Source organism: Sciurus carolinensis, chromosome 1, assembly GCF_902686445.1.
Source record: "Sciurus carolinensis chromosome 1, mSciCar1.2, whole genome shotgun sequence".
NCBI lineage: Eukaryota > Metazoa > Chordata > Mammalia > Rodentia > Sciuridae > Sciurus > Sciurus carolinensis.
Window position 1 is genome coordinate 153,376,227 of NC_062213.1, and position 144,179 is coordinate 153,520,405.

General features: G+C 40.7%; 1 protein-coding gene across 1 annotated transcript; it reads left to right on the forward strand.

Annotated features, from left to right (window-relative positions):
• The first annotated feature begins 8,865 nt into the window (after positions 1 to 8,865).
• Wls (Wnt ligand secretion mediator) lies at positions 8,866 to 113,768 on the forward strand. Its single transcript, XM_047518004.1, has 12 exons — positions 8,866 to 9,221; positions 45,550 to 45,822; positions 72,703 to 72,827; positions 77,575 to 77,736; positions 78,843 to 78,979; positions 81,981 to 82,149; positions 83,532 to 83,629; positions 84,222 to 84,285; positions 86,235 to 86,378; positions 87,990 to 88,073; positions 94,598 to 94,751; positions 112,902 to 113,768. Exons 1-12 carry the CDS (start codon positions 9,116 to 9,118, stop codon positions 113,009 to 113,011), a joined length of 1,626 nt encoding a protein of 541 aa, XP_047373960.1. The 5' UTR covers positions 8,866 to 9,115; the 3' UTR covers positions 113,012 to 113,768.
• Positions 113,769 to 144,179: the final 30,411 nt, after the last annotated feature.

Here is a 144,179-nt window from a genome sequence, read left to right on the forward strand (position 1 = left end):
ATTGAACCCCAGTTTTCTTAATAATGGTTAACCTCAAAGATTATCCCACTTCTTTTGCTCTACCACTTCCTGTAGTTCCTCACTGCTGAGTGCTTATCCAATGTCTGACATTTTGTTAAGCTCTTTAAATAGCGGATGTATTCAGTACTCAACATGGCTTCCGTGGAGATACCATCGTCTTCATTTACAAGAGACTTAGCTGAGTCTCTGAGAGGTTGTTTTGCCTAAGGTCTCAGAGCTGGTTCACAGTTGAATCAGTGTTCTATCAAGATTTGTTTGATCCTAAGTCCTTGCTTCTCATACTTACTTGCATGGTTACATAACAGTAGCTGGCACATAGGGGATGTCCCCTGAATTTAAAAATAAAAGTAATTGGGCTGGGGTTGTAGCTTAGTGGTAAAGCACTGGCCTAGCATGTGTGAGGTACTGGGTTTGATTCTCAGCACCACATATAAATTAATAAAATAAAGGTACATTGACAACTTAAAAATATTTTTTAAAAAAATAGTAATTATAACTAATGAATATGTGTCCAGCAACATGTGGTGCTTTGGGGATTTACAGAAATATTTTAAATGGATAGGATTCAAGATACCCTTGTGGGAGAAGAGAGAAATAATTAGTTTTGCTTTTGATGCTGATACTGTATTTAACTTACAGGGGGTTTCTGGCACTCTGTACTTTCCCTTCCTCTCATCTCAGTTCTCTCCCCTGCCTCTGACACCAGTGATTCTCTAGGACTTACTCCCTCAGTTAGTAGAGTTATTACACTACCACAAACTTTCACACACTTGAGATTAGAAGCTGTGTGAGAGCAAGAGCATAACTATCCTTTTTTAAAATCTGCATCCCAGCATTCGCCAGATACCTGGCTTATGGTAAGAAAACAACAAAAATGAACTAAATGAAAGGAAGCATTGTCCAATAATTCAGGCTTAGCCAAGGGCAATAGCACATGCCTATAATCCTACTCAGAAGGCTGAGTCAGGAAGATCACAAATTCGAGGCCAGTTGAAAAATTTAGTGAGACCCTATCTCAAAATAAAGCATAATAGTAATAATAATAATGATAATGATGATAATAATGATAATAGCTGGGGATATAGCACAGTGGTAGATTACCCTGGGTTCAACTACCAGTTTTGCACAAAAAAAAAAAAAAGAGGGTGAAAGAAAAAAGCAAATTCCAGCTTCAGGTATCAGATAAGATATTTATCAGAGATAGAGAAATATTTTTCTTCAGAAATTATTACATTAAGACGAACAATATTTATGAAATACCTTGAATTCTTCAACAAAGAGGGTCTTTATTAGGGATTCATATCATGACAGCAAAATAAACAACCACACAAAAATATTTTAGGAATCAACTTGAGGAGTACCTAAGCCGAAATTAATTTTATGCACTACATGTCTTTTACTAACATGTATTTTTCAAGAGTGTCCTCAATACACTCTGAAATTATGCTTAACAATTATTCTCATGAGTCATTTGACTCGAAAATTGATCTCCGACTTGGAACAGCCCTTAGCAGCAGATATTACCAGCAAAGAAAGATTGCAAAGATTTTAAGACTTCGTGGGAGGGAGTTTGCTCTGGGTGAGTCAGGTACTGAGGAGGGGACCAGCGTTGAATGTAGAAACAAAGGCGAAGCCAGCAAACACTAAAACAATGCCTGTCTGAGAACTGGCAGGAAAAGAGACTTCTGAATGTGTCCTAGGGCTCATGCAGGAGGGCCTGCCTGTGAATGCCAAAGACTTGATGTATCCTCACTTCCAAAGCCCTGCAGATTTCTTTTTTGGATTTTTTTTTTTCCCCAGGTTGGTTCAAGGACAGAGCTGACATAAAGGAAATAAAACTGAGGCTCTGATGCTGGTTTTCTTTTATATATATGTGTATATATGTATATATATATACACATATATATTTCTTTTTTTTTTCAGTCATAGGTGGACACAATACCTTTTTTTATACATATTTATGTGGTGCTAAAGATTGAACCCAGGGCCTCACATGTGCTAGGCAAGCAAGCTACCCCAGTTCATGATGTTGGCTTTCTAATGTAAGTTTGTTGAAGTCAAGACTTTGTTGGGCTCACTGCCCTTCCCCAGCATCCAGATTGGTTCCTGGCTCAGTAAAGACTATATTGAGTGATTAGACGGATGAATCGTATGTTACTACCTTAGAATCTCAGCTCCCTAGTTTACTAGCTGTTTAGCCTAGGGAATACTCCTTAACATCTCTGAACCAACTTTACCCTTTTGAGAATGCCAAAAATAGTACCCACCTCATGGGATTGTGCTAAGGATTAATGATAGGAGCACATGTAAAGCGTCAGCAGAGTTCTTGGTACCTAGAAAGCAATCAACATGAGTTCTTATTGCTGTTACTGTTGTAATTATTGGCATTACGAGTAGGGGTTATTACCTTCCACTGTATCTGATATTTGGGGAATTAACTGCCCTCCCTAACTCCCATTCATCCAAGTTTCTTTTAACTAATGCAAAGTAGAAGTATGAGAAGTCCTTGACTTTCATGTATTTTATTCTCAGTCTTTGTTTTTCCACTTTTTACATAGACAACCTAAACCATTTTTATGGAATGCTGGCCTTACATATAGATACTCTAAGTTGTTTCTGTTGTTTGTTTGTTTTCTTGTATTTCTTTGAGATGGGGGCTTTTTATATTGTCCAGGTTGATCTCCAATTCCTGGACTCAAGTAATCCTTCTAACTCAGCCTCCTAAGTGCTGGGACTAGTCACATACCAACACACTGAGTACTCTAAACTGTTCTTATGGGATATTGTCCTTCATGTTAAGCTACTTAGTGACTCTGAGTTAATGTGCAATGGTACTGAAGGGATAAGGAGCGAGTCTTGGCCTGAATCAGAGCCTATTCTCATCCTACCTAGGACTAAGCAAGGTTAAGTGTAAGTCTCTTCCTGCCATTGGTCGTCTGTGGAGGGTCTTCTCAAGCCCTTGACAACCAGAAACTGGAATTTCTTCAGTTTCCACTTGTCATTCATTCATTCAACAAAATCTGTGTGCCAGCCTGTGCCAGGGTACAGCCTTTGTTGACATATCACAGGATCACCATGCTGGGCAGGTGTGTCTCCTACTGCCACTTTGCATGGAGAGAAGCAGAGAAGAGCTTGTGACCATGATGAGGTAAGGGGAGATGTGGAGGGAGAGTAGTCCTGAGGACACGTGGTAGGCAGTCTGCTCAGACCTATCTGGCTCATTCTTTAGAACAGTAAAGGCCTTTCTCCCATCTCTGCTCCAGGAACCCAACACACACAACCAGAAAGGTTTAAACACTGGAGGCACCTGGGTCTCCACTGCAGTGTCTTTCGAGACTGGGAACTGCAGGGGGCTGGCTGGCTGCTTCATGGTGGCTGCCTCCCACTAGAGTCTTCTGGAAACCTATAAAGTTTCTTACCTGCCCTTCCAGGTTGCCTGGGTTCAAAGAGGCAATTTCATAAGAGAGACTATAATTAGGGGTTTTATGGTTTGTTTTGTTTTGCTCTCTGGGAACAGAAACCTTCTCCCTATAATATTTGTCATACGTGATGAGTGCCCACTCTGTAGTAGGCATTGTGCAAAAAACTGTTTACACTATTTTGTTTAATGCTCATCATAAGCTATGAGTTTGGTATTATTATTTTTTTTAAAGAAATTTGAAAGCACTCAAAAGGCAAGTATTCTTCCCAAACTTATTTACGCAAACAGTAAAACATAAAGCTGGTATTTAATAAACCTAATGTCTGAAATTGTGCATAGGATGTGAAAGAAAACGTGAAAGGAGATCTGCAGGGTGGGGTCATGTCTGAAGAGGGAGGAGTTCACGGGATGTTTATGAAACAATTTCATCTGAGGATCAGGTTGAAGTGTGGGTCTTCCCAGCCCTGGGATTTGAATAGTTCCTACCTGAGGTTTGTGTGTGAACAGAGGTGCCAGGAATGGTCTTGTGTTTCCACACAAAATAAGATATGGGAGGGAAAAAGACGATGGAGCTCACAGAGAAGGAAGAGAGGGGCAGTTCTGTTTGGGGGCGGGAATCATTTTAAAAGAAGCAGTAAATGAAAAAGAGACCCACATACACACACATTTGTTCACATTTGTGTGGGTATGTATATAGTGAAAAGTGACACTGAATAATAGAGTGTGAACCCGCAGTGCCTGCTCGTATTCACAAGCACTAACTACAAGAAAATACCAAGGACCACGGAGCCACAGGGATGCCATTTATGAACAAAAGCTATTTATGAGAATGAGAAGCCTCAGAGTGGGATTATTGCTCTTGTTAGGTCCCTCTGGGAAGTAAATTAGGTGTTTAAGGAGGTGTATTCAGTTCTTTTAGATCTCTACATTACATTTACTGCAATGACAATAATAACATGCTGCTTTTGGCTCCCAGAGGAGCCTTTCTTAACTTCAGGAACTGAGCCTTCCTCTGTGCAAGGTACGTGTGGAGGAGGTGAGGGAAACAAAGGCTTTGGCCACACTGCTTGTGCTTAAGGAGCTTCCAAGCCAGTTAGGGTGACAACTCATCATATATGTAGATACATGCACAAAATAGAGCCCCGTGTATAGTGCGCCAGGTCAGTGATTTCTATCCTGGAATTAGGAGCAGGAGAGAATTATAACTATATTCAGTTAGATGATTCATTTGTCCACTCATTTGTTCATTTATTCATCATTCGACAAATATACACTGGACATCATTATGACTTTCCACATGTCAAACACTTAAATGAACTGATGATAAATCAGGATGTTCAATTTAAATCTCATGAAATGGAGTGAAGATGGTCAGTTTCTGCTGGCAGAGTTAGACTGTGCCCTTGGATTATTCCAACCTCTGGGTAATCTATCTGATGACTCAAAACAGACATTTCCTTGGCAGTTAGGAGCAATTTTAATTTTATTTATTTATTTATCTATCTGCAGTACTAGGTATTGAACCCAGAGGTGACTTACCACGAGCAATACCTCCAATTCTTTAAAAAATATATATATCTTTTATATATACATATATACATATGTGTGTGTATGTATGTATATATATATATATATTTTTTTTTTTTTTTTTTTTTTTTTTTTTTTTTTAAATTTTGAGACCGGGTCTAAGTTGTTGAGGCTGGCCTAGAATTGGCAATCCTCCTGCCTCAGCCTCCTGAGTTGTTGGGATTATAGGCTTGTATCACCATGTCTGACTAAAAGCAGTTTTTAGAATAAAATATTTCTGTTAAGATTAGTGTCGCTTGGATTTTAGTACTAGATCTTATCCTCATTAGCACCCTTGTCCAGTGAAGCTAACTCCCAAACACCTCCAAAAAACATGCTTTAAGAAATATTAATAACCTGACAAAATTTTAAAGGTGAGAATGATCTACTCAGTTGTCAGTTATATTAGTCATTGATTTCCCTAATGTTTCCTAAACATAAAAATAAAAAGATAAACATTCATATCTTTCAAGAATACCATGAGGTAGGTGCTAATATTGTCTCTATTTTTTAGAGTGGACTGTGTAGGGCTGTGATCACACAAGTCAAGGGCAAGAGTCTGGGCCACATCTAGGTCCAGTTGGCTAAAGGTTCATATTCCTTTCTGTTCCTCTGTGTTATTACCTCTGGAAATGAGGGTTCAATAGTCATTTTTAATATTTACAAAGACATAACAGAAATTGTAATTTTTAAAAGCATTTGTGGTGATTTTCTTTCCTTATCCACCATGAAGGGTCGCAGCTAACACTCCATAACAAAAAGTCAGGTTAACAAGAGAAAAGAATAAGCATAACACATTCATTTAATCAAAGTTTTAGTGACACAGATCCCTCAGACTGAAGACCAAAGATCCAAGGGAAGCTCTGATTTTTGAGCATAGGTTCCATGAGGCAGGGACAACCATATAGAAATGTGATTGGAGCGAAAGGGGTTGAGCTACTGGATATAGACTGAGTGGGGAAACCCAGCAAGGATGCTCTGTTGATATTCTTTTCAGCCCTTCAGTTGTAGCATTTCCCTCAGGGGTGTGGGGCAGGATCCTGCTTGAATGAGGGTCTTAATGTCTTTATGGCCAGTAGTTTACACAAAAACTCCAGAGAAAGTTGGAACAATATTTTGGAGGAAAAGAAGGGGTTCTGGTTTCTATGACCAGAATTTTAGAAACCAGAAGAGGAATTTTAATTTCTATGATTTTGTTTTGGGGGAGAATGAGGGACTAAAGACAGAAGGGCATAAGAAGGGCAGAGAGGACTTGGTTCAGAAGGTGCATCTGAGATCTTCCAAGAACATTTATTCAAAGTACACAGCCTGCCAGTGCTTTGGGATATTGTTATTGTTCATCAATATGATGAATAATGTGACAAGTGACGGCACCTCACACAGTTTGACAATATTGGTGATCTCGGACAAGTTAGAAACATGGATTTGCAATTAGAAATATCTTTGTTTAATAAAAATGGTTACACAATAAGTGCCCTTTTAAAATATGAGATCACCTTTATGGGGAAACAGCAACCCCTCCCCCCAATATTTCCTATTCTAGATAAGAAAATTTGGAACCTAAGCAGTTAGGCCACCTACTCTGCAGAGGTATATTTGAAAGCATAGTGGGTGGGATGTGTTGTAGCGGTTTATAGAAAATCGAGTTGATTTCACTGATCTTAAATCAATTCAACCACCCAAGGCATTTCGTGTGGATCCAATTCTTGCTTGAAGTGCATGCAACACCATCTCTTGTTAAATAGTGAAATGTAGTATAAATGGAGAGTATACTGGATCCTATCAACTTTACTTTTGGGGGAAGGAGAGGTGGGGGCCTAACCCTGGGTCTAGCATGCACTGTACTGCTGAGCTACTTCCCAGCCTTTCAACTTTATTTTTAAAAAAGCCATTGGTATTAAAAGGAAGTTCTAACCAAAGGTGCCATTGTTATTAAAATGTGTGGAAATCAGCAGCTTGCTGAGATAAGAACACAGAATAGGGAGTTAACCAGCCCCAGAGGTGAGAAGGGCAAACTTGGTTCTCTGTTTTATGATACCCTGGAACATAATCAGAAAGAAAAGGATGAAAACTTTTGAATGATAAAGAAGGAAGTCAAATCACCTAAATGATCTACCTCGGTTTGGAGAGCAGCTAAACACTTCCATCTACTACTATTGACAACAATTTCCCTTGCTTCTATCTTTTAGAAAGTCCATGGAATTGTCCAAACCACAGATATTTAATCACTATTCAGTGAATAACAACCATACTGGGGCTTCTTCAGAACAAGGGCAAGTCATGACATTTTGGTATCATTGAATGCTTAGGAAAGCAAACCTTGAACATGTTCAGTGCTCATTGAGTGATTGTTTAGATAAAGGATTGAGTCAAAGTATGAATAAATAGCAACCAAGATTCAGAACTATCAAGAACTGCTAGAGGTCAAGGAGTTGAAGTTTTATACACATACAATATGGTATTTGTCTTAATGAGTGCACAATCTAGTAGCTGGAAGGTAGAAAGGAATAAGTTTATTAAATGCAACATATATGGTATCTTCTATAAGGGCGATGAAAGTTTAGGAACACATAGAGGAGGAGAGATGTGAAATAGCCTCTTGGTAGGAAGAGGGCGTGGACAGAGGGGAGGAGGGTGGTAGTGTGTGTTGGGGAGGGGTGTTTATCAAACCAACACACTGTTGAGTAATATGAGTTGTACTGGTCAAGTAGACAGTTGATAAAACATGGAAAAACCATGGTCAGGAATTTAGACTTGATAGAGAAGGAAATCTCTTAAGACCACCCCCATCCCTTTCCCATGAAGTTATGTGTAAATACAAATATATCTTCACAAAGAGTCAACAAACATTGCAGCTTAGTTTAGGTACCATCTAAACCAACTAAGGTTCTTTAGGCTTTTAAAATGCAAAAGGCTTTAGGCTCACTTTCACCTTCAATTATCCAATCCACAAGTTAATGGAGGACCTACTAGAGCTAGAATTTTGTTAGGCACCATGGGGGAGGGCAGTGCAAAGATGAATGAGACTCCTTCTCTATCCCCCAGGAGTTTACTGCTCAGTGGTGGAGACATGTGTTTACATACAAGACCTCCTAATAGGAGGTGAAAATGTAAACACACGATTGGATTGTAGGGGTTCAATTCTTAAGAGACACAACATGGAGGTGGTATGGGAAATTATAGATTTTTTAGAGGAGTTGTTTCTTTGAATCAGTTTTAAACTATGATGGAATAGAACATGTGTTCTTTAAGGCAATAGCCAGAGCCAAGGCTCTGGAAGCCCATGGGGTGGAGTAAGGTATCGTGGTCTGTCGTGGCTCCACAAGGAGCTAGGGGGGAATTTGCTGAGTATATATTCAATAACGGAGGCTGAGACCAGGCAGAAGGAAGCTGAGCTGAGACTTTATTCCGCATCTCTGTGCTGTGACTTAGCATCTACTGGTTTTCTTTTTAAAATTTTCTCCTTTTTTCCTAAAGAGAGTTCTAGCAGTTGGCGGTGGGGGTGGGGACCATTTCCTAAAGTCAACGCATAAGTTGAAGGTCTGGGAAGCGTCCGTGGGTGATTTAAATCTCGCACTTCAGGAAAAGGAAACGTGTGAGCGGTTGGTTAAGGGGAACCCATTTAACAACAACAATAACAACAACAATATACCCCCCAAGCTACCAGCCCTTGGCGGGACAGGCTGCAGGCTAGACCCGGGAGAGGGACGTCAGCGCTGGCCAGAGCTCGGATCCACGAACTGGCGGGCAAGGGGTAGTGGAAGAGAGGGAGGTGGAGAGGGAGGGAGGAAGCGCGAGAGGGAGGGAGGAAGAAAGGGAGGGAGGCGGCGTCATGTGATCCGCTTCCCTGCTCCTTTAAGCGTCCACAGGCGGCGGAGCGGCCACAATCACAGCTCCGGGCATTGGGGGAGCCCGATCCGGCTGCGCCGGGGGAATCCGTGCGGGCGCCTTCGGTCCGGGTCCCATCATCGCTGCGCTCTCGCACCCCTGAAGTTTTGCAGTGCCCAGAAAGGAGGCGAGGGAGGAGGGAGTGTGAGAGGGAAGGGAGCAAAAAGCAAACCCTAAAACATTTATTTCAAGGAGAAAAGAAAAAGGGGGGGCGCAAAAATGGCTGGGGCAATTATAGAAAATATGAGCACCAAGAAGCTGTGCATTGTTGGTGGGATTCTGCTTGTGTTCCAAATCATCGCCTTTCTGGTGGGAGGCTTGATTGGTAAGTGCGAGAGCTGCAAACTTTTCCCCCTTTCTCTCTTTTCGGGCCCCTTCCCTCTTTGCCTCTTGGGCTACTTGTTACAGTATCACTGCCTTGCTTCTATGATCTAATTAGTCCGGCTATTGTGCTTAAGAAAGCAGAGCTCCATGGGGCTCTGTGGGGCACAATCCAGTCTAGTGGCTGGAGAAAAGGAGGGGAAAAAGTTTTGGCCTAGTTTCAGTATCCACTTGAAAGGCAGGAGGGGGGTGCGGGGGTGGGAATCTTAAGCATGGCGACGGATCGCGCGAGGAAGCTCCGGGTTACAAAGTTGATTGCTCGCCCCCCCTCGCTTTTTCCCGCGTTCCCCCCTTTTCCTCTCTGTTTCCTTCCAATCGGCTCTGGGAGGGCAACGTAGTCGACTTTATTAGGAACAACAGAAGAGTCGGGGAACTGCGCCCAGCGCAAACCCGGAGCTCAGTTACAAGGCTGAGGTGGTTGCGTGTGTAAATGCATTTGGTTGTCTCAGCTAGTGGGTGAAGACTTGCACTGCGGGCCCCAACGTTTGTGCCCTCGGCTTCCTCGCTGCACCCCCACTCCACCATCCGCGGCGGACTGGTTGGAACCGAGAGCTGGGAGGTGGGATGGGGTCGTAACAATCTTTAGCGGACCCTGCGGGAAGTTGGAGAGGTCCGAGGAGAAAAGCATATCCGAAAAGTTGCTTCTGGCCTCCTGCCCTCTCGGGAATTTCCCCTCCCCCACTTCTTAGAGTCCCGAGATCCGTGAGTCTTGAGCCCGCAGCCCTCCCTTGGCGCCTAGGAGGGCGTCTCGGCTCCCGCCAAGGCTCCCCGCAGGTGACAGCTCCCAACACCGCCCCCCACCCGGCGACGGCGTCCGCCCTGGAGACCTCCGGTGGCGTGCACCTCCTGGACCTGTGGGGCCAAATAGGCTTCCGGGTGAAAAAGATCGTCTCATGCACAGTCCACTCGGAAAAACTCACTTTCTCTCGCTGTCTCTCCATCTCCATCCATCCTCCCGCCTCGTCGCACTCTTGTCCCCTTTCCTCTCAAGACTGGGACATTCCGGCACAAACTTCAGCGCCAACTTTGCAGCAGGCGCGGATGGGAGGTTCTGTCCCCTTACTTCGAGGCTTTGTTAAACTTTGTCTAGTGGAGAGAGTCCACGGAGGGGTTTTCTCTGCGCGTCCCCTTTTCCTGGAGCCCGCGCGTCATGGGCTGCGAGGAACTGCCCCGGGGCGCGGGCGGCCGAGCCGCGAGAGCTGCACTGGCTGCACTGGCTGCACTGGCTGCACTGGACACCTTCAACCGTGTGCGTGGCGTTTTGTCTTCAGACTCGGGTTTGATGAGAACAAATTACCGGGAGTCTGGTACTGTTAATCACTGTAACATCCGAGCTAATTATTTTAAACAAAGGAGAGTGGGAGAAGCTTCACGAGGAGTTAAGTTCCTGGAGGAGCTCTGCCTTTCTGTATGCACGTATCCACAAAGCGGAAAAGGCTCCGAGTTTTCCAAGTCCCTGTATTCTATGTGGGCCAAACAGCGTCGTCTTTTTGTTTCTGAAACCCACTGTCACACCACGCACACATACGCGCACACACGGGTTTGGCTTTTGTGTTCCCAGCTCCTGTTTGGCTTCTTACAATCTCCATGTTTCCCTGTATTGGATTTTTCGAGGCCCTTAATACCTTCTCTGCTGGGAGCTGAAGACAGCCTTCTCTGTGCCCTCACAGTGATTATGCAGCGGTTACAATTACACCTCTTGTCTCCCTTGATGAGCAGTTGCAGTTAGATGCCATTGGATCTTGTGTGATTTCAGTGGCAGACCATAATTAAAATTTCTTGCACCTTGTGCTTTCAGAATTAAATTGGCCTATTATCCCTGTCTGACCTTCATCCTCTTTGAGGTTTTTGCACAAGCAGCGAACCATTACACATAGTTTCCTGGTGTTTGTTGGTGTGCATTTCTTTTTCTTTTTCTAAAGCTGATCTCTTGGGCTTGGAGAGCCCTTTATCCATGTTGTAGGTTTCCTAGGGCACTTTTGAAACTAGTTTGATTTCTGGAATCTCACTACTGGCAAGGAGTGTTTGTTAGGCATTAGAATTACTATGGGACTAGAACAGTTATTTGTTCAAAGCAGGGTTTGTCTGGAGTAAGTAATGCCTAGGATTTTTTTTTCCCATAGAACTTGGTTAGTGACCAGACTGGACAATATCAAAAATGCAGGGGCAGGTCTTAACCATAACCAGATTCCCCTCAATTAATAAACTGCTTTTGTTCTGACTTGCCTTGAAAAAGAAAAATATCTATGTGTAACATGTCTTTGGGAAATTGTTGTAGAAGTTTATTGGTTTGCTTTCCTCCTTCCTCAGTTGCAGAGTCTGTCCCAGTTCTGGTGTCCAGACCAGACAGATTGAATCCAGCCCACATTGATTGGTGTCTTAGCCTTTACTTCTTACTTTTGGGGAGTAATTTCTTTTTGCTCTTAAACAAATCTAGGAACTTGAATATGGTATAAGACCCATGGAAAATGAACATTAACAGAAGGTACGTTTTCCCATTCCATTTGCGTAAACTGGAAGTAGATGAAACCAAGCACAGAACAGAAATTCAGTGAAGTGAACAGTGAAATCAGGAGCTGAAAGAACAGTTTGTAGACTGGAAAGTCAAGGTGAAGTTCAGAAACCATCTCCTGCTCTCCTCGATGAGAAGAGAACTTCACTACTTAATGCCATTGCTACTTAAGGGGTCAGGTGTCCTGGGTGTGGAGTGTTTTTCTAATATATCTGCAGTAGGTCAAATGAGGAAAGAAAATGTCCATTTTGAAATGGTCACAGTATATGTGGCAATTTAGGAAGGGAGGATCTAAACATCAAAGCTCCTGATTGGATTGGAAGGGTACCCCACACTTGTGTACAACACAAAAGTAAACAAACATCATTCCCCAAAGGTAATGACAAGCCCTGAGCCCCAAAGTGACCAGGCAAGTCTATAAATCAATAGACTTGTGTCCTCATTGATAGATAAATGAGTTTAAGGTCTCTTTCGGTTCCAATTGAATTATTCTTTTAGTACTCACAAGAGTTTTATAATATGACATTTGGCCTGAAGTTTGGTGTAGCCTTCTGGAATTGATGGAGAAAACATTATAGCCATAAAAGCAAACATGAGGAATTGAGTTTTGGTTTAGCCAGATTAAATACTCCTTTACTCCAGTGACCTTCTTCCCAAGTTTGTTTGTTTGTCTGTTGCTCTCTTTGTGTGTTAGTTTTTTTTCTTATGCTAATGTCTATGTACTGCTAAACCTTGACAGGATTTTGTAAAAAGGCTCAGAAATCAATATCTTATATGATAGAACTTGGAGTACTTCTAAATTCAATGATCTATATCATGTTTTTTGAAAACTTTGAGCCACTATAAAAGTAGGTATCTCAATGTTTTCTTATGTATTCAGAAGTCTTCTTAAGTGCCTAGTTTCTTTAGGTATTTAGAATTCATTTTAAACTTTAAGAACCCCTGAAGGAAACTAAGATATTTTAAAAGAAATAGCTTAATCTTGATCCTCCTGAAAAATAAGCCTGCAGAAAAGTTTTAAAATAATGTTCCTTTGCTTTCATGTTTGGTGAATTTCGTTCATGGAGAGGCAGCTGCAGGGGTGGTGGAAGGGGGAGGGGAAGGAGACCATGTGCCCTTCAATAAGAGTGCAGCTACTAAAAATCATGAACTTGAATCCCTGGCCCATTATGTGCAATTTTCTCAGCTTCGAATTAGTCCTGTCTGGGGGATATAATGGTTGAAAAAGCAGGTCACTGTTCCCACCTGTTCTAAGACTGTTACGAGTATGAAGATTGGAACTGAATGAATAGAAAATTATTGCATTGTTCCAATAATACCCATGAATCAGAATATTCCAAACAAATATCAAAAAATTGCCAAGTATTATTTCTTTAGGAGGGGGTCACGGTTTCTTTCAAAAGCTCACTTATGTGAGTGGCCTTTTTGGTTGCTTTATAATGCTGAGAATATAATGTATATAACATGTGCATACACACACATGTATAATCACTTTTCTGAAATGGTACACATTTATCTACTTTCAATGATATGGCACATACTGTTATTGTTTAAGTGGAAACTATTGATGGTCTTCATCTGGAAGTTGCAGAATTTTAAGAAATGACATTGCAGTTAATCCAGAATACATGTATTTGCTCCCCAGTATATTTGATTTTGAACTTCTTGCACTTATTTTATTTTACTATTTATCAGTGATGTCATTGTAATACTGTAGTATATAGGTATCTTTTGAGAATTTTGAAAAGCACTAGTTAATTGGCTTTGGGTTGATGTTAGTCCACATTTTTCTTATTTGATTCTGCTATTATTTTATAAAATTTTACATTTGACTAAACCATGCCATTTTTTCTCTTTGGTAACTATTCGAGGTATTTAATGTGGTTTGTGGAAGTACTATGAAAGCTCACAAATTGATCTTTTTAAAAGTGATAATTTTTTACAGTAATCAAAATGACATTATTTGACTTTATAAAAAGCTAATGCATCTGCTTGGCTGCTGCAGTGAAATAATGCTTGTGCTAACAGTCTCAAAGCTCTTTCATCTCTGTGTTCTTTCAGTACTGCCTGTCCAGACTTCTACTGGAACTTTCCCTTTCCCTATAAAAGTGGGAAACATTTCCTTGAGATCATAATATATATGTGTAACTTTGTGAAGTTTTCAAGTTCCCTGCCCAGAACACAGGTATAGACTTAAAGCTTTCCCTGACTGGTTGACATTTTACAATAGCTTGGCCTTTGAATTGAAAACAAAATCAAATAGACTGAGGAAAGAGTCTTACCTTATCTTCCTCAGGTTGTTTCTACAGAGACTTAGGATATGTTGAGATTATGTGAAGGTCCTTTGTTTAAAGCTCAAGGGTACCCACTTCCCTAATATGCAAAGTATTTATTAGGGCCTACTGTGTACTCAGGATAGGTCTGCATGTTGACTGGAGTTAGAAAAGAAGGGCCGTAGAAACTGAGTAAACCAGAAAAGTCATAGGTAGGGAAGAGCCCCTCTTAATCTAAGTTTACCAGCAAAAGATGTCCTTTGATGAAGTATCCCAGAGTAAAGATAATTTCCACTAATTAACTAAGAATTTGAGAACGTATGAAATTAGAAGTTCTGCTAATTATACCATCAAATCATTATGTTAATATGTCATCTTGAAATAAATATATGAATAGAATTATATATATATATATACACAGAAATGTATATGTAGTATTTAACATGTATTGAATATGCACTGTGTGCTGAAATTTGTACAGTATAATCCACAAATAGTGATGTCAAATTGGTATTTTTATACCCATTTTACTATGTGAGTCCAGAAAGATTTAGTAAAATTGCTCAAGACTGCCTAGCTTTGTTAGGGTCCATTTGTGATGGTAAATGGAGTCCAGCTATACAGACTGAAGCAGTACCTCACCAAGGCTAAGGGAGGATGCCTTCTGAGAAGTTGCTAGTCCAACTGATTTCTTACAGGTTCTAACACATCTCCATAATTTTGTGAATCATCTAATTGTCTGAGCAGCCAAGTTCATTAACCTTAAAGTATTTGAGACTTGCTACTTTAAGGAAGATTACTTGACATTATTTTCCCTAGCTAGTGGTTTTAACATGTTTATATAGTTACATAATAAGTCTGGACTATTTCAAAGGAAAAGAAGAGAAGGAATCAACCAAGGCTAGAGAGGGTTTCAGAGGCTCTGGATTGGCCGAGATGGTGGAACAGTTGAGAGGGGAGCCTCTTGCTGAAAACTGAAAATTCCCTTCCCAAAGGACAGTTTTGTTTATGTTCACACCCAAGCACAATAGTGAAGGCATCCCAGACCAGAGGCTCTCAGGAGCAACCTTCTGACACTGTGAATAGGTACATCTTATTCTTTGGAAAAAAATGCAGATAGATTTTCTTCATTGAAAGATTTGAAATTCTCCATTACTTAGAAACTGTAAGAGATCATGGGAGACAAGGAGCATCATGTAATGAAATGGGTCACATCTACTTCACATAGGTCTCATTTCTTCACTGAGGTTTTAGGATGGTGACCTAAATGGACACATGCGCCAGATATGGACAGTTCTCTAAGTACTCAGATGAAGATGGGAGAGGAAAGGAGGATCATGAGACCCTGAAATTCTCAAACCTGAAGGTTGGGAAATGTTTTCTGACTCTTCCTTTTCATAAAAGGATTAGTCTAAAAAGATTGTTAAATTATAGAAAAGAGTAACTTATATAGTTAGATTTCAGAAGAGTTTCCTTAGCTGTGTACTACCACTGCCCCACCCTCACCCAATGACCACATTCCACCCCTAATTGAGTCTTGTTGGGGAGCAGAAGCAGTGGCCGAGTAGATGTCTGACAGGAGCCAGATATTTGACTCACTACCATTTTGATGTTGCTTTGAGGACTTACCGAGTGACTATGGAAAGCTTTTCACATGTGTTGATTCACTTAATCCTTATAACAACCCAGAGAAGCAGTTACAATGACTTTCTGCAATTTTCAGATGAGTCTCAGGTTCATTTAAGGAACTATTCTGAGGTGACAGAGATAGTAAGAGGGCTGACCCAAGCCCCTGATCCTTGATTGAATTCTGAGCCATGCTCTTAAGCCTAATGCTGTTCTGCCCCCATTGTCCCTTCAGTTTCTATGGGAGACAAAGGGGTGAGTGTGATGAAACTGATTCTATACAGATTACATAGAAGATGAAAGCTCAGACTCCCCTTTTTCTGCTCCCACCCTTCCCAGACTGAGCACTCCCATCACTGCGTGATCATTGATCATTGACCTAGTTACTTTCTGAGCAAACAATCTCAGCTCCTAATACTTAATAACCCCCATGCCAGCCAGTGTCAGTGTTGACTAGGGCTTGCAGGCCACGCTGGGGAGGGCTGAACCTGAGAGCATCACAAGCCAGCTCCCCCCAAAAGAAAGTATTACACACAACCAAGGGTGGCTGAGCTTTGAAATAGAAAACTTCTTGAAATGACAAACCCACAGAATGGCCCTTGGCTTTAGCAGACTCATTAGGTCTTCACAGGGCTGTTGAAGAAAACAGAGGGCATTGTGGATGTGGAAGATGAACTGAGGAAAGGAGAAGTAGGGACTCCTTATCAGGGCACAGCTTGGGCCTGGATGTCTAATGGCACTCATTATCCCCAAACTGAGCTAGCATTTCCATCCATCCACTATGCCTATTTATATCCGTCTTTAAGCACATTTCTGCTCCCTATTTCTCCATTCTTTTAGTATTCCTTGGCAAATGATATTTTTTTTTATCACTGGCCCACACAAATTATGGGGCCTTCTTAAAACTTCTGGTTAATTCTCTAGGTTAGCTCAGGGGCTTTACAGATACACATTCCAAGAAAGCAGAGGTTACTGAAAGAAAAGACCAAGTTATTACTTTTGTTTTGGCAAGGCATTGTGATTTTTCTTTAGAAAGAAGGTAATTGGTCTGAAAATAGTTGACTCAGTTTTCTTCAAGTCCTAAATTACACCAAGTTCATGAAAGCTATTTGGAGGCAGTTAACTGTTGCCTTAATTCTGTCTGACCCCTCCCAAAGGGAGAATTCCTGGTTTTGAGACAATGTCATGTGGTGGCTAAGACTCTGCAGGCCAGGTGTAGACTCAGTGATGTCAAATAAGGCACAAACTTCCTGACTTCCTCCCTCAGTGGTGACATGGAAGGAGGAGCCTTCCACCTCATGAAGGGTTGCTGAGGATTAAATATCCCCAGAACTACCCCAAAGGACTTGGCACCTGTTGGTGCCTTGAACAAGGCTGCCAGAGCTGTGATCTCCAAAGCACTTTTCAGTAATACCAGCCACTAAACCACATCTCTCCTCTTTTTTTTTTTCTCTGTCCTTCTCTGCTTTTAGATCATGACATTGTTTGTTATCCATTCTTTTCTTCTTTGAGTCACCACCACTTTATCAAACACCCTAGATTGGTGAATCTATGGAGGAAGACCAAATGGGAATGACCTAAAGCATTACTAAGTCTGGTTTTGAAATTCAGGGAGAGCATCCTGGTTTTCTCATATTAATGTTGATGTTACATCGAAACATCTCATTATAGGTCTTCCAGAAGTGGTGGATATTAATATCATTGCAGGGAACAGGTAAATAACATGAGTCCAAGTTGTTCTCTGAAAGCACGCACACTTAACTTCCAAAAGAATCCCTCCTACTGCATGTTTTGTTACTCTCCATGAGTGCAGCTGTGTGGGTCCACCTATCCGTACGCTTTGGTGGTGTTTGGCCTAAAGAGAAGCTGTGGAGCTTCTCAGTATTAAATTATAAAGATGAAAGGGTCTCTGAGACCATCCTGTTCCATCTCACTTTATCAGGATTCAGAGACCTGGGCAAAAGAAGTAACTCAATTCACAGGATTGGAGGCGAAGCCGGGTTTGGACTCAGTCCTGCTGCCAGCAGTGCTCCAAAGATCATCTCCTTCTGGGTTTCCACCTAGAGGTCATCTGATTTCTGTCTGAGGTTCTCAGACAGTTAATATGCAGAAAATTCCCAACTTGTGCTTCATACAGCTTGATTGACTTTTCTGTTACAGTACTTGAAAATAAAATAGTCTTCTCCCTTTTGTCTTTGTATACTTAGGATACTTAGCTAATCTCTCATGCAGCAATAGAATTATATACAGTGTTACTATATTCTGTGTGGATTTTAAAGGACTCCATGGCATTAAAAAAAGCAAAGCAAAACAGAACACAAATTCTGAATTCCTTCCTTGCTTGCTGAGGGTGTGGTACATTCCCTCCCTCCTGCTTGGGGAAATGTAAATTTGAAACAAAAATAAAATAAAATAATACAAAACTGAGACATGTGGTATGGAAAAAAAATAAAATAAAATAATACAAAACTGAGACATGTGGTATGTAGTATGGCCCTTATATATCCAACCTCTAGCACAGTCCTTGTGTTTGGTTTTAAGACTTTATCAGTCTGCGGCTTCCTTGACTAAAAATTGATGACCGGTTTTTGTTTCTTTGGAAGATATTTTTACAGGCATAATTCTTAAGTTGTGAGTTTCGGGGAAACTTACATAGCCCCATATTTGGGGGATCTGACTTATGTACAAAGGAAACCAAAAAATCCCTCTCCTTTTTCTCTGCCCTTTCTTCACTCTGAAGGTAACTGCAAATAGAAAACTCATATCCGCCAAAGTAGGGTTTAAAACACTGAGGGCCCCAGCCATTGCAACTGACAAGTACATTTATGTGATTTGAGAGGTACAAGTTTTATACTGTAAACCACTGCCCCCCCCCCATTTCTTTTTGTTGAAATTCAACAGTCACAAAGCTCTATGTTCTTTTGCATGTCTAATTTAGCTGGAATGAAATCTTGGCTTTCAAGTCTCTTCAGCATGCTTGCCTTCAGGTGATCATAACCAAAATGTTGGGTTCCATGTTTTATTAAATCCAGCCCTCTCAAAGCAGTTTGGACCATTTTGAGGTCTGGTTCCTTTTACTTTGGTTCTTATATGTTTTATCTGCTCTCATTTAGGCTGTAACTCACCCCAGAGTGGAATGCCTTCAATGTGGGAAAGACACATCCCCACATTCTTTTCTCTGTTCTCTTGAGCTAGTACTGACTTGTGTGAACCAGGCTGCTGCATTAGCTAGCCCCTGCCTGCCTGGGTTAAAGAAGTGGTAGATAAGGTTTTTGCTGAGGCTTTGAACAGACTACACCAGGGGCCTTGTTGTCACATCTCTACTGAGAAAGATTTTTCTGGTGGTGGGGGACTTGGCTGTGACAGGCACCTGTGAGACCCTCAAATTCACAGGGGGATCCTCCCCCCTGATTTCACAGTATTTTTAGGTTCATGAAACTGCCAGTGTTAAATCCCTGGCTCCATTTTTTGAACACGCCTCAACAGAACAGAGTTTCACTGTATGAGAACATGGTAGCTGATGAAAGAGGAGAAAAAAAAAAATCCTCAAAAAACTGGATAAACAATTTGTAGATTTGTTTTCAACTAAAAGGACACTAAGTTTATCTTTTAATTAGCATTTGTTTCTTTTTATTTTACAATTATCGAAGGAGTTTCTGTCATTAACTTCTTCCTGCCCTACCCACTTGTTAAAAAAGGAAAAGAAAGAGAAAATGTGGTTTGGAGCAGGATTGTTGGGATTTTAACAAAGCCAGATTTAGTATGTATGTAAGATAGTTTTTGTTTTTTTCTTTTTCTTTTTTTCCTGGATTAGGACATGGACAGGGTATTTTTGTATCAGCTCTGTTTAGGTACATTATAAACTCTTCCCACAAAGCAGGATGGTTACAGCAGTTTTGATAAGTACCTGTTGATGACTTAGGCATATTATAGAATTCCTAGGAAATAGTCACTCTACCAAACAGCAAAGTGTTAGCTGAAGGTTTTCCCTAGGATGGTTTTTGTTCATTGAAAAACTTACTAATCCCTCCATTCAAAGTGATCAGATCTCTAACTCAGGAATGTCATTTTATCAATGGTAGTAATCCTATTTGTCTATTGTTATCAGACTTGCTTTGTAACCTAGACAAACCTTTTATATGCAGGAACCTCAGATTCTCCATCTAAAAAAATCTGTTCCACAGGGAGCTTGTGGGATTTAATTGAGAAAAAAACTCAGGTACTTCATATGTGCCTGCTCACAGGTGTTAGAGCAGTCAATGTAGAAGAGCCACTTCCCTGAATTAGAAGTTGCCACTAAGTAACTTTTTAATATCTATGTTAATATATAGTTTTGAGTCATTCTGTGTTTTTTAGATCCATCACAGATTATTTCTGCTTCTTAATGGATTAGATAAAAATAGAAATCTGGCCATCCTGCTTGATGACCTTCCTATTGGCATGATCTATGCAAACCAATAGTCCAAGAAGCATGCCATTCACATATTTGGTGAATTGAAGTGATTAATTTACTTTTTCCTTTATTTAGTGGTTATTTTCACAGAAATGAACTTGAATTTTAAACTTTTGCCTTTTTAAAATTCTAAGTCAGTGTTCATGGCTCTTTAGAGCCTAGAAAACCCATGATAGCAAGATTTTTTAAAAAGATTATCACTCACTGTGTGGAAGAGATCTGTTCCATCTCTGCTTCCTGCAAAGTGATTCCCAGTTGTTCCTCTATTTAACATTATGAAATTGGAGTCATTATCCACTGGGGAAATTTTTTTCCTTCTAGACATATAATACATGACAAAGACCTTTGAAAGTCAAACTTTGAGGAAAAACTGATGATCTTTTGCTTGTAAAATATTAACTGTTGAAACATTACCTAGAGATTTAGTGCTGTATGAGAAATGTCAAACAAAAAATAATGATGAAAATCTAACCTCTATAAAACTATAAGCTACATGAGAACAAGGATTTTTTATTTTTTATTTTTTATTTTTTTTGCAGTGCTGGGGATTGAACCCAGGGCCTTGGGCTATATCCCCAGTCCCGAACAAGGATGGTTTAATGTACTCACCTGTATCTGGAGTTGTTACCCCAGACTCGTGCAGTATAGCTAAGCAGTAATATTTGTTGGAGAAAAGCATAGATAAATGCCTTGCATTTTGGACCTTTCACAGAGGTAGTTAAATGCTTCAACTTCAAGGTCAACTCTAAAATTTGTAATGCTAAATTCCAGGCTATTTTTTTTTAACTATTTAAATGAGGAGAAGGTTCTTATTTTATTTGACCATACAAGATGGTACCACTTCCTGGTATGTATACTTATTTTCATTGCCCAGTTTTTGGAGAAGGAAAGGGAACTTTTGGTATATTGTGGAAACTAAGGCTCAGAGAAGACTTAGTGATAGAAGATTTGCTCCAAGCCTCCTGACCACTAGCTGAGGGTTTCATTCCCTCTGCCTGCTGTTGTACTAATTGTTACTATGTCTGATCTATATATTTTGATCTTTAGTTGGCCATAAAGGCAGAGAATTGACTGGCTGCTTGATGAACTTTAGTGGGAGGAAGGGAACACACACTGGTGCATATATTGCCAAATTTTGACTCTTCAAATGTAAATGTTGAAGGATAAGGGAAATTTTGAGATCTATGATCTTTAAGTAGCAAATGTATTTCTTTGGTTCCATGAAGGCTATTTTGAAGGTACTTCTTTTAGAAGACTCCATCATTTTACTATGAACTCTTAAAGATGAAAAACTCATTTTTCTGTTTCCCTTCTAAGAATTTTGTAGAGTTATTTATGGTTGTTCTTAGAGACCAATAATGTATTTATGATGTCAGCTTTTATAAATGCCCTTGATATCAAGAAAACGTAATTCATGCAAATAACCACCTCTGCATTCCATTGTGTTCGGCTTTCGGATCTGGTGGGTGGGAATGAATTCATCCACACATTCCTCCAGGTTCACAAACGGCGCTGAAACATGCTGTGCCAAATATGTGCCTGCAGGCAAGGAGGAACATTACAAATGGAGCCCGGCAGAGGTATGAGGCAGGAGCAGAGAGAAGAAGCACATGTGTCAGCTTGAAAGAGAAGGAAGCAGAAGCCAAGGAGAAAGCCACACAAAAGCTAGATTTCTTTCTTGGTCAGAACTTCCAGCTAGAGGGACAGGGCTCAGAGTGAGGGGCGGGGGTGGTGGAGGTGGGGAGAAAACAGGGACTTGCAAGAAAGACACCATGCAATCCCTCCTTTAAAATGTTGACACTTTATTATTTTATTTTACTATGGGCCCATCATTGCTCTAAATACTGGTTAAAACTAAACTCTGCTCTAAGCCTGGCTGCGCTGGGTCCAAGTGATGTGGATGGTTCCAGTGCCAGAGTCAGGGAAAGATTGCTTGTTTGACTTTAAAATCTAGTGACTAGACACAGATATTTTTGGTTCCCTCTCAATATCTATTCATATTTTTGAACAAGAATACAATGCAGTAATTAAAAGCAAAGAAATAGAAAAAATAGAAATCCTTCTGAAATCTATCATTTTAATATAATAATTCCACTAAATTTTTATCCCTTTACCTTTGGTGACAGAATATTTCCAATTTTATATAAAAGAAATGGAAAAGTCTTGCTTGCCAGAGGCTCAGAAGTTTATTGTTTATGCTGCTTCTGCCAGTTTGTATGTTTACTTTGGAAAATCTGTCATCAGTTCCTCTTCTTTTCCTTCTAGGCTCTTCTCTACTGCTTAACTCAAGAATGCTGTTGAACCATTGAACCATGGGAAATTCATTTCCAAAATCTGCTTAATTGCTGTGAGGCTTTTAATTTGTTCTGGATGATGGTGCTAATGTCTGGGAACTGGGACTGAAGCCCTCTAAAGTTGTTAATTTAATCAACCGCTGTGCCCCTGCCATGCCTAATGAAGGGGGGCAACCAGATCCTTCTCACAAAGAGGCTGGGTCCCTCCTGACCAAGATGAATAACAGAGGCCCCACAGTTAGGTTGAACACTTGGGGCAAATTACCAGGGTGTCAGTCCGCATTATCCAAAGCCCAGGGTTGTGTGTCCCCAAATAATTATTGAGTAGGTTTTATGTAGGACCTTGAAGTTTTAAGGCAGGGTTTGTGTGTGTGTTCACACCTGCTAATCTGCAGAATTTTTTAATCAGTGAGGTTCTGTTGTGGCTTTTGTCTATAATCTGTAAGATCATAAACATCACCCCCAGACTATTGATATTCCCGTTAACCACTGAAGTTTTCCATGGCGAGACTGGTGAAAGCTGGCTCTGTCCTCATGATAAATTAGCTTGTTTATTCCTCTTCTGCTTATTTCTATCCTGCTGTTGGTTAGTGTAATGAAGCAGAAGTCCATTGTGTGTGTTCATTGGGTAGCGATCCTCTGGCACCAAAGGGGGTAATTGAGTAGAAAGGCAGAATGCTGTTGGTGCATGGGAGAAGTTAACACCACGTGAGGTCACCAGGCTTCAAGCTTTAATCAATGTGGACACAATGCAATTGAGATTTTGAAAAGGGTTTGTTTATAGTGTGAGAGTAAGGGTCAGTAGTTAATTTGAAATGCTGTAGGTGTGTTTTCCTTGAACCAAGAAGGTACAGAGCATGTGTCATAGAGGATTGTAAATATCCTCAAGGGAGGGATGTAATTGGGGTGGGGATTTAAAAAGAAGGGCATTTAAGAACTTGGTGTACTTATTATTGACCTATCCATGTCTTATTTAAAATGTTAACAATCTTTAAAATGAGAAGTCTATTGAAGAAATGCTATACAAATGGATAGCATAGAGGCACAGCCCTACTAAGAAAAAACTTTTAATTTTTTTTTTTTAAAGTAATGATTTCCTTTTAGAAGTTGTTTGGAGTGCTATAAAATATTGCTGGTAGGAATACTGTGTACTAACTCTAAAGAATACTCATTTTCAGAAGTTTACATCTTCTAGGATTTTTGATTGTCATGGCTTGATCGAGACGTGAAAACCATTAACTCTGTATTTGTCCATGGTGCCGTGCTTCTCCATTTTAGGGTTCTAGTCTATGCCAGGCACATCTGTCTTCCTTTGGGGTTATTTTTGGCATCTCCCCTCATTATTTAATTACCTATGTTTCAACATCTAGAAACACCATGCTTTTATAATCACTTGTCAGTCAATTTGAAAGTTAGCAAGAGCCTGCCCTGTTGCTACAGGGAAATTTTGCAAGTGAATATCTGGTTTTCAGAAATGACTGCAGGAAAAGAACGTGGAGGTTAAGGAGAAGCCAAAGGCTTGCCACAGACTGTCTGATGCTTTGTCGGGTGAGTGTTAAATCTAGGCAGGGCATTTGATATTCCTGATACCTCACATTTGTATAGTGCTTTTATCCTTCTTCAAAGTACTTTTGTAGAAATCATCTCATTTGATCTTACCAACAACACTCTAAGATAGGCCAATTCACCAGGGATATTCACATTTTAAAGTTATGGAAACTAGATGGAGAGTTAATAGGTTTTGTTGGGGAAGAACTGGAGATTTGGAAGATTAATTGCTACAAGGTGATAGGTTGAAGAAGAGGAAAAGAAGTGTTTTTTTTTTTCTTCAAAATATAAAATTATTTGTTATAGAAACCATGTATATTAACCAAACATTGCATTGCAATTTTGACCAGTCCTCTAGGATAAGCAAAGTCTGTCCACCTCCCTCCATGTAACACTCAGCTGCTTCCATGAGCAATTGTTGAATATTTCTTTACATATTTGTTCGATAAATTGTAGCCCATGAGGATATCCAGATATTTTGCTCTTTCCCTGGGTCTTTAGAATCCTTGGTAAATCTTACAGGAGGAGACAGAGAGCACCTAGGAGATAAGGGGCAAGCTAATTTCCTAGGTTTAGCTAGTAAGTGATGTTCTCACCGGTTCACTGATAATTCTTTGGCAGTGGCCTTTCTTATTATGTAAGCCAGGCCAGTACACATGCATTGGAAGGCCATTTTTGGTGTTGGTATGATATCCCATAGCAAGAACATGATTAAATTACTTAATTACTTGTTGGGTTTTCACAATATTTCCAGTTTGGAGGCTATTATAAAAAATATTGGAAAAACTTTCCTTGTAGTTCTTATTCACATTCTTACATATTTCCTTTGCAATTTTATTTCTGTGAATATATCTTTGAAGATTTTGATGATCAGTGATAATCACCATGTAATCTACTAGCCAGGTCTGGGCGTGTCTGTCTCCCTATCTCCTAACCAGTGCAGGGCATTACTTAAATTTTTATAATTCTTGCCAATGTGCCAACAACATCTTATTTTTTAAATGTGCTTTCCTTTAATTGTAAAGAGGAACCTGTTTCATTTGATGACCTGTTTGGTTGGTTCTTTCCTTTAATATCCTATTTTCAAAGTTGATCATTACAGTAGTGCAACTTCTTGGATATTAAAAAAGAGGGAGGATTTATTAGTGAGGATGATTTCAGGTTTTTTAAAAAAGTTTGGGGTGGGGAAGCTGTCCATTATTTATTCAACCTGTCTTGGTAGAAGGATGCTAAATCTCCCTAGGAAACTTCTTTTCCTGCTCTCAGTTAAGGTGGCTTTAGAAACTTTTTGCCTCTGTTTTAGTGGTAGGCATGTGACCAAGCCAAGTGCTGTTCACAGTGGATGCGTGACTCAAGTTGATCTAATCTGAGTGAATTCTGAGATGGGCATGGAAGCTACCAGGAAGGGACCTTCTCTCTCTTACTGAATTTGAACTCTGAGAATATGACCCTGGAACTGCTGGAGTTCTTCCAGTGAAGCTTGAGAATGAAGCTAATAAAGTATAAGGTAGAATTCAGTGATAGGGAGAAGCAAGATCTGTTGACATAATTTGATTTCTCAAATTAACCACTGAAAGACTCAGGCTCTGGACATTTTTCAGTTTCATCTTATTGATTGATGGATTGATTGATGATTGATGGTTTTGCTCAAGCATCTTGGAGCAATTTCCTGCCTCTTGCAACCAAAAGAGACTGATGCATTTACTTTGTCTTCTGTCTAAAGATAAGTTGATGGAAACCATAGCTGTATTGCAAATGGTGTATCTGAATAGGTCTTCTGAAACAAAAATGAAATCAGTATGGAACCACCCTCTTTTAGGCACAGCACTTCTAATTAGAGCAGTATTTGAAATGGTGTGAGTGAGTGTGTGTGTGTGTGTGTGTGTGTGTGTGTGTGTGTGTGTGTTTGTATGCATGAATGTGTTCAGGGACCTCTGTTGAACACCAGGTGCCCTGTACAGATCATTAGTGACAATTCCTGGAACTTGGTGAGGCTGCCAACTTTGAAGCAAAGCTCATTGCACCACATGCTCCTGCTGGTTTGGACGTCTGTGAAATGGATGGCCACAGGATGTCCCAGCAGCTAAATTGAGGTTCTAGAAGACAGAAGAGAAGCTTTAATAATTGACCAAGCCAAGCAGTATTTCCTGGGGATGGTTGATAATTTAATTAGATATCACGATGATTCTTTTGAGGTTTCTTTAGGACATCATCCAGAAGATGGTAAGGCAGAACAAGCAATGAGCCAGTATGTTATTACAATTCCTGAACTGGGTTAGCCATGAGCTACAGAAGGGGTGCACACATGGTTCTTGCCTTTAGGGCAACTTAAATTTGATTGGAAATAAGATCAATAAAATGAAATAGGTGCAATAGACTAAGTTTTAAGCATATTTTAGATTAGATAAAAAGCTATTTTTGAATAATGAGTTTGACCTAGACTTTTAGAGTATGGGTGATCGTTGTTTTTTTCCACTGCTAAGGATTGAACCCAGGACCTCCTGATTAAAAATTTATTTCAGGTGGTATATCTTGCTAGTCTGCTAAATTCTAGAGAATATAAAGAGACATAAGAGCCAGGCACACATCTGTAATCCCAGCAACTCTGGAAGCTGAGGCAGGAGGATTGCAAGCTTGTATCCAGCCTTAGCAACTTCGTGAGACCTTGTCTGAAAATACAAAATAAGAAGGAATGTAGTTCAGTGGCAGAGCGCCTCTGAGTTCAATTCCTAGTACCAAACAACAGACATAGAACACGATAATCTGCTTATCTGTGGAATCATGGAAAGAAAGCACTGAATGTGAAATTGTAGAGTTTTGATCTCCACCAGGGAATCTGCCACTTGCCAACCATCAGAACCAAGCATGCTTTTGATGTCTATAACTAACTCTAGAGCCATAGGCTTAAAGAAGATAATATATATGTAGCACTTATCTTTTGTAATGAATCAAAGACAGATTAGGTAGAATTATTTTCAGTAAATAGACAGGCAGGACAAGTATAAAAATATTATTAATTAAATAGCAGCATATTATGAAAGCATTAGGTAATAATTTGAGTACTTAGTATACACCAGGTAGTGTGCTAAGTGTTACAGGTACATTATTTCAACTCCCTGAGTTGGAATTAGACTCATGGCCTAACTTGCTATTTTTTGTATTTAAAGTTCTAGAGAAAGTGAAGGATCCTTAAAGCACTGATTGGACTTCCTTTACCGTTAATTATATTTCTTTGAAAACCCTCTGTTCTAAAAGCAGTGAAGTTTAGGGACCCAAAACTGGAGGTGGCTGTAAATTGACCAGAAGGTTGACAAGTCCTCTGTAAGGACTGGCATTGTGTTACTCATTGTGGGCAAATCCATTCAGCTTAGGGCCTCTGTCTTTATTTCCCTTTGTGAACTCTTCTGCCGAATGTCCCCATATCCTTTGTTGAGATGAGGTCCTGCTCGTCCTGTCTGCTTTCAGGACATAAATGTTTTAGGAACTCTCCACAGACTGGCTGGATTGTCTGTTGGGGCTGTGAACAGATTGTGTGGGTGATGAGACAAGTAGGAAAAGACTCAGCCATCATAAAAGGGGGAAGGAAAGCTCTTTCTCTTAGAATGGAGCTTGGACACAAAGGGAACTTCGTTAATCATGCCTCCTTTGTAATCAGAAAGGGGAGGCATTTTTAAAACCACTACTATTTGGTCTACTGTCTCGTCTGAGTTAAACCAACTGTGCAATAGCTAATCGAGGGGTTAAAATTTTTCCAGGGGCAGTCAGGCAGAATCAGCTTCACTTGAGGGAGGAGTTAGTTAACAAAAGCCAAGTAAGGTATGGTGTTAGGCTCCTTGGAGACATGGCACTGGCCTACTAGTTGCCCTTGTCCAAGATCTATGTGGTGGCCAATTTACACTTAGATGACAAAATTGCCATGGGATCTGCAAGACTTGGGAGTTTTGATGAATTTACCAGATTTAGCTACTTTTCACCAAGTTCCTAAAACAAGCATACAATGGAAATCCAAGCATCTCAACTTACTGAACAACCTCGGGCAATTTGTTTAATCTTTTTGTAGTTGTGTTCTTAGAAATCAAAGGAGGATAATAAACCTTTGGTGCCCACTTAATAGGTGTTATGTAAAATAATGAGAGTATAAATGCTTTGAGTGCCCTGGAGATGAAGAGATAGGGAAAATTCTCTTAAGTATTATTCACATTTAATATGGTAAGATGAATCCATATAGTGTTTTTTTTTTTAAGGAAAACCAGTTATTCTTTTTCTCTCTTTTGCAAGGAAGATTATTAGAAGTTAACTTTGTCACAAGTTAATTTTCCAGAACATGCCCTGAAAATTCACAGGTTGGTTTTCCAAGAAGGAAATTTGAGTTTAGCACTGTCCTATCCACTCACTGAATCTAGTGGGGAGATGTTTTCTTTCTTTCTTTCTTTCTCTCTCTCTCTCTCTCTCTCTCTCTCTCTCTCTCTCTCTTTTTTGTGGTACTAGAGATTGAACTCAGGGGCACTTAACCACTGAGCCACATCCCCAACCCTTTTTTTAAAGTATTTTATTTAGAAACACCATCACACTGAGTTGCTTAGTGCCTCGCTAAGTTGCTGAGGCTGACTTCTAACTTGTGATTCTCCTGCCTCAGCCTCCCGAGCCACTGGATATACAGGTGTGTGCCACTGTGCCCAGCTGGTGAAATATTTTTTAATGAGTTATTGGCATAAGGCAATTAAGAGTCATGAAACCAAAGGCAATATTAGTACTTAGAAAAAGACTGATGAATTATTGCATAGGTAACCCCAACTGGATGTTGTTTGTTTTTCTTTTAAAAAATAAATGGAGTTTTCAAACTAAAATAGTGAAATGTGACTGTAAATTCCAGGGAGGAGGCACCAGAGGGTCTTAGGTTTGGAAAACAGCAGAAAGAAACTGCTTGATTCCCCCTATTTAACTTCACTATCTCCTGATCATCCATTCAGAACAAAGGAGGAAAAATATCTTCCACGAGTTTCTTGTGTCTGATCTCACCTAATGGCATTTTCTTCCCTGGCAAAACAAGTTCACCTCTCTGGTTATAGTAATGAGCTGCCCTTCCTGCCCAAGGGGGACCTTGCCACCCCCACCTTCCAGGTTTGTGTTTTCAACAGGGAATCCAAATTTTAACTAATTGTTTGAATAAACAGAGATTCTTTTGTTTTGGAAGGGACCTGGGAATTTAGTCCAATCTCACCCCACTGGGGTGTCCTAACAAAACCACATCCCTGTGAGTGCCTTTCTGTTCCCGTGACATGCTGTTCTTTAGACCACTTGCTTAATTTTTCTGTCCATGTGATGAAATACTCTGATGGGCAAATACCCTTTCTTAACATTTTGTAGAAAACTGCTTCCATTACTTCATTCTAAGTTCCACTCATGAATCCTGCATTATTTCCTTGTGAAATAATCTAGAACATGTGCTCTCCTTTTGTTATATGGTGGCTTTTCAGCTAATTGAAGATAAATATATCATTTCTCTCCTCCCAGTGATATATCCCTCATTTAGTTTAGACTCCTAATCATACTCACCGTCCCTTTCTGGAGATTGTATTTGCAGTCAAGGTTAAGTTTACCTCTGCTACCATGGCAACCAGCTACTGCTTGTTGTTTCTACTTAGAGAAAACCACCATTTTCCTGAATCCATAATTCAAAAATCGGCTTGTTGGTATCTTTAGAATAAAGACATCTATACTGCTGGTCAGCTTCATATGAGAACACCAAGCTTTATAATAGTCTATACACTGAAATCTCCACTTTATCTCCTGAAACTTATAGCAAATGCATTTCTTAAGTATCTCTGCATTAGAGTTTCTCATGAGGAGAAATACTGTGGCCTAAGACAAAGAAAGACTCTGCACTTGGATGGAATTAAGTTCAATCCCCTGTTTAGTCACAAATTGACTGTGAACTTGGATAAGTTATTTTTTTTTTTTTTACCCATCCCTAAATGGAGAGAATATTATCTACTACTTACTTCTGTATAAGAACAAAAATCAGTTCAATGACTAGCATAAGGCATGGCACATAAGAAATTGCCAACAAATGATAACCATTACTGTCATTTGTATATGGACCTGTTATGGTTTGGATATGTGATGTCCCTAAAAGCTCCTGTGTGAAAAAATGCAAGAACATTCAGAGAACGTTACGAGAGGTATGACTTAATCGATGGCTTAATCCAACCATATGGATTAACTGCGTGTTAGCTGCAGGCAGGCAGGGTATGACCAGAGGAGGTGAGTCACTAGGGATGTGCCTTTGGTGTACATATTTTGGCCCTGGTGAGCAGAGCTCTCCATGTTTCCTGGTGGCCATCTGTGATGCTGTTTTCCTCTGCCATAATGGTCTGCCTCACCTCAGCCCGAGAACAATGTGTCAGTCATCTTGGACTGAGACTTCTGAAATCATGAGCCCCAAAATAAACTTTTCTTCCTATAAATTGTTTTTTTCAGGCCTTTTGGTCATAGAGACAAAAAAGCTTACTAAAACACAGCCCAATGCAGTCAGTCTAGCAGCAAGCAAAGTGTAATGGTGATGGATTATTGAGAATTTGGAATCCTTGTAGCTGTTAAAGAAATGTTGCTGGAGAATGACTTGGTGCAATATGAATTTTTCTTTTAACCTTGAGTGTTTGGGGTAAAGTAGGAACTCTCAGTTAGGGCTGATTCTGCCCCCTGCCCCAAGTGGTATTTGGCAATATCTGGAGACATTTTTAATTTTCACATCTTGCCAAGGAAGAGAGGAAGATACTACTGGCAACTAGCAGGTAGAAGTTAGGGAAACTGCCAAAGGTCTTCAGCACACAGGGCAGCCCCACAACATTTATCTACCACCAAATGTCAATAGTATTAAGGTTGAGAAATTCTAGGGGAGAGGGATAGAGGTAGGGCAGCCAAGAGTATTAAGAGAGAATTAGCTAGAACAGCTCTCTGATTTTGATAAGCTCAGACTTTGGACAAGATATTCAAATAGAATGATGGTTGAATGTAGCCATAGCTCTAACCCATAATCCTAACAAAGATATTGACTCTTCAATGTTCTCCGTGCCATGTACTAATTAAATACATCCTGCCTAAAGTGTATGATACTTTCTACTTGGTATCTTCTTTTCTTCTGTTGTCCCCATTTAAAATGTGACCTACTTGGCCCATTCTCTAAGAGGCAATTCTGTTAGAAAAATAGGCAGTCAACCAAATTTGACCTAATATTGTCTGTTCTTTATTAGCACTGTCAGAACATGGTGAAGGGGATGTATAATCTGTACCAAGACTTCTAGAAATCTTTGTTTCCATCACTGATGCTTCTAACCCATCTCTTCCCAAATTTCCCCAATACCTCCTCTGATAAAACTCCTCCCCCATCCAAGTCCATCGCTTCTACCGGTCCCCTTTCTTTTGATTGTATATCATGTAAAGTCAAAGAATCCATCTAGTAATAATGGAATCTTCATTGAGGAAAGGTGAGGGCTGAACAGAACAAGCAAGACCAACATTCTCTGCATCTGCAGGATGGCGGGAAAGGAAAAATGCATTACACTGCTAATAATATTGGCTCCATCATAATTATTTTAAAATTGTGAAGATGACTTAAAAGAGATGTTGGAATTCTATTTCACTGAGGAGGAAACCAAGGCTCAAACCTGTGTCCCCCAAACAACAGTCTGCATAGGCTTTGGAATTTCTCAGGGAAAAAATGTGCATTAGCTGTTCAAGGGGCCTGGGGATTTGTCTAGTCTAATTCGTTGGGGAATGTGTTCATCTCCTATCTATTATTCTTCTCCATCTTCTGGCAGCATTGTCATCATCAATAGTTGACTAAGATCCTAATAAGTGCAAGATACTATAATAGGCCTTTTAAAAAATATATTTATTTTTTAGTTGTAGGTGGACATAGTACCTTTATTTTATTTGTATGTGATTCTGAGGATTGAACCTAGGGCCTCACATGTGCTATGTGAGCACTCTACCTCTGAGCCACACCCCAGCCCCTATAATAGGCCTTTTATATTAGTTATTTTCTCCTCACCTTGAACTTATAACATGACTGTGCTTAGCATAATTTTACATATGAGAAAATGCATTCTATAAGGCCAGGTAAGTTGCCCAACTAAATTGCTAGTAAGTGATAGAGCTGTAATTTGAACCCAAGTTCTTTTTGAGTCTAGAGCTTTTGCTTTAAATTTTTTTTCTCTTGTTTTTGTAGAAGTCTTCAGTAACATAAGGAACCATTTCTGTGACAGTAATTCCCTTACTGTACTGCATTTGTTGTTTTCTCTTATGACTTTTTTTTTTTTTGGTAGAGAATAATCTGGATACATTTTGAACCACATTAGAAACCCAGTAGTTCAAATTAAAATCTTAAAAATCCTAATGAATTTTATGAATTGTTGTCTCATTAGCAAATTTTGTCAGTAATTCCTGGTTGAGGGCAGTGTATGCCATGACTTGTGTTTCTTCTGAATAATTGGCTTAGCTCTATTGGGCTTATTTCTGTCATCCTAAAAAACACAGATTGAAAATGATCCAAATATTTCATTGTATTGGAATGTCTTTGCATTGTATTGGTCTGTGAGCGTAGGGGCCATTGGTTAGAGGCTGAAATGCAGCTTTTTTTTTTTAAATTTTTTATTTGTTCTAATTAGTTATACATGAAGCAGAATGCATTTCAATTTGTTGTACACGAATGGAGTACAAGCTTTCATTTCTTTGGTTGTACTTGATGTGGAGTCATATCATTGAAGCAATTATACTTGTACCTAGGGTAATGATGTCCATCTCATTCCACTATCTTTCCCAACCCCATGCTTCTTCCCCTCCCCTCACTCCCCTCTGCCCAATCCACATTTTCTCCAGTCTTCCCTTGCACACCACCCCCCATTATGGATCAGCATCCACATATCACAGAAAACATTTGACCTTTGGTTTTGGGGGATTGTCTTATTTCGCTTAGCATGATATTCTCCAAATCAGTCCATTTACCTGCAAAGACCATAATTTTATTCTCCTTTAAGGCTGAGTAATTCCACTGTGTATATATACACCACAGTTTCTTTATCCATTCATCTATTGAAGGGCATCTAGGTTGGTTCCATATTTTAGCTAATGTGAATTGAGCTGCTATAAACTTTGATTTGGTGCATCACTATAGTATACTGATTGTAAGTCCTTTGGGTATACACCAAGGAGTGGCATAGGTAGGTCAAATGGTGGTTTCATGGAATGAAGTTTTTTGTTGATACTTTTTCCTGTGTTGTTATTATGTTTGGATTAGAACTACCTTCATGGTAAATATTATAGGGGACATATTTCACAGTATTGAATACATCAGTGTGACATTTTCTATGTACAACTGGCTATAACTTACCCTTGCTTTCTGGAAGACTTCTTCGATCTCACCAATTGCTGATAGAAAACTCAAACCCATTCAGATCCCAAATGGTAACAGACAAGGGTAGGACAGGACCATTAAGTGTTGCTCCTCTGACAGATGTAAAAATGCAAGGACAGTGTGGGAAGAAGGGGATCTACCGGATGAGAGGAGGGGCCTGGATGGTGAAGTCTTGGCAGTCAGGGATTTGGTATATGAATTGACCCCGATTTAAGAGGTTTATTTTTTTTTAATTTGAAAGATTAATTTTCATCATAATATATAGTACATAAATTCCCTTTAGAATCATAAAATTGCTAGAAGTGTCTAACAGTTAAAATGTTGCCTTTGATAGTTGAGGAAACTGAGGCCCAAGATTGGTTGAATAATTTGCCTGGTTAAGAGGCAAAGAACTCAGTGACCTTGATTTCTGGGATAATTCATACTGCCAAGATTCTTATCCTCAACTTTGCTGAAGTTCAGGATAACAGCCCAATTCCTGGCCCAGAATTGAAGCTCTAAATAAATAAAGAGTGCTCATAGAGTGTCAGTGATGGCAAAGGCCTTACAGATTACCTTTCCATCACCGTCTGATGCTGCAGTGTCCTCTGCACCTTTTGCACCCACCAAGTATTCCTTGCTGTTGAAGGCAGGGCAGCTTGCTTTCTCTTGAATTGGTCTGGTTAACTTTGGACTAGTTTGAATTTTCGATTGCAAATTTCCTTCCTTATAACTTGTCACATTAGAACTACCTGGGATAAACCTAACTCCTCTTCACGTCTTAATCACTTATGTATTTGGCTTTGTATCTGTACCTCCTCACAAGCCTTAAGTTCCTTTTTATACAAACAATACACCTCCAGCTTCTACAAATTCTTTCTGGGACATGACATACTGCTTTTCTTTAATTCCTCTCTTAGTGAATGACGTTACCATGCATCTGCTACCCATACAAGAAATCTGTTGTTCCCATCCTACCTGAAGCCACTGGGCTTACAGATTGTTCCTCCTAAATAACTTTTCCTTCCAGGCACAAGGTAGAAAGTGACTATCACTATTCTGAAGCTCTGTGTTATCTCAAGACTTTTGATACTTTCCTTACACTCCACATTCCTTCAATACCAGAACCTTTCATTGCCTTGCTTCACTAATTGAGAACTTTCCTCTGTAATTTATTGGGGCACAGAGAGAAATTCATTTGGAGTTAGCTGCTGGTTGAGTACACGCAACGGAATATTCCTTTGCCCATATTTCTTTCAGAGCCTGGTTAATAGGATATTGATGCTGTTAGGGAGGGGTGTTTGCTTTTTTCTCTGGTAGGGCTTGTTTGTAGAATGTTAAATTCAGCATTTTCTATATGTGTATTATTAAGAATAAGAATTTTGGTCAGGTACAGTGGTGCATGCCTATAATCCCAGTAACTCAGGAGGCAGAGGCAGGAGGATTACAAGTTCAAGGCCAATGTCAGCAATGTAGTGAGCCCTAAATGAGACCCTGTTTCTAAGTAAAATATAAAAATGGGCTGGGGATGTGATTCAGTGGTTAAGCGCCTCTGGGTTCAATCCCTGGAACCACCCCTTTTCATCCCCAAAAAAGAATAAGGATTTTGTCATAAAATCCTCAAATACACAGCCATTAGTGGATTACACTTAAAAGACTGAGATGTGAACATTTTTTCTTGTTTTGCTCCCCCACCTGTTTTCCATCCATGTGGGGCCTTATAACCCTTAGGGCAGTGTTGGAATAAGGTAAATAACTGTAAGACCTGCCTGTGAGAACCTCATTTTCAAGGAACTGTGTTGGAAAGTCGTTATCTAAACATGCTCTGGTAATGTTAATGTTGACCACAACCCTTTGGGAACTGGGGTGATAGTTTAGGAAAAGTTTATTTTCATCTTCAAACATCAGAATTTATTTTTTATATTGATCAACACAGATTTGCGGGGACCACCCTAACTATTTGTAGGAAGTGGGCCTCTGTTGGGGTGCATGTGTATCGTTGAAATGTTGGCATGAAAGGCAGACATAGCTTCTCTCCAGACCATCTCTGAGTAGCAGCCTCTCCCACCTACCCTCCCTCCCTCCCTTCTTTCCTTCCTTCCCTGATACTAGGAATTATACCCAGGGGCACTCTACCTCTGCTCTGTATCTCCAACCCTTTTTATTTTGAGACAGGGTTTCACTAAATTCCCAGGTTGGCATGGAATTTGTGGTCCATCCTCCTGCCTCAGCCTCCTGAGGAGGTAACAGGCATGCACCACCACACCCAGATCAATTGTCAGTCTTAATGGTACATTGGTACAAGCAGGCATGGATCTAATCCACTATGGCATTATTGTAATAATGCCTAAATAGGTGATTGATAAAAATTTGTTAGGTAAATCAAGCACACATTAATATTGATATGTTTTTATGATATAAAGACCCCATAATATAAATAGTTCAGTGTGGGGCTGGAGGACTTACATGTTGAAGCCTCTGTGCTACTGCCACAGGGAGAAAGAATGTCCCTTCCTTTAGGACCACTGTAGGATTCAGAAACTGTGTTTGCAAATAGAGTACTATAATAAAAACAAACCGTGATATAGTGGCACCAAAGCAAGGATCATTTATTACTGAAGAAAAAGCAAAAAAAGGTCACGAGCTGGCATGTTTATAGGCATTTAACACAGTGAATGAAGGAGATGGCACTTGAACTAGAATCTAGAACTGATAAAAATGTTAAAATACTTAACACTTGCATAGTGACTTCTTTTAATTTTGTTATTTCAGTTTTTTTAAACAATTCCTAAGAATGTGGATGTTAAAAACCAAAGATGGCACCTAAATTTTACTCTACCTTCAGTTCTAAGGAATTTACGAATTATCAGGGCCTGTCTTTGAGGAATCAGGGAAAGTAATATGATTACTCTTGGCATTTGTGAAATTTCAGATAAAGTCATGAACAGACCTAGCTTGCCCTTAGGCTTACTGCATTTTTTGGACTTTTCCAAAAGCTCTGTGATTTTGTTCCTTTCATTACTAACTGCTGCCCCTCCCCCACACCCGCCCTGCCCCCAGTACTAGAGGTTGAATCCATGGGTCACTTTTCCACTCAGTTACATCCCAGTCCTTTTTATTTTTTGACACAGGATCTCACTAAGTTGCCCAGGCTGTCCTAGAACTTGCCATCCTCTTGCCTCAGCCTCCCCAGTAACTGGGATTATGGGCGTGCCCCACCTCACCCAGCCTTTGATTGCTTTTATCTGTCTATCTGAAACTGGTCAGAAAATGGAGGAAAATAAATCAGTAAACTATGTGCAGCTCTTCATTGAGCCTTAAATTCTCCCTTCCATGGCACACTGTTCGTATATAGGAGACTTTATCATTTTGGTGTGACTGAGAGAAAATTCTATGCAGTTCAAGCTGTCTGTGCAGTTACTTCCTGAATGTTTCCATGAATGGAGACCTCACCCTTTCCTGAGTCAAGTTATGCCATTGTTTGCCTACCTGAATTATCAGTAAATTCTTCCTTGGGTTGCTCAGAGGGTCAGCCTGTCTCCAGTTACAACTCTGTCCCTTATTCTGCCTACCAGCTCTGTAACAGACTTTTGACTACAGTGAAACCTGGGAGCGAATCCATTAGATTCAGATGAGTTCAGTGCGTTTTCAGGAATCTGTTATTCTACCATCCCTTGATGGAACGTTTCAAAGCACTCTGCGCCTGTCCCTATGAGGTATCCTTTGTGCCAGTTGGTGCCTTACCTGTGGGGCTCCAGGAAGCTCCAATGGTATCATCTTCACCCACCCTTCTGCTCTCCATGTTACCTCTCAGGTAATTTGAGAGAGAGAATAGTGAGAGCCAATAAATAAATGGATAATTGAGAGGCAATATATTGGGAAGAGTGCTGAACATGAAGTCACATCTGGGTTCTAGGCTTAGCTCTGCCATTTATTGGTGGGACAGGACCCACTAACCCTCTGAATATGCAGTCTGGATGATTGCAATGGTTTGTTTACTGGGAGGAGTAGATGATCAATAGGTGTGAAAACGCTTTGCATTTAACATTAGTTATTCTTTTTTATTATTAACATTGATAATGTTGACAGAAGTAGAAGATGCATAATTTATAAATAATAGATGACTGGTAATAAATTATAAATAACAAATTTTGGAAATTTGTACTTAGAAAAAAGCATCTGTTTCTCCTAGAAGATTTAATTTGGGGCTTTCCTAACCCTAATATTTTAATTTGAAAGTGTGCCTGTGGTAAACTCGTTCAGGAAGTAGAGCTAGCTGTCTGCCTTTTATCACCCCTGTGCCTGTAGCTCTGCGAGAGCAACTTTGTGGGTCTCCACGGGGACTCCAGGAGATTCCCACACAAGGCCTGTTGTGCCCTCCATGCTGGGTTTATGAGATCATAGTCCCGGGTAGTAAATTATGAGATGCTAATTTCCATAGGTGGTCTTGGCTACATTCCACACAGCATTTTGGCTGAAAGGTTGCTGATTTTGAACCACTGGCACAAAGTCAAAAATTTAGCCCAGATGACTAGTTTGCCGAGCAATGAGTAACAGTCATTGGATGAGCCATTTGATTTTTCTGTGAAGGCCTTTTGTGTTCACTTCATGTGTATTTAATTTTTGCTGTTCTGAGTATTTCTAGAGTGGAGAAACAGTAATTGCAGACATTTTTCAGGGATGGAGGTTAGAATTAGTAATATGATGTACTTCTGTTAGGCTTCTTGATCTAGTCTCTCTTTAATGCTCGACACCAAAGGTGAGGGTCAGTTTTTTCATCTGAATTCAGGCCACTGAATTGCTGTTCTCATTAGACATCTAAGTTTGGCAGATTTTATATGGTGAACCTCTGGCAGGACGCTTTACATGCATTTTATTATTTTTCCAAAAAGGAAAAAAAAAAAAAAAACTGGCATCAATCTTGAACCTAAAATTATTTCATGTTTACCACAGCATTTCAAATACTATGTAAGAGTTTGGCTCAGTATCCCAAAGCACTCTCATTGCTTTCTCCCCTTGGTTCCAATGCTTCTCAATTTCATGGGATCCAAGCCAGGCAAATAATATAAGCCAAGTGGCACTGCTTGTTTACTGAGTAGATTCTGACATAAAGTAATTCTTCTATTCTTCAAAACTGTTACATCTTTGGTTTCACAACAATTGAGGTTGCGGGCCAACCATTTAAAATCATCTTGTGCCAAAGATCTAAATGTAATTTTTTTTTCAGTATTTTTTGAGTCAGGATGGATTACGTGAGGTTTGCTACAGTTTCTGAAAATTTGCTGTCAAAATGTCTGTGTCACTTATTCACAAACTTATGTCATAGGGAACTAATTTTAAGTACGTGCCTAACTTTTTTGTGTAGGGTACATGTTACTTTGCATTCAGCCGTCTATGTGGGGAGTGTGTATTTGTGTGTTTCGGTAGTAGTAGTTTAGCGTAGAGGAATGTACTGCTGTATTAAGAAATGTTAGCTTTCCTAGAACAGATGTGAACATAATTAATGACTTGCTGAAAATTGTTGGCGAGAATGAATTGCATTTCACTTAGTGTACCCTGTTTTTACATGTAAGGACAGAACTATCTATAATTCCAGAAATTGCTTCTCCAGGTCTAGTCCCTGCAGACACACTTCCAGTTTTTCAATAACTGAGATTGAATTGTGAAATAATATTTCCTCCAGTAATCTAGTATAATGTTTAATCGATAAGGTTAAACTGTAGGAGAATTTCATCCTCAAAATACGTGGCAAGAGCAGAATATGTGTCTGACCATTAATACTTCAAAGCAATTTCAATCAAGGAATTAACAGACTGAATCAGTTCATTCCCAAGTACTAAGTCTGGTTAACATAATTATTTGCTGATTCTTTAGCTATAATTTTGAAGCCATCATTTTAATGAGACATTCTGTAATTTAGATAGTGCTATGGAGGACACTAGGGAATCTTTTTAGAAATTGCTCTTGGATGAACAGCATACAGAAATGACTCAAAGAATCATTACTCGTCTGAGACCTCACAACTCAACCAGAAAATGTGATCTGGCCACTATTTCAGTGGTAGTCTATTCCACATGCTTCCTTTTTAACCAGGATTAAGGCTTTTGAGTTTAAGAAAGCATGAGGAATGAGTGTCTGAGGGAACTCAATGGAACACAATTAAATAATTTCTAAAATTTAACTGAAAATTCACTTATGTTTAATGAATTGCTTTGGGGGTCACTTGAATGAAAATTGTAGTTGTATAAATAACACAAACTTATTTAGTCTTCTTTGATTCTGCCACATACACTTCCTGTCCCCATGTTCTCCAACTCTCCTACCTTGCTGCACATTGAAACTTCCTAAGTAAACTCTGGAATTGTCCAGAGATCTAAATACCCACTATATTAAGGAAGCATAAATATTCAGATAAGCAAAGCTTAGATCCAATTTGGGCATATACTTTTTTATTAACTTCTTATAACTTCTGTTTATAGCCAGGCTTTGGAGGTTTTGCTACATTCCCAAATGAGATGGACATTGAGCCACTAGTTTCATAATTAAGGTGAAAGTTTTGGGGGCTTAATTATCTGAATGTTGCTTTTGTTTTATACTTTCAAAGATGCAGAAATAGGCCAAATAATTATTAGTGCCCTTCCCATTAAGTCTATTCTTTTAAATCATCCCCAATTATTATTTCTTTAATTAAGGCTAATATTTACTTCTAGAAACTCCCAATTTTCTGTCAAACAAGGTTGAGAATAAATAAAATTATAAAAATTATAAAAACAGATAAATAAACCATTCTGTACCATCTTTGCAGGCACAGAAATAATGATAGATTTTTAACTGAGACTAGGTTCAAAAGTTAAATCAGCCTCCCTCTTGGCTCATTAGAACAAAGTATCTGCTAGCAATTGTATGTTTTTAAATTAATGTGTATCAGTGTTTTGCTGTCTTCTTTGTCAGCTAAGTGCTAATGTAAAAATAATTCTTTAAAGTATTTCTGAAATCCTTGACCATTTTACCTAGAGTCATTACTTTTTTTTTTTTTCTTGAATTGCAGGGTTCTGTTTATTAATGCTTGTAAACATGAATTACCCTTCCAAACTAGTCTGTTCCCCACATTCCTTTCCCTGGTAGCCCAAAGCAGATTAATCTTCACATATCATCTTTGTAGCAGGCAGACATTCTTCCTCTAATTTAGGGGAAGGCTGTTATTACCTGATGATTGAGACTTCAAAGGCTCTCTGGGGGCTGACTAGGGAATAGGAGGTGGAATTTTTCCATTCCCACCCAGACCACCCTTCGCTCCCCCTTCTTTTAGCAGATCTCCTGTCTATCCTTGTGGCTGGCTATAGGTCAGGGATAGGTGTTTTGAAAGGAAACATCCCCCCAAATAAAAATCCTTTGTTAAATGTGGGTCATATGTTATTCCTTTATGCTCTAGAGAGCAGAATGGGGACTATTGAGAGTAGGAACCAGGACACCTCAGTAGAATCATGCCACTGTTAGAAAAAACAAGGAACAAAACCAGACCAAGGTAGGAGAGATGGTCCTTCTTTTGCCTGTTAAATGACCTTGTTTTGATTTTCAATACTGAAATGCAGGCATCTGCAGAAAATGTGGTTCCTGTGCCCAGGCACGTGCCCTTCCTCAGAGCCTTCCCTACTAGGCTGTCCCCTTCCTCCCTCGGTCGACCCTTGCCCTCTTTCAAGTCTAGGTCATGCAAGCCACTCTGAACTCCTTTTACAACCAGAGTATCCTGTGCGAACCCTGCCAGAGCAATTTTCAATCAGGATGTAATTCTCTGCCGACTTCTCAGCCTCCCACACTAGACAGTGAGCAGCTTTAGCGTCTGGGACTGTCATTTGTCTCTATCTTTAGTTAGCACAGAGTCTGCACAATGGTAATACTGCTAGGTAACTGCTGAAGGAATCTTTGTTACTTGTGATAAAGTGAAGAAATAAACAGTCTGTGTTGGCTTCAATGGAGACCATGTGTCATGTCAGCGTGTTGTTTTAGTTTTATTTTAACTTTTCTAGGAGGCAACCGAGTCTTGTGTCTCTGTCCAACTTCTAAATTGTGGGTTCTGGAAGGAGTAGGAGCTAATGATTTGAGGTTGACTCACCTTTGAGCATGAGAAATGGTAGTGGTTGGCTAGATAGTAATTTGTAGACTGGATAGCCATTTGAGATGAGATAACAGGAAGCTGCCTGGAGTCAATGAATATTCTTCCAAAAGAAGTATAGGTTTAGTCATTGTTCACTTACATTTTTATTCAGAGTTACATTGTAATGATGACTGGAATTTTTGTCTCATTCTAGTGTATTCATTTCCCCTTTGTTCCCAAATATCCCTTGTTACCCTTTCACAGGTAGTATCATATTTAATATAGCATTTACCATAATTATAATAAATTTTTCCTGTAATTATTAATTATCCATCTTCTTTATTTGTATGTTCCACACAACTGGTGTCCAAAAAGTTCACTCCAGTACCTAACAGCATCTAACACACAGTAGGTATTCAAGACATAGTGAAAGTAGTTTATAATTGAGGAATAGCTGAATCTTCAAAAAGATGTCATGTTATGTTTGTGCATGTCTTCATACAGCTCTGTATTTCTCAGAAGTCTTACTGATTTCATATCACTTTTAAATTAAATGTTGTCTAGTACCACATTTTATAGTTTGAGTACTGTAGTGGAAAAGTGGAGGCCAAAAAATATTGAGTTGAAATACAGATAAGGAAAGAGAAAAATGGCCTGTTTGACATGGTAATGAGAACCCAGCTCAGGATGGGCCAGCATTTTCAAAGAGTGGCTTATGATTCTTTGGTGTAAACTTCGGTGCTGTGTTAGCCTACCATAACATAAGTTAACTAATTCAGAGTGACTGGACACATTCATTTTTGGCCAAATCCCTCTGTCTACTAAATTATATTGATGTAGAAGTTAGCTCTTGGTCTACTTATTTTCAGCTAAATTGTATGCTATGGATGGGAGAGGGGACATTCATACTGTGTGCTGAGGCAGCTGGGCGATCCTGCATTACTATCCTAGGAATACCAAAGGGTGGTTATTTTTAGGTTTCACCTGAGCAAACATGACTCAGTTTGTTGACCTGAATCCATCCAGCCCCTTCTTAAATACACAAACTCTATTAATCCCTAGAACCACACTAGTGACTAAGTAAGGCCTTCATTACAAATAGCTTTTAGTTGATTGTGGCTTGTTCAAGGGTTATGATAATTTCAACTTCCTGCCTTTACTTCTTTTCTCTTACAATAAAATCACTTAAAAAATTTAAGTCCAGATCAAACTTCTTTTGGTATTAGACACAGTTTTATGGTTAGGGTGTTCACAGTTTTGGCTACAACTTATGAAAACACCTTCTACTGGTAGGCCACTAGTTATGAAATATTAGCTTTGGTTTTTGTTTACTTGATATGCTCTCTACATAAAGAAATATCTGGGAATTCACTTTTAGTTGCAGTAGGAAGTTGAATTGTAAAGATATTATTGGACGAAGACTAACTGTTCATGTTTGAATCAGGATGCCTATTTACTTGCTCAAACAATACATGCATTTTTTTTTCTTTTGAGCACTACTTCTACTTCAATTTTTCTGAAATTGAAAATGTTGAATTGTCTTCAGGTTTTTAAGTCATACAAAAAGTAAGGACTTTTTTTATTTTACTAGAAAGAAATAAAACTGGACTAGAGGACTAATTTATTCAAGTGAAGAAAAATATTTGTCATTCTCTCAGTCTGGCTTACAATGCACTTGAGGCTTCTCCAAGTTCATTGCCATGATCTCTATAAAAATATTAGTATTTCTGGGATTTTTTTCTTTGTGGAAAAAAACACCAGACTAGTGAAAGAATGAAAATAATGCAGGCTGCCACACAGGCAGCGTTCACTGAGGCCATTAAAAATGCAGCCTCTGTGAGGGTCAAGTGTTCAGCTTCTCTGTTGTTCAGTTTGGAATGTGGTTTTGGAGCTTAGCTGAGGAACCCGGGTAGTTATTTTTCATTTTGGTCTGAGGAGTGAGAGACTTGTTTTTCAAAGGTGGCGGGGTTGAGGGGGAGATAAAGAAATGAAAAAAAAGTTAGGTTCATTTTGGTAGAATAGAAATTTTAAAATGTAGTAACTATTTTCTGTAACACATAGTTTGAGTATGTTAGTCAGAAATAGAATTCATGAATTCATGACTTTTATTTCATTGTTTATTTCTCCAACAACATTAAAAAACTTCCAGTTAAATGTGCCATTTTGTCTTTCTAATGTCAGGGGTTAGTTAGCTAAGTTGGGATAACCAAAGTTTGATTGACTCATGTTTCTACTAATGAGAAGGTGATGGATTTTAGGTGGTTAGTTGTAAAACATCCCCATAGTACAGTTTTGAGTTTTGGAGAAATAGTTCCCTAGCATGAGTTAGTGGGGACTCCCTGTTGCATGGTCAGCCTGCTGTGTTAATGGATTTTCAGCTGTATTTTGGTAGTGTTGAGTTTTCCTATTAAGTTTTAATTGTCTTTAGCCCAACTTTCTGCAAACATAACATTTTATTACTCAGAATTTAACTTTGGGATAGATATTTCAGGATAGAAAAATATGGAATTGAGCATTAGAAGTAGGGCAGAATATTAATAAGACACACTTTTGCTTTCTAATAAGACTCACCCTTTGCCTTACATATTCCTGTAGTTACCATTTGATTTCTATTAAATAAGGGATAATTTATGCTAAGAAAAGATCTGTAAACATAAGTATGACAAATATCAGATGCACAGAATTAAGCATATTTAAACCACACACATAAACCATGATTTTTTTATGTTTTTCTTCCATTGTCACCTTTCGGGGAAAATTTTTATGGATGTATTTTTAAATTATGCTATACTATAAGGACCCACATGACAAAAACTATGAAATATTTTCAAGGAAATCCAAAACCAGATTCCAGATAATGGAGAAGCAAGTATCGTTTGGATGGGAAAACCAAATGTTGTCTGGGGGCTGGGGTGGTAGCACAGTGGTAGAGTGCTTGCTTAGCATGAACGAGGCACTGGGTTTGATCCTTAGCACTGCATATAAATAAATAAAGATCCCTTGACAACTAAAAAAAATTTTTAAAAAACCCCAAATATTGAAAGAGGATGCTAATTCTGCTCACATCAATTTATAAATTTAATATGTAAATTTGAAATGAATTGGGGAAAGTAGTTACTCTAGCAGATTTTGATCCTAACCATAACCATCAACCCTATAAGTTTCAAAACAATATTGGACTAACCCACTATGTGGAAAAAACAGACCTCACACCATGCCTGTGTCAAAGCAGATTCCATACAGCTCAACTGCTTAAATATTTAAAAATTAACAAAATTGTAAATAGCAACTAGAAGCCAATACAGGTAGCTGTTCATTGAATTTAGAGATAAAGAAGGTAATCTCAGAACACAAAAGCATGAACAATATTATAAAGGAAAAGAGGGATTCTTTGTAAAATGTGGAACTTTTATGAATTGAAGTATGCCATAAACAAATTTAGATAGCAGATAGAAAAGTTAGGAGAAATTATTAACAAAAAATTAGAATTATTCTCATTTATAGGTAGCTTTTACAAACTGATAAAGGAATAGTTAATTTTAGTATCTGATTGACTAATTTACAAACAGCAATTGAAATTTTTTAATTAAATGTTTATAATTGCTAATACCAATTTTATGCTTTCCATGTGTTTTGCCCTTTAAAAGAAGAAAGAACAAATATACAGACAGGTTAGTAATTCCTATGTGGATAGTGGTGGGCATAACTAGAAATGGGAGAGCATGTAATTGACACCGGCAGGTTGACTGCAGAACTGACTTTATTTATCATATACTACCCTGGATTTTGGTGACCTTGGTCTGGAGCGAGGAGTTGACTGCATTAGATTGCTTATAAATGTATGCTTTAAATACCAGTGATTGTAAACAGTGCCAGCTTTGGGGGATGCTTTTATGCCCTTCTGGAGGTACACGAAGGAACCTTTCATTTGGGGAAATCCCTAGGAATTACTGACCTCAACTTGTAGAAACCAGTACAGAAGAACCTGGACAGAAGACAGGAGTGGAAAGAACATTAACTAGAAATGATCGCTTCAGTCTATTTATCTTCTAAAACAGAAAACCACTGTCTTTTCAGCTCCAGGGCCCACGACGGCAGTGTCCTACATGTCAGTGAAATGTGTGGACGTCCGCAAGAACCATCACAAGACAAAATGGCTGATGCCCTGGGGTCCTAATCAGTGTGATAAGATCCGAGACATTGAAGAAGCAATTCCAAGGGAAATTGAAGCCAACGACATTGTGTTTTCTGTCCACATTCCTCTCCCCTCCATGGAGATGAGTCCTTGGTTCCAGTTCATGCTGTTTATCCTACAGCTGGATATCGCCTTCAAGCTGAACAACCAGATCAGTAAGTGCACCCTCTTCCAGCCCTTCTCACCTTTGGCAATGCCCCTCACAACAGTAACAGGACAATGATGATAGCAGCTGGTTATGATTGTCTGCTGATTGCTTAAAGGCCCTTTCTGAGTACTTTACCTATATTAACCCTCTGAATTTTCCCAGAGAGTCCTTGAGATAGATCTTATTATTATCACATTTTGCAAATAGATCACCTAGGCATGGGGAGGTTGCCCAAGATCGGAAGACCAGAGAGTGGCATATCTGGGGTCCTAACTCAGAAAGCTGCCCTAACCCGAGTCATCTTCACCTCTCCAGTTCTAGGAGAGAGCCCACCCACACAGTGTGACTGAAGGACTTTCAAAAGTTCTTTTTATTAAAAGTGGCATTTCCCATGGGGCTTTGAATAAAGCCACGGCCTTAGAAAAAGATCACTAACAAAGTGAGGACGCCAATTCATGAGCCCCATTTCCCACTAAAATAACTTACCTTTTTAGTTTTGTTGCATTTCAAAACTCTGAATACATAAACATTTTGTGGGGAGGAGATTATTGAGTGATTTCTGGAAGACTGAGACATGTTTGGCATCTGGGGATAGTGTAGGGAATCTTAAGTTGAAAGGAAGCAAAGGTTATTTTTTCAAGGAGGGGTTGGGTACCCGAGATTGAACTCAGGGGCCCTCGACCTCTGAGCCACATCCCCAGCCCTATTGTATATTTTATTTAGAGACAGGATCTGACTGAGTTGCTTACTGCCTCACTTTTGCTGAATCTGGCTTTGAACTTGCGATCCTCCTGCCTCAGCCTCTGGAGCTGCTGGGATTATAGGCATATGCTACTGTGCCCGGCAAGAAAATGTTTTTTAATGAAAGAGGCAAAGGTGTGTTGAAGATTGCTCTGCCTGGGCCTGTCCAGAGACTGAAGCACTTCTTCTAATTATAATTCTCTACAGCAACAATAATCTTGATATATAGTTATATTCATTTTACTCTCTTTAGGAATTAGAGCCATTTATGTACCTGATTGACATCTTATCTGAAATGAGGAGATTATGCTGAGATAATTTTCTAGAATGCAGAGTTTTCTTTTTCCCATTCATTCAGTCTCTTACCTTTTCAAACTGTTTTCAAGTGTCCGCCATGGCCAGGCACTGCCCTGTTGGCTGGACGTGCAGGCACAGAGGGGGTTGCTTTTCTTCAAGGTAAAGTGAAAGGCTAGAGTAAAGTTAAAATGACAAATAACCAATTATGAGAGTATGTGTGTGGGGTGCTATGGCCAAGGTAGGCCCTGGGAGACTGTGGCAACCTAAAGAAAAGACTTTAGGGCAAGGAAAGGGCAGACTGGGTGTCTGTGGGGGCAGTGGTATATGGAGGTGAGCAGACATACTAGAGGTGAGAGTTCAAGAGAAAAGCCTGGAAACAGTTGGCCATGAGTATGGAAGTGAGTGGAAGAGCATTCTAGATAGGAGGAAATGGCCAAACAGGAAGCCCCAGACTCACATAAGAGGCTGTTGCATTCAACCATTGTTTCCCACGACCCCAGTTTCTTGTCTGTTGACTCACTCAAAGTCCCAACCATATGTTAAATGCTAAGTACCAAGAACATAAGATTGTACAAGACATGATTTTTGTCAGGGAGTAGAGGAGAGGGTGCCTGGAAAAAAGACACTTAAACTATGAACGAGAAAGAATGCGTAGGTACTTTAATAAAAGGACTATGCTCTGCAATGTGTTAGCTTTGGGAAGGAAACAGTGTGTCATGGGATGAGTCTATAATGATTTTGCAAACCTCAATGTTTGGGAGTTAGTATTCCTAGTTCCAAAAATATCTTCAATAAAAGAAGAACAAGGGTAGTAACAGGAGTTCCAGGAGGACAAGACAGGTAGATTGCCTGATGAAAAATGTCAGCGACACAGTGTTCTGCTGCCTGGCTTGGTTGCTTGTGGTTTATTTCAGGTATAAGCTCTTAGATTCCTAGTTCCAAATATAAAGGAAATTGTTTATTCTGTAATAATTGAAATAATTTCTATCCACTGGCTACATTAGTGCCACAATTTAGGAGCTCAGAATCAATAAATATTTACTATCTCCACACTTAATGTGGATCAGAAAGATACCCACAGCTTAGATGGAGAGTCTCTGGACCAGCCTTCCACTTGAGGCTGTGGTCAAGCTGTTGTCCTGGTCTTCAGTCTCATCAGAAGGCTTGTAGGCTCTGTTGGGTGGGGGGATCTGCTTCCATCCTCACTGTTGGTGTTTGGCAGGATCCTCTACCTCCCTGTGTGGGCTTCTCCTTGGGGCTGCCCCGCAGCATGGCAGCTGGCCTCTCCCTGGGACTCTTACCAGGGGAGCATAGGGATCATGTTCCAGGAGAGGCCATTCGGTATTAGAAGTGACATCCCATCACTGCTGATGTAGTCTGTTGGTTAGAGAAGAACTGGTAGGGTCATTCCGCGCTCTAGGAAGGCAATTAACAAGGCATGAAATCTAGATGGGCTCATCAAGAACCTTCTAGGAGGTGTCTACCCAGGTGTGTCCAGATAAGAAGTAATAGAATCTACATTTTAAGAGAATGGTCTCAGGAGTCCCACAGCAAAAGGTTTAAGTCTCTGCCAGTTGCAGAATCTCTCAGAACCAATTTCCTCGACTGTAAAACGTGGATAATAATTTCCAATTAGCCAAATCACTATAAGGAATAAATTAATTTATGTAATGCTCTTAGTGCATATTATTTAAAAATTAAAAAATAAAAGTAGCTATTTTAATTATTATTCCCAAAGTTCATCCCCTTTACCAATTTTAATTTCTGCATCTTGCTTCGTGAGATTAACCTTATAAAAGAAACATAACTTTAATTTTATCATTCCTCTCTATAAAACACCTTTAATAACTAACAAATAAGCCTTCAGCATTGAGAGTTATCCCTTATCCCTCACTGCTGACCTGCACATAAATTAAGCGCTTCCTATTGAAAACCATCCTTCAAGACATCCCAACTGTCATGTGCCCCTGGAGCCTTCCCAAGTATTTTGTTTCCCCTCCTCCATTCCCTCCCAGGTACCGTTCATCTTCCTTAAACACCCCTCATCACTGGCTTGTGATATCCACTCTACCAGCCTCAGTCTGCATTGCTGACTTATTTTCTACGACTCCTGGCTAGTCGGTGACCTCTCAGTGGGAGGCTTGTGTGTTGTTTCCATTTATGTAACTCACAGCTTTGTGATGAAAACATTTCTTGGATTGTGTCATTCTGCCAAAATAGGAATGTAAAGATCGAGGTGTTTGCCTCTCTTCCTAATCCAAAAAAGGTTTTTGTTATTTAAGTAACATTTCCAGTAATCATTAACACTGACCCACTGATTCTGGTTCTAGTTGTTCATATATTTCTTATACTGATTAAATTGTAGTTAAGATTTTAGAATTGATTCTGAGGTAATGTGTTCTATTTTCCAGCTGCCTGTTGCTCTGATAGGCTACTATTGAGAGCTGAGTCTAACTCTTGAGCAGGTATTTTGCAGCATGTTCTGTTTTCAGGTTGTGAGAGAACATTGGAGGATTTTGTCATTCTGCCTTTTGCATTTTTGAAAGTGACTGACCTGTAATTCTGTTTCAGAACTTGGCATCAAAATTATTTAGTAAAATAATCTAGAGCCTCAGGTGGGTTCATGTGAAATTTTAGAAGTTGATGATACATTTCTAAAATTTAATTACACCATCAAAATTTGGAAAAGATACTTAAGTATGTTTAGTGAAATTTTTTTATAACTAGAATTGTATTTTTAAAAACATATCACTGATAACTTGAAATAACTCAAGTACTTTTGCTACTTCATTTTTTACCAGTTCACTATAAATGTATTGACTATTTTAGAATTCTCCATACTCATTTGAAATGTATTGATAGCTCAGTTTTCACAATTATCAGCTTAAAATATATAAATAAAATGATTTTTAAACTCAAGTAGTGAGCATTTATCTCAAACCAGAAACTAGGAAATAATTCTACATTAATAATTTTATAGATGAATTACTTCTCAGCTAATATTAACCCAAAATGACAAATTTCCCATGTTGGTGAGGTTTTTACTAAACTATTTCTATATGTAAATGAAATATGAATGTATCTAATTTTTTCCTCCCTCATCTGTTTTAAGGCTCCAAAATACGTACTGTTTTTGCTTTGGATTGGATATAATTTGATTATTCATGTGTTGGAAGCTTGGTTCCTTGTGTAGGGTACTGAGAGGTGGTAGAACCTTTAAGAGGTAGGGTCTAGTAGGAAGGGATGAGGGCTTTGGAGCATCACCCTTAGAGGAGATGAATGTCATTCTTATGAAACCCTGTTATGCCCCATGGGAACAAGTTGTAAAAAGAGTGAGCCTGGCCTCTGATTCCCTCTGGCTTCCTGTCTCACCATGTATCTTTTCTACGCATACTCGTTTCCCTTTCGGTTTTTCCACCATGTTGTGATGTAGCCAACAATTTCCTAACCAGGGGCCCCACCTTAGATGTCCATTTTTCTAAACTGTAAGGTAAATGACTCTCTTTAAAAAAATAAAATAAAATAAAGTGTCAAGCTGTGGGTATTTTTTTATAATAACAGAAAATGGACAAAGACAACCTTCATCTAGAAAAAAGATCATATCAATGTTTCTTATCTAGAAATCATTCTTAATTTTCTTATAACATGGGGGCCTGTACTTAATAGGAACATACTAAAAAATTAACAAAATATACAACTATTGGTGCCTTCAATAAATGTGTGAAATAATTGAAACCATAGAGCTGCCAAGAAAATCAGATTTTAAAAAGTGCTTTTTATGAACAGTAGCAGTATTTGGTGGCTGCTGATGTTAATACGAGGTTACACATTGGATTTGTGGGAATCTTTTTTTTTTCTTAAATTTATTCTCTGTACATTTGTTTTTGTTTATTGAGCAGGACATTGGTTAAAAATGATATTGTCTTTTTTCATTGATAGATATGTATATGAATACAGATATTTTAATTACATTAATACTTAAGACAGGCCTACATTTTCCTCTGATCCTTGTGTTAAGAATGCATGGAATTGTCTGTTCTGTTCACTTTTATATTTTACCATTACTTGAATTCCTTTCTGACAGCAAGAAATGAGACTTGAGAAAAGAGTCTCAGAGTGTGATAAACAAGATCTTATTATATGTGAATGGCTTCCTGTTTATCAAAGATTCGGTTGTAATGATATTACCTCTCATGCAGGAAGTCACGACCAGACCTCTTTAATTAAAAAAGCAAACTTTTGCAGGCAGTCTATGAAATGAGTCTAGATTTTAAACAATGAAAGGAGATTTCATATTTGGGCTGTGAATTAAAGCTGGGACTTCCCATACATGCTGGTTAGAGTTTTTACCTGCCTTTGAAGGGTCATTGAGCAGATAAAATAATCTAAGGATTACATATTTTAAATAACTTATTATATTGGAGCTAAATGTTTATTATTTTTAAATCATTCAACTTAAAGGTGATCCTGGCTTTAGCTAGGATCTGACATCTTAACAAAAACTTAGATAGAAAAGCATTCACTTACACAATAAAAACTGGTTGTTGTTTCATCAGTTCCAGAATTTACTCAGACTGGTGTCTTTGGGAGGAAAACAATGGCAATATAGGGTAACTTAGAGTAATGAATTTATAGTAATGATATATAGTAATAAAAATGGTTAGGTAATGTATGTATTACATAGGTAATGTACGTATTATATATAGGTGATGTGTGTATTACATTTAAGAGTACATATCATGCAAAAAAGTAATACGCATTTGAAAAAAGTGTTGTAGAGGGTTGGGACTTTCAGCCCTATCCTCCAACCTCTGGGAGAACAGAGGGGCTGAAAGCTGACTTGATCTCCAATAGCCAACAATGTAACTAATCACTGCTACATAATGAAGGCTTCATCAAAACCCAAAAGGACTCACTTCTTTCCACATAGTCAAACATGCAAAGGTTCCTTGAGGGGGCGCACCTGGGCAGAGCATGGCAGTTCAGGGCACACCCCCCACAGCCCTTGCCCTGTGCATCTCTTCTTCCTGCCCATGGAAGAGAAGTGATGGGGTCATTGAGAACCTCACCCTTGGAAGAGGTTCCTGTAGTTTTATGAAACCCTTTTTAGATCCCATGGGAACAAATTTTAAGAGTGAGTCTGGCCTCTGTAATACCCTTTACAATAAACTGGTAAGTGTTAAGTAAGGTGTTTCCCTGGGTCCTGTGAGGTACTCTAGCAAGTTAGTCCAACCTGAGGAGAGGGTCTTGGGAACCTGGATTGTTGGCAGGAGGTCAGAGCATAGGCCAGAACCTGTGCTTGCTCCTGTATGTGAAGTGGTATCTAAAGCGTGGTGGTCTCTATGGTACTGAGCCCTTCAACCCTTGGGTTCTCCACATAGATAGAAGTAGAAGAATGGAGTCACTGGGAGAAAGCTTCTACATAGAGGGATCTGTTTTGAACAGCAAAGTTGGGATTTTTCAAAGGTCTAAAAATCCCTCAGGCTGGTAAATTATGATGGGTGGGAAAGCTAGGCACGTTCTCTTCTTACATAATGAAGTCATTCTGTTTTGCCTTGAGCCCTGGGCTGGATACTACAATCATTGCAAATAACTAAATGAAGTGATAGAATTATTTCTGTAAGTGGCAAGTGATTTTTCTTTCTCCAAACTGGAAGCATTTCTAATGAAAAAAGTAATTAGAATGATATTAAAATTAACTAAGACATTTTCAAATTAGAAGATCAAGCGCCCTGTGATTGTGCATCTGTATGGAATGTTAGGTAGATACCATCAGACAGAAAAAAGAAGCAATCTATTGATTATTAAAAATAAACTCACATTATCCAAGATGAGGGATGAATTTTTAGAAAGAGGGAAGTCAGGGAATCTTTTTGTGAACTAATTTTTGGCCCTCAGCAAGAGTCAAGGTTCTTAATTCTGTTTTCTGATACTTCTGGAAGAACTTTGTGGAATGCCATACCATGATGGAGAAGGCCATCCATAGTGTGTCACTCAACTGAATTTCCATGTTTCAGCAACTATTGAAGAGCAATCCTAAGTTTACTCTATCAGCCTTTACTTCCGCTCCCTCTAAAAGAGGGATTGATTCATGAGCCTGTTACAGTCTCTATTTATAAGAATTATTTCTAATTGTATCATTTTCGCTGCAGATCAACATCACAAGATTTTAAAAGTTATATGTAAATTTTTTCATCTTCCACAATCAGAGTCAACAGTCAGAAATTAAAAAAAAAAAAAATCAACTTCTTCCTCTACTTTCTTCTGCCCTTTCCTCCCCAAAAAGATAAGCTGTAAAAGCTCAAAATATACCAGAAGGATCTCAGACACTTAAATGGAATAGGATATTTTTCAGGATTGGGTAAAAGGGAGGGTGGTTGCCAGGGTTGATGATGGGCTTCATGACCACTCCCTCAATTCCTATAAAATTGTGAGCCCCTTCAAGCCAAGGTTAGCACCTTAGAATTTCCTGGTTTGTGTCAGTCTGATTGACTTGGGATGGAAAGAAACTAACATCATGGGAAAAGACTGTATTTTGATGTTTAACCTTGGATACAGAAGATTAGGGACATGATGTTTGTTCACTCTCACTCATGGATTATCTTTCCCTTGAGGGAATCTTCTGGCACGTTTGTACAGTTCTTCCTTTGGAATTAACCATTGTGAACATGTTGATATTGGCAGGCTCTTGGGAACCTTTGGCTTTGTTTTCATTGGGTGTGATTATTGTAAGCACATTACTTAGACAAAGTCACTACAGAACTCCCTGTCTATTAGCATCACTACGAAGCTCTCTCTGGCTCAATGGTTTTATATTATCTATTTACAAATGAAGAAATTCAATCCAGAAGCAGAAAAGGGCTCCTCCAAAATCTTTCTAGAATGTTTTTGTTACAGCCTGGGTATCCCTGATCTGAAATTTTAAAATCAGAAATGATGCAAAATCCAAAACTTTTCTGAGTGCCAAAATGAAACTGTAAGTGGAGAGTTTTGCACCTACCTCCTGTGACAGATCCAGTTTAAAACATAGGAGCACTAAAAATATTGTCTGAAATGACCTTAGGCTCTGGTATAAGGTGTATGTGAAACACAAAATGAATTTATGTTTAGACTTGGGTCCCATCCCATATCTCATTATGAACATATAAAACATCCAAAAAAAAAATCAAAACACTTTTGGTCCCAAGCATTTTGGATAAGGGATATCCAGTCTGTAATGTTTATAGTTTGGTATATCCAGGCCCTTACATTCCTTCCAGTCATCCATTGGCTTACCTGTCAATTTTACATTAGGAAGTAGAGTGCATGAAGTTGGTCTCATCTTAACACTTACCCATACTGTTGAGTAGTTTGGAAATAATTACTAAACATCAACTATCATTATCTTATTGTAGGTGGCTTTGAACACTGGCAGGAATATTACAGGACTCTTGGGCTAGTAATCTTTAGGCAGTTCAGTGGGTGAAGTTCAGAGCTACATGAGTTCCCTGAAGTTCTATATAAAATTTTGGTCATTTTTCTTAATATTAATTTTTGGAGTAAGAGTGTTTATGGCTTTTGTCAGGTTTGCAAATGTATGCTTGGCCCAAGTTAAAGGACCTTTTAACTCAGGGTGTGATGACCTGCCCACTGTGGCACAGTTGGCTGGAGCCAGAGCAGGATCTCCTGGTTGTACATCAAGAGTGCATATAGGGGGATGGCTCCTGGCAATACAGGTCAGCTAGTCATCTACCAAATAACAGACTCATATTCTTGGACAGTCTCATATTCTTGTACTGGTCTTTCTAAAATGGTATTTTTTCAGTTTTTTAAAACCTCCCCATCTGTACTGCAGAGAATGTAATGCAGTCTAGAATCTAGACCAGGTGGTAGGTTGGTCCTGTTTATAGTGCCACAGCTGCAGATCACCCACCTGTCTCATTTCCTGCTCTGCGTTTAGAATATAAAAGAGGAGATTCTCTTTGCATCCATAACAAGTATATCCTTGTTACTAAAATAGAAGCCTAGTGACATCATTGCTGTTCATAATGTGAATGGCAGAGCAGCCACCAGCAGCAGATTGTGTAATGGTACCCCCTAATATATAGAAGATGTATTTGCATTTCTACCTCAACTTCTAACTTTGGGTCTTCTTTTCTATATTTAAATTCCAGCCAGTCATATAACATAGCTGATGTGAGTTTCTTTTATGAGGAAATCACACCTTTATTTTGGTTAACTTAAGAAAAAAGTGAATTAAAATTATTTTCTGGGTTATGCTTTTCAAAGCAAAAGGAAGTTAGAAGTAGGAAAATCCTTTGTTAGGCAAGGCAGAATTCTACTAGCAAAAGTGTTAAGGACTCTACATTGGAAAAAAACTTTTTCCCAGTATCTACCTACTGTTTCTGCATTAATGCTAGATAGTTCTAATTCCTCTTTTTCTTTAGTTAATAGTAATGGTATTAGTAAGAGAGGTAGTAATAATTCTTTAAAGCAGACATTCTAGGTTTTTTAAATTGTTCTGCTCCAGGTTGTTTTTTCAATTGTCCAACAAAACTCTTTCTGGCTTTGACCATTATTCATATCAGAACTTCAAAGGACAGTCCAGGCCTGACCTAAAAAGTGAGATTATGCCTTCATTAAAGATAAGGTGTGGGGGAAGATTGCAAATGTTTAAATTTAGTCTCTTAAAAAAATATTGCTCTCACATAGACAAGAGTTCTAATAGTTGGAGGTGTTCAGTAATAAAAATGTGGTCTCCGAAAATTGTGAGCACTCCTTCACTAATGGTGGTCAAGCAGGAGGTGGCTGGTGGGGATCATTAGATGACCACAATGATAGCTTGCACTGGGTGGTGCTTTCCTTACAAAATACTTCTGTGCCAGAGATGTTAGCGGTTGTCTTTGTTGCCAGTTGTTGGCTTTGGCTTTAGCTCATGCCCTTTTCTTGGAGAACTTGCCGAACTCCCTTCCCTGAGTGTTCCATCACCCAGACCGAGCCGGCAAGCTAGCTCTGTGATCAGTCTCCGGCCATAGCTGATCGAATTAGGGATGGGTCCTTGACCCAAAGGGAATCAATAACATTCTTCTTATAAAAAATTTCAATTCAATAATTCATGATCCACTTTCATCAGTATTTAAACTGGACAGTCCTGAGGGCCATCAGGGCAGCCATCATTCCCCATATGCACAGAATGGCAGAAACAGTTACTTGGCAGATGAGAAAACCAGATGCAAAGAGAAAAGTGGGGACAAAGGACTATGTGGCATAATTACAATAGACCACAGGAGATGACTTTCCTCCAACAGCTTTCTGAGTCTGCGTGTACTCCCTCAAGCTCATCAGCACATTCTGCCCTTGATTTTCCTGAGGTACTCCAGTATTCTTTCAGCTAATTTCTCCGTTAGCTAGTGTAGGTGAAATCCTGTTATTTGCAACCAAATAATCTCAGATTAAGAATTCGCTTTTACTTCTTCTTATCATCTTAATAATTATCTGTAGCAGAATGAAAAAAACCTGAAGATAGAAGAGGTTAAAGGATTATCTGAGGACGCCTAGCTGAGCGGTAGAGTGGTTATAAATGTATGTGATGTCAGAACTTGATCCTGCATGGATCTAGGGATAGTGCTATGGAATGGTTTCCTGTTCTTAGTGGGAAATTAGGCTAAGTGACCCCTAAGGTCCCATCTGTTCTAACCCTCTGATGCTCAGAGTCCAGGACTTGCTCAGGATTCTTTGACTTTATAAAATGTTCTTAGTATCCTTTTGGTTTTATAAATAAGTGACTTTAGACACCTTCAAATGTGACCTGTTTAGAAGACACTGCTCAGCAGGATTAGATAGTTCTTTATTGTATGAGCCATAGACTTAGAGTTGGAATGAGTGACTTTTTTGTATTTTTATTTTGTGATGTGTTACCTTGTGTTCATTTCTAGTCCTTGGGTAGGCAGACAGGGTTGGTGTACTGGAAGTGTATTTTTAGTCTGACATTAAAAAAAATGTATCATAGACACCAACACAGGAAGCATTTTTTAGGTGAGTCAGTGTATAAATAATCTCAAAGAGTTTTCATGATGGGATGGTAGGTCTTTAATTTAACAGTCCCAGCATCTGTAGCCCCTTTGCCAACCTCATTCATTCATTCAATTGTTATTTATTGAACTTATATATGCTAGCATTTTGCTTAGGATTTAAGAAAGAAAGACAAACCCTTATCCCTTATAACATAGTTTCAAAAAATGCCACTACCCTTCTTTGTTCTCTCTGACCTGTAAGACTGAATTTTTTGAATGCAGGGACAGCATGTTGTTTATCTTTAGGTTCCCGTACTTAGCATTGTCCCAGGTATAGTCAATACTCAAGATATATTCAGAAAAATTAGCTAGGAGCCCACAGTCTAGTTCAGAAAGAAAGAAAGAAAAAAATTGCACCCATATGTTCGGTGCCTAAACATGCCCAAAGTATTCTGTGAACACAGAGCAGAAATGATGAACTTTCTGGAAAGATAATTTTATTAGTTGAGTCTTGAAGGATAGAGTTTTAAAGGTAATGTAGGAATTTGTGGTATCATGTGAAGGCAAACAGTCCAAAGGCAGGCTATTTTGTTCTGGGAAGTGAAGGAACTTGGAGCAACAATGACAGCAAGAGATTAAGTACTTTCAAACCAGAGGGTTTGAGCCGAATTCTTGACCTGCTACTGACAGACAATATGACCTTTGGCAAGTGAGTTTTTAAAACTTTAGTGAATTCCATTTCCTCATCTATAGAATAGAGATAATAGTAGTGCTACCTATATAGGGGGGTTGTAAGAATTAAATTGGAATAATACATGTAAAACTTCTACCTTGTAAATGCTTGGCACATAGTACATGTTCAGTCAAAAAGAGTAGTTATTATTCTTGGACTTGAATAGAAAAGAGAAATATGAGCTCTGGAGAGAGCAGAAACATGTACAAAGCCCAGAAACATGTGGCAGGGCCAAGTATTTAGAACAAAGCCCCAGGTGGATGCTGGTCACATTCCTTCATCCCTTCAAGACAGGGTTATTAATTTCAGGTCAAGGACTTTAAACTTGGAAGAAAAGTGTGCATAGGCCTTATTTATACATTTAGTTTATTTTAAGCGATTTCATCCTAAGACCTTTAGTTTATGCATAGAATTCAGTTTTAAATCCAAAGGTAGAAGCCCCACATTCATAGTTTAGGTATGCCCCATGAATACCAAATTATGTGTTGTGATCAACTAAGCAATTGAAGAACATCCTAAAATACTAGATCAGAGAAAGTCCCAGAATCCTTAGGAAAATGTGCCCACAGGGCATGATTTAATTATATTTGACTGTAAACATATTAACATGTAAGCTGTTTTGAAATAGAATAATTCAAGTGGGAGAAGAGGTATATTGGAGACACTCTAGAAGGAAAGAACAGGACATGCAAAAGCCATGGGAACATATTCTGGATGAAGATAAAAATTCAAGCAAAGGCATTCAGGTTGAAGGAAGAAATATTTATTATGTGTCTCTTATGCATGCTCAACACTTGATGTTCAAGGTTAACTCTCCTGTTCTTTTTGAGGTCATTAATGGAGAACAAGTTTTAAAACTCTGCAGACTGAAATGATAGGTGACTTGTCCAAGGTCACCTGATTTGCAGGTGAGAAAGTCAGGACTAGGACCCATATTTTTTCACCATGAAATGCTGCAAAATAATACATTGTCTGCAAAGTAAACCCATTTGTTAGACTATAGACGAGTGTCCATATGAGAGAGAAAAGCTGAAGTCCTGAGAGACAAAGGGTCCCATCAGTGAGTTGCCTTAATGACCAAACTAAGAAATTGGAAGTTTAATCCTTAAGAAAAGGAATTGAGAATCACATATCTAGTGTTGAAAGGAAATGGTGGAATTCAGGATTGGAGACTCATTGCTTGTCCTTTGAATTATACAGCAGCTGGAAATCACATTTCTCTTTTCTTGTCTGGACTTCTCACTTGGAGGTGTTCTGATGGGAAGGCATCTATGAACTATTTAATGGGAGAAGCGGTAAAGCTGGGTTAGGGCCATGTTCACCCTGGGCTGGCTTCCGGGCAGGTAAAATCCCACTCCCTGTTGCTTTTTAGCTACAGACACAGCCACTGTGCCACCACCAGCTGAGTGACTCGGAATCCAGGGGTTGCCAGTAATTGTGGGTTTAAGTCACAGAGGAAAAAGATAAGAGGAGAGCCAGGCTGGTTTTTCCACAATTAAATGTTGCCTCTCGGGCTTCTCTGTTGGCAGGAATCCAAGAGGTCAGGATCCACCAGCCATATTATTTTTCTCCCTGGCTGCCTGCTCTCATTTGTATCCCCTCCTCATTCATGGGAAGGAAGAAAAGGTGGGTTGGAAATAAAAAGCTTGTTCTAGCCTACTTTTTCCTCTGCGAAACTTGTCAGAAACAAAGCTTTTCCATGAGACAGACGGAATCTCTTCTAGTAGGTGACTCTTCCTGCATACACTTTCCATCTCCTCTTCTTTTTTCTCTTTGCGAACAGCACAAATGTTTTCTGGGGGTTTTCTGGGGGTTGGGGTGAGGGGAACTGTTGAAATTCACTTTTCTTTTTTTATAGTCACGACAGTGTTTTTTCTCAAGTACTAACAGGTACCTGGTGTTTCAGGACTTTTGCATTTGTTAACTGTTAACTTCATGTTCTTGTCCCTCATCACTCCAAGGCCATTGTAAGTGTCTTGAGGGCAGGAATGGTTTATTAGTTCTTTATTTCAGCTGTGAATCTACCAAATCCGCTAGTCTCTTTCATACTTTGCCTCCCTCCTACACTAGTAGTGTGATCACAAGCCTCAGTTTCCTTGTTTTGAGCTTGCCGATGATTATTTATACCTGCCAGGCATTTGTGCAGGTGAAAATGTCTCCACTTAGTAGGCACTCAAAAATGCAAGCTTTTAAGAATCATTTATTTTTAAAATTCCATAAACAATAAGTAAACAAATAAAATTCCATGCTATCTTTATAAGAAAACACATTTCTGAGGTCAATTCAGTATCGAAAAGCAATGTCTGTGGGCCCTTGGTGAGAACTTAGAAGGGGAGAGATCCTTTTTCTCTTTTGAATGCTTTATACTTTTTATTGGTGCACTATAATTAAACATAATAGTGGAATTTGTTGTTACATCCTCATACCAGCACATAATATGACAATATAATTTGGTCATTTTTGTCCTCTAATATCTCCCATCCTCCCTCCCCTTAGTTCCCTTTCTCTACAGCCACCCTTCTGTTTTCAGGAGATATCCCCCCTTTCCTTTTTCCTCTGTAGCTTCCACAGATGAGAGAAAGCATGTGATGCTTGATTTTTCTGCTTTATTTATGCTTATTTCACTTAACCATGCATTCAAGTTCCATCTATTTTCCTACAAATTATACAATTTCATTCTTTTTTATGACTGAGCAAAACTCCAATGTGTACATATAACACAACCATTCATCAGTTGATGGACACCTAGGCTAGTTTCATAGCTTGGCTGTTATGAATTGTGCTGCTGTAAACACAGGTATCCATGTATTGTATAGCATGATGACTTTAATTCCTTAGGACAAATGCTAAGCAGTGTAGCTGGGTCACATGGTGATTTCATTCCTAGTCTACTGAGGAATCTCCATACTGATTTTCATAGTGGTCATGCTAATTTATGACCCCACCAACAGTGTAAAAGTATTCTTTTCTCCCCACGTTCTCTCCAGCATTTATTATTTGTATTCTTAATTGCCATTCTACCTGGAGTAAGATGAAATTTCAGTGTTGTTTTGATTTGCATTTCCCTGGTTGCTAGAGATGTTGAACATTTTTTTCATATATTTATAAATCATTTGTATTTCTTCTTTTGGAAGTATCTGTTTAGCTTATTTGCCCATTTCTTGATTGGGTTCCTTTTTTGTTTTTGTTTTTGTTTTTGAGTTCTTTATATATTCTGGATGTTAATCCTCTGTCAGAAAAGTTGCTGGCAAATATTTCCTCCCGTTCTGTAGGTTCTCTCTTCATGCTCTTATTTCCTTTGCTATGCAGGAGCTTTTTAATTCAATGCCATCCCATTGATTAATCCTTTGGATTATTTTCTGAACTTTCAGAGTCCCCAATAGTGCTCTTGAAAGCAGATTTAACTGGACTAGAAATAGAAATTGGCTCCACCCACAGGAAACACCTTTTCCTGTCTCTTGTCACCCCTCAACATAAGGTGGTGTGGGTTGATTTATTCAACTATGAGTAATGGAGCACCTACCTCCTGTACTCAGTGTAGAGTCAGAGGCTGGGAATGTGGAATAGCAAAGGAGATGACAAGCCACCAGGCCTCACTTGCTAAGGAATTGACATGGACATAAATGACATAAATGGCATGAGAGGGAAGCCCCAGGCTAACTAAAGAAGGTGTGCAGAGGAGAGTGCTGCCCCACATAGTGTTGAGGGGCAAGAGTGTGGAGAGATTGCCTAGAGAGGCTGGCAAAGGTGAAGAGTTGCTAACATTAGCGGAAGTGCAGAGAAAGGATTTCAGGGGAAATACAGGGAGGTGACTGGGGGTGAAGAATGGAAGGGAAGTCCTGCTTAGTACTCCTGTTGATGTGAGAATGTTTTACTGAGGAAGAGGCAGTAAAGATCTTCTGGGACTCAACCAAAGGTCATGCTTGTCCATAATGCCCCTTTCCCTCACATCCATGTGCCTTCCTCACCCTCCTCAGAATGTTATGAATCTGTCCATCTTCTAGAAGCCCGAGTAGCAGCAGAATAGTATCCCATTGCCACCAGAGCTCAGCGTTAGGAAATGCCCCAGCTGATTGATCAAGGGGAGGACCTTCTCTGCCCACAGAACCCCAAATCCTGAGTGCAGTAATTCTCCACATAAGCCATATGAGACAAATGCTCTGTGTGAATAACACTGGCCTGACTCCAGCAATAACACAGCTGTTGAAACAGCTTAGTCACCAGGCGATGGAGGTAGTGTGGTGAGGGACTGCTGGGGTACACTGAACTGACATTTAGCTGGCTGGCTGCTGACCTGAGAGTCAGCACAGATCTGTGGGAGAGCTGTGGAGAGAATCTGCTTCCTGTCCACAAAACTCCCATGTTTCTTTTGAAGCCTAACCATAATCCCCTCCCTGGGTAGACTCTGAGGAGGAAAACTGAAAACGTTTTAGGATTGAAGGGAAGGAAAGAACTGGTTCACTCTTTTTAGACACCTGGTCTCTCCCCCTTAATGGTTCATGTTTATTTCCTGAATCACTTTTTTCTCTTTTCTAATGCTGCAGGCGAGGCAGAATATGATTTAGATACGGTGAAGGGGGAGGATAAAAAAAAAACAGCTTACATTTATCTTATCTAGAAAAACAGTATGACTCTTAGCTCCAGGTGTCCAGGAGATGCCTGAAAAAGTTAGGAGGGAAAGTCCTGGCACCTTCTGCCTGGTCTTGCCTGGATTCCAGTAGCAGCTCCATCTGCCAGAGTTCCTGCCTGAAGGACTCTGGGCAAATCTGGGCAGAGTACTTAACTGGTCTCATCAGAATTTTGGGAGGACTCATAAACTGCCAGAGAATGACCCCCATTCCTCCTCCACCCTTTGAAGGGCTGACCTTTGTGTTTTCTCTTTACCCTGCGCTCCTTCTGCACTGTTTGTTTTGGAAGTTGTTAAGTTAAATTAGCCATCCCTTTCCTTTCCCGGTTGCTGTATGAGAAGGCAGCTGTCAGTCTGTGAACTCTGCCATCATCTATTTTTAGATTCAGTGTGAACTGAAGCTCTCTTCTCTAATTGCATTCAGAGAGAGGGGTGGGGGGCAGGTAGATCTTCACAACCATCAAATCAGCTATTCCAAATGCTCTGTGTACTGAAGGTGTCCTGGGGAGAAAGCAAAGACACCCACTGTGTGTTTTCTTCCCTTGGCTTTCAGATTGGTTTTCGCTCCACGTTTATGTTGATTATGGTCAAATAAGAAAGAGCTGTGGTCGTATTTGCTTTTGGTGTTTTAACACTTGCCAGTTTGGATGGTTCTGATTTCGGTAGCTTTGTTGGAAAAAGACAGGTTCATTGTTGAGTTCAAATTCCTTGGAAAATAAGTTTCTTAGAAAATATCTTTCCGGTGTTATTTTCTATGACATGAAATCATGTTAAGTGCACTGAGAACTCTGGCGTGCAGGAGGCTTTAGTTTTCTCCCGGTGGCTCTCTAGCCACCCTCCACTGCCCTCAAATGCCAGTCTGCTTTTCACAAAGCTGCCAGAATCTTGCTGAGACATTCCAAACAGAATGCCACAGCAGGCAGTACAAGCTCTGTCCCTCTGTCCTCAGGCTGTTCCTGCTCTTCACCTTTCCCCTTCTCTCCTGTCCCTCTTGCACTCCCCACCATATTGAATTAGTTGCTTTCCCTGACTGCTCCCTGCTGTTTTGTGCTCACCCCACTTTTTATGCATGCAGCTTCTCCCAGCTGTAATTTCTTCTCCTATCTTGCTCGACTGCCTAGTGAACTCTAATCCTGTGGTTCACAGGTAAACATCACCTTTTCTGGATGAAGTGGTGCAGAAGGTCATGCCTTCTGTGCTGCCTTCTGGAGTCCTTACCCAGCACTCTTGATCGTGTGGTGCCACCTGTATACTTTCTACTTTCTATGTACTACAAATGCAGTATTAACCGCATACTTATTTATGAATATACCTGCCCTTCCCACTTTACTGTAAACAATTTGAGGACAATGACACCTTCCTTATGTGTCTTTTTAACCCCACTACTGTGTATGGGAACCAGGAAGTACTTAAAAATATTTGGTAGAGGAAGAATGAATTGGGTTCTTTAGTCCATCCAGCCTTAGAGGTTTTAGCTTATTCCGTGGAATCTCTTGGCAGAAGTCCCTTCTAGTCTCTTATCCCTATGGACTGAGGGACATGATACAGACATTAAAGTTCTAGCCTTTTTTTGTTTAAGCCTCAAACCCTAAAGTAGGCCAGAGAATTCATTGGTTTCTAGCCCCTGCAATTGCATCCTGCCTCCTCTCTTCACCTCTTAGACCTTTCAGGGAGAACACTAGTATGTCCCCACATTCAGAAGGAAAAAGGAAGAAGGAGATAGCACCTCCCTCAGAATCACTTTCCTGAAATGTCCTCCTCCATCCAGACACCCCAGTACATTGTTCTTTGTTGGGACCATTGGGACCCCTGGGCCAAATTTGAGGAAAATTCTTTTGCTGGGTTAGGGGTGTGTGTTGTGTGTGTGTGTGTGTGTGTGTGTGTGTAATTATGTGGGGGTAGGATTAGGGAAGAAAGCATAAATGTCACTACAATAGAGCAAATCACCTGGTTGGTATAGAGATGATAGAGTGACAGGAAATTTGGAGTCATAAGAATATTTGAAGAAAAAGGATGTCGATCATTAATTTGGTAAGTACTTAATGAATATCTCTTGTGAAGACATGGGAGATGATCAGCATCCTCCAGTCTACGGGAGGTACGTAGGAGAGAGAGGCAGATAAATAGTCAGGTAGGTACACTGCAGAAGGATAAGTGGTACAATTCTGGGCCATTAGCACTGCGGGAGCAAGAGGAGGGGTGCTGTATTGAGTTTTGATGGGTGCAAGAAGGCAGGAATGAATCTGCATAGAATTCCAAAAGATGAGCAGGAGTTACACTTGTGGGGATACCAAGCACTATCTGCAGTCCCAAAGAAGCCCTTTTTTAATTCATACCTTCCAAAGGGGGCTATCTTTTAAAACTTTGGTGTGCTAGTGAAGACGCTGAATGCAAGAATTGCGGTAACCTCAAGTGGAAACTTGATATAGCAGCCAGCATTTACTGAGTGCTTACTGTATGCCAGGCCTCTGCTGAGTGCTTGGCATGCATTACCTTGATTATTTTTCACAACCTTCAGTGCTGGACTTTACCATTACTCCATTTTTAGATGGAAAAGTTCAGTGACTTGCACAGTGTTGCAAGACACCAAGGTGGGCTGTACCGTGAGGCTGGCTGGCTGTCTCCAGAGGTGAGCTCTTGCCATCTTCCAAGGCCGGAGGGTATGAGAGCTGTACTTGAGGTGGACAGCCTGGTGAAAGGAGAGAAAATCTCATAGGATATGATGTAACTAAGGTGCCAAACAGGAGCCATATCTTAGCCTATTATGCCATTAAGTGAATCTTCTCTTCTTAGATCAAGGACAATATAAAGGTGTTGAAAGTATTTTGGAAATCAGCTTTCTCATGGCATTGTGAAAATTAGGAATGGGAAAGCATTTTGGTCCTGAGGGCTAGAGATGATGGTGGCCTAAACAATAGGAATGTTAGTGAAGAGAAAGGAGATCAATCTAAAAGCCACCAAGCAGAGAGAATGACCCAAATGGGACATATGGCTTTATGAATCATGGGAAAGGAGACATCAGTGGAGAGTGAACATATGGATTTAAAACTCAGGAGGGAAATCTGGACTGGAAAGAGAGATTTGAATCCCAGGAGGGGATGAAATCCCTCTGGGTAAGTATGTGAAATCAGAAGAGAAAAGATCTAACCTACAACCTCATAAACACCAACAGGTGTAGTTTTTTTCACTTTCATTTGGTTACAGAGCAAGCGATGTCCCAGTTACTTTTCCAGTTGTGCAGCTTTGACACAGTAGTAGTCTTGGTTACAACAAGGATGAGTCGATGTTTTCTAGCTGAGAAGTGCAGTCACTTTGCAAAGGACCTGATGTAAACAATATTTTCCTTTGTCCTAGTCGTGTTTCATTGACAGATAACTGACTTCAACTAGGAGATAATGCAACAGAACACAGCAAGGGAACATTTTAATGATGCTTAGAAACATGTCTTTGTATACGTGGAAAGTACTTTTCCACAATGCAAATGCTTGACATGATGGAGATGAGAGAGGTAATGTGAACTAAACTGTTAGGCTGGTTTACGAAATAATTGCACTCATTCATTGGTTTAACTGCTCACACCCAGGCCTGTAGGGCATCTTAAGAACACAGCCAGGGCCAAATTTATAATTAGCTGAGGCCATTTTGGCCAGACCTAACCTTGGATAGAGGACAGGGTTGGTTTTGTTATTTCCTTAATTGAAAGCGTCAAGAAAATACAAGCCAGGTCAGAGAGTTTTTGATTGGGGAAGGAATGCTGCATAAATAACCCCAGATTATATGTCTGCTGGAGGATGGGAGGAGGCTGGTCTGTGAGGCCTCCTTCTGAGGTTACCCAAACAAACTGTGTGACTGGCAGCTCCCCTATGTAACATGGGAATGCGCGTGAGCCTTTTGAAACCTCTTTAATTTTTTTCCCAGGGCCAGGGACCAGGAAAGTCTAGATTTCTCTAGGAACCTAAAAGCTTCTCACAACTATCTAATAATTCTTTATCTCCCTGAATATAAACTTGCCCTCCTCTTCCCCCCCCTTATTTTCACTTAATTGCTCAACAATATAAGCATCCTGGGACTGGCCAGAAAGAGCACTTGCTATGTGCCAGGTGGTCAACAGCCTTAAGCAGTCAGGTCCTCTATTTCCATCTCGCAAAGATGGAAACCAAGACATATCCAGAGTAGCTCAGATTTAAACATAGAATTAAAAACTCTAAACGTTTGCTCTTTGTACTATCCTGGCTGCTGATACCTACTACAGACATGGAGAGGGCATGAAGCATAAGTGAGAAGCACTCTGGGGACCTTGCAGGGAGGCCACCAGTCACCTTCCCTCAGCTCTCCCCCACTCCAGGGACCATATTTATATTAAGCAGTTGCCCTAGATTTCTCAGGGATGCCTAGTTTCTTTCCTAGCTATTTGTTCTCCCACCATTTTTTTCTTATATGAAAGTATTGCTCTTCTCTCTGACTTTCCATTTGCTCAGACGGGCGAGGAAGTGTAATTAGTAGAGACCCCCTAAGGACGCTGGGTAGTTGATGATTCCCAGTACAGAAAAACATGGATCTTTCTGCCTTCAATGACACTCTGCCGGCTGCGCCTGCTCCTACAGAATCCTGGAGTGCAGGTTTCCTCAGGTCGGAGTGCCGCCCCCATAACAGGATGGAAATAGTAAGTGAGCGAACCACAGTGCCTTTCCACACCTCCCTTCCCAGTATTCTGAACGAATTTTCCACCAAACAAAATATGTCTCCAAAACCATTTGAGAAAGGTGAAGCTTACTCTGTACATACGACATAGGGCTTAGATACCAAAGCTACTGCTCTGGTATTGGAAAATCATGGACTTTCAAGTCCCTAAGTGCCTTATGCTGACACCTTACACTTTATCCCATGGAACTGGTATAACCAGTGTCTTTATTTTATAGGGAAGGTTCTCCAGGTGCCAGATGTATCCCTGGCCTTTCTGTGGTTCTCCCAGGGAATTCAAATTGGATTCATGGCCTTCATTATCTCTAGAGGCTGTGAGGGGGAAGTATTGCCCACGTAGTATCCCAGGAGTCGAGAAACTGGTGTTTTATTACATGCAATGTAGTCATTAAAGGTGAACTTTATTTCTAAGTCTACTGGAGGCCGAAGTGAAAATGATTCAGGCAGCCGATTGCAAATCTTTACTGGGTTCCTCTACCCCTTATTTTCCTGTTTCTGAGTTTTTTGCTCCAGTTCATAGTGGGAACTTCCATGTTCCTGAAATCTGGTAACTATTTTGAGTGAAACATAGGTATAACAGTTTCACTTCCTGATAAAATGATAACCACAGTCAGGCATGGTGGCTCTTGCTTATAATCCCAGCCACTTGGGAGACTGAGTCAAATTTCAGGCCAGCCTTGGACACTGTCTCAAATTAAAAATAAAAAGAGCTGGGGATATAGCTTAGTGGTAGAGCACACCAGGATTCAATTCCCAGTACCAGAAAAAAACAAACAAAACCCTAATCCTTGATGTTTTCTTATACTAGTTGAAGCAATTTTCATGCAGTAACTAATTTGATGATCACACAATCCTAGACAGTAAGTCTCGGTCTCCTATTCGAATGGAGAAGAAAGCTGAGCTTCCATCCAGGGAATGATATCATACAGTCCAGTGAGGGAAACAGGAGGGTCACTGGAACAGGCTATTCTTACTCTTTCTATTTTTGATGTGCACCATGAATGATGGCAGAAGCCTCTGAGACCATGGGATTCGGGTAAAACTGGAGTGGAGTGTTCCTAGGTGGGGGCTCTCTGAGTTCTGGCCTTTGCTCCTCACAGAAATTAATAATGCCTATACCCCAGATGACAGAGGGAGTGGGTAGGTGGTGAGTGAGGATCAGGAAGAACATGCCAGAAATTCACTGGACAGTCATAGAAAGCTTTAGAGGGACCTTTACTTGATAGGTAAATAGAAAAAAAAAAAAATACATGGTAATGTGGTGGGCTGCCTGAAGAAATTTGATGTCTCCTCCTCAGAGTAACCCTGAGGTCACCCATGCAGAGATTTCTGTTTCATTTTATTTTTAGTGAATTAGTTATTGACACTAAAAAGTTGGAAGATATTTCATAAAAATCTGAATTTCAGACCTCTCTTTTAAGAAATGACAAGATCTGGTAAGACTGCCCCATAGATCTCTTGGCGGCTCTTGACAGAAGCTAACTAATGGCAGCTGCCTCCTCTGACAGGGCTCACTCACACCTGGAAGTCTGCCCATGACCTGGTTCCTAGTTAGGAGCAAAACATCACAGGAGCCCTGGCCTTCTGCTCCTTCACCTCATAGTTCTTTGGATCATGTCATCATTTTCTGGCCCTTTATGGAAAGGTGCTGTGTTAACACCACTAGAGGATTCTAGACTTGATTTTGAGTTTTCCTTGAGCCTCTCAGGAACCCTGCCTATCTCTGTCCTGTAGAAAGCTGACAAGGGTGTTGGGTGGAGTTGAGTGGCTCTTCTAGGACATGTGCTTCATTCAACTTGTGCGTTTCTTTTCAGTGTTACTGTTTTCTACCAGCAAAGGTACTGAAGGGCAGCTGGGTCCTGGAATGATCCAGATGGAAGTTGAAGTCCAACCTCTACCATTTACTAGCCATGTGTTCTTGGGCAATTTATATATAACCTCCTCCTCAACGGGTGGGTGTGAGACTGAAGGAAGGAATACAGACGTGTTAGCACCTGACAACAGAAGCACTGATCTTATTAAAGACTCTAAGTATTCTTATTTCATGACTGATGTGTGGGGCTTTTACACAAGTTAGTAAGATACAAAAAAGATGACTCTTTAAAAATAAATTTATTATATATATTTAATGCATACAACCTGGTATTATAGAGTGCATATAGATAGTAAAGCAGTTACTGTAGTGAGACAAGTTAACCATTATAGCTACTCTGGCTGCAAAAAAAAAAAAAAAAAACAAAAGAAATGGGTGACTGAGAGGACAGATGGGTGGTTGTCTTGTGAGGAAGTTCTGAATGGGCCTCTCCGTATTGCCAGCAGCAATGTGACTTTATGCACTTAATACCTGAGAACCCCACTTATTAATTTAAAGGACATAACTGTGCCCACATCATAGAGTTATTAGGAAAATTGAATGAAGTATTTTAAATGAAATCCCAGAAGCCACTGGGGCTTAATATAAAGTAATTGTACATTAAAAGAGTGTTTAAAATGTTTTGTTTTTCCTTTGAGTATCCTCAACAGATTAGAATAACTGTTGGAGCTGGGACCAGGCCAGGAAGTAAGCCTCTGTGGCCTTCTCTCTCCCTGAGACCTAACCAGACCCCAGCAACATTTGTGGGGCCCAGAGGAAGAGTGTCAGGGAAGGTTGCCCACCATATGTCTAAATATTTAAAAGTGATAAATCAGGCCTTCATGATGAACTAGAAGGCCAGGTTTGAATTTGGGATTCTTGGAGTCCTGGGAATTCTATACCAAAATGCGACTGACCAGAAATGTGGGACTCTGAGGCCTTCTTCTTCTCCCCATGGCTTCACCCACGAGAGGGGCCTGTCCTTGTGTGCAGACACCCCAGTCTCCCAGCTCAAGCCCTGTTTGCATCTTCCTAGGGCTAGCAGCCTTTTGATCACTTCTGACCACACAACGGTGCACAGTGGTTGTTTTGTGCCTCTTGGAGGCCAGATCTGGGAAAGTGGCCACACAGGTCTTAGAAGTAGGGTCAGAGCTGTCTGGGAAGAGTATTCTGGGACTCCAAGTTCCTGGAACATGGGCTAGAAGTGGGCATCGGTAGACTCTAGGTTGCACTTCCCCTTCACCTCAGGGCCTCTGATCCTGTGAGGAAGGGTAGAGATGAAGAGGACCAGACAGAGGCAGGACCCTTCAAAAGTGGGAGGCCCAGATTAAGGATCCATCCTGCCTGTGTCAAAGACCTGTACTGTTCTTATTAAATCCCACCATCCCACGGAGCACAATATGGGGATTACTGCTGAAGCCGGTCTGTACTTGAGTCCAGTGGTTCCCCCAGTGTTCCTTTAACACCACCCAAATTCCCAGTTCCTAATCCTGGTGTTAGAAGCAAAGAATATGTACCTTCCTAATATTTGACTCACAGAAGAGCGCTTCCACCAGTTCTTCCTGTTGATCACTGAGGCTTCTAAGTGGGGAGCAGTTGTAACCAGCCTGGCCCCTAGCCAAGGGCATATCCAAACGCTCAGCATTGCTTTTACCATTTTGGGGGTCACAGTTTCTTATACAGACTCTTACTCTTACCCAGGTTGTCACAGGTCTGCACTGCTGGCTGGCATCCTGAAACCTAGTCTCAGCCTGTGCAGAGATGGGAAGATGCAGAAGAACCAAGGGCCCAGCTATTCTCTATGCAGGCCTTGCCTCAGCCACCTTGTTGTCACTTGCCTTCTGCAGCCCAAGCACTTGCAAATTCTGAATGACTTGGGGCTCCTTCATACATGTTGGTGTACTTTTCCAGAATATTCCCTCTGTGGCAGTTCAGGATGTGGCTGACGTAGGATTCTACGTCTTCTATTTCTCATCTATAAAATCATGAAAATGATTCAGCTTCCAGCCTCTCTAGAGCAGTTCATAGAAAAACCCTAATTTTCCAGATAGCAGTTATTTTTATCTGTTCCCCTTGTGACTTGTATGTGTTCAAGTTCAGCAAACATTTATTAAGTACCTAATGCTTGTCATGTAGCATGCAGCACTTCCAACAACTTGACCTCCTTTAGTCCTTATTCAACCCTGGAGGTGGGTATTATTTTACAGATGAGCAAACTCAGGAATCTGGATATGCAGACTGACTTAAAGGCTAAATAGTCAGAGCCAAGAATTGATTCCAGTTTCTTAAGCCCAGTGGTAGCTGGCTCTTCACTCATCTTAGAATGTGGTTTGTGCTTTGTTTTTGTTTGTTTTTTCTCTTCATTAAGGCCTCTCCGTTCTTGAACTTGCTCAACAAACTAACTAAAAAATAGATTAAATGGATAGATGAAATTCTTACTAATTTGCTTTCCCTAATGAAGAGCAGTGAGGTAAACCCATTCGTGGTCCTTACTGATATGGAAGTATTTGAACATTCATTTTCTAATTATGTGCTCATTATATTTCTGTCCATGAATAAGTCTTTAAATTTGGAAAAGCCCTTTGCCTTCTACATTAACTTTTTCCACAATATGAAGAAGGGGTTTTGAATTTTAGACAAGTAGCAGATCCTGTATTTGAGAACCTCTGAATATAGTGTATTTTTTTGGAGGAGGGCAGGTACCAGGAATTAAACTCAGGGGCACTCTACTATGGAGCCACATCCCAGCCCTATTTTGTATTTGATTTAGAGACAGGTTCTCACTGAGTTGCTTAGTGCCTCACTTTTGCTGAGGCTAGCTTTGAATTTGTAATCCTCCTGCTTCAGCCTCCCGAGCTGCTGAGATTACAGGCATGCGCCACCATGCCCGGCTTGGGTATGGTTTTAAGAAGGATCTTTCAGACTAGTGTGTGTCAGGGGAGAGCACTGAGGGGAAATAAGTCATGTCTCGGGTGGGTCTCAGTCTGTATTCTGTTTCTGTAACAAATAAAGCAAGAAGTTTATTTAACTCACAGTTTTGGAGACCAAAAGCGCAAGGTTGGACAGCCCCATCTGTTCAGCCTTTGGTGAGAGACCTTGCCTACATGACAAGATGGGGATGTCATCTTGTCATCCTGGGGTGGGAGAGCACATGAGAGAGAGAGAGAGATCACTTGGTGAGACAGGAAGCAAGGCTAGGCAGGGGCCAGGCTCTCTTTTTTATAACAACCCATTCTTAAGGGAACTAACACTTCTGCAAGACTTAACCCAGTCTATAAGACCAACATTAATCCATTTGTGAGGGTGAAGCCCCCAGTGACCTAATTACCTTCCTCTAGACCCCACCTCTTAAAGGTTCCACCACCATAGCACTATCACACCAGGGTTCCTTTGTGGATATACTCAAACCCCATCCAAACCAAAGCAGCGTGCTTGAAATCCTTGGTCATGTTTTTCAGAGAGGAGAGAAAACACAGGCAGATGAGGTGTGGTTTTCACATACCTAAGGCACTTTTGGTGGAAGAAGGAAGGACCTCACCGTCCATGTGGCTCCTATGAGCAGACCTAGTCCTAGTAGAACAAGTTACAGAAGGATGAGTTCTGACCGTGAGTCATAATCTGACTATTGGAGCTATCTCAGAAAGCCTGAGGCCCTTGTCTCTAGAAGCGTTTAAGTGGAAGCTCTTGACTCTGGAAGAGTGGTTATGGGAGGGGACCCAACATGCCACTTAGAATTTAATCCTATGACTTTTAGGTCTTCAGCTTTGAAATTTGATAGGAACTAACATAGCTCTTTTGACTTGTCAGTTTTCATGACAGAGCCTGTAAGAACAACATGTATCCCATTTGTTTACAATAATAAAAAAAAAAAAAAAGAATTTTTAACTATTTTCAAACTATCCTTCCAAAAGCCATTTCTGAATTGTGCATCCTTTCACTTGCAGGAGAAAATGCAGAAGTTTCCATGGATGTTTCCCTGGCATACCGTGATGACATGTTTGCTGAATGGACTGAAATGGCCCATGAGAGAGTGCCTCGTAAACTCAAATGCACCTTCACCTCCCCCAAGGTAAGCTACCTTGATGTCGTAAGTTGATGACATTTATATTTGGTCTCTGGGTATGTGAAAAGATTTGCTTACATGTCACAGATGCGTCCCTTATTTTTTAACCAACTTGAGCCACAAAGTTTGACCTTTAGTCTTTGTCTTAGTAGAGAGGGCAATGTAGATATTTCATGTCCCTACAAAGGAGGAAACAACAGAATGAATGTCTGTTTGAAAGACTTTGTTTCCCTGAAATGCTTCCATAAAACAACTCTTGGTTCTTTGGTATATAGCTGAAAGGGTTTGAAGAATGTTGCTAAATTATTTCAAGGGGTGAGATTCTGTTCATATTGCACGAGTCCTGGTGTCTGTGGTGATTTTTGTGCATCTGTGTACCACCATAGCCAATGGGCAGGTGTGAAGATCAACAGTCCCAGAGGACACCACAGGCAAACAAAGGACCCAAGGGGAGAAATTCAGTTTCATTTAATAACTCCTGGTCATCTCATCCATCCCTAGGAGTCTCCCTTCTCTAGCACTTCCAGGAAAACTAAATCACACATGGAGAGAGGTTATTGTCCTACATGGAGAGCAGGGAGACCTTTTCTTGTGGACAAAAGTCTTAGATTCCTCATCATGCATTGACTCAGTGAGCCCCAGAGGACAGTGGGACTCAGTGGTATAAGGACCAAAGTGGAATTAGCTGGAGACCTTTTCAAATGTCAAGTGCTGCCCTTGCACACACCTCCCTGAGGTCCCTCCTCCTCCACCCTCTCACTTTTGAAAGTCTGCATGAAGGTGAGATGGAGCCACAGTTACCATTATTCTTATTCCTCAAGGGTGTCACCAGCCAGGTGAATTCCAACATCCCCTCAGGTGAGAAACGTTGACCTTTTCTTTGTGTGTGAAGCACAGTAGAGGCCAAACTCAGCACTGAAGCACATTCTTGGTTCATCTTAAATCTTCAAATCAATTGCTCCTGAAAGATTTGGATAGCTTTGTAATACCTCCTCCACTGAGCAATTTAGTCCCTCTCCCTTCCTAACAGTGGCCTTTACTGACGTTGCTTTTACAAAGTCTCCCTCCTCCAAGTTTCATAGACTAGAGATACACAAAGTGCCAACTGAGGACCAACAATATCCATATCAAGTGTGAGCTTGTCAGAAATGTAGATTCCCAGGCCACACCTCAAACCTACTGTTTTAGTGTATTTTCTGCTAATAGCAGAGCATACCACAGACTGGGTAAATTATGAGCAAGAGGAGTTTATTTGACTCACAGTTCTGGAGGCTGAGAAGTCCACAGGCATGGCACCCAAGTCTGGCAAAGTCCTTTGTGCTGCACCAAAATGTGGCATAGGGCAGGCAAGCATGTGTGAGCTAGAGAGAGGGGACAAAAATGGGGCCAAAAGAGAGGCCCCATTGATAACTAATCCATTCCCACAATGACGACATTGACCCATGCATGAGGATAGAGCCCTGGCGACCTAATTACCTCCCAAAGGTCCTATAACAATTAAATTTCAGCTCCAGTGTTAAAAGGAACATTCAAACCATAGCATCACCTGAATCAAAATCTCAGGTGACAGGACCAAGGGCTCCAAGTTTCAACAGGAATTCAGTCATTCCCTCAATGTCTGTAAAGTTTGAGAACCACTGCCCTAGACCCTCTGCCAAGTGCCAAACATAGATATCCCACAAAAAAAACAGTCACCTGGCATTGTTCTGGGGGCAGTCGGTAGGTAAACAATGATGAGAGAGAACCCAGAGGAAGCTGGGAAAAGGAATAGCTAAAATTTTTGGATCTTTGTTTGCAATGGAGGAAATTAATTAAAGTGTTTCTCACTGTCCTTGCAAGTTGATTGCATCTTTCAGAGGAGAGATGGGTTGAATATAAGCTAGAGGCTTTGGATGTGGAATTTCATCCACAGAAAAGGGAAATGTCATTTCTCGCCTTCCTTACATGCTGGGAGGGGGAGGGGTGTTTCCCTGCGACCGCTTCTTAATGACAGTTGCTTAATTATCTTTAGACTGTGTTGATCCCTTTCGAGAAAGACATTAAACCTTGAAAGGTGTGAAGGAAATGAATCATCAAATCCATGCTTTTTGATTGCAGTGAAATTTAGTCTTGAATCTGAAGATTAAATGAGAAATTGCTTTAAAGCTTTTTAGTCCCTTGTGGATTGTGAAGTTTAAAAAAAAAAAAAAAAGTCAAGTTGCCACCTGCTGTAATTTGTCCTAATTAGCCAGTCTCATGCTGGAGCTAGGGGAGGACTGAAGGGGTAGAGGAAGGAGAGACAGAGAGAGACAGAGAGAGAGAGAGAGAGAGAGAGAGAGAGAGAGAGAGAGAGAGAGAGAGAGAGAAAGGAGTCTTTTTTCTTAAATGCCCTAAATACTGGCAGAAGCAGAACTTCAGTGTAGGAAGAAAAGCCCTAACAGGATATACTGAATTTGTCTCCAACACAGGTAGGCAGACCAGCTCCCAGAGGCCAGAGTATATCTCCTCTAAATTTATTGAACTTGGGTAATTTGTCTCCTGGGTAGTATGTTGCCCTCTCTGTAGCAACAGGGAATTTTTAGATATCCAGAGACCCTCAGCAGGGAATTAGTGACCCCAGAGGTCATCTTATTTGAACTTCTTCCTTAACCTGGAGAAAAGTGAAGCCAAATGAGGTGGGATATCCCAGGGTACCCCGCAAGGGACAAAGTCAGGACTAGAATCAGAGCCTTCTGGCCTAGAACCCAGCACTGTTGCTGTGAGAGCCCTGTGAGAGCCCAGTGAGGGCCCAGTGCCTGCATTTGACCCTGTCCCTGGCAGGCGTTGTTTTCTTTCTGCCACACTCAAGTACCTTTCCCCATCGGAACCAGAGGAGGCAAAATGGCGCAACTGGACTTGAGAGGCCTGGGTCCTCAGCCCAATTCTGCTACTACTTTGGAGACCTTGGGCAAGACACACATCAAATGGCATCTTACCAATATGTTTTGTTACCTTCCTTCTCAATTCTCAGTTTCTATAAATAAAATAAGACCTTGACTAGAAACACAACAGAAAACTGTCCTCTTGCTGTTACCACAGAGCGTAATCAGCTTCCTTAATGCAGCTTAATCTAAGGCTGAATTAGAGCCTGGAATGTATTTTTAGTAGTTCCAACAGAGCCCTAATTCTTGCCCGATTTGTAAGTAAGTGAGAAAGCAGTGGAGAGGAGAGAAATACCATCGATGTAGAGAGAATCATTCAACCTCCATCCAAAGTTTAAAATAGAAGCAAAATTCTTTCCACAGAACTCTGTTATTGTTTTATTTTTAATCTCATCTGTCAACTTTAATCAATTGATAGTGTCTGCCAAGAGCCCCCCACACCTTAGAAGGTTGATTGTCATGACTGATTAGTGATGTCCGCATGGGGCAGAGAAGGGAAGAAGAAGCACTTAAGTAGGGTGTTTGCCTGTGTCCATATGTGCCACAGTGGCCTGTGTCTCTGCCTGCACAAAGGCCTATTTCTTGTGCTCTAAGCTCTGATTGTCCACTGAAGAACCTACAAGATCACACAGGGACAGAGCCCTTTACATGTTACCGTGTAGACTCCTCACTATCTTCTTCCTTCTAACTTTCAACTGGATCTTTTGCTCTGAAATTTTATGACAAATTTTGGAGGTCTTGTGAATTAATTCAGGTTTAGGGTCTCTCCTGTCTCTTCATCAGGAAGCACCAAACAAACATGGTAGCTGGCATATAAATCCAGCGTTGATGGCAGACCTTCACCTGCCTTATCTGGGGGGCAAGACCCTTCCTATGGAAACTCCTGCCTCTGCGCACCTACATTTTCCTCCTACTCCCCACCTCTAGACTGGCACACATGGCCAGGAGCCCTGGAGAGGTAGGGCAGAATTTAGTTTTCAAAGGAAGCTGTACCCTGTTCCTCAACTCCTAACTCTGTGTGCAGGGCAGTCCTCTTTTAAATTGTTAGCTAGAAAGTCCAAGAGGCTTTTCCAGAAACCAAATTCATTTACTTTTAAAGTTTCAGCTCACTTGAGCTGGGGATATAGCCCAGTTGCTACAGTGCTTTCCTTGCTTGCATCAAGGTCCTGGGTTCAATCTCCAGCACCACACAATAAAATACAACTTTCAGCTCCTCTTTGTCTGTCAGGAAGCTTGAGAGGCAGAAAATTCTGAGTTGCCATCACTAGCAAACTAATCTCATTAGTACCTTTCTAGATTTTCTGTCTTCCCCAAATCCCAAAAGTTCTTTGGGTTACTTCTTTTCCTGTCACATCAACAAAAATATATATGTATATTTTTTCGGCTTTTTATACTGCACCATAAAAATAATCAGCCATTATAAAGAGTGTAATGGACTTCAGCAAGGGCTTCTTCCCAAATATTTAAAGAGTTGACTATACCACAGAGCCATAGAGGTCTTACATGATGTGGCACAAATAAAAAGCTCTTTTAGACTTTGGTAGACAGACCAGAGACTCCACCAAGGATTCAAAAGCTGAGAAAGATATTAAGAGAGAGATTGCTGTTTTTTACCTGAAATGTTTCGTTCTACCCTAAATGTGACTGATATCTTTTCTTTTTTTTTTTTTTTTTTTGAGGTGAGGGTAGCTGGGTGGAAACCTTGCCTCCAGTGTTCCCTGCTAATTTTCATCTCTAGTGTGTACTTTTAAATATCAGCTTTTTAAAATTGGTGATATGAGGCCAGTGTATGAGAATTCAGACACAGTCCTTTGGAAATAAGGACCTGCCTCAAACCCTCTGCTTTTCCCCAGACCCCAGAGCATGAGGGCCGGTACTATGAGTGTGATGTCCTGCCATTCATGGAAATCGGGTCTGTTGCTCACAAGTATTACCTCCTAAACATCCGACTGCCTGTGAATGAGAAGAAGAAAATCAACGTCGGGATTGGGGAGATAAAGGATATTCGGTTGGTGGTAAGTGAATGTAATTAATCCAACAGATGGGGACACTAAGCTACTGCCCAAGAACACCAATTCTTGAGTGTGTGTATGGGAAGGAAACTCCATCTCACTCTTGGCATCTCTATGCTGTACTTGCCTCTGTTGTCTCATCTGAGAAATGGGAATAATAACTTACCCGTGATGGCAGGGATCATCAAGTGAATTGATTTATATGAGAGATTACAGAAATGGAAAACAATGAAATTATTGTGCTTGCTTAGCATTTTCAGTGGGCTTAAGATCCTTAAGATTATTATAAAGATTATAAGCTCATGATAATGTGATGGTGATTGCATAAAGAAGATAAAGGCAAAAAAGAAAAATTAACATGTCTCACCTTGCAAGCCCAAATGTTAAAGAGAAAAGTGGTGTTTTAGGTTATTTTTCCAATTTATGTGTTTAATCATGGAAATAGTAGAACTTGGAGCAAGGAAGACATTTTTTACAAATCATAAAACAGTTATACAAGAGATTTATATCTAATGTAGAAATCACAGAGTACAGGTAAGAACAAAGAAGTGCATAATAATTGTCTATAATATTCCACCATCTGGAGAAATAATCACTATTGAGGTTTTGATGTATTTCCTTCAAGTCTGCCTCTTCTAGTGCACACACACAGACAGCACATTTTATATAAATCCCTCCCTTGTAAAAAAGTGAGATCACGCTCAACTGACTTTTGTTTCTCGCTTTCCCCCCTTTATTTAATGGTATATTGTGAATATATTATAAATCCACTTTCCAATACTGCTTAGCATTCCATTGCAGAGGTGTATGTGAATGCATTTTACCAATCTCAGCTTATTGGACATGTGGGATATCTCCAACATTTAAATGAAATGATTCTTCATCATTCCCTTAGCAGAGCATGGACCACTTTTAAGCCTTTTAGTATGTAGTTCTGCAGTGCTTGAGGAGGGGTCAGAGGGTTATTAGGGCAGTACATGCTGTGAATATGAATACTTTTGATCTTGAAAGTTCAGCAGAAATACTTTTTACTTATCTGTCCCCAAAATGCATTTGATGGTAAAAAATAAAACTAAGATCTGTTCACCTTCAACATCGGTCTTGTCTAGGGAATCCACCAAAATGGAGGCTTCACCAAGGTGTGGTTTGCCATGAAGACCTTCCTGACACCCAGCATCTTCATCATCATGGTGTGGTATTGGAGGAGGATCACCATGATGTCCCGACCCCCAGTGCTTCTGGAAAAGTAAGAGCTGAACACTCTTAAGGAACACTGGCTTCCATGCTCTGCCACTCTCCAGTTCTCACTGGGGTCCAGCTCAAGCAGCCACTGTGGGGTGGGTGATTGACCTGGAGTCATCCTGGACTTCATTTGCGCCTTCACGTTTCACATGCAAAGTATTAAATCCTAGGGGCTCTACCTCTGTCACATCTCTGTCTTTGCTCTTCATTCCCATGCCAGAATCAGATACTTCTCACTTGCATGTGGAGGAGCTACCAAGTGCCTAAGCCCAAACCCTGTCCCCATAGTAGGATGATGCTCTTGCAGATACACACCCTTGCTCTCTTCCATTTCCATTAATATAAAAACATTCTCTGCCATCTTTCATTACTCTACCTTTTCCCACTTTCCTCCAAAGCTACAATACCATTTTTTGACCCCTCTCTAAAGCAGGAATCCTCAACTTGTTCATATTATCTCTTCCAGTTCTCTGGAATGAGCCCATTTCAGTCTGGATTCATCCTCACCCCACTATGGAAACTGCTCTTTTTTGGATCAGAGATCCAAAGATCGTGCCAAGCATGGTAACACACACCTGTAATCCCAGCATCTTGGGAGGCTGAGACAGGCAGATTGCAAGTTCAAAACCACTCTTAGAAACTTAGTTAGGACCTAAGCAACTCAGTGAGACCCTGTCTCCAAATAAAATATTTTTAAAAAGGGCTGGGGATGTGGCTCAGTGGTTAAGTGCCCCTGCATTCAATCCCCAGTATCAAAAACAAAACAAAACAAAATTCAAAGTTCATTTTTCAGTCCGCACTGTCCTTGATTGATCACCAACATTTGACATGACAGATCACTCCCTTTATCTTCACCCAACCTCCTTCACCCTCCTCTTGACTGCTGTGTTTTCTTAACTGTCATCGGGTCTCCATTGCTATTTCTTTCCATCTGTGTAACCTCTGGGACCTCTTCCCTTTGTTAACTCTTTCCCAGGTGATCTCATCTAATCTCATGGTCTTAAAATTCATCTACCCTCTGATGACTCTTAATTTACATCTTCCACCTCTTGAAACTATTCCCAAATATCCCAGCTATTTATTTAACCATCTCAACTTGCATTGAAAATATAGCACTCATGGAAGAACACTTGATTTCCTCCTATTTTAATGGTGCCTCTTTCCATTTTTCTAAGTGCTGACTCAATTCTTTCTTTAACTCAGGCTAAAAAGGGAGGAATCGCCTTCTATTCTCTTACTTTTTTCATGCCCCATATCCAGCCCACTGGGAAATCTCACCATTTCTACTACCACCACCCAAATCTGACTAACCCGCCATGACTTCACACCTGGTTTATTGGAAATAGCCTTCTCAACTGCTCTCCTTGCTTCCAGTCTTTTTCTCCCTACAATCTATTCACACAGCAACCTCAGTGCTCCCTTTTAAGTATTAATCAGATCATATCACTCCTCTGCTCAAAGCTCTCCACTGGTTTTTCATCTTCTTTCCCTGGTTATGAACCCCTTAAAGTTCTGGCCCCTTGCCACCTCTGATCTTATCTCCTATTCCTTCTAGTCCCCTTGATGGTGCTCAAACATGCCTGGCTTGGTCTCACCCCAGGGCCTTTGCACTTACTGTTCCCCAGGTATCTTTGTGGTTCAATTCCTTCTTTCCACATGCCCTGCTCTGATGTTTCTCATCTTAAAGACTCTATCCTGTCTCTCTAATATGAAATCTCACCTCCATTCTCTTATCTAGTTTTATTCTTCTTCATAATGCACATTCATCATTTACTTACATCTTTCCTCCCATATTCCCTGCCTCACCCCGTCTGACTGCAGGTATCATGAGAGCCAGTTCCTTGCTAATTTTCCTCACCACTGTATCCTCAATGCCCAGAGAAGAGACTGGAACACAGGAAGTCAATAAGATTTTATTGAATGAATGAATCATGTCACTATTATTGAAACTTTTTGTTGGGTTCCTGGTCTCTTGAAGATAAATTTCAAAATCTCTCTCTAATGAGGGTGCACATAGCTTCATGAGCTCTTCCTTCTTTGTTTCTCTGAGCTCAGTCTCCAGTGGTTTACTAAGATGTGCTGCATGGAGATGCCCAGATACTTCAACTCCTCCAGCCCTCTGTTCCTCCATCCAGCTTCTGCCCTCAGCTATACCATTTCCACCTCCCTCATCTCAAATCACTGTTGGCCCAATTTCTGTCTCTGCTTAAGAGTCAAGTCCTGGCAGCAGCTTTCTGTGTTTCTTACTGCTGTCACGTTGCTTACTATACCTGGTTTCAATTACTTTTTTTTTCTGGCTCCACCTCTGAATGCAATTCCATGAGTTTAAAAAAGAAACAACTTTCTATTCATTTAGGTATCTGCAGCCCCAATACCATGCCCACAGCCCATAATAATAAAGTGTGTGTATTTTGTGAATATGAATAAAGTGTGAATAAATCAGTGACATAAGGATGACATTTTAATAGGGAAATGGAAGATAACAGTGTGATGAGGAAAGACAAAATCAAATCTAACCAAGCAGCCAAAATAATTTATGTCTCCCGTGTGTCTGGGGTCTTCCATTATTGAAACAAATATGCTACATGATCCATCATTGCTAACGGTATCACAGTCATGCATGTTCTTAATGATCAGGGTCAATGAGACCCCAGTAGGTAAGAGGAGTTCTTTGGTGAGGACTGTTGAATAAGGTGCAGGGGCAAAAGCATTACAGGAAGCTCTTAACCTGGCCAGTAATAAAATAAAGTGTGGGTGTTCGAGGGTAGGTTCTGTTAGCTCGAGAGGGTAGGGTAGCACTCCTCAACTCGCAGAGTGCCAGCTAGGACATTTGCATCTCAGTGTGGAGACCCGGATTAGGGCTGAGAAACCCCTCCTATGGCTTCAGCCCCGTTGAGTAACATTTCAGTTACTTACATAAAATCTTTTCAAAAGTGGCTTCAGATTTTTGAAAATTGCTCTCCCTGCTGAATAACCTGACTTTCCTGACACTTTCTCACCCTTAGAGTCATCTTTGCCCTGGGGATTTCTATGACCTTCATCAATATCCCGGTGGAGTGGTTTTCCATCGGGTTTGACTGGACCTGGATGCTCTTGTTTGGTGACATCCGACAGGGCATCTTCTACGCAATGCTTCTCTCCTTCTGGATCATCTTCTGTGGCGAACACATGATGGTAAGAGCCCACCCCCCAACCCCTGGGGAAGGGACTGATGTACATGCCGCAGTGGCCTGTGGGCTGCTAAGCTGGCAGCTGCTGCCTCTGCCTCTGGGCCACTGTGGCAAGGCAGAATCAACCAGTGGGTTAGTTAGGAGGGAGCTCTGGAATCAACCCTGAGGGTCAGATTCCTGCTTCACCTTGTGACTAGTGAGAGGCCTTGACAAGTCACAGAATCTCAGGTTCCCCTTCTAAAAAAATGGGATTTCTAGGCCTACCTAATGCATAAGTTTCTGTAAGAACTAAATGGAATAATTTGAGCGCCTTTGGAGAAGATAAACATGCATATCCTAATGATTAGTATTGTTCCTTGTCCTTTGGTCTCAGCTCTGCTTGTCCTGTACCCAGGAACAGATTAACCACTAAAGAATGTGGGCCTGACTCTTTCCAGCTGGCAGTTTGTCCAGGTGACCTAGTGACCCCCATTACCCGGCAATACTGACCTCCTTGCACAGATGTCAAATCATATTTCAAGAGGGATTGAGGTACCACGAATAAAAATCAGAATGGTGCCTTACATAGGCCAGCTGGACCTCGTCCTCAAGTGCACACACAGACATCACCCTACAGAAGATACAGTTAGATTCTATTGTATTTTGATCATAAAAAAAATCAACACTCTGAAGCATGCTGCCCTTCAGGAGAGCAGTGTGAGAAGAGAGGGAGACCATCGCCCCTGGCCAGGCTCCCGGTGAGGGCCCACCCTGGGAGGTACGGCTGGGTGGAGTCTAGAGTGAGCTTCTGCAGATGCTCCCTCTGCGCCCTGGCCTGCAGACTGAGATATGTCTTTGCTTTTCCCATTTTCTCATTCTACATCACCTCCATTTTCTTTCTCTCAGTGTCTTGGTATGTCCATCAGGAAGACTCATGCTTGGTGTTAATGAAGACAGAAAATATGTCTAGTTTCCTAACCATAAGAGAGCTCTTCCCTCACCCTACTTCAATGCCTTTATGTCTTTCTTTTATCCTCTGGGGAGTGCTCCCCCTTTACAAACACGGGTTATTAGTCACAGAGGAATTTAATTCCAAGAGTTCCTTTGTGGACCACAGATGTTGTCCCTGCCCAGGGCCTGAGGCCTCTGTGCTCCCGTAGCACCCGTTCTTTCTTATTACCACGGAGCCCACGGCTGTGCTGTGTAATGTTTGCCCCTGCACCAGCCTTCCCAACAGAAGCAAGCCCCTGCAGAACGGAGCTCCTCGAATCTTGAATGCCTGGACTCTAGCGAGGCTCTGGATGCACAACAGGTGGCCAGCAAGACTCTCTGAAAGCCTGGCTCACCTGTAGAATTGCTTTGCTCTCCTTCGGTCTTGATCTCCTTTCTTAATTGGCTTTTCCTTAGGATCAGCATGAGCGGAATCACATTGCAGGGTATTGGAAGCAAGTCGGACCAATCGCTGTTGGTTCTTTCTGCCTCTTCATTTTTGACATGTGTGAGAGGTGAGCAGGTGCCCGTGGGACTCTGAGCTAAAGGTGCATCCCTGTGCCCACCCCCATCTCTTTAGGAGGAGTGTTTGAAAGGGAGAAGGGTGGTTGGGAGCACCTGGGATGAAAGCATGGAACATGTTCATGTCCCCAGATAAAGACTGGGACTAGAGCCAGATGCTGTGGTGCACACCTGTAATCCCAGCGGCTCAGGAGACTGAGACAGGAGGGTCATGAGTTCAAAGCCAGCCTCAGCAAGTCAGCAAGACCCTGTCACTAAATAAAAATATAAAAAAGGACTGGGGATGTGGCTTAGTGGTTGAGCACCGCTGGATGGTTCAATCGCCAGTACCAAAAAAAAAGAGACTAGGACTAAGTCACAAGCATAGCCCTTTAGAGTTACAGAATGTTTGGGCTGATCATATCCTGCCATCTCTGTTTTACTTTAGGCTCTCTATGAGGTTTCTAAGTCTGGATTCAGCTCCTACCCTTCCAGCTGCAAAACTAAAGAAAATTCCACCTTACCTTTGCATTAATTGTCTTGCCTTTTCACCTCGTTTTTTTGTTTGTTTGTTTGTTTGTTTTTGTTTTTGTTTTTGTTTTGTAGAGGAGTACAACTCACAAATCCCTTCTACAGTATCTGGACTACAGATGTTGGAACAGAGCTGGCTGTATCCTTCCTTGATGGGCTCAGGGTTTTATATCTTCCCCCAGCTGCCTGGTCCCCAAGATCATTTTCCAAGGCTCAGCTGATGCTCTGCATATGTCCTCGGCCAGAGCTTTGATCCCAAGACCAATGATAACAGCACAATTAAGGCAAGTAATGAGAAGAATTACTACTTGCTTTCAAGCCCGGTGAGAGCAGGCAAAGTGAGAAGGTTGTGCCTGTCCCCATGGCAAAGGGATCAGAGCTGCAGGTCTTACCGCAGCCTGTCTAAATTATCTATTATTCACTGTTTACTGCAGACTAAAGCGTGACTAGCTTTTCCCTGGAGCCACAGAGGTTCATCGCTGGGCCCTGTGGGAGAGCCAGTTTCTGAAGTTGTCTGTGTGCAAGACTTCTGACAGTGACCTTGGTGAGCGGGCACACCATGCTGCTGCTCTTCATTTCTGAGACCGAGTGGAGATAAGGCTAAGGTGATTAGTTCCAGAAGAGTGCTGAGGCTTCTGGTTGGTTCACTTAAACTGTCTGAGTCATCTTCATGAAGCAGAAGTGACAGTCTTAGCTTATCCCTTTAAGGATGCTGGATTTAAATATTTTATCTCCTGAATAATAATATGTTTAGTGCTCCGAGAGGAAAAAAAAGACTTTCCTCTGGAGTGGAGAGAAAGACTGGGATTGTACCTTTTATTGATGGCTCATATCTTGCCACATGCCCATTAACGTGCTTTGTCTGGCCATGATGTTAATATTGGCTTTTTAGTGTCACAAGAATTTTATGAATAAACTAAATGGTAGCATTATTACCCTAAAGATCAGAGAGTTGAGCTCCACCCTTCCACCGACACACTTGCCACCAAAAAATGTTATCTGCATAACATGAAGAACATTTATAATGTCCTCTAGTTCAAACCTTTTATTTTGATGAGATGAAGATTTAGGGAAGTACATAAGATTTCAAGTCTTGCAGCAAATAACCACATCCCTTTTATTCCAGGGTCCTACTGGGCATAGGAAAGGAGAAACTGCATTAAGTGTACCATTTAGTGAAATATGAATGCTGAGTTCATGCTTGTTAAAATGTTGAGAAATATTGGCAGCTTGGGTGTGCAGCAGAGAGGAGCTGGAGTTGGGTCACCTATCTTCCAAGCCAGCTCATGCTGACCCAGACCTTGGTGGTCCTCAGGTTGCTATAATGGCAGGTCTCAATCTCCCCAGTGGGTCTCATTGTTCTCAATCCCAGCCCCTGCCTTCGCCACCTGTCCTTCAGCTTCATCCCATTTGGAAGATTTCCTGTGGTGACCGAAGATTGCAAACAGAACTGCACCTCTGTTTGACCTCAGGGCTTCAGTCCCACGCCGGTGGCCTTGGCAGCTTTGCTGTTGCACCTGCCCTTACTTGTTCCCTCCCCTCTGTTGCAGGACATCTCAGTCTCATTCTTAGAAGCCCAAGGACAGCCCAGTGGGTTCCAAACATGCTCACACTTAGTTTCCTAGCTCTGGAAAGTCTGAGTCCATACATCTAGTGTGGGATCTGGACACCTTCATTTGACTTTTTCCAGTGCTTTTAATGTGGCTTTTCACCTGATCAGTATTTAGTAACTAAGAGCCACTGTGTTAGTGTTTTTCAAATTTATGATGCATTTGAATTTCCCGGGGACCTGATTGAAAGGCGGGTTTTGACTCAGTAGGTCTAGAGTAGAAGCTACATGTTTAATAACCAGAGCACAGTTTCTCTTCTAACTTGGCTTAGAAAGCAATCTGAACACTCCCCTCTCTGAAACTGTTGTGTCAGAAAACCTGTATATCACTCATTAGAATGCCAGGGTTTAATATTTTTATCTCCCTCAAAATATCCTGAATACCTGGAAATAAAATGAGTATCACCCGCAGAGCAGGGGTAGTGCTTGTGCCCTCTCAGCGTGACGAGCCTGCTGTTTCCTTTACTGGACACCATCAGATGGCCTTCATCATTGTGGCTGGGATCTGCCTCTGCCTCTACTTCCTGTTTCTGTGCTTCATGGTATTTCAGGTGTTTCGGAACATCAGTGGGAAGCAGTCTAGTCTGCCAGCCATGAGCAAGGTCCGACGGCTACACTATGAGGTGAGTGGCTCTTTTGGCTTCTTCAGGACCTGGTACTCAGCTCTCTGCTCACCTCTGCTCATTATCATCTCTGCTCCATGCGTAAACATGCAGCCCTAGAGGGTGAAAGGCTCCACCCTGCAGTGCACACTGAGGGATTCTCATGTAGGAACTCGAGGCAAATGTTACTCTGAGGTCAATGGACTATGAGAGACACCTGACCAGCTATCTAGATCAGGAAGTTTTTCGTGGTATCTGTTCCTTCCTCAGAAAGGTGTACCCTTGTTCAACAGGTTCTTCAGCTTTCAATGGAATGTAGGTACATACTAGATGAGAGACTGGGCTGTCACTAAATGGAGATTTGGTTTGGAGTGAGACTTTCCCTTACCCAGAATCAAACTTAAAACAGGTTCAGCCCAAGTGACCTGCTTCCCAGACTCTCAGAGTCCACATTCCCTTAAAATAGCCAGCATACGCTCAGATAGAGTTCAATAATCTGTTTATAGATTATATTCCTTATTTAAAAGAAATGCTTAGCATCCTCACATCCCTAGTGCAGGCAACACATTCATGATTTTTCAAGGACACTGTGGTTTCATGCCTAAGTGGCTGGGAACACAGGCACAGAAACCACAGAACCCCAGGGCCTACATGTATAGGGATTCTGTACCTAAGAGCCCCTGATTAAAGGCATCTTTCCCTGAAACACAGGTTCCCCCAAATCCTGCTCTTAGGAAACCTTGTGTACTGTCTGAGGCTTTGCCTGTCTCTAGAGCTGGAATGACACATGAGGAAAATCAACCAAATCCACTGATTTGATTAATATGCATATTTCTTTTTGTTCACTGGAGCAGAATTTTATTACAGCCCCAGAAAACTTGGATTTGGTAACTTTGAACCCTTGCAGAGAAGCATAACCAGCTTAGCAGGGAAATTAGCAGCCTCATGACGTGCTGTGAATATAACTTCCCGGGCCCTGGTGTCCTGAGAGATAAGAACACAGGAAGTGTTTGGCCTAAGAAATTTCTCAGCCACATTCACCTTGACAGGAGAAATATTAGTATGTGAAATTATTTTACTGTCTTTGTTAGGGAGTTGGTTTAGTGTTCTTTTTTCTTTTCTTTTCTTTTCTTTTTTTTTTTTTTTGTGGGCACTGGAGATTGAACTCAGAGGTACTGTACCACTGAGCTACATCCCCAACTCTTTTTCATTTTTATTTTGTAACAGGGCTTCCCTATGTTATACAGGAAGGTCTTGAATTTACAATCCTCCTGCCTCAGCTCCCCAAGTCACTGGGACTACTAGTGTGCACCACTGTGGCCAACTTTACAGAGTTTTAAAAAATAGCTTTTATTAGCTTGGTGTGGTGGTACATGCCTTTAATTCAGTGACTCCAGAGGCTGAGGCAAGGGGATCAAAAGTTCAAAGTCAGCCTCAGCAACTTAGTGAGGTCCTAAACAATTTAGCAAGATCCTGTCTCAAAATAAAATATAAAAAGGACTGGGGATGTGGCTCAGTGGTTGAGTGCCTTGGGTTCAATCCTCAGTACCAATAAAAAAGCTTTTCTTGGATTTATATATTGAGAAAAGGATTGGTGAGATAGTAAATGACTCTTACTCTTTTTCCTAATAGGGGCTAATTTTCAGGTTCAAGTTCCTCATGCTCATCACTTTGGCCTGTGCTGCCATGACTGTCATCTTCTTCATCGTTAGTCAGGTAAGTGGACCCTGAAGTGTCCAGGGAGAATGTCCCTGGAGAGGTACCTCTACACTGCATGAAAAGTTCTAGAGCTGCTGAAGAAAGGAACAGAGAGTCTGTCATTCTGGACAGCTGGTCAAGCTTTATTTATTTAGATCACTCTACTCTGGGTCTTGTTATCCATCCCCTGACCACATGGACTGATTGATCCTTTTAGTACAATCTTGCAGGCGGTAAAAGATGCTAAGTAAATTAAAAGCCTGCAGCAGATTGAAGGGCGCATGTTTCATTTACCTTAAGAGAAATAAACTTTTCAAGCCCTGCAGCACAACACTAACAAGCAAGTATTAATTTGATTGAATCCTTATCTAGCATTAACATAGATCCTTTTACAATCTGCCATTCCTTAATTATATTGCCATTTCCACATGAAACGTTATTCAAAAGTCCCATTGATAGAAACTTACCTTTCCACTGGTTATTTCCCAAACACGAAATTTTGCTCTACTTGAAAATTTCAATAATGATAATGATAATAACTTTAGAATATTTGTGGTGACTTGCTTTGGAAGGTGGAAAGTACTTCTTAAGTTGAATCTATATTTATTTGAGCTTCACAAAAACTCTTTGAGATAAGTAGGGTAGGAATTGTTATCCCAGTTTTCCAGAATATGAAGTCTAAGGGATTTAGAGACATTCCCCATTTATTCTTTTTTCCAGCTGGGTGGATATATGGGTAGAGTCCTTAACAGTTCTGGGGTTTAATTTATCTTATTCAACGACAGTACCACCCACAGAAGGTTGCTGTAAGAATCACAGGAAGTAATGTTGCCAGGTGATTAGCAGAGCCCCTGGCACATCCTAAGTGAGCGTGATTAGCAGGGGTGAATGGCAGGAAGGTTGACTGACTTGCCAAAGTACATGCAAGTCAGGGAGTACAACTCGATCCTCCTGACTCTTTTGCCAGTGCTGCATCATTCCTGTGTTGGGGCAACAGAAAGGAATTTGGTGAGACAGGTAGACTTTTGGAATAAGACTGATTTCATTCTGCTAAGCAAGTTTCCTCTAGTACAGGAACTCCAAATGGACTCCTCTAGCAACCTGGTGAAGGCTATGGGTCTCTTAGAATGCTTCTAAATGAGTTTAAAATCTTAGATTTCAAAGGAAATCACATACATATACATTCCCTTTAAAATCCAAACTATTTATATCATATATATATATATATGATTATACATATCACAGATATCACAGGTATATTACAGATCTATATCTTCAAAAACTAATTAATGTGACAATATCATGATGTCTATTGATGATTCACAGGTAGTACTAATACCATACTGGTTTGTTTTCTACATTTGTAATTGAAGGAAATGCTTTCAGTTAGAGACTGGTGAAAATAGAGAACTTTTTCTTATCACAGTTCTTGGACCCCTTGAATTCTGTCCAAGGGAACCCCACATTAGGCTGTTGGCTGTTGACTACTGGGGAATGTTGATGTTGCTGGCTCTGCTAAAGGCTAAAATACATGTGGTTAAAAATAAAACAGTAATCCAAGAGCAGTGTGGCATTCCTATAATCCCAGAGGTTTGGGAGGCTGAGGCAGGAGGATCACAAGTTCAAAGGCAGCCTTAGCAACTTAACAAGGCCGTAAGCAACTTAGCGAGACCCTGTCTCAAAATTTAAAAAAATAAAAAAGGTTGGTGATATGGCTCAGGGTTCAATCTGGTACCAAAAATAAAAAATAAAAATAAATAAAACAATAACCTGTATTTCCTCCTATGTTCAGTTCACCACTTCTGCTTTGACCTGCAACAGTGCTATGTTTGTATCAGAGTGTTTGTATATAAAAACTTGGAAACTTTGCTCTACACTCTGAATAAACTGTTTCCAATTCTGAATGAGTTTTTTATTCAACCAGCTAAGACTCAAACACCCATGGTCAAGTAAGGATGTCTGAGGCCTGAGTCCTCCCTTGGCCAATTCCCTTATGTGACCAAAATGCTTTCTGGTTCTTCCAGTCTCTCAGTGTGACAACTGGCCAGGTCTGCCAGGCCGAGAGAGGGGAAGAAGAGAGTGGTCTAAGGAATGAAGGGCACTTTCTACTCTCTGCTCCCAGGAAGGCAGAAAGGAAAGGCACTTCAGTCCTAAGGAATGCTTCTGCCACTTTAGAAAGCTGGGGTCCTTCTCCATGCACCCGCACCTCACTGTCTTGTCTCCAGAGTTCCTTCTACCTGAAGTGAAGAGGGATCTGATCCTTAAATTGTTTTCACATTGCTAGACTTTAACCTTGTACATGTTTAATTAGTGTACTTTTAAAAGCAGGGGAGGCCATCTTCCAAGGTGCATAGTTTGTGGCTTTTCTGTGGAGAAAAAGATTAATATTCCATTGCCCCAGTATCCGGCTCCAGCCTGTGGCAGGCTTTTTATATCCACTGCGATAGTTGGCCCGGAGTGGATTTCAACTCTGAGGGGGTAGCAATGAGGCCTTTTGAATTCCATTAGCTCCTCACATTCCTCCTGCTGGGTTTTTTTTTTTTTTTAAGGTTTATTTATAGACATCTAAGACGTTTTCCGGCATAACTCTCGGTGTCCCAGGTACTGTATTAATATAGTCATCAGAGGATTTATTTTCTAATGTCATTTTGGAATGTCAGAGCAATGAGCTCACCTGAAAGAAAACCTATTGGGTAACTTTTTGAAATGGATCCCAGCCCTAGGTAAAAGGAATGTTTTAAAACCCCCATTATACTCTCAGGCTTGCTGGGAGAGCTTGCATTTAAGCCCCCTGAAATATAATGCAAGGGGATCTCGCCAGGATATTGAAGCTGTGAGGCTGGGAATGAAAGACCCACAGGAAGCTGTGGAATGCGGTGACCTTGAGGCTTTGTAGCTGGGGACTGAGGTGCAGTCTTTTAATGCCTGCCATTTTAATGGCCTCAGTCATAGCAACCAAGAGATGGTACATCACAGTCTGGTCTTTCGGCCCTTTCCCTCTGGAAAAGAAAGAGGCGTTCCGTTCAGAGGTGGTGGCAGTAGGGAACAGAAGTGCAATGCAGGGGAGAAGGTCACTGGCCTTCACTGAGGGGACCCCCAGGTGCCTGACATTCAGGTCAAGCCACATGCGGCAAACTCCCAGAGAGCCTATCTTCAGCTCTTTTGTGTGTATGTGTGATCACTTCATTCTGTGACTTATAGAGGAGATGTTTCCGGTAAGAGAGCCTGTGTTTGGGATTTGGAAATCTTGTTGTTAAGTGGAATGCTGGTTGTCAAGACTACTGGGTGTAAAGGATTTGACCTTCACTTGGCTTCAGGGGTATAATTGGGTGGTTTCACACAAAAGTAAATTGTTGAGATGTAAAATCAGGAAAAACAGGAACTTTTAGAAATAAGACTTATGCAGAGGGTTAGATGATTTTTAAAAAATGCTTTGGACTACCTGATTTTTCTCTCTGAAAGTTTAAAGGGAAAGGAATATTAGTTATAGTTGGGTCTACAAGACTTGCTCTGGTGAGGCTACTAATTGTGGTTCCTATTGGTGGGAATGTGCTCAGAGCTCAGGATATCTCAGGCATGAGTAACTGAGAGAAAACAGGGAAAAAACACATTCCAGTCTTTGGACAGTGGAAGTGCACTATCTCAACAGTTCATTTATGCAGTTCAGCTTTTTGCCATGGCTGGAAATAATGTATTTATAGATTACAAATTCAGTAGATTGGTGATTCTACAACTCCATTCTAAACAATATACATGTCCCAGAGCAAAGAAGAGGACATGAATCTGCTGTCTCCTCAGTCAGGCCAAGCTCCCATGTGCCCACACACTATGAGCATCTCATTCTGTGGTTCTAAGGTGAAATTATATTTTGTATATATATCCAGTGTATTATATGCCATACATTACTGATCTAGAATATAGTGATATATGCTACTATACAAATTTGAATGTGCAAACCTACTTGAATGTATGTGCATGAGGGTATATATGTATATATACCTTACCAGGCCTACAGTTCCAGTATGTCATGGAGACCACATATGTATACACACACACACATGCATGCATGCACATACACACTTAAACACACAAACAATAAACAGTGAAGTGAATTTCCAAAAGAAATTTGGCCCTACATGGTAGTTGATACCTTCAGAGACTGACCCTATTTACAATAGTATTATACTTTTGTGTCACATGATGGTTAAGAGCACCTTAATTCTGGAGTCAGACCCATGACTTGTAACCCAGCAGTCTTGGGCAGGATACTACACCTCTCTGTAGCACAATTAACCCCTATGTTGAGTAGAAACATTACCTACCCACCTCACAGAGTTGCATTCAGACTAAATGATACTTCTGTATAACATGCTTGGTGTAGCACCTGGGATGGAATGAGCATTTAATACATTTAATGCATGAGCATTAAAAGAATCAGCTTTGCTCATATCTGTGTTAACCGCTTGTTTTAAGTGATAATAAAAGAATACAACAGAGAGTGATACTTAAATTAATTCATGCTTGTTACCCCTGGGCATCTCCTCTCACTTGTAAATGCAATTAATTATGATTGACTACAGACTGTAGTATTTTCTTTTTACGTTTTGGTCGGAAGTTTCTTGAGTGGCTGTTTCTGCCCCCACTTTCTGTTTCCATGTGGTTGTACTGGTGTCCTATCATATTCATGTACTTCTGCCCCATTCATTCTGCAAACGTCGGTTGAGCATCACTGAGTGTGAGGCATGCAAGTTGGTGCTTCTAAAGATGGATCAGTCATCTGATCCTAGAAAGAATTAATTCCATTAAAGTTGTCAGTACTGTGTGTTCCCAACTTGAACACAGGACGTAAGCCCTCTTACGGGCCCTTCCGCTTACAGAAGGGCTGACTGCCCTAACAGCTAACAGAGTATAAAAACAGCCATATCCTATCTTATTTACAGCTCCTTCAGCCTGCCCCCCCCCCCACTTAAACCCACACAGGGGAGTTCCCTCTGTTAGGGCGGTGGGTCTATGTATTTGCAGGAACTATCTTAAAGCTTCCTTTCTCCTTTCATTATAAGTATTAAAAATCATCATAAGATGCTCTAAGTACTATAGGGGTTTTAGTAAATTAGGCTATATGGGACTTAAAAGTATGAAGAGTGACATTCAGAGATGTTTCTAAGAAGTCCTAAATCACTTGAATGCTGATGTATGACCTAAAATCAGGAATGGTGATAAAAATCCTTCTTTGTCTAAAACCACTCCTGAACATTTTCTATACAATGAATTATTTTCCAAAATAAAGAAGACTTTATAGTGGTGGTTTGTTTATGACTCACAAAAATGAACATTTATGTATCATGAAAGCCAAACTAAAACTGGTAAGTCTATTAGTTGGGTAACCTGGTTCCCTGACACTCCAGGTCTTGCAAAAGGAAAAGCCTGCACTTAGCACTTTACCAGGCTGACAGCCCCAATAGGTCATGGGGAACATAGACAGAACTGTGGGAAGCCTGCTCACTGTATCATAAATAGGAGGTGAGATCAACCTGCTTGTTCAAGTCAGTAACATTTAGATCCAGTTCACCATCTTACAACTGAGAAGTAACTCCTAGAGAAGGTTTATATAACCCGGGCTCATTGAACTGTCACAGTAACATTTATCTAGTACTTTCTTTTATTCCCATTTTACAAGTCCTGTAGCAAGGAGAAGTGGTCAGAATCATTTCGTGACCTTACAGCTGGTACAAATTATTAGTCACTCAGCTCAAAGGCTCTGTTGACAGTTCTTGGTGTAATCCATATGTCTTCAGGCCACCCTTAAAACAATTACCACGTCATTAACACAGACAAAAGCAGCTTCAAAACATCTCTTACAGAATTGTAAAGCATATGGAAGGTTCATAATTACCTTTATGAGTGACTTACCTACAGTGATATTTTATAAATAACTAAGACATTGCTTATTGTATGCCAGGCAGTTTCTAGAAGTACTTTTACTTAATTCTCCTCCATGACCTTGTAAGTTTCTATTTTACACTTAAGGAAACTAAAGCTCAAAGTCTTCATCTTACTTGTCTTAATAAACAATGAGTGGTATGGCCTTGATGTGCATTAACCTGCGTTCATTGCACACCTGTGGTGCATTGGACACTGAGGATAGGCAGCAAGCAATCCAGAGCTGGTGCCTGCCTACAGGGAGTTCACATCTAGCTGGGAAGTTCACAGAGAAGGAATTGTGATTGTGGAGAGGAGTTAGGCTCAGACATAGGCTTTTTAACTCAGAGATCACAATAGATGGTTATTGGTAGGAAGGGACACTCCCCAGGTGATGCTAATATGTAGCCAAAAGAAGAACCACTGACTTTGTGCCTGATGCACATTAAGCCCTCAGTAGACCTCAGTTTATACTGGTATGATTCACATTAAAATATGGAGCCTTACATGGCCCTTGGCTTTTTCCGAATGTAAAAGAGTCCTGGTTTTTGTGTTGGTTGGTTTCTGTATTAGTGTTATGTTTCTTCTTTATTCCAATAGAATGTCACTTTCCTTTTCCACAGGTGACTGAAGGCCATTGGAAATGGGGCGGCGTCACAGTCCAAGTGAGCAGTGCTTTTTTCACAGGCATCTATGGGATGTGGAACCTCTATGTCTTTGCTTTGATGTTCTTATATGCACCATCCCATAAGAACTATGGGGAAGACCAATCCAATGGTGAGTCCCAACCTCCTTAGCACAGCTTCATTCAGGATAAGCAGGCTTGTTCTACAAGATTTAAATGGCTGAAGCTCTGGGTTTACCATCTTCCTCCAAGTGTCTCCCTAATACTGAGATATAGTGAATGAGAGCACCCCCAAGGAACTCTAGAGACATAAAGCAAAAGCCAGCACAACTCAGATAGCACTTCAGGTCCTCATTTCTTAATGTCTAAAATGCATTGGGAATATTTCATTCTATTCTAAAATAGGTCCCAATTTAGTACAAAAATCAAATTTGCTTTCCTCAAATTTTGAGCAAAATTAACTATCGGAAATAGTATTACATTTTTTCTTCCAATTTGAAAAGATCCTAAAATATGACATAGAGGAAGTCTGGGCCCTGAGAGTGGAAGATGAAATGGTCTCATTTTTCCTGCTCAGATTTCATCAAGGTTTATGGGGTATCCCCCCCCCCCTTTCTTTCTTGTTGTCACATTAGGGATTTAACCCAAGACCTTGCACATTCTAGGCAAGTGCTCCCACTACTGAGTTATATCCCCAACCCTTCCAAAGCAGTTTTTGAAAAACATTCAAGCCAGTGGTCCTTCTCCTGTCTCCAGAACTTTCCTATCTTTCAGTACTACTGTGTGCTGTCTTTTCTTGTCTTATAATCACAGAACCTGGATATGTTGATACTCAAGAAACCTTAGAGTATTTAGCCTCTCTGATCATGTTAGAGATGAGGAAACTAAAAGAGAAGTGCTTGCCAGGAATTTCTTGGCTGGCCCTGTCAGAGAATAGGTATTATTGTTGCCCAGGCCAGTGCTGTTAACATGGGATAGGTGACCTGGTAAGCAACTGATTTAACAGATCTTTGAGGTTTGGCTCCAACTTTATTCACTCTTCTCTTTTTCATATCTGTTTTATCTTAACTATGTATTTGCTATTCCCCAAACATAAGTGAACTTTCTCAAATGGGCTAATGTAATTTAACTCTATCTTGGTGCAGAGAACAAGGTAGCAGGGAAGTGGATTGACCTCACTCTTAGGAATTGCTCAATGGGTGTGTTGAAGGAATGGATTCCATATTCTGCCTTTATCTGGTCCTGATGAAACCCCTACCCGTCTTTTGGGTCCAACCAAAATGCTGCCTTCTCTTTGAAACCTCCTGATCAACCCAATTAAAATCTAGCAAATTACATCTTACAGAATGTTATTACATGGGATGTTGGTAGGTTTAATCAACCAGATAAGCTCCAGTTAGGTTGAACAGCATTAATGAGGTTTTCTTCCAAGTCATCCAAATGCCTTTAGTACATTAATTTGTACCATAAGTCTTTTTTAGAAGAGGTGGGGGTAACAGCATTTCCTTCAACTATTAAATCACTTGTCCCTGGAGCCCTTTCCCCTGAGAGTATGTCATTTGGAACTGGCATCCCAGGGAGCAGAGCTCCAGTTTGAACTTGGTAGTTGTGAGATCAGTTTGTCCATGCCACTGCTTTCTTGCTGCAACATTTACTCCTGAAGGGCAGTAAAGATGGTTCTTAAAGATGCTTTAGAATGGTTTAGAAAGATGTTGTATGAAGTAATATTTTATAACTAAGAGTTCTAGATCAGCCTTCGTCTTTCACACATGGGCCTGTGATCTTGAGAACAAGAGGAAGAAAAAGAGATAGAAACAAAAAGGAAGACAGAGAAGAGGGCCTCTGGGTGAGGGGTCAAGTGTAATGGAGGAGCCTCAGCTACCATCTGTCTTTGTACTGTTCTGACCACTTCCAACTGACAGCATCCTGTACATGAGACTTCTCGTCCCTTCTACACCTTCATCTATTTGGATTCAAGACTAATTGTGATAGTTTTAGTTCCATCTCTGGCCATGGGTCCTGAGTAAGAGTAACGACCTCACCTACCTACCCACTGTTCTGCTCTCAGTTTGACCAGCTGTCTTTCTAGAAGATTTGTAAACTAGACAGCCACTGGCTTCCATTCCAGTGCTAGCACTCAGTACTGTTGCCATATGCATGGGAAGTGGGGGTGTGCAGCCTCTGGAACACGGACCTCCACAATGGCAGCGGGAAGGGATTTCAGGCTTGCAGACAAGAACCTTGATTTCATTTCACAGTCATCCTGTTGGACTTTGACAAACCACATGGCCTGTCCTTGACTTAAGTAGATGGAGTTCTTGTCTTCCAAGGAAATTCCACATAAAGCAATGCCTGCACTTCCTGGATGGTGTCATAGCACTAATGAGATGCAGTGGTTAAGTACTGACTGTGTGCTGCCATTCTCTATGCACATAAGCCATTCTGGCTGTTTTAATTTCACGATCACTGGCAAACCTCTTAACCCTCTGTGCACCACTTCTCCCCACAGTAAGTGGTCTCTCTTAAGTCCTTGGAATCATTTGTCACTGAGTGGCAACCCAGATGATGATATCTGTCACAGGTAAGGAGTATCCAAGTACTGGCAAAAATGCCTAGTTCCAGCTCAGTTAGGCCGATGGCCCTGCAGAGCCATATTTTAGTAAATTCCATGGAAACCTAAACACAACAGCCCACCTAGACTTGAAATCTCACAATTGAGAATCAGAACTCGATCCCTTTCTCATCAGAGTTTTTTGTTGAAGACAGTTTGAGTTATTTTCCAAGAGAGCTCAAAAACTAGTTCTCAACAGGAGTCCTTATCCTTGGATGACCTGATAGGTTTTTGGAAGCATTTGTGGTTGCTTTAGATTAACACTGTCATTGGAATGTGCCATTGGCACTTAGTGTCCACATTCTAGAGATGCTAAATGTCTTGCAATGAGAAAAATAGGCTTTTGCAATAAATAATTGTCCTACCTCTAATGTCAGCAGAGCCCTGGTAAAAGACGTTCTTCCGGCATTTTGGTGGTCATACTGCTTTGGGACTCTGTGCTGATAATAAACATGAAAGCCTTGTGCTTTAGTAGTTTTCCTGTGGTGGCATGATCCACTGTGACTTCATGGCTTGAACCTTGGCAGCTGGTGCCCTGTGCTTTCTGGTATGGTACCCATGACCTTATGCAGTTCATAATGGGTTCTCTGAACACTTTCCCTTTTTACCTCTTCATCTGTCACCAGGATGCATAATGTATCCTAGGAATTATGGAGCATTAGCCAAGACTCCTTGGAAAGATTTCAGAATATTCCATGGAAACCTAAACATGAACCCTCAGGAGGATATGCTGCATTTTAAAGTTCCCTGGGTGTCTGAATGGCATTTCCCCTCTCCCTCAGCCTTCCCATGTTCCCTTTTAATTAGCTTGGGCTACCCCCACCCCCCCACCTTCCCGCTTACTTCTAGGGCCTAGAGCCAAGAATTCAGATCTCTTGCTATGGAGAGTGAATCCCAGGTGTGTAGTGCTTCTTTTCTTCGTGAGATAGATCCTGGTGAATTGCTGGGGGAAAGAAACCATTTCCAGGAACTTGACAAACAGTTTCTGATGCCAAAGGGGATATAAAAGGGAAAGAACTATAGAGGAGTGTTCTTTTGTTTAAGGGTGGAGAGATGCCAAGAAACGAGAAGGAGATGGATTGGAAAGAAATAGATGTTTGCTTCTCCCTTTGGTCATGGAATGCACAGAGAAGAACAAAATGGGCAGCAGGTTCAATTGAGGGTCACTTTCCAGACAGCATTTCCCCTCATGAGTTTCTGTTTCTGTTTCACTGAGTGGATCAGAGAGTGACCCTTGACAAATGAACTACTGAGTACCACAGTACTTAGCACTGTGCTGCGTTGGATATGATGGAGGGACAAAGATAGCCCTTGCTCTCAAGGAGACACTAGCCTGGTCTGGGGGAATAGGTATCCTCAATTGTGTCCTGAAATACAGGACCTGGCAGGACATCTCCAAGCCAGTGTGCTCACTGCTGATGGGCACGGCAGATGTTGGGGGCTCCTCCTGTTGCTTGATTTCCCAGAGCTACAGTGGTAGTGCAACACATTCACATGAATTGTTGAACATTTAGGGTCGGCCCTCTGTGTCCTTGGGTCCCACATTTTCAGACTCAGCCAACCACAGATTAGATATATCCTAAAAAACAAAATAAAGCATCTGTACTAAACATGTACAGACTTCTTTTTCTTGTCATTTGTTTTTATACAATACAGTATAACAACTGTTGGCATGACATTTATAATGTATTAGGTAGTATAAGTAATCTAGAGCTGATATAAAGTATTCAGGAGAATTACTTAGGTCTATGCAAATACTATGGCATTTTATATGAGGAACTTCAGTATCTACAGATTTTGGTAACCTTAGGAGGTCCTGGAACCAACCTTCCATGGATACCAAGGGACACCTGTATATGTGTAATCATCTTGTGTGTACATGTGTGTACATCTGTATGTGCATCTTGTGTGAAACATATATATACCATTTTATGGCATTTGCAGATAAATGGATGGAATTGGAGAATATCATGCTAAGTGAAATAAGCCAATCCCAAAAACCAAAGGCCATTTTTAAAAATTTAACAAAGATGTTCTCTTTCCTTCAAGGAGCATTTACATTCTTTTTTTTCCTGCTGCTGACTTTTCATTAAAGATGTTCTTTTCACCTGTTGCCATAACCAATTTGTGAATCATTCTGGATGGCTTCCCAGGCAGAAATGAACTGGAGTGGGCTAATCTTAACCCTTTTATTGAAGCAAAAGCACTGTCCCCCAGGGGTACAACAGCAATGCCCTGTACTCATGAAAAACTGTCCAACTCAGTAGGTCACCAATCCATGTGAGAAAAATAAAGTTAGAGAAAGTCATGAAGTTAGAAATTTCTTGATTAGAGCTTTTATTTTTGTGTTCTTTTGCCTGCACAATTCTTGACAGAATGTTTTGGAAGAATTATGAGAAACAGTATTCCTGAGTAAATGACTACAGGGAAGGGAACAAGAGATGCCCTGATTGCCACTCTGTCCTTCCTGTTTGTTCACACTAAATATCTAATGTCTGATGCACTCAATCTCCTGGAGGCAACAGCAGTATTCCCAGGTCCTGTGTCTTGGGTAGCCAACTACTGTGTGCTGCTAGCGTTACTTTGGGAAGCTGCTGCGTGTTTCACAGGAATGGTGACTTTAGCTTTTGTTGCCTCCATAAATGCTTGGATTGAGTCATGGAGCCTGACAGTGCTACTGCTGTCACCCCCTGGTGTTATGTTGGATGGTCCACCCTAGGCCAGCCTCGCTTTCCCTTGATGTCTGTGAGTGGTGATGGAATTGTTCTTATCACCAAGGCTGGACCCTGACTCTAAAGTGGCTCTCAATAGCCTTCTCCCATTTCCTGGTAAAGGTGGGATCCACACAACAGTCCTTTGCCAGCCTGTACCACCTGCTCTGCTTTTTGAGGACAAGTACTTTCTTCTTCTTGCCTCTTCCAGGCCTATTGTCCTATCAGTGACCTGAACTTTCATACCCCTGTCATTTAAAATCACCTTCTCTGTGTCTTAGAATTACTGTCACCCCATCCTGTTGGGGGAACTTCAGTTGCCTTCTTGAGGAGAACTTTTCACTTCCTTAAATGTATTAGTTTTATAGGGCTGCTATAACAAATACTACAAACTTAGTGACCCAAACAAAAGAAATTTATCTTCTGATAATTCTGGAGGCTAAAAGGAAGAGATTAAAGAGTCAACAAAATTGATTTCTTCTGACAGTTCTCCTTGGCTTGGAGATGGTCATCTTCTCCCTGAATCCTCACATGGTCTTCCCTCTGTGTGTATCTGTCTTCTAGTCCCCTTCCTTTCAAAGGACACCAATCATTTTGGGTTAGGGCTCACATCAATTATTTCAGTTTTTACTCAACTACCTCTTTAAAGACCCTGTCTGCAAATACAGCAACATTCTGAGGTATTGGGGGTTAGAACTTCAACATATGACTTTGCATGGGGGGTACAATTCAGTCTATGACACGAGGATTTCACTCAAAACTTCTAAGTTTTATCTTGTCCCTCTCCTTGGAGTCAGTTCTTCGTCTTGAGTGTCTGGAGGTGCTATGGAGGTGGATAAGAAATGGCTCCCTGTTGCCTGGTATAACTCTGTGTTTAAAAGGATTGAGAGATGATTGGACCCAGGGTCTCTAAACCTTGTCTCACCAAAACCACTTGTCCCAAGAAGGATCCTCAAAGCTGAGCAACCCCAAGGCACATGTGCTCTCTGCATGAGAGTTTGTGCCTAAATCCTGGTGGGGAATACCAGTGCTGATATGCTAGGCTAGACCCAGCCAGGCAGAGCAGGGAGGAGCAGGGCTTCCTGCAACAGATAAATACTGATGGGTGTTTTAATGAACATTTACTACACACTAGATGCTGTGCTGGGTATTTATTTTCTTTAAAAAAGAAAAAATAAAATAAAAAATAATACTGCTCAGCATTTTATTTTTTTAATATGTTAATTCTGTTAATACCCAAACTGCAGAGAAATATAACATGAAACAGCAGTCTTTTGCATAGAGATAATTAAGCTTTACAAAGACCATACCATTCTTGTTTTTCTCATTTTACTGTAAACTAGGGACATCATCATAAAAAGTCATCATTCAAGCTTAGCTTTGGAGGTGAATGAAAGAGAAGTTGTTGTGGGCCTAGGGAAAATTCCACCAAAAAGAATACAGTTAAGGAAAGAACATATGCTCTGGAGATAGACACAGATGGCTAGGAATCCTGGCTCCGGCAAAGCCTGTGCATGACCTTGAGAAAGAGTTGAACTCATGGTGTGGGAACACTCTGGCTTCCACTCTTGAGTAATGGGATTCTTAGTTTGTCTCCATGGTTGTGAGGATACAATTAGGAACTTCTGATAATAGACCTTTATTCTCCAGTACCTGTGAAAAAACCTCAGAGCGGGCATAGCATTATTCCTTCTTTTTATTGAAGTGGCCACAGGTACACAAATGATAGTCATAAAATGCTGCCTGTTTTAAGCTGTACCCAATGTGTGTGGCTTTCTTGGTCCTCATCAGGCCTTCCAGGCAATTAGAACCAAGCACCACTACACATCTGTGCATGTCACACTACAGATGTGCATCCAGTACTGTAGTCTTTTGAGATGAAATGGGAGCCAGAGGTTGAGTCACTACCCAAAGATTATCAAAAAGTAGCCTCCATTGTAATTCGTAAACTGAGATGAGCTGATATCGTAACCAGAGAGAAGGTTACTGCATGGAAGAATTCTTTTCTTTTTCTCTTTTTCTTTTTTTTTTTTTTTTTTTCTTTTTTTTTTTTTTCTTTCTCTCCAATAGGAAGCATATCACATTTTTAGAAGGGTTTCTTTTTGTCTTAGATGGGAAGAGACTTTGAGCATGTTTGTGCACTGAGCACCAGAAGCCAAGAGAGAGGGAGACTAACAGATGGAGCAAGACCTTGGCAGAAATAGGAGTTGATGGGATTTGGAGACAAATGGAGGGATCCCCACTCCTCTAAGTTACTGCCATATTCCCACATCCATTCCCTGAGAGGAGACATTGCCCTTCAAGGTACAATAAACACACAGGAGAATCATAGATTTTGCTACCCAGATCCCATTGATCTGGGTCCTCATTCAGCACATTAGAAAAATTACTTACACCTCAGTGGCTTCCCATCTTACAAGGAAATCCAGGGCATGCTAAGCCCCCAACAGTGCATATGGCAAATACTCATAAATAACAGCTCTCCTGTCAGTGCACTGATTTGTGTGCTAAAAATTTATCAGATATAAAAACAGAATTAATATACTGAACATTGGTCCAAATTATTGTATATTTCTAACTGTAACACATTGCATGCGGACTTCATATTCACTGGCAGACTCCTTGGCTGTCGGAAACTTGAATATTTAGGAAGAGATGGCAGAACCTAAAGACTGAGAGTGTGGATCCTGGAGCTGCATTGCTCTGGTTTGAATCTCACATCACTGTTGATTAACTGGGGCCTTGAGCAAGTTACTTAACCTCTCTGTGCCTCAATTTCTCCACAACAGAATAAGAATGATGATAGTAGTGTCTCTGTCTGAGGATTGCATGAGGATTAATGCACTAATATTTGTGCACTGTTTAACTCTGTGTCAGCCATGTGATTAGCACTATTATATAGTTATCCAAAAAAATCACAGCTATTTTCACTGTTTCTTCAAGTGATCTGCAGAATCATACACTTTTTCTGGGATCTGCTGATTAGAAGCACATTTTGGGTTTAAAGAATCAAATCTTCCCTTCAAAAGCTGAGCAGAATTCCATTTCAGTGTCTCTTTCTAGGAAGTCACAGGTAAAGGGTTTCCTTAGGTAAACACTGCTACTTGCGGGGGTCAGGACTGTCTGAAACTCTGATGACTCACACAGACATGCAGATCATGAGACTGGCTCTGAAGTTTTGATGGCTTGCCCAGGTATGCAAATCTAGACCTGACTTTCTTTGATCTACAAGTGGGAAGCTTATACTTCACCTGCTTGATGGAGGCGTGAACTAGAAGTTGCACTGGCAAGAATACAAGTTAGCAACCTGAGAAAATCTGCCCGTTGTACAAGGAAAGGTTCAACTTGACCCCAGGCAGTCATGGTCAAGTCTTTCACCAGCTTTACTTTGCACCTAACTCCAGCTCAAGGGCAGATATATTGGATGTGCAGGAAGCCGGGCTACTACCTCTTTAGTATCTTCTCTGACCAAGTCCTAACAGCTATAGGCTGCTGTTTAATAATAGGACAGATTTTGCTGTGCAACACTGAGAGATAGGTCTACAACGGAAAACTAATTCCATGTGGCTTCCCTGAAGGGCATGTGGATAACCCGTAAGGTCTAAAACCTTAGGATCCACTGATGCCCAGGATATTAGTCCTAAGTATAGGGTCAGGGTTTCTTCCAAATTATGATACAGAAGTCCAGCTTGTTTTTTTTTTTTTTTATGCTAGAAACAAAGAAAAATTTCAGTCTCCAAAAATACCATATGTGCACAGCCTGGACACAAGTTTTACTTTTTATTCCCTAGCAAGTCTATCTACAAGTATTCATGTATATGTGCACCCCCACACACAGATGAACTGGGTGTTATTGATTCTGTTTTTTTTGCCATTTTCCTTTCACTAGTTTACATTCTAATAGCAAATAGCAGACTGTTAAGGGCTTAACTTGCAGAAACTTTTTTCTTGCTAACCGAGGAACCGCCACATTACTGCCCTTCTATCCACTGAGGATAAGTTCAAGACCCTGGTGCTGTGGCATCCCTAGGGGAGAAGAAAATTTGGAGCATGTTTTGATACTCATTTCCTGAATATTGTAGCCATGAACTTCCTAAACATGTTAGATATAGTCATTTCCCCACACTCTTGTTGCCTGCACATGACATGGTTACTTGGTCAATTAGCCTCAGCAAAGGTGCACTGGCCCAGAGGCACATTGTACCTCTGTAGCCCACTTTGTGCCTCATCCGAGTCATATGTGTCTGTCTTTGGCTGGTTGCTGGCTCTGTCAGGGGCCTACTGTCCCACCTGGAGCAGTGAGTGACCTTACTTACCTCCCAGCTTCCTTATCTGTAAAACTTGTCAGTGATAGGGAACAGGCTGTCAACAGTGGCAACCTGAGGTTAAGGGAATAATTCTAAGAATTGGACCCACTGTTTTGGCCCCCACATGCTTTCTATTAAAAAGCAATTTACCTGAAACCCTGCCTGGCTTTAGTCAATAGGATATGTTACATTCCTCAGCAAAAACCCTGTTATCTGTAGAAGAAATACAGACTCAAAAGGCTCCACCTTGCCATGTGACCCTGAGGAAAGGGACTTCTGTAACTTCCACACAGACCAAATTCCAGACCTCAGGGAGATAAGGATAATTCCCCCTAAGCCGTAGAAATCTGTAAGAACAGGTTCCAATTAGAACTGGTCCACATGGGCCAATATGACCCTGAGACCTTTACCATGTGCAGTAGGGACTTGGAAGTCAATGCAGTCCTGATGTCAGTCAAAAGTCAAGAGGTGGACCCGGGCAGGACTCTGGAAACTTTTCTGGGAGTGCCAATAAAACTGGAGGTCAAGAGGGACCCACTATCCTTCGGTCTGAGACCACCTACTCTTCCTTGAAAGTGATCTCTTTTTCTACCCTTCTAATAAATCCTGCTATTCTTTTACTGAAATCTTTTACTGAAATTCTTTGCCTGAAATCCTTTCAAGTGAGAACAAAAGAATTAGGTGAGGACCTTCCTTACTGCTCTCTTGGGCTCCCTGGATGAATCTTTCTGCAAAATCTTAGTTCATTGGCTAGGAAACTCAGTTTTTTGTTTGTTTGTTTGTTTGTTTGTTTGTTTGCTTTTTCCTGGTTACCTTCCCAATTCAACCTTTTTCTGAACTTTTACTCTACACTATTTTTGGTCTTTTGTTGAGGGTAAAAATACCTATTTTCTTTTATTCTTACCCTTTCATCTTTATCTCCTGACCAGCAGAATGTCGTGGGGCCTCACTCAGGCCTCAATCAGTGGGAACTCTAAGTCACATCTGAGATAAAGGGGCACTCCCTATCCCTTTTTGTATGAATCCCCCATTTAAACTTTGCCTCTCAGTCTCAAATAGCAGCTTTCTGTACTTCTTTGCCACTTCCTGACTTTACACAGATGGGTTCCTGCTCTCCTGTATACATTCCTTCCATGATACCTAAACTGTACTAGGGACTATGCTCCAGAGGAGGGAGGAGAGACAGAGGGAGAGGGGATCCATATGGCCTGGATGCACCACGTCCCAGACCTTTCTGAGGACACTCAGGAGATCTTATGTCCTGCTATGCAGCGACTCAACTTCATAAGAAAGGAAGGTGATATGATAGACTTGGAAACTCCAGTGGACACCCTACTTCCCACACATTTTTCTCTTCTGTCCAGATGAGAAACAATTATACAGGGAAGGAAAATGGAGATCCCATATATGGATTGGCTTTCTTTTTCTTGAGAGCTTTCTCTTAAGGTAGCACTATAAGCTACTCACATACCAAGCTAAATATTTGTTGCTTCTCTTTCCTGCTACAGATATCAAGATGATTTCTTATCAGAGTTGCTTATCTCAACTAGGGCTAGGCTGCTGAAATGATTAACTCTCAGACTCTTTGAGACCAGAGAGGTGAGGGGAAAGTGTTACTTTTCTAAACTAAAGACCCACCAGGACTTAAATGAATGATATTTCTATTTTTCTTCTTCCTGTTTCATGTGTGTCCTCACTCTCCCTCCCTCCTTCCCTCTCCCCTCCTCTCTGCCCTTCTTCCCCTCCTTTCCCTGGTCAAAGGTCCTTTTCTCCCTTAGAAGATGAGAGACTCCCTTAGAGCAATATACCCCATTCCTGGGTCTGAAGGAGCTTAAGTGACTCATCCAGAAGATGCCTGAGAGGTTGGTCCCGTGCCTTCAGCATCCCCTCAAACACAGGGTTGACCTGAGACAACTTCTTGGAGGGACCTGACCTGGTGTGATAGTCAAGGAAGCTGCACCATTAATCACCATATACAGTTGGGCACTGTAGTGGCTGACTTTGTTAATCTTTAAACTTCTGCTATGAATCTAAATCCTGAGGACAACCCCTTTCCTGTCTTCCCTCACCCACTTCTCTAAAATGTCTCTGCAGTCTCTCATTTCTCCAGCTAAACCTGGAATGTGATGTGGAGTCTGTATTGTGATATGCTATCCACTAGAAAGGCTAGAAAGCATTCTGGAACCTCTGATTTTTACCAAAATCATGCTGATTCATGTGCTTATTTTCACATTCTCTGTATTCAATACTTGGGAAAGTAAGTAATTCCCATCTTGAATTGTTGCTTTAATAGAAATCTTCTCCTTTGGTCTTAAGTAGGGAGATAAAAGTAAAGATGTCTTTAAAATTACTAACCCACATTTTTCTAGGTGACTGGCAATCAAGAGTATTGGTTTCTATAAAATGTCTGGAGTATAATGTCCATTGTTTTTAGGATTTTTCTTTTGATAGGAAAATGACCTAGACTGGTAACTAGGCTTGTGCGATACCTTGGTTTTCATGGGTAAATTTGGTTTAATATAAGTTGAATAAACATTTATTAGTGTGTTTGTTAGAGGAGACATCTGATTAATCTGCAAGTTAAAATACAAAAACGTTTACTGCTAGATATAAATTCAAGTACTCAGCTTTATAAGACAATAAATTTATATTATGGTCTCTTAGGAAATGCATTTTTATAAATTGATAATAAATGGAAAAAGAGTTAAAGACTGCCTTGCTTCCAGGCCTAAACTAAAAGCAAAATTACTAAGAGTTAAAGCTCTAATTAACAGATGTAATTTTATTTTTAAAAAAATGATTTAATCTGTGTTTGGATTGGGAAAAGTCTAAAAATAAAGTATTTCATTTCATTAAAAAGGAGAAATTTGCCTAAATTCAAAAAATTTTTAAGGATTGTTTCCAATTGTAAACTTAAGAGTCAGCAACTGAAGAAAAGGCGATATAAAAAAAATCATAGATATGAGGATATATTTTGGTAAAAAAGGTTAAAAGAAAAAAGGAATGTTTTGGATGAAAAAGTATTAAAATAAGATTGTTGTCCTAAAGTTGAAGATAAAAGAGAGACGACAAACCTAAGGATGTAAACAAGTTGTAGAATGTCTAAATAAGTTGCAGAAGGTTTGTGAATATACACCTTAAGAAATATGAATTAGGTGATTAAGTTGACTTTAATTAACATAATTAAATGTATTTAAGAGTTTTCTAAGGTCAAAATTCAATGTAGTGATATAAAAGCCTAATTCTCTCCCAAAACGAGGTTTTACTTAAAACATTGATCTGCTTTTATTTATTTATTTATTTATCATGTTTCTATTAGATTTTGTTACTTAGGGAAACTAAGTCTTAAAAGAGTTAGGTAATTATTCTTTTATACCTGTCTGTTTTAAAGTCTTTTAAATGATTACTTTTTAAGTGAGGTTAAACAAACAAGTTATTTTATGCTATTATAGTATATTTGAGGCCCTTAATATATGAATATATAACAGAGGACTAAATATGTTTGTCTGAGCTTTGTCCAAATGGTTTTTAAAGTTTATAGAATGAAAACTATGTACGTTTAATATAGGCAAGGTAAACAATATGTGCTCTCCTTTATACTTAAACTTATACTAAACTTTAAATATATAATATGTCCACTCTGCCATTTAAAAACCTGACTTACATCTGTTTACTTTAAGTACATACATTCTTATTGTTATATAAATGAGATGCACTTATACATCAGATAATGTCTATTTCTAATTATTAACACTGTTTCCTAAACTTATAAGAGATTCTAAATTTTACTTTAAAAGCTAAAAATAAATTAATACATGGACATCTGTGTAATTGTGATGCTAATTATTTCTGGCTTTTTTGTATATTAGGTGTATTTATTTTCTCCAAGTATATGTTTTTTTAAATGTAATGCTTAGGAGAGTACTTTACCAAGCTGGTATTCTCCAAACTAAAGCTGTTTGTAGTGATAGCCTCTTTCAGACTTATATAAAAATAATAATTTTGGTTGGTGATCTATTTATGACATTTAATGTTTTATAACTAGATAAAGGTAATCAGTTGTCAATAAGTTACATATAAAATTTGTATGTTGCTCTTTATGCTAGGAGGGAATTTTAAATGTATTTTTGGAAGTTATTAAGGAGAACCTGATTTGTTTAAGGGTTAATCATGTGGAATGTGGAAACAGTCTGCCACTTTTTCCACAAAAAGGAAGTTTAAGAGCTCTTTTAGCCTTTCTGATTGATTCACATTTCAGATGTAATTTTTATTATGTTAATCAATATTCAGATAGACTCAGGAAGCAATATATGAAAACCTTGTTTTCTTATACTCTTAAATAGAATGATATCTTAAAAGGAGGCAAAGGTCAACTTCGAAAATAAAGCACTTTAACTAAGATCTGTCAAAAGGCCAGCCTCACCTGAGACAAGGCTCTGTCATCCATCCTACTCCATATTAAGATGGCCCCACAGTAAGCTAGAATTAAGCTTACTAGTTGTTAAATTCAAAAGAGATCCTTAGAAAGATTCCTGTGATCCTAAAATAAAAAGGGATATAATACAAAACTAAGTAATAGTTTGGATAAATTCTAAAAGGTATTTAAAGGGTATAAAAGAGTTTTAAGAAAAAGTAAAACAAAGATTTTCATATGTGATTGATAAATTTCTAGGTTTTGCAGAAGCTAGAAAGATATATTAGTGTTCCTATAAAAATTATGTTTCTTGGTTCAAAGCTATTATGCAAACTGAACATGTTTTTGTTCTTGTTAATTTCATTTTCATTTTGTATTTTCCTTGTAAACCTTTATAATTTTGCATGTTAGTGTTTTGCAGAAATACTAATTCTAACAATCTGAGATAATTTGAGATAATAAGCCATCACCTACAGGACAGAGAATATATAATACTAACTCCCTATACTAATACTGACCCCCAATAAATAGAAGGATTAATTGTAAAATTGTAGACATTAAAAATTCAAACCCATTAGTCCCACTTCAAGGCTGGTGAAACTGACCTTCTAAATAGTTGAAGCCAAAACTTAGAGACCAAAAACAAGGAGGTAAAAGGACTAAGGCAAAAGTAACCAATATTTTGACCCTTGCCATCTAAGGTCAGCCAGGCTCCAGGGAATGACAGAACCCATGTAAGGGAGGAGAGAAAACTGGACTGAGTCTGCTAACCAGAGGGCTGAGGGCCAATTGTGAAGGAGGGGTGGTCAGGGGCACCACTACAAAACTAAATGATCCATATATATTTCATTACTGTCTTCCAGGCTAATAATACTAATTGCTTTTGTGCTAATTGCGTGCAAAAATAATGCCTTGCTGTCTCGTCTAATATTGTCTTGGCATGATCCCTGCCCTATGTCTGCCTCATCCAGTCACTTACCACTGCCACCATGGATCTCTGGATTGCCCTGATGCTAAATACCCTTAACTGTTCTTGCCCCACCAAATAAAACAGGGACTTTGGGTCACTCCCCACAACTTCATTCTCTCTCAGCTAAACTGAATTGATACCTAAATACCCTAAAAGAATTTAAAATTCCAAAGTGCTTGCAGGGGAATGATAGGCAACAGACACACATGGGAAAAAAAGAGGTTAAAGGAATAATTCTATACAATGGGCTCACTATTTTGGCTCCCACATGCTTTCTTTTAAAAAGTAATTTACCTGTAAAGTGTCAGGCTTTACTCAATAGGCGATTTTACACTTCTCAGCAAACAACCTGTTATCTGTGGAAGAAATGCAGACCCAAAAGGCTCCAGCCTGTGACATGACTCTGAAGAAGGGAACTTCTGTGACCCTCACACAGACCAAATTCCAGACCTCAGGGAGATAAGGATAATTCCCCCTAGTCATAGAAATCTGTAAGAACAGGTTCCGGTTAGAACTGTTCAGCATGGACCACAGTGACCAGAGTTGCCTTGGACCTTTACCATCTACAGTGGGGACTTAGAAGTCAGTGCAGTCCTGATGTCAGTCAAAAGTCAAGAGGTGGACCTGGGTAGGACTCTCTGGGAAACTTTGGGATTCCCAGTTAAACTGGAGGACAAGAGGGGCACCATCCCTTTCCTCTCTGAGACCACTCCCTTGCTACCTCAAGCATGTTCCCCTTTCCCCCTCTTACTACTACTCTAATAACTTCATTACTATGAAATCCTCTCAAGCAAGAACACAAGAATTGGGCAGGATCTCCCTAGTGCCTCGCTCAGGCTCTGCAGGTGTCTCCTCTAGTAACAGCAGAATCGTGGTGCCCACATCCTCGAGGGCATCTTTGAGGATTAAAAAGATCACATATACAGAATACAAGATCAGCATTATAAACCAGGAGCTTTCCTACACTCCAGTAATGGAAATAAAATACAATACTTGGGGATAAGTCTAACCAAAGAGGTGAAATACCTCTACAATGAAAACTATAACCTATTGAAGAAAGGAATCAAAGAATACCTTAGAAGATGGAAAGACTTCCCACATTCTTAGATTGGCTGAATTAATATTGTCAAAATGACCATATTACCAAAAGTGTTATGCAGACCCAGTACAGTCCTCATCAAAATCTCAATGACATTCTTCACAAAATTAGGAAAAAAAACCCAAAACAATCCTAAAATCTATTTGGAAGAATGAAAGATCCAGAATAGCCAAAATAATACTGAGCAAGAAAAGTGATGCAGGAGGCATCACAATACTGGATCTCAAATTAAATTACAGAACTATAGTAGCAAAAAATAGCATGAAATTGGCATTAAAACACATTTGGAGACCAGTGGAATAGAATAGAAGACATGGTGACAAACCCACACAGTTAACAGTCATCTGATACACAACAAAGGTGCCAAAAATATATGTTGGAGAAAAGATAGCCTTTTTCAACAAATGGTTCTGGGAAAACTGGGTGTCTATATGTGTAAGAATAAAACTATATCCCTCTCTCACCCTGCCCAAAAGTCAAATTAAAGTGTATCAAAGACCTCAGAATTGGACCAGGAACGTTTGCACTTACTAGAAGAAAACATAGGGTCAATACTCCCAACACATTGGCATAGGCACCAACTTCCTTAGCAGGAACCCTAAAGCTCAGGAAGTAAAACCATTAATCAATAAGTAGGACAGCATCAAATTAAAAAGCTTCAGCACAGTAAAGTAAATGATTAAAAGCATGAAGAGGGGCCTGAGGATATAGCTCAGTTGTTAGAGTGCTTGCCTCACGAGCACAAGGCCCTGGGTTCAATCCCTAGCACCGCAAAAAAAAAAAAAAAAAAAAAAAAGCATGAAGAGACAGCCTACAGAATAGGAGAACTCCATCGGGGGATTAATAGCCAGAATATAGAAAGAACTAAAAAAAATTAACACTAAATCTCCCCCCAGATAACCCAATAAATAAATGAGCAAAAGACTAAACAGGCATTTCTCACAAGTAGAAATCCAATTGTCCAACAGACATATGAAAAAAAATGTTCAACAACCTTAGCAATCAGAAAAGCGCTTTGAGATTTCATCTCACTCCAGTTAGAATGGCAGTCATCAAAGTACAAATAATAATTAATGCTGGTGAGGATGTGTGGGGGTGTATACATTGTGGTAGGTATGATCACTTTGGAAAGCAGAATGGAGGTTCTATAAAAGACTAAGAATGGAACCACCATATGACCCAGCTGTCCCACTCCTCAGTATTTATCCAAAAGAATGAAAATCAGCATACTTTAATGATACAGGTACATCAGTGTTTATAGCAGTACAAGTCACAGTAGCCAAATTATGGAACCATCCCTGGTTCCCAGCAACAGATGAATGAATAAAGAAAATGTGTATGTACACAGTAGAATATTGCTCAGTCATAAAAAAGAAAAAAAGAATGAAGTTATGGCATTTGCCAGAAAAGGGATACAACTGGAGAACATCGTGCTAAGTGAAATAAGCCAGACTCAGAAAGTCAGTGGTTGAATGTCTCTTTCATATGTGAAAGTTAGAGAAAAATAAGGGAAAGAAAAAGGTGGGGGTGGATCCTCCCAAAGTAGAGGGGAGATCAGTAGAGCAGAGGAAGGGGATTGAAGGGAGGGAGGAGAAACAGGAAAAGGGAGGAACTGCAGAATGAAATTGACCAAATTATGCTGAGTGCATTTATGAATATACCACAATGAATCCCACCTTTATTTCTATCTATAAAGTATAAGTTTTAGAAAACAATAAATAAATAGAAGGAAGACCAGCAGAGTAGAGGAAGGAGGGGAGAGAAAGAGGAAACACTGGGGATTGAAATGGAACAAATTCTATTCCATGCATTTATGATTATGTAAAAACAAACTCCACTGCTATTATGAATAACTACAGTGCAATAATGAAAACATTTTTTTAAAAAAAAGATCACACATAAAGCATTTAGAATAGCGTCATGCACAAAGTAAGCTCTCATTAAATGTTAATAATTACTATGAATAATACCAGCAGTGAGCTAACTCATGTATCATTAATGACTTCTCTGAGAGCCAAAAACAATATTAAAGATACTGCAAATTCCAAGTGAAAGGGGTGGGGTGGTAGCCAAGGAGTTCAGAAGGTGAAAGAGGACCAGTCCCAAAGCAGTTGTTCCTGGAGCTGACTCCCAGATTGTTTGTTTCCCCTTCCTTCTTGAACACGTCTAACGCCAAAAACCCTGTTTCAGGTGATCTGGGCGTCCACAGTGGGGAAGAACTCCAGCTCACCACCACCATCACCCACGTGGATGGGCCCACCGAGATCTACAAGCTGACCCGCAAGGAGGCTCAGGAGTAGAGGATGCAGCGCCCAGCATCTTTCCACACCATCTTTCCACACCCAGGCCCTCTCACTGGAGCAGGGAGGCTGCCAGACAGTGCTCAATGTACAAACGCTGCCTCATGTCTTTTGGCTGCAGTTTCTTAGACCAGCGACTTGGACGTTTATTGGATGGCCTTCTGACAGTAGCTTTTGGAGGAGAATTCCTGCAGCCACTAATGCATTGTGTATGATAACAAAAACTCTGGTATGACACATTTTCTGTGATCATTGTTGATTAGTGACATAGTAACATCTGTAGCAGGTGGTTAGTAAACCTCATGTGTTGGGGGGGTGTACTCCTTGGGGGATGGTTTGGGTTGGATGGGGTCTATATCAAGTGGAATATGACTCTTTTTTTTTTCCTGCTTTAGATTCTGGGATAGAATTTAACATTCGTTGCAGTTAAAGGTACGCTGGTGTCATAGTCTCACTCCTCGTCCATGACCACTTTTTTTCCCCTATTTATATCACCAAGTAGCCTAGCCTACGGAGTTAATATTTAAGTTGTCAATAGATATGTGTCCCTATTTTTTATGACTTAATATAAAATAATTGAATTTCATGAGAAGGTCTATTCCACCAGAGGCATTTCAGCTTTGAAACCAAATCTGTGTATCCAATACTAACCAGTCCATTGGATGTGGGTTTTAAAAAAAAAAATGTTTGCTAAACTACCCAAGTAGGATTTATGGTATTAAATGGCCTTTGGGTCTGAAAAGCTTTTTTAACCTCTTGCTTAAAATGTGTTTTCTTTTGATAAGATGCTTCAAACAGCCTCCAAAAGTGTAGATCCAATCATTTAAATAAACCAGTATGTATATGCATACATGTATGTGCTCACCCTCTGCCTACTCAAACCAACGTATATGAATGCAGATTCGATTCCACATTGAATTTATAAGTGGGCATTTGGTGAGGGAAATAACTTTATGAGAAAATTAAAATAAATTGCCATCAAAGCAAAGCATTTGGGGACAGCATCCACTCCTGGAAATGAGATAACATTTACTGCACTGGGCGGCTTACCTTCTTTTGTAGTCAGTTTTTTATGTGCTGTGATTAAAATACCTGACCAGAACAACTGTAGAAGAGAAAAAGTTTATTCAGGGGCTCAAGGTTTCAGAGGTCTCAGTCCATAGACAGCAGGCTGCATTCCTCAGGGCTTGAGGTGAGGCTGAACATCATGGCAGGAGAGTGTGGCAGAGGAAATTGACTGACATGATGATCAGGAAGCAGAGAGAAAGACTCCACTCACCAGATACAAAATATATGCCCCAAAGCCATGCCCCCAATGCCCACCTCCTCCAGCCACACCCCACCTGCCTCCAGTCACCACTCAGTTAATCCCTACCAGAGGATTAGCTCACTGATTGAGTTAAGGCTCTCATAATCCAGTCATTTCTCTGCTAAACCTTCTTAACATTGTCACAACATGAGCTTTTAGGGGACACCTCACATCCAAATCATTACACCTTCCCAGACCAGCAAAGAATTCTTATAGATCTGGCAATAAGGGTGGGGCACAGTCGTGCACTTCAGAAGTAGACACAGCCTCGTGCCACACACACCTTAGTCCCACTTCCTCAAAAGCCTGTGTCATTGCATTTGAGTGCTTCTGTTGGAGAGGCAAAATGGCACAGCAGAGAGAACGAATTGTTGATGGTCCGTCATTTGCCAGGTGTGTCACCTGGCCCAAGCCACCTGACCTAGCTGTTCCTTCACCTACAAATGGGTCTCCATACAAACGTGTCTGCATTACAGGGTCACAGTGACAATAAAATCATTTCATGTACATAGAAACACTTTATCAACTATAAATCCACATAAGTATGTTCTTCCTGGAGTCTAAAAGCGATTTCTCAGATACTGCTGCCTAAAGGTCTGTATTACACGGTTTAATCCACTCACCAGCTCCCCCTACCCTTTCTTTCCCCTGATTTTGGCTAAAACCATGAGAAACAGTGATGGCAGGAAATACTTTGGTCTTGACTGTTCTCTTTGGGCCTTTTCCTAATGTGGTGAGCATTAGATGGCGCATTGCATGATCCAGTGCACTCAGCATCCACTTACTGATCACCCACCATGGTGTGAGGAATCACATGTAGCCCCTGCCTCCCAGTCTAGCTGGGAAGATGCACTTCAAACACTAAAGTGATCTCTCCCAGAGGATGGAGAAAGTGTCTCTCTGTCCTCTGCAATGGAGCAAGAACCTGAGAGTGTCTTAAAGAAGAAGCAAGATTTTCTCAGAGTTGAAAGGCAAAGGGACCCACAGTCCAAAAATCACAGAAAGAGTGAAGTACAGAGAATGTTTGCATCATGTTGGTCATTGAACCTGACTGGCACATAAGTGTACAACAACAGAAGATGGGCCCTGTGCTTCTGTGAATCAGAAGAAGCAGTGTTTTAGTGCCATAGTAAGAGTTACAAGACTGCCTCAGATTTTAGGCAGAGAAGTGACATGGTCAGAATTACCACTGGAGCATGGGCAGGCTAGATAAGCCCAGCCAAAAAAAAAAAAAAAAAAAAATCACAAAGACCAGAACCAGGCAAGAGTAGAAGAGGAAGGTTATTTTGGAGAAAAAAGAGACATTGTACAAGTGGTCCACATGTGGATTTCACAGAAAGCAAGGGTCAAATTTCAAGCCCTTACAGGGTGAGGAATGGGAGGGCCTCTGACCAAATGAACAATTCCTCCATGAGAAGTACTAGTGGGTCCACAAGTACTGAAAGCCAATTCTAATAAGTGTAGTAGAAAGGGGGGCTTACCTAACGTTCTTGGAGTATATCATGGATACATGGAAGAGCTGAATTATTGAGAAATAGTGGGAATGGGAACAGCTCTGTGAGACCCCAACACCAGGAATTCATGGACTTGCCTCAAGTTACTACTCCAACTAGTTTCCAGCTAGTTCAGGTCTTTGTCTCTCACTTCAAAACCATTAGACAGAGAGTGATGACCCTGTGCCGTTAAGCTTGTGCAGGGAATCAGATCAAATGGTGGCGAGGAGCTCACCCTGTGAATTGGAGTCAGTTTCCAATGAATGAATAATCCATTTTGAGTTAGAAAAGCAACCAGAAAAGATCTAGTACCACAGGCAAGATGGTGCTTGAATTTGTCTGAACTGAGTTTTAAAAGCCATCCACATTATCTGAGAGTGAGAAGTATACTTGGAGCAGAGCATCAAAGAAAATCACCAAGAAGAGTAGCAAGCCAGAGATGGCCACACTCAACAGAAGAAAAAGAAAATGAGGTAGATTAAGCAGAAGAATGGCTGTCCAAGAAGCTATGGAAGGAAAGATTCATAGAAACAAAGCAAAGAAAACAGAACAGCATTAGAGCTCCTGAGAAACAGACTGAGTTAGACCTATTGGAATTGGTGGGTTTGGATGTGTATAATCTTTTGCAGTGACGAGGGCAGACACTGGATGGAGAGGCAGAGCAGAGTCAGTACATGGTCATGGTGGGAAAGGGAGGAGGTAAGGTGGAACCAGAGTAAAGGCAAAGGTTAGGGTTTTAGTCCGAGAGAAAACAGGACTGAGTTCACGAACCAGAGGGCTCAGGTCCAACCATGGGAGAGGAGACAGTGAGGTAACAAGCCACAAGGGAAGTCGGAGACTTGGGGTTCAGACCCAAGATGACAAGTTAGCTCTGAGGGAATAAAGGGACACTTATATTCTGAGACAGGAGAAATGACAGATGAACAGTGGAAGAGAAGATAGAGGTCAAAAGCACAGGGGTCCAGCCTGGCCCTCTGGGTGTCCTGTCTTCTCCCACAAACATGAAATGAGTATTGGAGTTCCATCAAAAAAAAAGTTCCCCAGCTCCAAGACAGAGCACATCCAGTTGCATTTGAGAAAAGTAAGGTGGAAACTCCCCAAGAGCTGAGAAAGAGCTTTTATTAAGGACCATCAAGTTAGAGAAAAAAATTATTAGCTATATATACCAGCATTACATATACACTATCATTAAAATCCTTTCCTATAGCTTTGAAGGATATTAAAAAGTGTAAAATTTTCCAATTATTTGCTTTTTAAAAAAATTAGAAAATTCACCAATAAATCAACAAATAAGTAAAGTGCAATTGCTATTTTAAATAGAAAACATAATCAGTTTCATACTGGTTAATCTCATTGGGATTTCACTCTGTGTTATTCTTATGTTCTCCCTTAGGGGAAGAAAATATTCATCATAATGAAATAAGTGGTTCCAAGCATGACCCCCAGGTAGTTTTAATTCATTTCTCAGAACTGAAATAAAGCACTCAACAGTTCTCATGCCTGAGTTTAGTCCATCCTATGAGCTGATGAAGCTCTTGGAAGTCACACTCCTGGGGTCCAGACAGGTGATTTTGAGTGTTCAAGACAAATGCCAGAGGAAAGGTTGGACCACCTCACCAGTGTTAGCATGGTGGAGGCCTGTGTCCCCTTCTCCCAAAGTCCCTTCTATCTGTCATACTATGGGAACCATCTGGCTTCTGCAAACTTGCTCTCTCCATGGCTTTTGAGACATGTTTGTTGTATGGGGATTACTTGGTTTCTGAGACTACCCATCAAGAGGAGTCTTCCAGACACGAGTTGAACCATCTTGTGTGAGAATCTTCCTGTTCCCTGTGACAGCAATGAGCTCCTCAGACTAAGAATGTCCTTCAGTACTGAGGTCAGAATTTTCCTTTGTGACTTTACACTTTTGTCTTGACTGAGCCCCTTCCTAATGTCCATGTTTTACTCAGATCTTCTCTTCCACAGGCTCAACATCTCAGCCCTTCTCTAGACATGGCTTCAAAAAAAATCCCCCCATCCTGCTCACCTGTTAACTGCATTCTGGCTTCTCATTGTTCCAAAATATGATATGCAGAATGTACTGTTCCAGCTGGTACAGATTAATGTGAAAATACTACTTCCTGTAGTGGGACCCAATGTCCTAGAAAATGACACAGGATTCTTAAAAAATATCCACATCCTATTTTTTTGTTTCTCATGACCATGTAACCACTAACACACACTTAGAGATTTAAAAATCAATAGTATTAATACTTTGCTCTGTATTTCAGCAATATTTTTCAACTTAATTGTAGAACCCTTTAGATTTTACTTTCCTCACACATAAGTTCAATAGGAAAAGTATTTCGTTAGTTTTTAAAAGAAGTATAGTTTATAGTGTAAATAGTGAAGTCCTTTCCAAGTACAAGATGAACTAGTTTGCATTGCTGGGAAATTTATAAATATATACACATTAAGACCAGAAAAGCCTCCCTTGCCTGGACCTCTCCTGAGTCCAGCTCTCTCCTTTACAAACATACACACAGCACATGCAAAATGGAGTCTTACAGCAGCGGGTATGTGCATTGCAATGTGTTACTTTGTAACTTACACATTTCCCCTAGAGTCACCTTCTCACAGAGTGGAGATCACACTTCACAAGACACGAGGCTCAGAGAGGGGAACTAACTTGCCCAAAGTTTCATGTATCTCAAAGTCGCAACTAAAAGGAGCACTTCAGTCTCCAAATCTCTCTATCTTAAGTAGCATATTTGCAGCGCAAAAGTCAAGGATTTTGTTTTGAGTTGCAATTCTCATTAGAGCCAAATGACCTTATTGGGAGATGTTATTTCAGTTATCTGTCCTCTCTCCACCTCCACGGTGGCAAGTGTCTGCCCTCTTCTGGCCAAGGGGAGAATGACAGTTATCTTGGAGCAAATCCTTAGGACAAAAGTCAGACCTAGGAATTTGAGGAATTTGTCATTGCTCCATAATTACAGGTCTGGTCCTGTCTCTGCCTCTACCTCAGTTGCTCTGGTACCCTCAGGGCAGCTGCTCATTCCCCACCCCTCTATAACTAGGTGGTCTTTAAAGTCCTCACCTGAGTCTAAGAATCATAAAGGAGGCTATGGTCTCAAGATATCCTGTTCTACTACCTGATCCAGATCTGCTGTGGGTCACATGCTGGCATCACATCTGCGGAGTGGTAGTGTAGCTAGATCACATACACTGGTTGATTGTGCTGCTCTGCAGATCACTTCTCATGGCTCCTTGTGAGGCAAGGTGGATCCAGAAAATTCCTTTCAACTGTTGAGTCAAGGTTGGGGTTATCTACTCTTCCAGTTAAGCAGGACTGTTCTTCCATTTAGAGATGCCAGAAGACTAAAAGTGAGCCACAAACATAAGCAGCCAAGATAAGCTCTTCCCATTGCACTATTCTTGGCCAGGTAGAGAATTTGCACAGAAGACCAGAGCTGGAATAGGGCTCTCCTGACCTGGAATCCCATGATGGAGCCCCCTTCCTTCCTCTGTGGAAGGCTTGACACAGGAGTTCATTCCTGAGGAGGGGAAGGAGTGTTAATAGCCTGGGATCCTCCTAAAGGCACTCTCTGAGGCAAGGTTTGGTGTACAACTACAGTGGTTTGGAAGGTGATCCCAGGAAACAGGAATGGAGAACAGAGGCTGAGAGGGGAGAGCAAAGAAAGGCCATCACCAAAGGAGGGCCACCCCCTGTGCTCCTGGGGGGCCTGAGGAGCTCCAGGAACCCCCATACAGAATTGTGCCTTTGGGTTGGAGGAAACCAGGGAAGGTAGCCACCCATCCCTACACTTCATTGAAGGCCACCTCTGAGCTGTTAGCTGCTTGGAACTGTGGCCAACCTGAGGAACATGGGCGGTCACGGATGGCCTCAGCTGCATTGTTCTTATCTGCTTTTAAATGCAAGACATCTTATTACAAGTACATAAGAATAAAGCAAAAAACATAAGTTTTTCACCATCACACCAAGAATGGATAAATACTCTAAAATTCAGGTTGTGTTCTCACGTGTTTTTTTTTTTTCAGGCATATATGCAGTGTATATATGCAGTGTATATGATCTTTACCATATAAAGTGTATATCAAGATCATATTATACACAGAAATTTAATTTCTAAACAGTGTCACAGATGCAGTATATCTTCATGAAGAAACCTTTCCATGTCATTAAATTGTCTTCTCCAACATGATTTTAAAGGCTTTATAGTTGTCATCTCTAATAAGATGTGTCATAATTTGTTTATTACTGATCCCTTATTGATGGACATGTAAGTGGTTTGCAGATGTTGACTATTATCACATTTGTTGAACATCTTGGATATCAGTCTTATTTGGATATTTTTGTTGCCATGAGATCGGTTTCTAAGAGTAGACTCACTGGGGATAAAGATCAATTATTCATTAGATTACAGATCTGTTATAAGCATCCTACTATGGGGCAGGTGCTATTCTAAGTACGTGAGGCAGGTCGACAAATGATGTTCCTGTCATCATGGAGTATATTGACCTGGCTGGGGAGAGGAGAGTAGGTAATAGGTAATACACAACTACATTGGCAGTGGCAAAGTTTGTGGGAACATGTTTATCATCACCACCTGCGAGCCTAACACTGTGCAGTTTAGAAATTTGCAACTTCCAGAGGCAAAAATATCGAACTTTGCATTTACTTCATTACCAGTGAGATGCACGTGCTCCAGATTCCTGTGAGTTTATAGTTTTAAGTTGTCAGTTCTGATCTGTTATCTGATCTCTTCTGATTTTTTATTTAGGACCCCCATCCTTTGGTTGTATGCATAAACCTTTTTGTTATATGTGTAACCAAACCTTTTCCAATTTGTCTCTTGCTTTTAATGTTGTTTTTAATGCTTCCTGGAGTATGGAACTTTGAAGTTTTAAGTAAATGACTTGTAAGTGTTTTCTTTTATAATTTCTATAATCTCTCCTAATGTAAGAATAGGTCAATATTTTTCTAGTTTAAAAATCTTTTTTTTTCTTATTTTAACTCAATTCCTATATAATTTTTTTTTAATTAGGAATCTTGAATGCTTTTTTCCAAGTAGTTATCCCAGCGTGATTTTTCAATAATAATTGGGACAGATGAGACTTAAGCAGATTGAGGGTGTTGGGGCTATCGTGACCCCAGAGCAACTGTGATGCTGACACTGGAGGTCTCTCTAGCCCAGAGTGGCAGTCGAAGCTGCTGACAAGAAGCAGAGCACTCTGGGCTCTGCCATTCAGGGGATCCTCAGAAACTCACCGTTGACAGTGCTACCAGTGTGGCCCATCAGTGCCAAGAGGATATGGATGCTCTGCATCACAAGGAAATGTGAGAGCTGTGGACAGGGGACTAAATGATCTGAGGAACAAGAAGGCAGCAATGGCCACCTGTTCACTGTCCCTGGACCTCCCAGGGAGCTGCCTTAGGAAGTAGTCTTCTCAGACCAGGGGAAAGACATCTGTGGCCAGAAGTTGATGGCTACATTGTCTGGATTTTAAATGAGGAACATGTGAGTTAGTCAGCTATTCTTTGCTGTGACAAAATACCTGAGAAAAACAACTTAAAAGGAGAAAGATTTCTCTTGGCTCCTGGTGTCAGAGGTTTCAGTCTGTGGTCCACTGGCTCCATTCTATGGGTCTGTGGCAAGGAGAACATCATGGTGGGATGGGCATGGTGGAGCAGAGCTGTTCACCTCATGGCAGCTAGGAAATCCCACCAGCTGATTCAGGAGGAACAGTCCAGTTTAACTTCAAAATTAACATTAAGAGGAGGGGGTATCCAGGAACAAGATGTAGTCTCCAAGGATCCCCCTCCCTTCAACTAGGTCCTGCCTCCTACAGTTATCATCACCTCCCATTAGTCCATTCAAATTATGAACCATCAATGAATTAATCATTGTTGAAGTTAGAGCCCTTATGATCCAATCACTTCCCCAAAGCCCAGCCTCTGAATATTATTGCATTGAGGATTAAACCTTCAACTCATAAGGAGGACATCTGACATCCGCACCATAACCACATGAGCCTCCCCTGTGGGCAAAAGAGAAAGTAAAGTGAGATGGCCTGGTATCATGGACAGAGCCAAAGGTGTGGCTGGTGCTCTACCTTCACACAGATGCTTTGTGACCTTGGCTAAGTTACAGTGACTGGGTCTAATTGTATCTAATCAGATTCTCTCTTGAGTCTACCACATTGATCAGCACTAGTCAGTAGGGAAGAATGCTGTCTCTGGCTATCCACTCCAGATTTTGTGGTTTGGAGGACAAGCTGTTGTTGTGCAGATAAAATCTGGGGGTGCATGCGGTATCCTTACAGGATGCAGAAGAGTCAGCAAATGTGGGAAGTGGGATAGGAGACACAGGTATTTAGAGAAAGGAGAGGAGAAGGAGAAAGGAAGTGCTGAGGGAAGGAGAAAAGGAAGAAAGGAAATTGAAAATGAGTCGGACCTGTGAGAAAAAATTGAAACCAGATTTGTAGGGAGATGAAATCTCTCCAGATCATGCTAATCTACAGAAAGGTAAGTGGGAGCAGTGGGGCTAATCCTACAGGTATATGGCCACACCTTTTACCCCACCAGCTGACTCAGGAGGAACAGTCCAGTTTAACTTCAAAATTAACATTTAAAATCACCCTACCTCAGAATTAGTGTCAGTCATAGCTATTTGCTGTCCTCTGCTGGTCAAAATGTATAATGACTTCATTGCAAAAGCTAGTTTTATCGGGTTGAAATGTTGACTTTCATTTGCCCAATAAACATTTATGGAGTCCCTATGCAGTGCCAAGCCTGTTCTATCTCTAAAAGACCACTTACCAAAACAGATATGATCCAGGCCTTTGTGTAACTTAATTCAATGGCAACAATTTTAATTTCCAGCAGAGTCCTTGCTGTGTGTGTCCCAGATTATTTTAACCAACTTGGTATTTATCAATGCATTCATTCAATGGTCAATCCTGTGAGCTAGCTCCATTTATTCCACCCCCCCCTCCATCACACATGATGGCACAGAGAGACTGAAGGATTTCCCTAAGGTCACGCAGCTGGGAAGTATCTGAGCCTGGCTTAACTCAGACTCCGTGCTTTCAAGAGCCTGTTCTTAACTACTGCACGCACTGCCTTCACCAGCAGGTTCTCGCAGATACATCTCTCTTCCTGCCCAAAATATTGCATAGGCAGCCTCGTTATTAGATGGAAAAGCACAACACTGCTCTAGGGCTGTCAGAGGATTGACACAAGGGAAGTGCGTGCACAGGGGTCTACTGATTGCTGTCCTGGCCTCTTTCTTTCTCCCCCTTAGACTGGAGGGGTCGAGGAAGCTGAAGAAGGGCCAAAAGTCTGGGTAGCTGCTCTAAGTCCCTGTTTTGGGGTCCCCTGCATCCTTGCTTTTCCAGCTCAGTTTCATGGACAGGGGGCAACCTGGAAGTTAATTTTGAAATCAAAGCTACATCCCTATTTGGACAAGAGCTCTGGGGCAGAAGGACACACGACAGCAAGAGGACTTCAAGTCAACTCTGGGAAGAGCTGGCTGCCCAGGGGGGTGAAGAGCCTGCCTGCCTTCAGGGAGGGCCATACTGATGCCAGGGGCCACCACCAGGAGAGTGGAGAGGGGCGGAACACAGGAGTCATGAGGGAGGCTTCGGAATTTTTAGAAGCCCTTAATTCCTATTTGTTAATTTTTTAAAATCATATGTACCTGCTATGGTTTCAGATGTGAGGTCTCCCCCAAAAGCTCACATGTGAGACAATGCAGGAAGATTCAGAGGGGAAATGATTGCCGCGTCAGAATCTTAACCTCAGTGTAATTGAAGTGGTGGGGTGTGGCTGGAGGAGGTGGGAATTGGGGTGTGGCTATGGGGTATATATTTTGTATCTGGAGCGTGGAGACTCTCTGCTTCCTGATCACCACGATGTGAGCTGCTTCCTTCTGCCACTCTCTCCTGCCATGATGTTCAGCCTCACCTGGAGCCCTGAGGAATGGAGCCGGCCTTCTACGGACTAAGACTTCTGAAACTGCGAGCTCTCAAATCAACCTTTTCTCTTCTATAATTGTACTGGTCAGATCTTTTTAGTCACAGCAGCAAAAAAGCTGACTAAAACAGTACCCAACCTCACACAAAATCTTCATGTGAAAACATACTTTAAATTTGATTTTTAGAAAATAACTTCAGAAATTTGTTGAAATTTTTAAAAGGCAAATTTTAGAAGTGTTCCATTATGCCATAGCCCAGAATCCCCTCTTGTGACCTATGTCCAAGTGACAGCAGTAGTAATAGCTACTCCTTATGAAATACTGATTGTGTACCACCACCTCCCAGCAAGCCCATGACATAGGTAGTTACACCACTAGCAGATGGGCAAGCTGAACTCAGAAAGGTTAAGTCATTTGCTCTGGGTCACACAGGGGGCAATTAGGCCATCACCACCACCCATGTTAGGTCACAAAATGATGGTAACATGAACTGAGTCACCTCCAGGCCCCAGAGATAGTAGATCAGTGTCTTCCCAAAATGCAGGGACATTTTTGCCCCTGGGTCTCATCTGACCACACAGCAAGGATTCTAGCCTCCTCCTTGGGTTCTGGAGAGTGTGTTGGTGAGATGTGGGAGCATCAGGTCTTCTGCATGTTCCTGGAGAGGAGGTCAGGACAGCGCTCACCTAATCTGGATTAGCCAGCCTGGAGCAGCCGTAACCCAAGGGAGCCCCCGAGAAGACTCCTGAGCAGCAGTTAGTCAGCTTGGACCTTAGGTGCCAGCCTGTCACATCCCATAGGTGCAGAGTATGCATCAGCCCATAACTTCAGGGGGCGGGCAGAGAGGTATCATTATTCCAACATTTGTGAGAAGGCCACACAGCTGTTGCAGACCAGAGCTGTGCAAGGTCCCGCCTTGCAAGAGCTTGTCCAGTCTGACCTGACCTGCAGTCAATTTGGAGCCCTACCATGCACACCTGCTCTAGAGCAAACCAGACCCTGACCCTGGTCCCCCAAGCCCTGGGCTCACCTCTTTTCATGTAGGGTTACCTCATCCTGAAGTGGCACCCCCAAGTTGGGGACAGGATGGACATTTCTCAAAAAAGGTTCAATTACATTCAATACATGGTCTCAGAAGGAATGAGCCCACAGCATGTTTTACTGGGGCACATATTTAACTCATGTCCACTTTAGGGTTGGGACTCTGCAAGGATAGCTAGTAGGTGAGGGAGACCCAGGGACCACTCTGTTATTTGAGTGATCTGGTCTTGACCAGATGCCTGTCACCTAGCTCTCAAGTCACATCCAGCCTGCAAGGGATAGAAGTGAAGAAGCAGCTGTTTCCTCATCTGTAAAAGTGAGGCTTACGCTATTCTCTCAGTGCTGTTGTGAGGGACATGTAAGTTAGGACAGTACTTGACATGTAAGAAACTCCCCCAAATGCGAGCCATCATGGCCTTCACTGCCGTCATCACTAGTCCTTGACACCTGTGGAGCACAGATGGCCCAGGACCTTCCTGAATTCCCTAAGCGACAAGTAAGAAATACACATATTGTCTCCCGGATTTCTCCCAGTGTCATTCTACTTGGAACTCAGAGTTGTCTGTGTCTGTGCTCACATCACAAGCTAACCAGCAGTTTTCACGATAATGACATTTCATATGTGAGGGTCAGTTTTCCTTAGTGTTTGGTGGTTTTGTTAACCAATGAGCATTGCCCCAGACACAGTCATAAGCAGACTAACCCAACTGAATGAAGGAGCAGGTCCTAGTCCTCTCTGTCCTTCCAACCCCCACCCTCGCCCCAACCCTGGGGATTTGGGCCCGAACCCCAGTCCAACAGCAGGCATGATTCAAATCTGTGCCTCTGTGAAACTACTGGCTATCCTCTCAGGGGCCCACTTCAGGTAGAATAATTGAAACCAATAAAATCAAATCTGTGAATGCCAGAAGGTCCTTTCTGGTTTGCCCACGGTGCCTCCCACAGGATGCTGGCTCCACTGACTGATCAGTTGTTGGGTCGTAATTTGTCATCAATTCAGTTTGAGGCACACTGGGTTTTTTTTTTTTTTAAGTGCTGGGCTTCTTTTCATAGAATGTCACAGTCTTTAACATGTCAGTATTCTGAACCTGCTGGGGAGCTCAGGTGTGTACTTTCTGCAATGCATGTGATCATTCTGCTCCACTTTCCATGCAGGATAGCCCATGAGACTTGGGTTCTGGAGCTGGTCTTTTCAAACCTGTGTAAAGTTCACCTGGGGATCTTTGAAATGCAATTTCTGAAAGGCAGAGCCTCATTCAGATGGTCTTGGAAGGAGCCAAAGATATGCATTCCTAACATGCTCCAAGTGATCCTGGCACTGGGGGCCACAAACCACACTTTGAACAGTGATATTGGAGGAGATATTGCAGAAAGAAGTGTCTGCTGTTTTCCCTACCCTGGGAGCTCCTGTGACATCACTCTCATGGCCTAACACCTGCCAAAGAGCAAAGACTATGCTGGGTGATGAGCTAGATTGGAAGCTTATGAAAGGGCAGGCTATAGGTCTGCTTTGTTCCCAGCTGTTTATCCCAAACCTAGAACTGTGCCTGGAACACAGGAGGCTCGGCAGTTTCCTGGGGAAAGAGCATGTTGATGGGAAAATTCAGCAAAAATGCCTGTTCTAGGTACTTTCTGAAACATTCAGTATGCTGAGTTGTGGTGGATTCGAGTTTTCAAGTAGTCCAGAGCTTCTGCAAACTTGCAAAAGATTTCACAAACCATTAAAAGCATATCTCTTCCTCTCTCCCCACCACTCCCCTAGTGTGGGAATGGAACCCAGTGTCTTGCACATGCTAAGAAAATTCCCTACCACTGAGGTACACCCCAACCTCTCTCTTTCTTAAATTCACAAATCGGACTCAACCAAGGTAACTGCTTCCACCTGCAAGGACATGGATGCTTCTGGATGAGCTCAGGATGTGACAGGGAGCAAGTGCACTCCCTGCTGTAGGACTTGGGTGGGCCACAGGCTTACCACTATACCCAGAGTGAAGCACTTTCTTTAAGACTGTGCCAGAACATTCCAGGCCAAGTTCACCACCAACTAAGTAAACCAGTTTCACAGATTTGGAGGCAAACTTGTCCTGCTGCTCTCATTGCCAATCTTGAAGGAAGCCAAATTCTTTGTTCTTTTTGTTTTTTAAATTCCTTTTTCTTTCATAGTTTGTTTTGTTCCAACAGGACAGGCAAAGGAGCTACCTGTTACCATGGTCACTGTTTAGCAGTGGGGGGATGGGGGCAAAGTCTCCCCAAATTAGGCTTCTACCTAAAAATCCTAATTCCCAATATATGACCTGTGCGGTCGGTGACCAATGGGAGATACAATCGTACTTTTCAGTGATTTCTGTAGTTGGGGCAAAATCCCAGAGGGCTTCCTGGAGGAGAAAGGAGAGAAAATGAATCAAACACTGAAGGAGGTGGATAAAAGGTGAGAATAAAGGAAGAGTGTGAGGGGCAAAGGAGACAAAATTTCAGAAGCACGATTTGGGAAGTATGACTATAGTAACCTGCCTAGAAGAGAGTCTGGGATGTGGCAGGCAGAAGAGCAAACTGGGACCAGAGTGAGGAAGCCTGAACATCACGCCTTGGGGGCCCCCTACACACTTGGATGCATTCCTTAGAACTAGGGGCTGGAAAGCAGATGAGACCCACATATTGCACTGTTGGTCCAGGAAACCTTGGTGATACAGACTCTGGAGCTCTTACATGCAGCTAAAAGGAGATTACCAAATTGGTAGAGAATGAGAGAGTTCCATTGCTAGGTATGGTTGTATAGCTTGTGGACTGCACAAGAACATTTGGTCAAGAGAGTAAGTAGGGATTGAAATATGGCCTCACCCCATCACTTAACAGTCTCCCCTACCACCAAGCTGCCTTTTTCCAAGGGACTTCTGTCCCCTGATCACACAGGCACACAGTGCTGGCCCTGGCCAAAGTCAAAGTGTGTGTCCGCCTTGTGGCCAAGGCATTTTCTCACAACAGCCAGTCTTGTAATCCCCCGAGTGTCCCAAGGAGGGCACTGCTCAGCTTTGCACAGGATGACACATCTCTGCAGGCGCAATTGTTCCGAAAATGCAGTTAGAACCGGATCAAGCTGGAGTTTTACCCCCACTGACTGACAGAACTTGTGCGCACATTGTCCCTAATTGTCCACTTCAGTTGAATTGATGGAATCTTCTTCCTGCCAGGAGTCCTTCGCTCCCAGGAGGGACCTGTGTGAGAACAGAGCTCCTGCAATCTGGAAGTTCCTGATGTTAAGACAAACAGCCATCTGTACGGAGGGACTAGGGGAAGACCTGCCTGCTTCTGAAAGTTTCGGAGGCCTGGACAGCCCAGCAGGGACCATCACACAGAGACGCGCAGAGGCCCCTCGGACTGCGAGAGGCAGTGCTTCTCAACAGGGGCACCACTGGCATTTGGGACACAACTGCCTCCCGCATTGAAGACCATTTAGTGCCTGTGGCTTTTGCCACTAAAGATTAGCTGGGTTCCCTGGTCATTGTGACAATCAAAACTTCCTCCTCCATGCCTCCTCAAATTGTCTTCATGGGAGGGTTGAATCACCCCCAGATGACAATAACCAAGCCCCTTCATAGAAGAGAAAACAAACCCAGTGCCTGGTTCAGGGTCATGCCCCAGGGAGGGAAAAGCAAGAACTAACACCCAAAGCGCCTGCTGTGCTGTTTGTCCAACTCTCCACAGGCTGGTCTGTCTCCCCCGAATTAATCATTTCATACGTTTGTGAACTGAGACCAAGAACAATCCAGAGTCAAGTGACCTAAGTTCATTCATGTTCCCCGAATGCTCAAAAGAACTCTATTATCAATTTGAAGGCAGGATAAGGATCACGTGAGGGTGGAAAGCAGGAGAGGGAGGCAGGATTTGATCCACGCACACCGTATGTGCAGATAGCACACTGAACCCCAGGAATATGTACAATTAATGCATGTTAAACCAAAACAAAATATTAAAGAAAAAAATATTTGATATATAAAATACATATACTAAATAGCTACATGATTGAATATTGAATGAAATAACAAAAAAGCAGCTAAAGAATTAAAACACTACCAGTAACTTTTCATCTACCTGTGTTCTTCTCCCCCACACCACGTGGTCACTTTGCAGAATCTGGTTCTTTGCCTTGTTTTTATGTTTTATCACATATTCATGAATGCTTGAACACGATCTCGTTCATTTTAAAGGTTGGCAAAAGGTCAGACATTATACAGTCTACCTGTTAAAACTCAACATTATTTTGCAAAATGAGTTCAGGTCGATGCACATAGCTGGGGTTCGTTTTCTCATTCTTGTACATATTTCCCACTGCGCATGCACAAGTTTCTCTAAGTATATGTTTAAGAGTGGAATTGGGAAGTCAGAGGGATTGCAAATTTTCAGCGTTACTATATAGTACCAAATCATTTTGCAAAGTGATTGTAAAAATTTCACTGCTTAGCATAATTTATATTCCCATTGGCCCACATTCTCCATAAACATTTGCTGTTATCTTAATTTTCCCAATATAGTGTTGCTAAACTAGTATTCCGTCATCATGGTTTATTATCCCTGATTCCTAGCATATTTTTACATGTTTATTTGTCATTTGTCTCCTCTTCTGTAAAATGTCTATTTTCATCCTTCTCCCAGTTTTCACTGGATTACCCTCATCAATTTGCTAAATTTAAAAAAATATATATATATATATATAATATATATACATATATACTCTGGATAGTAATACCATGTCAGTTATGTCAAAAATACCTTCCACCAACTTGGGGCATATATTTTAATTTTCTTTGTGGTATCTTTTGATGATAGTAACATGGTTAATTTATGAATGTTTTCTTTTTCAGTTTTTTTTTTGTCTTTAAAAAATATTCTTTTATTCTAAATTTCTTCTAAAAGTTTTAAAGTTTTGCCTTCCACATTTAAGATTTAAATTCAGGGCTGGGGCAGTAGCTCAGTGGCAGAGTGTTTACCTAGCACATGTGAGGCACTGGGTTTGATACTTAGCACAGCATTTAAAAAACAAACAAAATAAAGGCATGCTATGCATCTATAACTACAAAAAAATTTTTTTTTAATTTGAATCCATAGGAAATTCATTTTTATATATACAGGAATAAGAAGTTTTATTTTTTCTATATGTGGATAACCAGGGAGAGCAGCACCATTCATAGATGGTCCACCATGACATCTATGATATCTCTTTCTCCATCTAACAATAATACATATGTAGATTTTATTCTGGGTTCCCAAGTTTGTTCTATTGGCTGGCTTTATTATTCTGACTTCAATACCACATGGTTTTATTACTGTAGCTTTTCAGTAAGTCTTTTGATCTCAAAAAGCAAATTCCTTCATCCTTGTCTTCAAAATGCCTTGGGTCATCTTGGATATTGTCCCTTCTATTTAATGAGATAATTATATACCAATAAAATCATCCAAACCTTTTATTTGCCTTACAGAAAATTTTTGAGCTACTGTTTGAAGTTAATTAACAATTATAAGGCTATTCAGAGTTTCTATTTCTTCTCCAGTTATTTTCATATGTAATATTTTTGTAGGGATTTAAACATTTTTTCTCATGCATAAAGTAGGTAGCTTGCAAGTGTTTTTATGTTTAAAGTCTTTTTAAAATTTAACTTTAAATTTAAAACAGTTGCCAATCTGTAAACACACCTCTTTGTTTATATACCAGAGATTAATCCATTTTTAATTGTCTTCTCAAAGAACTTTTGTTTTTGTACTTCCTCTCCGGGGTGTCTTTAATTCCTATTGCACTCATTTATGTTTTTTATCATATTCCTCCTGTACTTTTTTTGTGTCATTTTACCACAGAAAGTGGGTCAATTTCCATCACCCACTTGAAGCCCATCTCTCTTAGTTCTAAGTCCATTATCAAGAGTTCATATGCCTTCTCTTCTCCAGATGTTTGTTGTTATTGTCTCTTCTTGTATTCTGCCCATCCCTGTGGTTTATATCATTTTAAAATAAAATTCTTTTTAGTCTTCATGATCTTGGAAAAGCTAATAAAATTAGATGTATATATTTAATCTACTATCTTGACCTGGATCCCATAATAATTTCTTATTAATCTTTCTTTTTATCATTTTTTTTTCTCACTGGACTACATTCTAGTTTAACTAGTTTAACTTCTTCAACTCTTATTTTCCACTTTGTTCATTCTTTTTTCTGTTTTTTAGCCCATCCACTGGGTTTTATTTTAATAGTAATGTTTTTCATTTATAAAAGTTACATTAGAGTCTCTTTTGACTCTCTCGTTTCACTTTTGACACTTATTTCTGTGACCTAATATTCTATTTCGCACAAAATTATTTTTCACTTTAAGTATGATTACTTCAATATTTAGAGTTCTTAGATTCTAAATCTGATATGCTTCATTTTTTTACTATCTCTACTCATAGTGGTTTACTTTCTTGTGCATTTGATTGCACTTTATTTAGAGTTCTGACATTGTTGATCTTAATCTTCTCCAGAAAGTAAATGAACTTGCTTTTGCAGTAAAGTCAGAGGATGTTACACACCTATAAAAACTTTAGTGCCTGCGTGCATCACAGACCTCATTTCTCCGTCTTCTTACTTAGTTCTTGACAACAGTTTAATATCAGCGTTTTCCAGAGAGAAACTGCTGTATTAGTGCAATTTCTCTTTCTATAACAAAATACTAGAGACAAGGTACATTATAAAGAAAAGGGAATTATTTAGATCATAGTTCTAAAAATTCAAGGGCATGGCACTGTCACCAACTTAGTTTTGATGAGGACCTTCTGAGGACTTCCCACATGGAAAAGGGAGAGGTTACATGGCAAGACAAGACAACAGGGAGAAGGAAAGGGCTGAGGTCCCATGAGAGTTACTGGAGCACTGCTTAATCCCTTCTGAGAGCAGTGCCCCTAGTGACCTCCCACCAGGTTCCACCTCTCAAGGTCCCACCACCTCAGCTCTGCCACACAGAGGGAGAAGCCTGCACACATGAACCCCTGGCAGACCAAACACATCTAAAACATAGTAACTGTCTTTTACCTAAATATAATAAGCACTTTTGGGCTCTTGTTTGGTTCTTTGGTAGGGGATGAGGGTGGTAGTGGAAAAAGAGCACATAAATTCTTGCAAGTCCAGGAATAAGATAAAAAGTATGTTTTATCAGATTGCATTTTGATAGCAATAGGCACTTCCTACTATTTTGTTTGGCATTGTTCCAGAGGAGCTTTCTAATAGCTCCTGCTTGGAGGTAGATTCCTTTGGTGTAGATGTGCACAACGGAAAGGATCTGGCCTTTACAATCAATGCTACCTCCCAACCAGTGTTTGAACACAGCTGAGAGTTCCCATTGCTTTCCTTCATATTTATTTGACCTTTATCTGAATTCATAGTCTCTTTGGTGTGCTAAGTTTCCCACTATAATAAAATTTCCTCATTCACCCCCCCAGCTCTTTGACTTCTGTTTGGCCTTCCCTAGAAAATAAACATAGATTCCCAAATTATACACTGTGTCGCAGTGAACTCCTTTTGGCTGTTTATATTTAAATTAATTAATAACTATAAAGCTCTAAAAATGTTAAATTAGTAAAAATCTAAATTTAAATCTCAATTCTCAGTGAATAAAATCACAAAAGAAGAACTCAAGCATGTCCATTCAGCGCTTGATGGATTCCTAGAAGGCCAGCTAACTAGTCTTTGAGTGATTTGCCCAGTTAAGTCCAATCAAATCAACCATGGTAGAGACAAAAGAGGGGCTTTTGTGCAGACCACAGGGTTGGGTGGGGGTAGTGGGCAGATTACCTCAGAGGTAAGAGTGGAGGAGGGAGACAGTGGTGGACATTACTAATATTAACAATAACCTCATCCTCAACACAATTCTGAATTATAAGCACAATTATCTCTGCTTATGCATGATCCCTTTTAAAAGATGAAGAAACTGGGACTCTAAGAGATGCAGTGAGGTAATCAAACCTGTACTGATTCAAAGTGGAGGATCCAGGATTCAAAGCCAGGTCTTTGATCAAGGCTTTTTCCAATAAGCTGGGAATATGCTCTTTTCAAATGATTCCAGGCCAGGCATCCAGAGTGCTAGTTTTCTGTCCCCATGCATGGCATGATGTTTGATAGGCCTCTCCTCCCGCATGAGATACCTGCCTCACCCACAGCACAGCGCCATCCCCAGGACAAAAAGGACAGAAAGGCCTTTGATATTCAGGTGTTATGTGTGTACAGGGATCATGGCATCCATTTTTAAAGATTTCCCCAAAGTCCCCTTTGAACCCCAGAGCTGCAAGGATGCTGTCAGAATCGTTTTGGTCCCATAATTCTGTTTGTCTCCCAGGAAGCTGGGTCTGGAGGGTGACTGTGGCCTCAGAGCGGAATGAAGTGTGTTCCTCTTCTGCACTGTATTCCTTCAAAGCCTGGACACGAGGGTTGGGCAGACCTGCCTCAAGTCCCCTGTTGTGTCACTTCCACCGCTGTACCATGATTGGGTTGCTTGTGCACTTGCCTCATTTTCCTTTGTGCAAAACATCAGTAATAAACGCACCAGCCCTACAGGTCTACCATGAGGATTGAATGAGCTAAAGTGTGTAAGACACAGGAAAGAGCCTTGCATGTGAGAGACTTGCAATGCACAGTAGATAATGCTTTTTAAGTTTTTTTTTCTCTTCCTAGAGCAGCGAGTTACAGTGAAATGGGTATTACCTCAGTCAGCCTGTGCTGTCTAGCTAGGTAGGCAATGTTGTTTTCATATTACAGTGAAGAAATAACAGAGGCACAGAAAGATTGAATAGATATGCTGCTTAAGGCCAGTGCCTGCAGGGTGGGGGAGAGGGCAGCCAGCAGGGAGCTGTGAGAAGCACTGAGCTTCAGGCCCTGAAATCTGACACTGTTGAGCACACCCTGGCAGAAGCTTTGTGGAATGGAGTTCTGACTGCTGTGCCTCCTGGACAAAATCCAGCCACAGGGCACTTTCCCATCTCTTGCCTGGGGGTGTCCCAGGCTTAGAACCACAGGGCGTGGTGTCTTACCTCTTTCCAGGAGTGCTGTCTGTACCCTCCTCGCTTCCTTTGCGTACAGTACAGCTGCAGAAGTCACAGAGAGACTCCAGAATCCAGAGGACATTGTCTTCCAGGCCCACTCCCTTAGGTTACCCTTGCAGCCACCGCCTCTCACCCAGACTCAGCAATGCGCTAGCAGCACTCACCGCCGACTCCCTTGTGGCTGTTAAAACAGGCTGCCCTGCGCTCCCATTTACCTCCTTATGAATGGCTCTAAGTGCCTTTTAATAAACCACACTCAAGAGTGCATGTACTGTTGATGTATCTACATTTTAAATTGCTATTGCTGTGGGAATTACTATTAGTATTTTTAGCTATGATTCTTCCCAGTCACAAATCTGTAGCAAAGAATTTTGGCATTTCGGAGCTGTGTATTTGGTTTTCCATATGAAAACTTTGGCTGGGCATGGTGAGGCACTTGGCCTGCCTTTATCCCAGCAACTCTGGAGACTCAGACAGAAGGATCACAAGTTCGAGGCCAGCCTCAGTGGGACCCTCAGCAACTTACTTAGACCCTGTCTCAAAATAAAAAAATAAAAAAAGGGCTGGGGATGTAGCTCAGTGGTAAAGTGCCCCCCGGGTTAGATCTCTAATACCCCCCTCACCCCCAAAAAAATCAACAAAACCAACTTTGACTGCAGTGACCAATGTTAAGTTTCTGAAAGAAAAGACCTTATATTCCCCAGTTTTAAAAGGCAGTTTAGTTTCCTCGTAACACTTGAGCAGATTTAGGAGAGAACACCTGTATCCCTTCTTCATGAGTGATTTGGACTTTGCAGAGAATCAAGGACCCCCTAACAGCAATTTCTTCCAACATCTCCTAGTTTGGAAACTGCAAAGTTGCCACTCAGGACCATTTATTTTTTTCTAGCATTCTTTTTATGCAATGAGGCAAACTTGGTTATGATGTTGTGGCATATGAAATTCGGCTTTCCATAAGAGTGTCCGAACTCAATCAAAATTTAGCAAATCGTGTCCATGGAACTCTGTATTAAAATAATAAATAACATAAAACTCAGAATTACTGAACAGTATAAAAGTGCTATGAAAAATATAAATGCTTGGTTTAGAAGCCTTTTTTTTCAAAATCTTGAAACTGTTACCCATGAGATGAACTAATTATGAAGCTTCGCCAGACCAAAGAAGGAATAGAACCCTTTGGCTGCTGCCTTTCCTCCAACTTTTCTGCCGAGGAACTGGAAAAGAGAGAACAGACATTGATAAAGGGTAGATTAGACGTTTAATTTCATTAAACATGCTAGTCTGGATAAATGAAAGCTGAAGAGAACTGGACCATGCAGATGAAGTCAATTTCAACAGGTAATGAACAGACCACGGACCTCACGGGCCAGGAGAGGTACCAAGGAGCCGGAGACAACAGACACTTGCAGTTCTGACATTTAGAATGCTGGCGGGGAACTTGTGAACTTGACAGCAAAAGTAACCAAGGAGCTAAAAAAAAAAAAAAAGCCCTGGACACCACAGGCCCCATAGAGTTGAGTTGAGGAGCATATGATAGCCCATCGACAAAGGAGAAAAGGCCCCGGAGGTTTTATTGATTGTGGAGGCCAACATGAGTCACCAGTGGGATGCGTCTGCCAACAGCCTCTGTGATATTCGGCTGCATTTATTAAACTGGCTTTTCTAAAAGAGAGCACTCTGATCCCCTGGGACTTAGCGCACCTGGATACATCTGGAATACTGAGTCATCCTCCATGGACAATGACAGTGATGATTCTCCAAACTGTATTGTCTCAAGAAGAGTTTCACATGACATTTATCCTAGGCAACAGGGTCTGCACTCTAATTTTGTTCTTTATCACAATGAGACAAACATTGCAGGACTCTGAGAGACAGCGGCTGCTCTCTCTATTCTTAATCAAACACTACAGCAAGGAATTTCAGGGTTTTTTTTTTTCCCAACTGCTTCTTTACTCTGTCTGAAGCTGGGACTCCTCAACTGTCTGGATGGTCATGGGCCCCAGAGCCAGGGTGGCTTGCTTGGTGACAGGCACTGTAACAGAAGAGGGTGGGTCTCAGACACTGAAAAATCAATAAATAAAACCTCTGTGAACTCCCCTAGTCTACTACATCAAAGAGGGAATGTGCCCCTCCAGAACCCAGCACCCCATTTTCTAGCTCCATATAAGGCAGATACCCTAACAATCAGAATTGCTTTAAAACCAAATTGGCTGGTAGGGAGTTCTTCATCATTGGGATGACCAAGCAGAATATAAGTGAGCCTCTGAAAACTGATGTGAATGAAGAAAAGACTTGATGGGACAGAGCTGGGGCCCCTCCACATCTGACCAACACTCCTACAATTAGATCACCCTGCTTTTATCTGAGGATGATACTTCCCAAATACCTTGGTTCTCCTACTTTGGTGTTAGTAACCCCATATGAACTATAACTTAGAATTCTGAATCCATTGTAAAACAAAAAGTTCTAGAAGATGCTTCTCTGTTTCTATCACTATTTGTACTGCCTCCAGTCATCAGCTATGACCACCTGAATTCACAAGAAGACAGGCACTGCCATGCTGTCTTTCTAGCTGTCCTGATCCTTCAGAAGAGCACTGCAGTGTTCCCTCTAGCTCACTCTTTAATCCCTTTAGCTTTTGGGCTAAACAGTGGGAAAAAACACTTTATACAAAGCATGAGCAGATTGCAATGGGAACCAACCTGTGACTGTTCCTCCCTCCTCACCTGCTCCCAGTTGGCTCAGTCCAAATCCTTTTGAAACAAGAGCATGAGTTGCTGCTAATTTAGGGCAATTATAGGATTTACAAATCAAGCATATCCCCACTGGTTTCCCTAGCAACCATCTCTGCATCACACAATAAGATAATACTATTGTTCTATTTAACAGAGTCTGACATTAAGAGAAGTCCAGCCATGTAATTCACAGCAAGTATCCTCTTCTGTGTGGGTAGAAAGAGCTGTGGGCATGGAGGCAGCAGATCTACATGCAGGTTCAGTCCCCTGGGGTAAGATCCAGAAGAGGAACATATTCCAAGACACAAGGAACAGTGCCTCAGCAAAGCAAAGGAACAGGAGCAGTGCCAGGGGCAGGGAAGATACAGTAAAGTAAGTAATGAAAACAATCAGCACAGAACAATGGAAAGCAAGACATTCGCTTGGAGAGAGTTGAGACACAGAGAGGTCAGATGCAGGGCCAGCTCCTCCAGCTGTGCAGAATGTTGGCAGTGCTGGAAGCAGCAGGTGATCTAGCAGGTGTGGGCGTCTCAGGTCCTTGTGCTGCCTGGACCTAGGGAGGGCCTGGGAAGGTGGGCCAGCAGAGGCCATGCAATTCTTTGCTTTTCACCTGCACAATAGGGGCTTAAGCAATCTTACCTTTAAGGTCCCTTTCAGTTCTTCTGGGTAATAGCACTTCTCTGGGGCTGAACCAACGGAAAAATAGTCATATTTGCAGTCAGATAGAGATGAAGACGGCAGGTTTATTGGTGGTTGAGTTGGAGCCCTTAAACTGGATGTGCAACCAAATGACCTCAAAATGGCAAAACTCAGACAAAGTCTGGGCCTGCACCTGGGGGTACTGGGCCTGCAGAACAGATGTGCAGGGGTTGGCAGGCTGCCTCTAATCAATGAGTTCTGGAGAGCAGGAAGAAAGACATCGACCTGCAGACCCTGGGCTGGGATCCAACTCTTCTTCCCTCAGGAAAGCAAAACCAGTGCAAAAATGTCTCCAACCTGTGCATAGCCAACCTGAGGAAAGAGAGCTCCATTCAGGACCCTCTTCCCCCTTGACAGGAAAAATCACACCCTCCCTCAAGAAGAAGTGAAGGGGCTATAAAGGATGGGTGGGAACCAACTTCCCAGTTCCCCAAAGGTTAGTGCAATCATTGGACAAGCATGCAGCGGGAGGGAAAGTTGCTTCTACCAACACAGGGAGGGGTGCTGAGGAGTACCAAAGGCACGTGACGTGGCAGCTGCTCCCAGCCTGTCCTGGCTTCCCAGAGAGCAGGACTGGGCCATCCACACCTCTGTATGCCCAGCATCTGTGAAAAGGCATTCACAGCCACCTATACACATATGGGCCAAGGTCCCTTTGAAGATTAAAATGTAAGAGTTCATGTCTGTCCAATGACAGTAACATGGAGATATTGTTATTGCATTTTTAAAGATATAAAAATATTTTAAAATTTCCCAGTCATTTTCTTTCTCTCTTTCTTGTCTCCTTCCTCGATTCCTTCCTTCTTTTCACAAAGGATCAAACCCAGGGTTTCATGTACACTAGCTGAGCCCTCTACTACTAAGCTGCACCCCCAGAGTCCACTATTTCTCACTATAACTGAACTACAGAGTTTGACTATTTTCCTTGTAAAACAAAGAGAAAGTGTGTTTATAAACAGGTGTTTTGCAAAGCCCTTTGCTGCCAGTCTTTCTGGACTTCCACCATTGGAAGATTCGCCCTCAATTTATGACCTTTTTTAATATTTCAACATCTCTCATTTAGTAACCAGCACTCTAATCACGCAAACCCTCTCATGTACTGTATTCTGGGCACTACACATATGCTTGTTGAAGGGTCATAGAGGGAAGACAATACACCAGAGCGAGTGGCAGGATTGGGTCTATCTCCACACCCACGCTCCCCTTGAACAGCTTCCTGTGCAAGTCTTGAGCAACTGAGACTTCATGTTCCTGTTTTCCACGACATCACTGCATTCATGGAAGAAGAGGGCACCAAAATAAAACCTTTCTGGGGTACAAAACCATGTGGCCTCTTTTTGTTGGAGAATGAAGGAAAAATATTTCTCTTATGATAGATTACTGATGCCTGCAATAATAATAATAGCATCAGCCATTAACATTTACTGGCCCCTGTTCTGATCCAGGCAAGGTGTTGGGCACTTTCTATTATTTCTTTTCATTTTTCCAGCAATTCATGAGATAGTGATCATTAACATTGCCAAGTTACAAATGAGAAAACTGAGGCTTGGAGACTTTGAGTACAGTCTCACAACTATAAAATGGTAGAGCTTTGCCAGTTCAGACAATTTAATTTTAATTTCTTTCCAAAATTTTCCCAACCCTTGACCCCAAATTAGAGGTTTATTTAAAGGAAATTCACTTTGGCTTGCATATTCTTCAAGGATTTGAGTTTTTGAGTCACTTGCACTAGATTTATTTTATTCTTTGCTCTCTGTACTTAGGAAGAAATGGGAGCTTGGAGTGTAAGGGGTCAATTGGGAAAAGGAGGGATTTTGAAACCTCTGGACTCTCTGAGTAGCAGAGATGATAGGCAGTTTCTAACCACCCCTGCCCAGGCTAGCTCCCACCACAATCTATAGGATTGTGCAGTAGTCAGGAGCCAGGGAACCCAACTAACTCATCCATGTGAGCTTGGCCACTAGACTTCCACTCTGCCTGCAGTTTCCTACACTGTAGCATGATCAGGTTTGAACGTCAAGTTCCCTCTGAGCTTCCAGTGAGAGAAACGTCTAAGGAAAGCTGTTTTCTCTGGCAAACCATTTTTACTTGTTTGACAAATGCTTCTATAATGCTTATCAGTACCTACTGTGTACTTGTTCTAAGCACTTCACATACACTGACTTATCTAATCCTCCCAACAGATCTCTGTAGTAAATATTACAGGTGTTGTTATTATCCTGTTTATAGACAAGAGACTGAAGTACACAGTGATTGACTCAAGGTCTTAAGGCCTGAAGAGTGAAGCCAACTTGAACCTAAGCAGTCTGGCCCCAGAGCCCATGTTCTTGCCTCAACAATAATTGTTTTTATCTCATCCACTGATCAGACATTCCTCTCTCAATTGGCACCTGAGTTACACCTCCCCTTCGCCAAGTGCACAAGCCCCAGGAGTTTATTTAGGTTAAAGGGCCAGCCCAAACTCTATTCTGTCTGCCTGTTGCCTTCGCATCTTCCCCCATCAGATCCGCTCTCCTGTCTATGAGTGTGTCTCTTCGTAGCTCACCAACACATCTTTTTTGGAAGATGATAACACATGTAAGAACAACAATACAAATAAATATAGAGATGATTCAGTGATACTAGTTTGGAATCTTTGCTGTACCCCCAGAGCCGGCACTGGCCTTCCACAGAATTTGGAAGAGAAAGTAAGGGGAGGGGAGGGAGCCCTGTCTTCAGATGAAATAGGTCCATGTTCTTATCAAGAACAGCAGTACTCCTGGGAGGTGTTGGAAAATTTGCTGAGTGTTGGGGAATTGACTGTTGCAATAATGGTTGGGGTGCTATTGGAATTTGGTGGACAAAGGACAAATCTGCTAATGTCCTACAATGAGAGAGACAATCCCACACAAGTTTCAAATACCCTGTTGAAAATTTTTTGTAGGTAAAAATTAGTATAGTTACCTGAGTCTAGTACCCAGCTCTGTTTTTCATAATTTTTAAAAAATATTTGTATGATTTAATATATACTGAATGTTTTCAGGACACACCTCTTGTGTAAATTGAGGGAAGTTTGCATTTTGTTTCATAACTTTCCCAAGGACTGTTCTCCACTCAGACATACTCAATATCTGTGCTGATGTCACTTCTGGTCTTTGAGTCTATGACCCAGCACCCCCTGTCAATTTGCATTTGCAGCTGTCAAATTTACATTGATTCTATTTATGCATGCACACAAATATGCTCATTTCACCTTTATCTCAAAATGCTAAATATAAGTAAGAAGTGTCAACAATAAATATTCTTTGAGTATTGTCTTATTGTCTTGCTTCTCTTACACCCAAATTTACTGATTACAGTAGAAGAAGCATTTGCCAACTTCATCAAGTCTCTAGTGAAGCTATGCCTGAGCATTTCCAAGTGGAATAATGTAGTGTTCTATCCAAAAATACTTTCCATTTACTTATTTTCTACAAAACAGGATATTGAATTATTTTCTAAAAATGTAGATTATCTCTGAATTAATTTTAGGATCTAGAAGGGAGTATTACAAATACACATTTAAAAGGGGAGTATTGCATCTGATGGGTTTGAGAACCTGCAGCTGAGGCTACAAAGGGACAGGTTCCCAGAACGTTCAAGTTGCCACTGGTAAAAACCAAGGTGGATATTTTCAAGAAGTGCAAGACTAGTTTAACATTAGAAAAACAAGGCGAAGGTAATTTGCTATGTCATCACTACAAAAGATAATAATCTTAAACATCCAAATGAATGAAAAAATATTTAAATTTGACATCTATTCAAAGAAACATATTTTTTAAAACCAGTAATAAAGAGAATTTCCTTAATTTCATAAGGGTTACCTAAAAAAACAACATCATATTAAAAGGTGAAATGTTAAAAGCTTTCTAATCTAGGAATAAGACAGCGATGTTCAGTATCACCACTTCTTCAGAGCATTTTACTGGAAATCCTAGCAAGTTCGACAATATAGAAATTAAAACAAAGAATTTAGGACTGGAAAGTAAGAGATAAAACTATTATGGTTTACAAAGGTTATTTTTGTATACAGAGAAAATTTCATAATAATTAACAATTAAATTAACTGAAATAAGAAGTGACTTTAGTAAGGTTGCTATATACAAGATCAAGATACAAAATCAATACTAGTAATAAAAATTGGAAAATAAAAGCAAAGCAGATATCATTTTATAATAGCAATAATACCAAATACTTATGAATGCACTAATAAAAATATATGCAAGACTTTACATAGAAAATGAGAACATTATTTTGAGAGAATCATTTAACAAAGACCTACATACATAGAGAAATATTTCAATGTTTATGGATGGAAAAACTAAGAAACATTAATACAATATATATTGAGAGAAGTTAATGAAGATTTTTTCAAGTAGAGAATAAAGTTCATGTTTGTGATGGAAAAACCTTTATAAAACATAACTTCATCACAGTCTCCATAAAAATCACACAAATTTTAAAAAATAAAGTGTTATGAACTGCTTATAAAATATGTGTATGGAAATGAAAAGGATCACGAATGAACTACAGTCCAAGTAGGTACTCCAGTAGATATCAAGACTTATTGTAATGCTACAGTAAATAAGACCATTTGATAATTGCTGCAAAAATAGACAGATAGACTACAAAAAAGAGTTCTCAAACAGATCCATAAGTACTTATTTGGATATTTGCTCTTACAAGCTGGTACTGAAAAGCAAGGGTGACAAGATCATTCAGCAAATGGTGCTTGGTCTATTGAGCAACTGTCTAGGATAAAAAGAAAAACTTGATCATTATGTCACATGATATGTAAAAATCAATCAGATTACAAAATAATGGTGTATCAATGTTTATTTCTTGTTCTTGATCACTACTGTAGATATAGGGGAAAAGTTCTTAGTTTTAGTAAATACATGTTGATATATTTAGAGGAGGACTATAAATGAAAACTTTTCTCAATAGATTCTCAAGTAATAACTATATAAGTATATAATCATACATATGCAATCTATCCATCTCTATAGAGAGAATGGCAAACAAAATAGAGTAAAATGTTAACAAAGAATCTGAGTAAACACTACATGGGAAAAAATCAATTCTCAGTGAATGGGGAAGAAATCAATTCTCTAAATGAAAGGTAATGTGATAAGGTTTCTACAAGATAAAAAAAGAAAATATCTTCATGATATGAAGACAACAAAAAAATTTATTAAATGACAATGATCACTTAAATGTAAAGGAATTTGTTGGTAAATAGGACTATGCTAAATTGAGAATTTTTGTTCATCCAATGTCATTATCAGAAAAGAGGAAAAGTTAGCCAGAATAGGAAAAGCTACTTGCAACACATGTAAAGGATGAACTTGTGTCTACAATACATAAAAGGATTTTACAAACCAACAAAATATACACAGACAATCCAATATATCTTCTTTACAAAAGAGACAGACTATCCAAATAGAAAATAGCTCTATGAAAGATGTTCAGCCTCATTAGAAATCAGGGAAACACAAATTGAAAAACAACACCTACCTGTGACCCAGTCATTCCAGTCTTGGCCTATGCCCAGAGAAGTGTAAGCACGTGTGTACAAAAAGACATTTGCAGGAAAGTGCAAAATGACATTATTTGTAACAGCAGCAAACTGGAAGCAACTCAGATGTACTCACAGTAGAAGTTGTGATGTCCTCATTCAGTGAGATACTGTACAGCAATGGCAACTTAAAAGAAAACCCTTAGAAACACACCACATGAACAAATTTCACAAACATTATTTTGAACACAGAAATTCAACACAAGAGAATATATACAATTTGATTCCACCTATATAAAATCAAAAATAAACAAAACTAAACTATAGCTTTAGAAGTCTACATAGTAATGAAATAGGGAGGGAAATTTTGGCAGAGGGACCTATGTTTGAGAATGATAGAAATGTCCTGTTGGTTATAGTAAGGGATGATACTGAGCAGCATGCTTATAATATCTACACTCTTTTATTTGTGCTACATTTCAATGTTTTCTTTTTTAATTCAGCGATGGTTGATGGGATTGTAAATTAGTACAACCACTATGGAAGTCAGTATGGTGGTTCTTCAAAAGACTAGGAATGCAACCACCATATGACCCACCTATACCACTTCTTGGTATCTATCCTAAAAAATTAAGGTCAGCATACTATGGCAATACATGCATACCCAAGTTTGCACAATTCACAATAGGCTAATTATGGGAACCAACCTAGGTATCCATCAATGGGAGGATGGAAAAATAAAGTGTGTCATATATACACGATGGAATTTTTAAAAAGTATTTCCAGTTGTACATGGTCACAATACCTTTTTTTCTATTTATTAATTTTTATGCAGTGCTGAGGATTGAACCCAGTGCCTCACAAGTGCTAGGCAAGCGCTCTACCACTGAGCCACAACCCCAGCCCCACAATGGAGTTTTATTCAACCCTAAAAAGAATGAAACTGTCCTTCTTCCTGTCATTTTCAGGAAATGGATGGTACTTAAGAGCATTATGTTAAGCAAAATAAACCAAACTCATAAAGTCAAGGGTTGTATGTTTCCTCTCATATGTAGAAGCTAGAGAGGAAAAATAAAGAAAAAACAAACATGGATAAATTTCCTGAAAATGGGAAGGAGATCAGTAAAGTGGAGGAAGAGGACCAGGAGGAGGGGGGAGAGAGGGAAAGGGAAGGAAACAGATCAAATTATATTGTTATATTGTACACATGTACAAATATGTTACAATGAATCTCACTATTATGTGTATAATTATAATGCACCAATAAAAACATTCAGCAATGTCCTAATCAGACTTGTCTCACAGAATTATGTGCTT

What these genes read in the sequence shown, in the direction of transcription:
- Wls (XM_047518004.1), top strand. Translation starts at nt 9,116, where the DNA reads ATGGCTGGGGCAATTATAGAAAATATGAGCACCAAGAAGCTGTGCATT. An exon ending in TCTTCTTCATCGTTAGTCAG is followed by an intron (nt 88,074 to 94,597) that starts GTAAGTGGACCC and finishes CCTTTTCCACAG; the next exon opens with GTGACTGAAGGCCATTGGAA. An exon ending in TGGGGAAGACCAATCCAATG is followed by an intron (nt 94,752 to 112,901) that starts GTGAGTCCCAAC and finishes ACCCTGTTTCAG; the next exon opens with GTGATCTGGGCGTCCACAGT.